General features: G+C 49.2%; 4 protein-coding genes and 1 long non-coding RNA gene across 9 annotated transcripts; 2 read left to right on the top strand and 3 right to left on the bottom strand.

The window, feature by feature from the left end:
- The first annotated feature begins 503 nt into the window (after positions 1-503).
- On the top strand, positions 504-7,845 carry LOC122380865. Of its 3 annotated transcripts, none has more exons than XM_043364393.1 (2): positions 504-725; positions 2,900-7,845. In XM_043364393.1, the coding sequence occupies exon 2, from the start codon at positions 2,912-2,914 to the stop codon at positions 4,082-4,084; it is 1,173 nt and encodes a 390-aa protein (XP_043220328.1). In that variant the 5' UTR covers positions 504-725; positions 2,900-2,911; the 3' UTR covers positions 4,085-7,845. The 3 variants fall into 3 exon arrangements, with proteins under 3 accessions (XP_043220328.1, XP_043220326.1, XP_043220327.1); XM_043364391.1 differs by having other exon boundaries at positions 2,269-7,845; XM_043364392.1 differs by having other exon boundaries at positions 504-5,464; positions 6,747-7,845.
- Positions 7,846-13,367: 5,522 nt separating this feature from the next.
- Positions 13,368-15,457, bottom strand: LOC122380838. The gene is made up of 2 exons (XM_043364336.1): positions 15,431-15,457; positions 13,368-15,329 (listed from the first exon to the last, which is right to left on the bottom strand). Exons 1-2 carry the CDS (start codon positions 15,455-15,457, stop codon positions 13,368-13,370), a joined length of 1,989 nt encoding a protein of 662 aa, XP_043220271.1.
- A 44,964-nt stretch (positions 15,458-60,421) lies between these two features.
- Positions 60,422-138,718, top strand: LOC122380859 (TAF5-like RNA polymerase II p300/CBP-associated factor-associated factor 65 kDa subunit 5L). Of its 2 annotated transcripts, none has more exons than XM_043364378.1 (12): positions 60,422-60,666; positions 68,377-68,587; positions 98,229-98,373; positions 99,496-99,644; positions 99,918-100,037; positions 102,505-102,624; positions 102,989-103,199; positions 103,482-103,903; positions 122,647-122,809; positions 123,456-123,624; positions 123,886-124,054; positions 137,976-138,718. In XM_043364378.1, exons 3-12 carry the CDS (start codon positions 98,293-98,295, stop codon positions 138,085-138,087), a joined length of 1,716 nt encoding a protein of 571 aa, XP_043220313.1. In that variant the 5' UTR covers positions 60,422-60,666; positions 68,377-68,587; positions 98,229-98,292; the 3' UTR covers positions 138,088-138,718. The 2 variants fall into 2 exon arrangements, with proteins under 2 accessions (XP_043220313.1, XP_043220314.1); XM_043364379.1 differs by having other exon boundaries at positions 60,422-60,916.
- LOC122380860 lies at positions 89,593-90,512 on the bottom strand. Its single transcript, XR_006256411.1, has 2 exons — positions 90,122-90,512; positions 89,593-89,874 (listed from the first exon to the last, which is right to left on the bottom strand). It is a non-coding gene; the product is annotated as an uncharacterized LOC122380860 (long non-coding RNA).
- On the bottom strand, positions 114,524-121,795 carry LOC122380858. Of its 2 annotated transcripts, XR_006256410.1 has the most exons (3): positions 121,498-121,795; positions 114,755-121,334; positions 114,524-114,591 (listed from the first exon to the last, which is right to left on the bottom strand). XR_006256410.1 is itself a non-coding variant. In XM_043364376.1 (2 exons), exon 2 carries the CDS (start codon positions 120,883-120,885, stop codon positions 115,195-115,197), a length of 5,691 nt encoding a protein of 1,896 aa, XP_043220311.1. In that variant the 5' UTR covers positions 120,886-121,334; positions 121,498-121,795; the 3' UTR covers positions 114,600-115,194. The 2 variants fall into 2 exon arrangements, 1 of the variants encoding a protein (XP_043220311.1); XM_043364376.1 differs by lacking the exon at positions 114,524-114,591 and having other exon boundaries at positions 114,600-121,334.
- Positions 138,719-144,179: the final 5,461 nt, after the last annotated feature.

The raw sequence follows: 144,179 nt of genomic DNA, 5'->3' as shown, positions 1-144,179 counted from the left end.
CACCACAGGCCTAGCAAGGACACCACAGGCCTAGCAAGGACACCACAGGCCTGTCAGGGGCACCACGGGCCTGTCAGGGCCCATAGGCACCTAAGTCATGTCAGGGCCCACCGTAGGCTTGTCAGGGGGCAGGGTAGGTAGGTACCACAGTCTTTCCAGGGGCACCAGCGGCTAAGCAGGGGCACCAGTCATCACATGACTAACCAAAAATAAAGAAAAAAAAACTGAAAATAGGGCACCACCAAAATCAAGTGGCCGAAATCCGTTGAGGTTTTAATTTTGGGCATAGGTAGGGGCACCACTTCGATTCATGACCCTCCCCTTGGAGTTTTCCCGAATCCGCCCTGGTACTAATACATCAAATTTAAGGGGGGGCACCTTGCTATTGGTGCCCCCCTTGCAGAATTCAAGGGGGGCACGGTGCCCCGGTGCCCCCCCCCCGTTCCGCCGCCTATGGTGTAACACAGTGACATCCTCTGATTGGTTGGTGGTCCCCAAAATGGTCTTTCAGGGGCCCTGGCACCTGGAAAGCATTTATCGGTCAGCCGTGCGGCAACGTAGTACAGTGCGATATATATTAACCGTACCGTAAAGTGAAATCTACCGTACCGGAGACAGGCGTAGTTGGCGCATGCGCCGTACGAGCGCATCGCCTAGCCGCCATTGTCGCTTCAGAGCTCAACCGCAGCGGACACGAGTGGTTTCTGCGAGTGATTTCTTCTGTCGTGAGTACACATTACGGGCGTTATGAGCCACGCTTGAGAGCACAAGCAGCTATAGCCCGGTGAATTCCCTGTGTTGGGTGCGTGTCCAGGCTGCGGCAGTAAATCACAGTATCAGTTACGCCTCGCCTGCCGTATTTTTCCGGATCGTGTCCGTCAATCGGCGGTTGCCGTTGCTTACAAGCGCTATGCTAGATGCTCTGCCCCTGCTCTATGTATGGTATATATTTTTGCCGGCACCGTTCCGGCCCCGTGTCTGTTCCGTGTGGCGTCCGGCCCCAACGTGCTCTATGGTGCTTGTTCTGGGCCGACCCCCATTTCCTGGCCAGATGGTTCCAACATGGCGCATCTTCCCTTCCCTTCCACGGCGGCGGGTATCATCGGTGGGACAGCCGCGGGGCGGCGTGGTTCCACGGGACGGGATTGGTCGGCTCGGGGGCTACGTCATCGCACTTCCCGCGCCGCTCGCGCCACCTATGATCCGGCCGCTTTCCATTGTCTTTCATAGGGTCGGGTAGCTTTCGTTCGCGCAGCGGAAAGGTCCCGCGCGCCGGCATATTAGTCTACGGTCCGGTGGTGTAGTGGTTAGCGTCGTCGCGTTCAGCGCGGGGATTTCGGGTTCGATTCCCGGTTGGACCTAAACTTTTATAGGGCTTGGTTTGAGCCTCGTTAATGGCAAAGTTTTTTCACAGATTCTCTATTGCCGCTTTGGCGCGTGTGGGCGGTTTTCGTCGTACTTTCAGCCTCCAATTCCCGTTATGTTCTCGGCGTGTATCATTGCCTGTTGGCCCGTTCTATGTTGTGGTCGAACCCCTGCAGTTTGCAGCCGTCTGTGATGACGCTGTTGCGCCGGTGCGCGGTCTGCCGGTGGGCTGCACTGGCAGCCGGGGTGTCCAGCCCGCAGGTTGGGATGCGCTGTCTGTCCTGGCTCCGGTCCACCGTCCGGCGCGGTGTTCGGAGTCCCTGCCAGGGGCACGTGCTGGCCTGTTGCCAGCTATGTTTCCATCGCCAGGTGGAACCCGTCGGGGTGTTGCATGAGACCCTACAGCGGAACACATGACCACCGCTCCCGCCGGTGTGACCTGTGGGTCACTTTCATTGGGATGATCCGTGAGCTTGACCCGGCTATTCGCCGTGTCGCTCCCCTGGTCCTGCTCGGTAGGCCCCGTGCACTACCAATGGGCCAGCGTTTGTTCCGTGATTTCCTGGCCCATACAAACGGGGTTAGCGCTATCCGTCCCGGCTCTGTTACTTCGTCTGGCGAGGTGTTCGGAGTCTCTGCCTGGGGCACGTCACGGCAGGTTCTGCTCCACGGGATTCGTTGCATGCATCGCCCTTAGCGCTCCCGGATTTCGCTCCCTTGACCCGGCTCGGCGCACCGACGGGCTCAGTTATTCCATTATGTCCCGGAAAGTAACGGGGATCGGCATATGTATGTTTTCGAATATATTTGTACTGGCCATGCTTCGCATGTCGCAACATTACGTGTTAACTACCCGAGCCGTGACAACGCTATGACTTGGCTGTCCTCGCCCTGTTGTTCCAGGTCATGCTAATAGTAGTCGGCGTCAGTTTCGCGTATTGGGCGGGCCGCCGAAGAGGGCTGCACGGGCGGGTCCGCACGGCGGGCTGGCGCGGGGCCCGTATTGCCGACGACGGGTTTCGGCAGTGGGCAATTGCGACCGTCCGGCAGCTCCGTCCCACGCAGGTCCTGCTGGTTGCTGGCGGCAACGACGTCGCCTCCAATCCGTTTAGCCCTCGCGTGCTCGTGCAGCTCTTTCGGGAGCTGGCGCTCGGGATCTTTGCCGCTGGCGCCCGTCAGTTACACCTGCTGCCGATTCCGCCGCGAGCAGTCTGCCGGCGTGGGCCGGTCTCGGTGGCGGCGTTTCGTCGTCGGCGGCGGCTGATGAACCTCCTCCTCCGGCGGCTATGCGGGAAACACCGCGAGGACTTCCCAGTGACCCTCTGCCCTTCCAACCAGCGATGGGCTTTGTGGGCGCCGATGGGGTCCACCCTTCCGGGGAGGGCTGGGCATGCCTCATCGATCTGATAAATGCGACCGCCGCCTCTACCCTCCTCATCTGAGGGCGCCCCACTGACTGGTGTGTTCGGCATAACACGTGTGCACTGTGATGTCAATACAGGACCGTCTAACCGTCGTGTGTTTCTCGTTTCATGACTACCGAGCCATGCCGAAGGCGCGCGCGCCGGTGCGCGGCCGCGCAGTGAGCCAGCCGGACGGCGCTGCGCGCGCCCGCCGCCAATCCACGCGGCGCCAGTCCGGCGCGTCAGTCCCCGCCGGGCCCCGGCGGCGAGCAGCCGCGCCGCCCCGCGGCAGACAGCCGTCGGAGCCAGCCGCTACGCAGCGGCCCGCTGTCGCCGGGCAGGCGGTCGTGCTCGACGCCGCTCAGTTGCGGGCCGTCGTCGCAGACGTCGTGCGGGACGCGCTGCTGACCGTCGGCCCGACCGCTGCCTGTGGCTCTACCGGGCTCGCGGGCTGCCGCGACGCCGCCGGACCCTCAGCACAGCAGGATACGCCGCCGACCACTACACGTTCGCCATCGCCGCCGCCGGCGCTGCCGCCGCCAATGGCACCGCCGCCGCCGCCTCTACCACCACCATCGGCGACACCTCCGACCGGCTCTCCGCCACATCTGCCAGGTACAAGCGCCGGGCTGGGGCTAGAGCTGTGTGAAGATACCTCGGCGGTGGCGCCGGCATTGCGGAGCAGGATCCAGGCGGACAAATTCGTCGATCTAGCTCTACTACTCGATTCCTATGACCGGTCCGCTACCGAGCGTCCACCCTCCTTCCAGCTGGTCGACGGCACCTTGCGCGCCGCTCCTCGCGTGACACGCCCAATTACCTCGTTCGGTGCGTGGAGCATCGCATTTACGCGGTTTGCCGGCATCTACGCCGAGGCGCACCCAGACGCGGCGGTGGGCCTTCTCGCTTACATGCGGCAGGTTGGCTCCCTGTCCGTGAGCGGTCTGGGCGTCGCATGGCGCGACTTTGATGAGACCTTTCGGCGGGCACGCGAATCAGACCCCGCTCGTCACCCTTGGGGTGCCACCGCCGCTACGTCCCCCTTATGGCTCATGGCCATAGCCAGGGGTGTTGGCGGCGTGGCCAGAGCCGCTCCGGTTCCGCAGCGACAAGCGGCCGCTGGATCTCGATTTCGGCCATGCTTCGCATACAATGGCCAACAGGGCTGCTCGGCCCGCGTCTGTCGGTTCACTCACGCCTGCCGTACATGCCGCGGCAGTCACCCGGCACATCAGTGTGCCACTCGACCTGCCCGGCCGGTGCACAGACGCGCCGGCCCCGGCAGCGCCGCCGCCGGTGCAGCTGGCTCCCGCTAAACCATCTTGTACATCTGCCGTCGCCTTTTCGCCGATGGTGCCGGCCGACACGCTCCACCAGCTTCTGTCCGGCTACAATGAAGAGTTGCGCCACTATCTAGTGTCGGGGTTTCGCTCTGGATTTTCCACTGGCTCTGCCATAACCGGGACAGGGGGGTCAACACACAACCTTCCTTCCTGTGATCTCGCACCTCAAATTATTGACGATTACGTATCTTCGGAGCTGAAGGCCGGCCGCCTCGCCGGTCCGTTTGCCGCTGACGGGCCCTCCCCGGTTAAGCGTATCTCACCCATCGGTCTGGTGCCAAAAAAGTCGCCGGGCTCCTTCCGCGTGATCCATCACCTATCTTTCCCGGCCGGTGAGTCTATCAATGACTACATACCACGCGAGTTCACGGCCGTGCAATACGGTTCCTTGGACGAGGCGGTGGAGTACATCTCCCATTTTGACCACGCATTTTTGGCTAAATCTGACATCGTGCAAGCCTTCCGCCTACTGCCCACGACCGAACGTGATTCTGCGCTACTCGGCTTCCGCTGGCGCGGGCTGATCTACGCCGACCGTGCGCTGCCCATGGGGTGTGCAAGCAGTGCTCAGATTTTTCAGACTTTCAGCGACGCGCTGGTATGGATAGCGCAGCGCCACTTCGGCGCCGGCCACATCGTCGCCGTGCTGGACGATTTTCTTTTTATCGGCGCGTCGAAGTCGGCATGTGCGTCGTCCCTGCGGGGCTTCACGGCCATGTGCCACCTCCTCAACGTCCCCCTCCATCCCGACAAGACGGTGCTGCCCTGCCAGCGGCTCACATTTTTAGGGGTGGAGCTGGACGTCGCAGAACGGGTTTTGCGCCTGCCCACCGATAAAGTGGAGCGAGCAAGGGATGCCGTGGCCGACCTCAGCCGGCGGCGGAAAGCACCCCTACGGCAAGTTCAGACCTGCATTGGGCTGTTGAACTTTGCGTGCCTCGCAGTGCCGCTCGGCCGGCCGTTCCTTCGTCGTCTCTCCGATCTCTGCGCCGGTGTCCGTCGGCCGCACCACCGCGTCTCCCTCACCAGGGCGTCGCGCCTCGACATGTCAGCCTGGCTTCTATTCCTGCAGCACTTCAACGGGCGTTCGCTGCTCGATGAGCGGCGCTGGACGCAGGCGGCCGCGGTGTGTCTGGAGACCGACGCCTCTGCCGGGGTGGGTCTCGGGGCCATCTGCGGCTCACGCTGGCTGCTCGGGACGTGGCCCGAATGGCTTCAAGGCGCCGATATCGGAGTGCTAGAGCTCGTCGCCGTCGTCGTTGCTATGCACGTGTGGGCATCAGACTTGACCCGCCGCTGCGTCATAGTCCGATCGGACAACAGCGGCGTCGTCGCGGCCATTAACTCGCAGTCATCGCGGTCCCCTGCCGCAATGCGCTGGCTCCGCCACCTCTTTCTCATCACCATGCGGTACAATATTCTAGTGCGTGCTAACCATGTCCCCGGTATTCGGAACGTCGCTCCTGACGCTCTCTCCCGGGGTCTCACGCAGGTGTTCCGGGAAGTGCGGCCGTCGGCCGACGCGGAGCCGACATCATGGGACTGGGCCGACTTCGCTATGCTGCAGACGTGACTGCACTGGAGGCAGCGGCCTTGGCACCGGCAACAGCGCGTGCTTACCGCGGGACGTGGGACCGCGTCCGCCATTTTATCGGCATCGGCCCGGCCATTCCCCTCTTCCCAATCGCCACTGCGACGGTGGTCGACTTCATCGGGGCCTGTTTCCGGGCTGGCAGTGGGGCCTCAGCATTAGCCAGCCATTGTTCGGCGATCGCTTACGGCCACCGCATCCGTGGCTTGGCTGATCCCACCGCCGATTTTCGGGTGCGCAAATTGCTCGCCGGGGCTCGGCGGTTGCGTCCATCACGAGACACGCGTACTGCCGTCACCCTCGACGAGCTCGGCCGCCTGTGCGCGGCGGTGAGCCGACTGCCGCTGCCCGCTGTCGACAGGGCCGCCTTTCGTGCCATATGCTCCCTGGCTTTTTTCGGCATGCTGCGGCCCGGAGAAGTCGTGTTGGGTGCCAACCCCGCCCACACCGTCCGTGTGCACCACGTAAGTGTGCACCGGGACGGCTTGTCGCTCACCATTCCCTCATCCAAAACGTCGCCGGTGCCGTTCACTACCGAGCTTGTGGCTCGCCCTGATCTGGCCTGTTGCCCTGTGCGTGCGGTGCAGGAATTTCTGAGCGTGCGCCCGGTCGGCCGCCACAGCGATTTCCTGTTCCTCTCGGGCAGCGGCCGTCCCATTACTACCCGACAGCTCACCCAAGTCGTGAGACAGGCGGGGCGCCTGGCGGGGCTAGATGTTCGGCGACTTGCCGGGCATTGCTTCCGCATAGGCGGCGCTTCATACGGCGCTCAGCTCGGCATGACCGAGTTGCAGCTCAAGGAGGCCGGCCGATGGGCGTCATCGGCCGTTCGGCGGTATCTGCGGCTCCCCGTCTCACTATCGCAGCTGGCCGCTCCCCCCGCTCGTCAGCATCCCCACTGAGGTCGTGCCAGTTCCGCTTCGCACAGACATTTCCGTCCTTCCGACACGGCGGCGTCCGGGACGGGCCCGGCCGCGGAGACGGGTATGTCAGCCGCACAAGCTCAGCCGCGCACAGCGTATCGCGCGAGCTGGCGTCACCCATCCAGTGCTCACCGCCGGGTCCCAGGGTTTTCGTGTGGCGGTTTATGGTTAGCCAAGCGCCGCGTTCCGTTTTTTGTTTTGTGTTTCGTTGTTGGCCTCGTCCCCCGACACGGCGGGTGGCTTGCGTCCCCCGGCCGCGGGTGGCGTAGTCGCCACATTTGCGTGCTTATGTTCTACTGCCGCTGGTTCCTGTGTTATGTTTATTCACATCGACCTGTTTCCTTGAGCGTCCTCCGACACGGCGGGTGGCCTCAGTCATCCGGCCGCGGAGGAACGACAAGGGGCGTGGTCGCGCAATAGTTGCGCGGTCGTCACTGTGTTCATATGTTATCCAAGAGTCGCGCGTTTGCCCGCGCTTCCCCGACACAGCGGGTGCGCTGAGTTCGCCACCCGGCTGCGGGGGGCGTGGTCGCGCCACATGCGTGATGTAAACCGCGTTCCCGACACGGCGGATAGTTCTTGTTCTCCGGCCGCGGGAGCGTGGTCGCACCGTATTCCGTGCCATTGTATCTCAGCATTTTCCTGCGTTGTCAATGTGTGTGGCGCCTTTTAATACACATCAAATCACACAATTCGCGCAGCATCATCAACATAAATAACGTCAAGTCTCCCGTACGTCTTCTCGCGGTTCGGTGGGGGTATGGGCGTGGTCACCTCACCAAAAAACCAGATGGACGTGAATACAGTCCCATTGTCACACTGCATCTGGTTTTGTTGCAAGCGCGAGCTCGACGGATAAATGGTCTTTCAGGGGCCCTGGCACCTGGAAAGCATTTATCGGTCAGCCGTGCGGCAACGTAGTACAGTGCGATATATATTAACCGTACCGTAAAGTGAAATCTACCGTACCGGAGACAGGCGTAGTTGGCGCATGCGCCGTACGAGCGCATCGCCTAGCCGCCATTGTCGCTTCAGAGCTCAACCGCAGCGGACACGAGTGGTTTCTCCCACCACCGGCCCCATGCGCCCTGCCGTTAATTAAGGTGTTAGGTATTGAGTGTTTATTATGCGTCGCCTACCGGATTGTATTCCTGTGTGCCATGTGGTCACCTCACCAAAAAACCAGATGGACGTGAATACAGTCCCATTGTCACACTGCATCTGGTTTTGTTGCAAGCGCGAGCTCGACGGATAAATAACATCAAAGCTGCAATTTTGACACCGTCGTGTTCGGCATGCTCACCCTCGTCGAATGATATGCTTTTTGAATGAGGTCAATTTAGGATATTGACTTCCGTCCAAGGTCAAGTCAGGTCATGACATGATGTCAAGTTACACGTTATTCAATTCGGCAGGTCTTTATGAGTCCATTCGTGTCTTTTCCGTCTAAGATCACTGTCAGCGCCAAAAAAAAAACTATATTCCCCCATTTGCTTATAATGGTCATAGCACCTGACCGACCTAACCTTAGGTGACCCTAAGGAGAAATGCGAAGCTAATAACTTTTGAGAATTAGGGAACTTGATAAGTTCCGTATGTTTCATCTACCTGTGATAGATCTTGCATTGATGGAGTTGCGACGTTACGACGTTTTTCTAGACCGTGCAGAGGTTCACTTATGACGTCACAGGTCAGTAACCTGACCTGACCTGAAAAAGAGTTTGGTGCCACATAATCCGGCTTGCACCAAAGGTCAGGTATGCCAAGTTACAACTCTTCATCACCAGCGCGCTCACCCCTACTTTGCTTTGCAGCCATAGTTTGCCGCGCATTAACGAGTAAAATTTTGGTCTGTCTGAGATTCGAACACAGGACCTTCCGATGTGTCAAAGGCATTGGACCATGTCCTAAAAATGGAAATAAAAATATTTTACTTATCATTTAACATACTTCATATGTGGATGCCCACACTACGAGACCTTGAAAACCGAGTGATGTCATTTTAACACGCAACCCCTATGGCTAGTAGGAAAAGTCACGCCCATGCTACCATATGACTTTGGAGGGGGCTGGGTCAAGACCTAGGGCTAGAACCTTAAAATAAGGTATCTTCGGCTTCCTCTTGTCACGGTCAACACGCCTATCTTTTCCGCGAAGCTCTAGATCCCTACTTTCCTCGTGTCGAAGCCCCAAGAAATAAAAGCATTGCCTCACTTTTCATGTCTCCCGGAATACCGCGCTGGCTCGCCTCTGAGCAGACGGAGCACGCGACGGAACGTTGTGCCCAGGGCAATAGAGTCTAGGCACTAAAGGTTGTGCCTCGCAGCCACCGTCTTTTCTTCCAGCGTGGTTTGAAGGAGCCGGATTTCAGGGCTGGTTTCTTGGCCGGAAAGGGGTCTGAAGGGATGAGGAGAATGCAACATATGTGGATTGCGGGGCAAATCAGTCAGGGATGGAATACTGCTTTCTGATGCAAATTATTTCCCAATCGACTGTTCAGATGGGAGAGAATATTTAGTGTGCTAGGAATATTGTTCGAAATAATGTTATGATTTATTTTCCTCTGACTCGTGTTGGGGATATTAGAGTTGCCTATCAGAAGTCGGTAGTCACGTATAACGGTTCAATTGTACTCAAACAGCCGTTTGTTAACTGGGGCATTCCACGATAGATCGTACCACTTTTTTCCAATTTGACACCCTCATCTCTCGGAATTTGACGAGAATTATCAGGGGCTCTTAATCCACCTGTAAGTTTCAGGCTTATCAGATAAATATTTTTTTTGAGTTATGGTGTATAACATTTTTTGGATCTCGCTTTGCGGCGATCAGTTTGGCGGGCTGTAACTCTAAGACGGATTATTCAAATGCCAAATGTTATTTAACATTGAACTTGCAATGAAACAGAGATAAATATGTATTTTTGAAATTTCCAAAAATACGCTATTTTTGATATATGACACATCGAGTTTTCTTTCATTTGTATTTTTTGGACTTCGGGACCATTTTTTTTTTTAATTTTTATTTCTTTGAAAAAATATTTGGCTCATTGTTAAGAAGTATGCAAAAAACTAGGAAGGTGTTCTGTCTATAAATGTAATTACTTATTTTACGTCACGATAACGGTTTCGAATAGTGATTTCGGGAGGGTAGCTTACAAATGGCGCGGTAAAGCTGCCTAGTGACATCACGGGCTACTGAAATTTCAATTGAAGTCTTGAGTCATCTGAAAAAAAAAAACGAAAAGAGGGTTCATCAAACCCTCTTTCCTATAAGCGCGAGAGTGAAAAAGGCTGTTTGGTTCTGACATTGTTTTGGATGCCAGTGACCATAGCTGTCCGAGATGAAAGTTACAGGACGTATACATGGTGTCCTCCAGAAGTCTCACAACTTGTATATCTGGGAATTTTTTAAGGTCACATGAGGTCAGGTCGGTCACGTGACGTCACTGTTATAAGTCAATGGTTTAATATAAAAACTGTTAATTTGGCGCCGGGAATGATCTAAAACTATCTCACGTACGGCTCTCCAGGAAAACAGTAGTTGGTTTTGCATATTCGGTTATATCTGGTCTTATATCAAGTGCAAATGCGTAGGTATGGGCCCAAATTATCCGTATGCACGTTTGCCACAAGGTTGTGAAATTGCATCGTTGTGTGCCATATACTTTCCGAGATATTAGACAAAAACCTCATTTTCTGCCGTTTGGGGCATTCTGACCGCAGTCTTCCTGGGATCGCTTATGATATCAGTGGAGCCATCTAGACGGGGGGACGCAGAAACACAGAAACATGAATGAATCGAGCGCGTAGTAATCAGCGAATGAACGAGAGACTCTGTAGAGGCTATCGGGGCGGCCGGCCATCCGGGCGGCCGGCGCGTCCTTGGACACTGGCTGACCCTTCGAGTCACGTGAGGTCAAAGGTCGCGGGTGTCGGCGCTGGGTTTTACGCTACACAACCGGGTGGAGAGGGGAGGACCATACTGGTCTGATTGACTCGTAACTTCGTTGGACCTTGTTTACCGCTACGCCGTGAATCCAAGTTATTGGACATTGTATGGGATGATTCTGGAATAGAGCGGGTGCGCCGACTTTGTATAATTGAATATTGATCAATATCATTCAGATTTCTGCATTTTGCTACAATGATTAAAATATCTCGTTTCAAACACATATGCATGCAACAAAATGATCCTGACTGGGGGATTTAAGGGGAAGTATTTGGGATAAATACCTGAAGCCCGAGATCGATTAAAGTGTCGTTTTTGTGTTGTTTTTTGTTGTTTTCGTTTTTGTGTTGTAGAATAAAACGAACCCAAAACAACTTAATTAGAAAAGTTCACTGGCGGATCCAGAAATGCATATATTCCCCCCCCCCGGAAGTTTCTAGAAGTTCCAAAAATCACCGGACTTCCAATCCTTAAGCACTGCTCTCCAGTTTAAAGCAAACTTTTCTTTAAAAAAGACTTATTAGTTTTCGTTTCATTCTCGAAAAACTGCAAATTTTCGTTCATTCCCGGCGCTGCGGGAGGGCATTAGCCCCAAAGCCCTCCTCCTAACTCTGTCAGTGGAAACGATTGCTCTAAACTCCAGAGCAATACGTAAGGAGTCCAATCTGATCAATTTTTCTCCTGATTTCGATTAACTGTTTGCCCCCGCAGCGTCCAAGACCGCCTTTCTGGATTCAGCGGTGCTGACCATGCCAGTTGCGGATGCAACCGGACGTTTTTCTTTTTTGGGGAGGCAATATTGCCGAAATGGCCCCTTTCTTTCATGCACCGACATAGGCGCAATGTTAATTAAAACTCGGGTTTTTTTTGGGGGGGGCAAACGGGCTTTGGGGAGAGGCCATGGTCCCTCCCCCCCCCCCATGGACCCTGGCTGTGTTTTCAGTTCAAATGTATTGAATATTGATTATTGCAGCTTTATGAATTGAACGCTTGAATTCGGCTTAAATGGACCCTCCCACCTTCTAAAAAGTTAATGAAATGGCATATAAGCGATGTCCCGTGGTTCAGAAAGATCAAAAATGAATACCTACCAAACTTCACCGAAAAATATTCACTGTTTTTCAGGATATTATACTTTTACTTTTGTTTACTTTTTGGGAACTCCACTGTCCCTACGACGTCATTTGGAAGCAATAATTTGACATCCTGAAAGTGTGGCAGATGTTGCGCGCAAAGCAGTTAATGCCACCACGTTTTAACGATGATTATGGTATAAGGTTTAAAAATTGCTAGATCTCCGCTGACGTCACAAATTCTAACAGGACATTCCAATGCATTAGCCCTTTAGAATCTGAAAACTGCAAGTTTGAAAATATATAACTCCGAATCAAAGCAAATCTCGATGTTGTGAGTACCGAAGCCGGTAAGTGCAGGCGCGGGACCCCAATTTGACTATCTCAACTCAAAACTTATATTGAGGTGGGCTGGTCACTTAAACCCTCGCCCAAATTGGTGTTTTGCCGGCCGCAAACGTAACGGGGAGAGGGGGGTCGTTGGACCCCCCCCCCCCTTGGCCCTTTGCCGTTCACCCCCTGATTGAGCTAGAGCTTCACGGGAAAAAAACGAGCGTATTGCCCGTGACGAGAGAAATCCGATCTTACTCAATTTTAAAGTAAATAGTTCACTTTTAACATGAGGTTTTGAACTGGAATAGCAGTTTCGTAGCTTGAGCTGAGGCTAGCACAAATCAGGAGCTTTTACGGCCCAACGATCACCCCAGACGAAGATTTTATATTTTACGTTCCGTAAAAAGTGCCTTGCAGAGGAATGCGTGCCTTGCTGAGGAATACAGCCACGTCATCATCAGCCAATCAGCTTGCTCCTTGCAGCCAATGCAGCATGCCTAGGTAGGCTTGAACAGGAACTACGCAATATGATTGGTCAACGCGTAATAAGGTTCCGCATCAAACATAATTTTATATAAAATATAGTTCTTCCTACACAAAAATATGAAAAATAATCCTTTTTATACAAAGGTCTTGTTTTATTTTCTGATCATTTCAGGCACAAAAAAAAACAGAAATCCATTGCAAAAGAACTAATTTGAGGAAAGTGAACTAACTATTCCCTTTAAGATCCTAGGTCATCAGTTGACATTGCAGGTCAGGCCAATGACCCAAAAGTCGGGAAAATCGGGACCTGTCAGAACTCAGAACTCTGTAGTGTGAGGCTGCCATGGGGTTTTCCGCGGTGCTGATCACGAATTTCATGTTAGTTTTGATAACAGAGGACGTTTTCATGCATTTAGGCCAGTCCTGGTCAGTTTAAGTCAGGTCACGTCAGGTCACCCTGGAGGGGTCATATATTCATAGGATTTATAGTAGGTGTAAACCAACACTGACCGCTTCATCACATGTTACGAAGGCACGAAGATCGAGGGTTGGGGTCCGTTTATAAGTGCGAGGGTAAGTTAAAACCATAGCAACATTGTTAAGTATATTGATGGTCACACATCAACACTGGACGGCGATAGCGACAAGCTGCACAGGTAGGTATGCGTAAATGCATGCCTGCAAGAACTTAGACAGAAAGACAAAAAAAAAACTCGTAAGACTCAGAATGACACATCTGTCAAGTGATCACAACTGTCCTGTGTAGTGTCCTGTCCCGCGTCGTTGATGCTGTGGCGCAGCGGAGGACACTGCGCAGAGTGGAGTCAGTAGCGGGTCCAGTTCCCGTCGTTAGCGACCACCTCTCTCTCTCTCTCTCTTCTGCGCGGTCGCGGGCCGCGCCTAAGGCGCGGCCGGCGGGGGCGGGTCGGTGGCGACCTGCACCCGCCCCACTCTCTTCAGGTAGCTGATGATATGTTGGGCCGGCCCCGAGAGCACTTCCGCCAGGGTCGGACAGTGCCCCCAGAAACCGGCCCTCGCCGCCACGTGTGCAGGGCACCCGGCCAGGAGGTGCTCCACGTCCTCCTCCTCCTCGCCGCAGGCTCGGCAGGTCGGGTCTTCGACCAGGCCGAGGCGATGAGCTGTGGCTCGCACCAGTGGGCAGTAGCCGGTGCGAAGCTGGGACAGGGTGGCCTGGCCCCACCTGTCCAGCTCATCGTGGCTCGGAGTAGGTTCTCGATGTGGGTGCCGCTGCGCCCTTGCGGAGGCCAGCTCCGATGTCCAGCGACGGATGGCTGTCCGCGCGCTGGAGAGGTCGATCGGGGCCTCCTCTTGAGCGCAGTCGGCGGCGGCTTGATTGGCGAGGCGGTCGGCTGCCTCGTTGCCGGCGAGGTCGGCGTGGCCCGGGACCCAGTGCAGGGTGATGTCCTTCCCTGCGGCTGTCAGCGCGTCTATTAGGCCCCAGACGCGCTGGCCGATGGCCGACTGTTGGTCATCCGGGCCGCGGCTAAGTAGCTGGAGCCCCGACCGGGAGTCTGTGCAGAGCAGCACTCTCTTGATGAGTGCTTTAGAGGGGGCCGGTAGCTCATGGAGACACGTCAGGGCCTCCGTCATTGCCACCAGCCCCGCCCTCATACTGCTGCACACTCGACCGGCCGGTGCCACGCACTCTATTGTGCGTCCCTCGCGGTGAAGCTCCAGGATCGCTCCACCGCCGCCTTGGATGGTGCCTTCCTTGGCGGATCCGTCCGACCAGATGGTACAGTCTGGATCGGGGACGAGGGCCAGCGCCGCTAACGCCGCCTCCTTTCTCCTTTCCGGCAGGTCTGTCCTCCTTGTGGGCTGCGGCAGGTCCAGCACGAAACGGACGGCGTCTCCACAGTGGTGCCAGGGTGGTGCGCCCTGGTTAAGTGCCAGGGGCTCCACTGGGAGGTCGCTCAAGCCCGCCCTGTCGCAGACCCACCTACCGACCCGACGGAAGCATGGCTTGAATGAGAGGGTCGCGTCTTCGTCTGCCGGTGGCGGCGGTGGCAGACCCGCCTCTTCGGCAGACGTCACCGCGCGCCTCCATGCCTCGTGGGCCCGGTAGCGGAGTCTCGGTGGTGGTGTCTTGTCCAGTAGGTTGCGAGCGGGGTCTCCCGGAGGTAGACGGACTATGCGCGCGTACTCGCCGGCTGCTAGCTCCTTGGCACGGAGTGATAGCGGAGGGAGGCCTGCCTCCGCCACCAGGGTCTCCTTATCCGTGAGCTTGATGCAGCCGGTAATCAGGCGCGCACATTTCCGTTGCTCTACCTCCAGGCGCTCGCGGACAGCCGGTGCCGCATGGGTGAAGTAGATGGCCGCCCCGTAGTCGAAGAGGGAGCGCACGTAGCTCTTGTAGGCGATGCAGAGTGTGCTACGGTGGCTTCCGTAGCTCCTTCCGGCGATCGCTGATAGACAAGCACGGCGCTTTGCCATCTTCTCTCTAAGGGCGGCGATGTGGGCGGCGAAGGTCAGCTGGCAGTCGAACTTCAGGCCGAGGAAGGTGGGCGTCTCCTCGTAGCCTAGCGGATGGTCGCAGAAGCTGAGCTGGGGCTTGACCTTGCCGCCGCACTCCTTGGGGTCCAGCGTGAAGGTGGTCATCACGCACTTGGATGGACTAGGTTGGACCTTCCAAGTCTTCACCCAGCGGCTGACCTCGTCCAGGGCCGGTTGGAGCCTGTCCGCACACTCCTGCAGAGAGCGGCCCGTCGCGAGAAGGGCCACATCATCCGCGAAGAGGGAGACCGTTGGGCTCGAGTCTCCGGCCCGGAGTTGGTCGTCGATGTCGTTGCAGTAGATGAGCCAGAGGAGAGGGGCGAGCACGCTGCCCTGCGGCAGGCCCTCCTGGAAGACCCGCCACCGGGAGGCTGACGTACCCCATCTCACTCTAGCGCGCCGGTCGCTGAGTAGGGCCCTGATCCAGCGTGTGGCGCAGCCCGGCACACCACCACCTCCTCCAGCCGCTCCACCATGGAGTCGGCGAGACGCCGACAGAGGGTCAGCGTCGGCGTGACGGCCTGCCACGCCGCCTGCACCTCCTCCCAGAGCTGCTCCTCGGTGAGGGCGACACCGTTCAGCCTAGGAGTGAGCTCATCGGTCATTATGCCCCACACATTTTCTGAAAGGAACGGGTCATGAAAGTTGATACATGTAGAATGTGGTTACCTGTAGCACAGGATTGCAGATATTTTACACGCATTTAGAGTCTCATGTATTCTATTGCATTATTGCGCAGACTTCTTCTGTTTAATCTCGCAATATAAAACTACACAAAACCGGTAGCGCACTAGAATCATGAACATAACAAAAGCCTTAACCTGTCGTCTACCCTTTAAATTCCGCAACCAATAAATAAAAGAAGGTCGCCAGCTACGAAACTGACAACGTACCTGAGATAAATCATCAACATAGCACTGTCAAACATTGATGGGGATATGTTCGAGGGTGCCTTTGTATTGATAAAACAATTGAAATCGGGACACTGTATATTTTCCGCATTTCGTTGCTGATTTTAACTTTTTCTTAAGGAGTCAGAGCAACAGCGTGCTTCTTACCGATGGGGTTCAGATCAGGCGATCGTGACGCCCAGCGGAGCACCTCCAGACGCGGCTGAGTTGCAATCCAGTCACGGACCAGTCGGGCGTCGGAGCGTTATCCTGTTGCAGGATGATGTGGTCCTTGCCGGGACGGAGCTCATCATAGCTTGGAAGGAAGTCGTTGGCGAGAGAGGGCCTTGTTGGCGAGCAGGCTGCGGTAAGTGGCAGCTGTGCCGCGACCGATGCGGTGAAGCGACCCCCTCGCCGTCGGTCCAGCCCGCCCCAGACGTGAACCGTGCATTAACCGCTCTGCTGTTGGGTGGCCACGTTCCTTGGCGCGAACCTCTCGCGCTGCCCTCGGCGCCTGTGAATTGTATCAAAACCTGCTTAATGCTTATCATACTGCCAAAAAAGGAAAACGACATGGTCCCTTCTTTATTCCAAATTTCGAGCATCCTTGTACCACAGAAACATTGGAGGTCTTCACCGTGCGTGTGGGTGTGAGTGTGTGGGGTTGTGGGGGTGTGTTTGAATGAGCGAGAGAGGGAGGGAGAGAGAGGAAGAGAGAGAGAATGTTGGATTCGTTTATTTAGGGAGTTTATCCCTCGCCCGTATTGGTGTTTTTCCAGCCGGGAACGTATGAAGGGGGGGGGGATCCGTTGGGCCCCCCTTGCCATTTCGCCCGATCGAGCTAGAGCTTCGCTGAAAAAACGAGCGTGTTACCCGTGACGGGAGGAAGTCGACGATACCCAATTTTGAGGTCCTTGGTCATTGGTTGACCTTCCAGGTCAGGTTAATGACCCAAAAGACGGGAAAATTGGGACCTGTTAGAACGTCGTAGTGCGGCTGCTATGGGTTTTTTCGAGGTGCTGATCACGAATATCATGTTAGTTTTGATCACAGATGATGCCTTAATGTATTTAGGCCAGGTCGGGTCATGTCAGGTCAGGTCAACCAGTAGGGGTCCTGCCGGGTATTCGTAGTAGGTGTCAACCGCCTCTAACAGCTTCGTAACATGTTACGAAGGCACCAAAACTACTTCGTAATTGTTCATATGGTTGCTAAATTCGAATTCAGCTCCAAAAACTGGCCTAACATGTAAAACTCGAAACAGTGAACCGAGGTCATCAAAGGTCAATGACCTGACCAAATTTTCAGGGTATGTGTTAAATTGATGAACTCGAAGGTAATGAAAGTTTTGTTGCGATCGGCCGCTTTTTACGCGAGTTATTCGCGAAAAACTGACGGGGGGGTCCGTTCACCCCCACCCCCTTTACGGGCGAGGGTTAAGACACTCTCAGACAATACTTGCGAATCTAGCTTAGTTGGGGGTTAGACGGGAACATTGTGTTCGCATAGGCATTTTCAATACTGGCAAGGGATAATGATAGCTATGTTGTTGTGCTTACCGATACACGATAAGTCGCCCATGGCGACTCGTGCAAAATGTCTTCTCGTCCGAGAAAATTTAGGAGTGCATGAATCACGATTCTATATGCTTGAGATAGTTTCAGACCATTCTTGGCGCCAAAATAGCAATCATATTTCCCCATTGACTTAAAAGGGTTTAACGTAGGTATAAGTTTCATGTACCTATGGATTTTTGAAGTTTTCATCTTGCTTCCACTCAATTCTGCGTAAGATGCCGGGTTCCGTGTCTACCTAGCTTGAACGTAACGGATGCAGCGGCCGCAAACGTAAATCGAGGTCCCGAATTCCCTATTCCCCAACACAGGCGGCGGCCGCTTCCTGGTCTGCGCAACACGGCGGCACCGTTGGACACCATCTGGTGGCCAATGCGCCCTCCACATTATAATAGAGTTCAGTGAACGAAAACCACCAGTCCGTCCGCGCCACGTTTCGCCGCGCGTGAAACTGCCGCGGCCGCTGCCCTCGCCTCTACGGGCCGGCGGAGCGTGGGCGGAGCCAGGTAGCTGACGTCATCCAAGTGTGCCGTCACACGCTTCAAAATATTTTGCGCGGTGCCCGAACACGACTCTAGTATTCTGTAGTCTGTACCGGCGGACGTCCTTGTTGCAGAGCTCGGCCGCCTCCAGACATCATCCCTGTTGGAAAAAATGCAGACTCGTAGATCTGAGCCGAGTGGATGAGGAGACAATGCAGCGTTGCCGGCATGCTGTATAGTGTATATGTTACAGGCAAAGTGAAAACTCGGGCATTTTGCAAAATGCCTAGGCAATTTGCAAAATGCCTGACCGGCTAGGCATTTTGCAAAATGCCCAGGCAATTTGCAAAATGCCTGACCGCCAGGCATTTTGCGAAATGCCTAGGCAGTTTGCAAACTGCCTGACCAACCAGGCATTTTGCAAACTGCCTAGGCAGTTTACAAAATGCCTGGCGGGTCAGGCATTTTGCAAAATGCCTGAGTTGTGATTGATTTATTTTACCGTTTTTGTTTACCACAGGCGTTGACCATGTCGCTCCCATGTGCTTGAGCCCCAAACACATTCAATATTTACGAATATACCCACGTCTTGCGCCACTTCTGTCGAGATGGAACCACTACTGAATGGTGTAGATTGAGCCAACGTCTCCCTATAATTTTCGTATACGGAGTTGTAGCCGTTCGTGTGTAGGAATACTGCGATGGGGCGCGGAGCATGGCACAGAGAAACATGGGCGCGGAAAAACGCGGCGACCGGTCGAATATTGACCCGACATTCTTCGCTTCCCGTGCTTATTTACATCACGGCAAGAGAGGGCCGCAGCGACACGGGGTTGCCAGCGATCGATAGAACAGAGACAAGCGTATCCAATAAACATTTTTGTTAATCACGTGTCACGTGGAAAGAAATAGTCTATATCTTGAGAAATCAGCCATTTTTGGTACATTTCAGGAAAAACAGCATTTAAAAAACAATGGCAATGCATTGGAATGAGATGAGATACAGTCCATAGACAACAAGAACATGTGGCTTTTCCGCTTTTCCAGAAAAGCAAGTTTTTGGTCATCCACGACCCACGTGCACACCTTTGTAATAAAAAGACGCTTAGGCCTTAGAAATTACAAGTTTTACATGCAACGGGCATGTTCATCTTTACACAGTCACAATGCATTAATAATGTAGACGTGTGGTTCGCCAACCAAGCTACCATACATCGAAAGAACATTCTTTTCTAATCAATATCCACACAAAGTATTTCCAGAGTCATCAAGGCTCTTAGAAACATAACCGTGTTTAACGCGTGTTTACCGATAAAACCGCGCCGGGCGCCCGGTAGCCGGCGCGGCGGCCGGGCCGCTCGCGCTGCCTGGGGCTCAGTGACCTTGAACTCAGCAGCGCTACCCGGAGAATGTCTCACTGTATGTCCTCCCACTTGGTGCGTATCGCTTGTAGTGCCCCTGTTGGCGGCACTTACAATGATGCTTACGCATCGTCGCTGGTGTGAGTTCGATGTCAGGCATTTTGCAAACTGCCTGAGAAAATAATTTCAGGCAGTTTGCAAAATGCCTGGTGGGCCAGGCAGTTTGCAAACTGCCTAGGCATTTTGCAAAATGCCTAGGCATTTTGCAAAATGCCTGGCCGATCAGGCATTTTGCAAATCGCCTGGGCATTTTGCAAAATGCCTAGCCAGTCAGGCATTTTGCAAATTGCCTAGGCATTTTGCAAAATGCCCGAGTTTTCACTTTGCCTGTAACATATATACATCATCATCATCGTCATCATCGATCAGTTTATTAATTACACATTAACTAGACGTGCATCTTAACTTGTCGCAGACAGACGCATAAGCCGATTCGCTTAAATTGGAGCGTCGTGTCTGAAATCAAACTAATCAAATAAAAATACACGAAGCAAAACATACCACAGGGCACAGTCTCAAGTACAGCTCGGCTGTCACGGTGCAGAAGGTAGTCAACTTCGCTGTGTTGACAGGGCAGGCGCAGCTGATGACCTGGAGGATAACTTTCAGTCGAGTGATGAGCTCCTTGTCGATCCCCGTGCACTCCCGAGTTTATCTCGGGCCTGGAATGCACGTCATGCTGTGTTGCTAACATTTCAGCTCCCAACACCGCCTGACCATGCCTCACTAACTCTCATGCCCAGTTCCCCTCGGAACCGTGCTTGCAGATTTTTTGCGTCTTTGACAGCCTCATGGTTGTCTGATCCGGAAGCGCTGCGGCGCTGCAGCAGAAGTCGGCAGGAGATGAACAGCAAGTCCACAATGACTCGAATCCAGCAGTGAAGCACGCTGATGCCGAGCTCAGTGTTGGCTGGGCGGCGCAGCATCTCCTCGAGCTGATTCATCTGCCACGGAGTGGCCCAAGATACATTTAAGGAGTGGCCGCCGTCTCTGTGAGCGCTGCCACCGCATTTCCATCCAGCACAGTCAGCTGTATCCGGTAACTGTAGCACAGGGTGTCTAAAGAATGTCTTCCATGCGCTTCTTTTTCCTTTCCTGAAGAAAAACGATGTCATGTCACCGCCAGTGAAGGCATGAAAGGCCAAGAGTCCCTTCAAGACGGTTGTCGGCAGAGACTCTACGACGTCATGAATGGGGATGTATTTCTGGTCTCTGTTGGATCCGGTTCGCATCCAAAGCTGTTTTGCCGGCAGTTTCTCGCGGTGGTACGTGAGCAGCACCAGGACGTCTGTGTCGCGAGAGTACACGATGACCGTTTGCTGTCGCATGTTCGCCACGTGTAACAGAAGTCTGGTATCAGCTTCTTCGTGTATTTTGAACGCCAAAGTCAACGAACTCAACGCAGTCGATCCGAAGATTCAGTTTACTGTGGGAACAGAAAAGGGAGGTTCCATTGCTTTCCTAAATACGGAAGCAGTCCGAAGCGATAGTCGTGCAAAATTCAAAGTATATCGTAAGCCTACAAACCGGGAAGATTATGTTCATTTCTTTTCCGGTCATAGTGATACAGTTAAAAGTGGGGTGGTCTTGGGCTTTTTCTCAAGGGCTTTTCGTATTTGTAGTGAGGAGTATCGCTGAAGAAATTGAGCACATTTTTCCAGTTTCATAAAGCTTAACCCTCGCACCGACGGGGGTCTGCGCCAACTTCGCACCGACGGGGGGGGCGGATGACCGCCCCCCCCCCCCCCCCTGAGATCTCGAGAACGAAGCAAGATAGCGACAAGCGGTAAACGGCATCGGATACGCACGGCCAAGATCTACAATTTTTACTAAGGTCATTTTCAGGTCAGGTCAAAGATGACGTCACAGGGGTCGAAAAAGTCAAAATGGCGGCGCTATATATGGAGAGTTTTTCTCGAATAACTTTCGAATTAGTCAAGATAGGAACAAAATAAGGGCATCATCGTGATCCTCTCGTCAATCTGCATCGAATGATATATATGTTGACCTCGAAAGGTCAAGGTCAAAGGTTGACCTCAGGTCACGTGACCTCGAGGTCATCATGTATACCATTCGATGCGTCTTGACGAGCTGAACACAATGAGACCATCCACGCGTCTGTATCTTGTTCCTGTACGGAGTTATTGGCCAAAAACCTTTGGTGACCTTTGATGACGTCACATGACCTCACAGCTGCCCAACAGCAAAGCAGACCTCAAGGTAGTGAAGGTTGATCGTATATGAAGTCATGTATGGTATATGGGGCCATTCCGACCGGTTTTAGTGGTAAAAACAGGGAGTTGATTTTCCCCCATTGACTTATAATGGGGAGGTCGCGAAATTGACCTGACCTTAGGTCACCGATATCAAAATTCCGAGATATAAAAATTGTAGCTACTAATGACCTAATAATATCCTGCGACTTTCAAAGGCCTCCGACATCTACTGTAGCTCTGGCACGGTGACAAAGTTGCAAAAAAGTGACTTGAGGTTGGGTCATTCAAAGTGACCTGGTGACCTGACCTTAAAAGGTAGGAAGTTCAAACTTGCACACCATGTGTAAAATTGATGAGGTTATAGTCATACCAAATTTCGCGGCGCTACGCGCCGCGGTTTTCCCGCTATTCGCGAAAAACCTCAGGGGGGGGCGGATATCCGCCCCCCCCGTCGGTGCGAGGGTTAAATGTCCCAAAGGCTATCTCATTCGTCTCCAGAAAAAAGCGTCGAACTTTCGAAACAGAGCAAAAGCTGAAGCGAAACGAAAGAACGACATAAGATATATTTCATTACCGAACTCAAAAGCAGCCGAAAACATCGCGAAAGAACTTGAAACGACAGGCGTCAAAGTCGCATTGACTTCTGGCAGAAAAATAGATCATGCAAAAGAAAATAAGTAAGAATGTAGGTCTTAGCGTTGTATATCAGGTACCCTATGGGCATTGTGAAAAGTCGTATATACCTAGGTAAAACAGGTAGAGGCATGGACATAAGATTATAGGAACATAGGAGAGATGTAAGAAACGACATGGAACACAGTGCATTCCTGTATGTTTGATGCAGTGTTGCAATGCAATCCAGCCATCCAAGAAACTTTGCGCGAGACGTTTTCTTTGATGGTTTTCTTGTATAGCTTGATTTCATCTGGAGCTTCTGCTTTAAAGGAAATTTGTAAGCTTTGCTGTATTGTTAAAGGGACTATCCCACCTTTAACATGGGGATTGAGTTGAGATAGCCAAGTTTGCGGCGAGGTTCAGAAACCACTATCTATCTAGGTTGCAACCGCCGCGGCCTCTTGGTGTTGAAGAAATTCGTTCCCTTCATTTGAAAATGGGCCTTGTACAAGGCCCTATCTTCAACATGGAGCGACCGTTAGTGTGACGTCACCTCGTTTAGTCATTCTGATTTAAATGGGTTTGTTCGTTGAAAAATCGCTTAAAACTTGGTCTGAACTTTGTTGTGGTGCCTACAGAGTAAAAAGAATCAGCTTTATGACAGTAATGTGGCCTGGGGAAGGAGGTAATTTTGGGCTGTGACGTCACATATTTGAAAGTTTGTGTTTGGAATATGGGAAGCCTAAGATGTTTAATGAAAAATAAATGCCAGAACCGTGTTCCTGGTCATCCAATCTATAAAGTCGGGCACAATTTAACTGGTTTTAACAACATTTTAGAAGGTGGGATAGTCCCTGTAAGTAATAAGAACTGCCTTATTTCACTTGAATAGCCGGTGGTAAAGTAACGTAAAACGAAAGATCTGGCTCATTGCCAGCTATTAGCTTCCCCTCCCCGGTATGCCTTAGTGCAACCGGGATGCAAAATTCAAAAAAAAAAATACCCAACGTGTACTTAATGTAACTGTATTTTATTTCTGCAAATTAAGGCCTTCTTAAGCTGATAAACGATATTATGAAAGTGTAAAGTCATTCTTGTAGTGCTCTTTGTATGTAAGGCATGTAGGTGATTGGTAAATTCCTTTTTAATGACCTCCTTACAAATTATTTATGTTTTTGATGTATTTAGCTTGATACAAATTTTCGGCCACGGGCCTTGATCACATATCAGTTTAAACACAGACACGAAAGACACACAGACACCAATGCAGTTACAGTTTTGCCAGTTTTTCAGTTTCTGTACAACTTCGCGTGATAAAAAAGCACAATATACCTACAGTTCTAAGGAATATGTTAGATGGGCCCAACAAAAACGATCATAGACAACCTAATAGGTCAAAAATTAACTTTAAATTCGTTTTCGTATTCGATTCATTCATCTACTTTTCGACGTTCACTCATGTACATGCACATAAAACCCGATAACTACATAATGTACCACGATGATACATTTCGATTCAGTTGCGGCTTTAGCTTTCGGATTTGTAGCGACTCACTTATCTTTCGGTGTGGATGGTCGCCGGTTTTTTGAATGATTTCCACCGTTAGAGGAATTTCACCCCTTTGAAGTTCTAATTCTCTGTGAGCCGATCTAAAGTGATCACCAATGGGTGTGTCTCGGGTCTTGTTCTTGGCGCTTACGACATGCTCATTAAAACGTAGCCTAATAGGCCGTTTTGTCTCGCCCACATATGTTACTTCTTCTCCACCTTTCTGGCAGACGCTACATGTGATTCTATACACTACACCTGCGGTTAGGCACTTCCCTTTCAATCCCGACTCACAAGTATTGCAAACTCGCGACCCTGCTGGGCACTTGGGATGGGAGAGGGCAGAACGTGTGAGGCGGCTTTTCAATGTGTTCTTGCTTTGCCAGGCTACTCGCAAGTTTAAATCAGTTTTTCTCACGATGGCATTGACTTTGGCACAGACGGTCTCGTCGATATATGGTAGTCAGGTACCCGTCTAGCTGCTGTACTTGCTGCTTTTTGTGGTGCCGGTGCTCTCCATTTGTCGTCGGATGTGTCTCTGCTCGGGTAGCCTCTCGTTGCAGCCTCCGCACCAACTGTTTTCTGTAGCCGTTTTCTTCGAATAGCTGCTGTATCTTCTGGCAGGAGCGGGCACGTGCCGCTGCATCTGACGACAGTCTGATGGCGCGTCGAAACTCGGCTCGTATCACTGCCTGCTTGGTCTTCATGGGATGTGATGATGTTTGATGGATGATGATCCCGGAGTGATTTGGCTTTATATATAGCTCTGTTTGGTACTTGGAATTTGAGTTCACAGTGATGAGAGTGTCCAGAAACGGTACGTTTCCAGACTTACTGCTATCTTCCAGAGTGAACTTGATTCTCGGGTGGATGGAGTTGAGGTACTCGAGGAACTTGTTCAGCTCGTCTCGTCCGTGAGTCCAGACTCCAATGGAGTCATCAATATACCTCGAGTAGAACTCTGGTTTCAGCACTGCATTGTCCAGTGCCCGCGTTTCGAATTTGTGCATGAATATGATGGCTACTGGGGGTGCCACCTTGTTGCCCATGGCGATGCCGACTCGCTGTCTGTAGAACTCGTTGTCGAATTCGAATACATTGTTTTCGAGGCAGTGGGTGAGAAGGCGGGTGACGTCATTTGGTTCTAGTCCACACAGGTCGATTTCGGCTCGGTGTTCGTCTATCCGAGCCGAAATCGACGTCTATCATATGCCGATATGATAGACGAACACCGAGCCGAAATCGACCTGTGTGGACTAGAACCAAATGACGTCACCCGCCTTCTCACCCACTGCCTCGAAAACAATGTATTCGAATTCGACAACGAGTTCTACAGACAGCGAGTCGGCATCGCCATGGGCAACAAGGTGGCACCCCCAGTAGCCATCATATTCATGCACAAATTCGAAACGCGGGCACTGGACAATGCAGTGCTGAAACCAGAGTTCTACTCGAGGTATATTGATGACTCCATTGGAGTCTGGACTCACGGACGAGACGAGCTGAACAAGTTCCTCGAGTACCTCAACTCCATCCACCCGAGAATCAAGTTCACTCTGGAAGATAGCAGTAAGTCTGGAAACGTACCGTTTCTGGACACTCTCATCACTGTGAACTCAAATTCCAAGTACCAAACAGAGCTATATATAAAGCCAAATCACTCCGGGATCATCATCCATCAAACATCATCACATCCCATGAAGACCAAGCAGGCAGTGATACGAGCCGAGTTTCGACGCGCCATCAGACTGTCGTCAGATGCAGCGGCACGTGCCCGCTCCTGCCAGAAGATACAGCAGCTATTCGAAGAAAACGGCTACAGAAAACAGTTGGTGCGGAGGCTGCAACGAGAGGCTACCCGAGCAGAGACACATCCGACGACAAATGGAGAGCACCGGCACCACAAAAAGCAGCAAGTACAGCAGCTAGACGGGTACCTGACTCTACCATATATCGACGAGACCGTCTGTGCCAAAGTCAATGCCATCGTGAGAAAAACTGATTTAAACTTGCGAGTAGCCTGGCAAAGCAAGAACACATTGAAAAGCCGCCTCACACGTTCTGCCCTCTCCCATCCCAAGTGCCCAGCAGGGTCGCGAGTTTGCAATACTTGTGAGTCGGGATTGAAAGGGAAGTGCCTAACCGCAGGTGTAGTGTATAGAATCACATGTAGCGTCTGCCAGAAAGGTGGAGAAGAAGTAACATATGTGGGCGAGACAAAACGGCCTATTAGGCTACGTTTTAATGAGCATGTCGTAAGCGCCAAGAACAAGACCCGAGACACACCCATTGGTGATCACTTTAGATCGGCTCACAGAGAATTAGAACTTCAAAGGGGTGAAATTCCTCTAACGGTGGAAATCATTCAAAAAACCGGCGACCATCCACACCGAAAGATAAGTGAGTCGCTACAAATCCGAAAGCTAAAGCCGCAACTGAATCGAAATGTATCATCGTGGTACATTATGTAGTTATCGGGTTTTATGTGCATGTACATGAGTGAACGTCGAAAAGTAGATGAATGAATCGAATACGAAAACGAATTTAAAGTTAATTTTTGACCTATTAGGTTGTCTATGATCGTTTTTGTTGGGCCCATCTAACATATTCCTTAGAACTGTAGGTATATTGTGCTTTTTTATCACGCGAAGTTGTACAGAAACTGAAAAACTGGCAAAACTGTAACTGCATTGGTGTCTGTGTGTCTTTCGTGTCTGTGTTTAAACTGATATGTGATCAAGGCCCGTGGCCGAAAATTTGTATCAAGCTAAATACATCAAAAACATAAATAATTTGTAAGGAGGTCATTAAAAAGGAATTTACCAAGTGTAAAGTCATATTTAAACCCAGGTATATTAATGATAATAAATCGTTTAGCGGACTGACTCTGGGTGTAAAGAAGCTATTTTTCCCTGTACTTCGACCTTTATTGACAGGTCGTCAAAGGGGCAATGCGATTCAAAAAACAAACAATAATCATGCTATACTGCCATTCACGAAATTCTCAAAATGATCGATGCTAAAACACGTGACACAACTTACAGACAGTTCGTACTCCAGTAGGTCTACTTTTTCAAAACACTATCCCATATAGGGCTAAGCGAGAACTTTCCGACACCCTGATTCAGTGATGGGTTGCATAATCGAATCTCGATGGCCTCCCTTACGACATGGCGGGACCATGTTGGCTCGACCGCCAGCGTGCTAGCCTGACCTGGGTCAAATGGTTGGCGACACTGGAGCCAGTGTTCAGCTAAAAGGGATGTGTCTGACCTCCCATGCTTTATGGCTGCTACGTGTTCTTTAACCCGCGAGTTGCTGGGGGGGGGGGGGGGGGGCGTTAAACGCCCCCACTTTTTCGCCGGGCCATAGCATAAAAATGGCGCGCCAAATTTTGGGTACCTGTAGGGAATTGATTGAAGTTTATTGTGACAAAGTTTCAAAAAAATCGGTCGGAAAATTTTTGAGATATCGAGGTTTTAGTGACGTCATGATTTCTGACTTTTCGACCAAAAACGGCATATGTTAAAAAAAACATATAAAATCACAGAATAGACATACAGACATGCCGTAAACGCCATTAGACTGCCAATACCATGATCAATCAAATGGCTATCTTCGATTATTGATTATCGTTCTGCATTTTCCAAAATATACTTCACTATATACTTCACTATATACTATACAATACTTCACGACCATGATACATGAATTTCTTAAATTGAACTTTTTGAGCCAAACACGTACACATATGATAAAATGAATGTCACCATCGTGTTCTACGCCCCAAATTACCTATAAAACATGTGTCACAGGCTGCGAATATCAGTTTTGATTTTCGGGGATATGTGCCTACCCGGTTGACCTGACCTTGACCCTGACCTATGCTTGACTGACCCCTATATGAAGCTGACACTCTTGTAGGCCTTATATGATGGATTGTGCACCGTTTTGACAGAGTTTATGGCGAGAGGCGCCCATTGCGAAGTCCTGAATCCATGCTACTGAAAGCCCGATTTCAGGTGTTTGACCTGACCTTGACCTGACCTGTGACCTCAAAATTCAACTTTAAAATACTCATCTGAAGCGTCTCGTCGCGCTCTTTCGTTTGCCGCCTCGTGCGTTTCGCTGCGCCTATTGGTTCTCGAGTTATCGGCTGGGGGCGTTTAACGCCCCCCCCCCCCCAGCAAACGGAGGGTGGCGAAATACCCCAGCAACTGCCGGGTTAAGTCGCATGCTTTTAGGACGCCCGGTCTCGCCAACATACGTGGCACCACAATCACAAGTAGTCTTGTAAATGACACCTTTTTGCAAATCCTTTGGTGGTACGTCCTTGGCTTTAACTAGTTTGTCCCTGAGTGTTGGCTTCGAGCTATATCCTAACCGAATCTGGTGGGGCGCTAAAATCCTAGCAATTCTTTCGCTGGTTCCTTTGACGTAGGGGATGCTAATGTACAGCCCTCTGCAAACTGCGTGGTAGGTATTCTTTTTTCGACAAAACCGAGAATAACGCTGATACTATGCTATAGGTCACTCGAAAATCGTAACAGCAAGACGCGCGAGGCTCCGCACCTTAGATTGGCATTACCATCGTATTCATTTTCCATCCAGTTTGGCAACAAAACCCAAAAGTTTATATTTGCCCCCAAAACAAACATTTGCATTTTGTTGCTACACAAGGCATATACTTTGTTTAGTGATAGACTCAATCGAAGGAGCGGAGCATGGCGCATCTACGTGCAATGAGTTCCGATCGACTGATAACATAGTCTTTGAGTTATTACCGGTTTTGTCGAAAAAAGAATACCTACCACGCAGTCTGCTGAGGGCTGTACGTAGTACGGGGTCGTTCGGTTGTCTGGTCGTCCGGTACGGCCGGATCTGTCCGGTCGGGTCGCCCACCGGTCGGTTGGACTCGGTTATCGCCATCGGTCAGCTCCTGTCTCTGCTGCTCCGTCGCAGCCCGCTGTTTGGGCTTCAGCGCTCGTCTCACGTAATGTCTCGGGTAGCCATTTTCCTCGAAAACTTTTTTCTAGAATGCCCCATTCCACGTCAAATCGAACAAAAATCGGCTGTTTTGCACCTTACCATCAGCGATTTCATTATAAATTTGTGAGCGAGTTCCTGTGTCGCCCCGGACATAACATTGATGTTTTTTGCACGTTCTGACCACAGGTCTTCTAAATATAGGGCATCAAATTTTTACAAAATGTTGCATCTTTATATTTTTGAACGACCATAACTTTGGTTGTACTTGATTGATTTGAATGAAATAAACCTTACTGTTTAGGTAATTTCTTAAGCATTTGTTTAGAATTGCATCGACTTAAATATATGACCTTGAAATTTGCTTAACTCTGTTCTTAAGCACAAAAATTGAAATAGCAAAAAACACGCCACCTTCGATTTGGCTCATTTTCATATATTTTATTGCCTACCATATTCTTAACAACCTGTGAAAAAATTAGAGTGGGCCATTCATAAGTTTTGAAGAAAATGGCACATATGCAAACGTATGTTAGCACGCGCAGTGGAGGGGGAAGAGTGAATTTCGCCCCACCCTTTTGTTTTTCGCCAATATCTCATAATATTGATGCGAAATTACTTATGGCTACCTGTCCAGAATTGAATTGCACATCTCATCGTGCAAGCAATAAGAAAATCGGTTCACAACTGTTCTAGTAATAGCGGTGTAAAGTGAACATCCTGTCGCCGCGGCGACTCGGCAGCCGGCGCCGACCGCTACGCGCCGCCTGAATTGTAGACTGTGCCGGGACGGAACGGAACGGTTCCGTCTTTACATTGCGCTCCTTACCGCTGATTACGTTCGATTCGCGTCAAATTTTGTGAGAAGACTAAGAAATGTACAGGCAATCTTATGGTGAAAGAATTCTGAAAATAGGTTGGTAAACAATTGAAATATGAACGTGTAAACACAAAATTGTGACTGCTGCGTTTCCCGCGTCGGCCGATCCCGCCTCAGCCGGCGACATGTTACTCTTAGGCCTTAGCAGGACTCTAACTGCCATATTTATTATCGGATTAACTAGAAATTCCCCATACATACTCAAAAATGTATGTTCTTTCGTATAGTGAAGATCAAAAGACGTGAAGATATCGTTGCGTGACAATGTTCTCGTTGAATTTATGTCATGATGCATTTCCACACGGCTCAAAATTCACCGCAAAATACCGTTTGCCTGAGACACTTTTACAATGGAACGTGAATGCTTGACTACGATGACTATGCATTTCCATTCTCGCAGAGTTTGGGATATCACTAATCAGCAATCATTCATTTCAGAAAGTGTACACAAGCAAGCATGTCTTGACTCTGTCTTTCAAGGTCACGCGCGGTGGCGTGATGTTGATGCATGAAAACGGCGTTTGCCGCGAAAGTTATGAATGGCCCACTCCAATTTTTTCACAGATGGTTAGGAACATTGTGACGGACATAATATGTAAAAATTACTTAAATCGAAGGTGGCGTGTTTTTTGCTATTTAAATTTTTGTTTTAATTGAAGGTCAAATGCATTTCAAGGTCACTTCAATTTAATTTTATAATTAAAAATCAAAGCCTTATCAATTGCCTACAAGACCCTGTTAATATCATTTTGATACCAGAAAAGGAACCAGAGTTATAAGCATTTAAAAAAATGATGTGTGGCATTTTTGGCTATATTCGATGACCTATGTCTCGGCGATACGTTATCAAATTTCGAAAATATTACACGTAACTCAGTTTTGAACCATGCCCAGTCTGCCTACAAATTTTCAGAAAAATCGAAGGGGATGACGGATTTCGGTGTTTGATTTGACGTGGAATGCCCCAGACGTGAAATTTCCTCCTTCCGAGCGCCCTCCTCGCTGCATACTGCTTCAGCACGTTTGGCTAGACATTTGATGACACCCGTTTTTAAGGAGTCTGCATGGTGAGAACTGAAGTGGATATATAAATTGGTTGCTGTAGGTTTTCTGTAAACCGTTGTTTTCAGCGCGTTTCCCGCTCTCGCCGCTTCTACGTCCAAAAAGGGAATTTTCCCATCTTCTTCGAACTCTCGTGTGAATTGTATGTCCGGGCATACGTTGTTCAGATGCCTATGGAACTCGTCTAACGCGTCCGTCCCATGTTGCCAGACCACAAAAGTGTCAATAAAGGTCGAAGTACAGGGAAAAATAGCTTCTTTACACCCAGAGTCAGTCCGCTAAACGATTTATTATCGATATTATGAAACATACAGGAAATAATATCTAGGACTCTACCGCGACGAATTATTTCTATCTTGAGTTTTCGAAGAATTTCATGCACTCGGCCAAGGCCTCGTGCATGAAATTCTTTGAAAACTCAAGATAGAAATAATTCGTTTTCGCGGTATCGTCCAAGAATGTATATTCGTGCTTCATGCTCACTCAACGAATCATTTACCGAATTGGGGAGGGGCGAGAGCGATAGCGAAGTGCAAAAGCAAGGGGAGTAGAAAGGCGACGGAAGCGGCATGCATTGCAACGAACGAAACAATCAAAACACGGGTTGGGTTTATAAAATGGGCAAAATCTGCGGCCGTGTATTTTACTCAGAATATAAAATAAATGTTAAATAGAAAACACTGTCACCATGAATTGTCTTATATATGTGTTCTCTCTTTCTTTTCAATTAACTGACAAGCAGTATTGGAGGTGTATTCGCATTTAGGCACATTCTCATAATATGTACACGTGATATATCAACAGGTATGGAACGCGTATATTCGGATGCAGTATGAGCAGAGCATGGGTCCCGAAAAAATCCTCCGAAACTAGAGAAATTCTCGGACACACACGACGGGAACCATATGAATGCGGGTGAGACTAAATGCTTACTTCGAAAGTTAAGCTGCGTTGCGGCATTGGCGGTTATGTGCGGCGTGTATGCCGCATGATTAGTAAGCGGCGACCACTAAGTTAAAAACTCAATAGCTTTGACCTGTTTTCAATGGATAACACCGCATACCAAAAATGTCCATCGCTCTCGTCATAGGATATTTAGATTTAAATAACTAACTTATCTACATCATCGTTTTGAACCAAATTAATACTTTCAGCTTGACCCTCGCCCGTATAGGTGTTTTTTTCCAGCCGCGAACGTATAAGGTATAACCCCTTGCCGTTTCGCTCCTGATCAAGCTAGAGCTTCGCGGAAAAAACGAGCGTGTTGCCCGTGACGAGAGGAAGCCGATGATACCCAATTTTAAGGTCCTAGGTCATCGGTTGACCTTCCAGGTCAGGTCAATGACCCAAAAGGCAGGAAAATTGGGACCTGTTAGAACGTTGGACGTGGTGAACGTGGGACCTGAAAAAGTTGCACCTCTATGTAATATGTGGGTTCGATATACTGTGTGACGTTCCAAGAACTATTTGGGAAAAGTTGCACCTCCGGAGAGACGGACGGACGGACGGAGAGACGGATGGACGGACGAAGAGACTGATGACGGACGGACGGAGAGAGTGACTGATGGACGGACGGATGGAGAAACGGACGGACGGATGGACGGACTGAGAGACGGAAGGGCGGACGGACTGACGGACGGACTGAGAGACGGAAGGGCGGGCGAACGGACGGAGAGACGGACAAAGAGATGGACAGACGGACGAGAGAGAGAGAGAGAGAGAGAGAGAGAGAGAGAGAGAGAGAGAGAGAGAGAGAGAGAGAGAGAGAGAGAGAGAGAGAGAGAGAGAGAGAGAGAGAGAGAGAGAGAAGGGTGGTGAGAGAAAGGAGGATCAGATGAAGGAAAAGACTTAGAGATATGGATATTACTTGTCAGAGACTCGGGGAGGACGGGAAGGAGACTGATACCTAAAGAGAGGAAAGATGATCGTGAGCGAGGGGTTTGGGAGATAGGTAAGGAGACAGGGGAAAATGAGATTTTATTGCTCCGGTCCCAATAACACTTCCCAAAATAAAATATAATTGGTCGTAATTATCGAATAAGAATCGGAAATTGTCAATTGAACGTCGGATTTGCTTACATCGATCCGCCATATACCCTGTTTGACATGTTTGCACCAAAGCCAACTTGCAGGCTATACATCGAGCCAGTGGTATATACTATACAATAAATACATCTCTCCCGGTGGTATACCTGCATAGAGCCGAGACCTCCGGCTGTATTTTCCCACGATCAGCCGGATTGCAAAGCCGTGTATTTTTCGTCCGTTGCAGGCGGCCGGCGCAATCTCCGTGAAAGAAGCGCTCCAGTAACAAAAGCACGAGCAGATCGCCTAAATGCCGGTGGCTGCGAGAATTTCTCTAGTTTCTGAAGAATTTTTCGGGACCCATGCTCTACTCATACTGCATCCGAATATACGCGTATGGAACTGTGCTTGCTAGCTTTGTTCTTGTGTGTTCGTATTGTTTTGTCGATATTCGGGTGTTGAAAAAGTCTATGACGTCCACCCATGTGCTGTGTTTTTATTTTACTCAATATATATATATATATATATATATATATATATATATATCTAATTGTCTATAAATCACTATTATTAGCAATGTGAATATAGGTACTCCATACACTGTTACTTCTGGGTATATGTTAATGCTTGACCTGTTTAACATCACCACCTTACATTTTCTGGTAACGGTGGGGCACGCGTCACCAACAGGTTTCTGTTGTAAACAACCAAGGCAATTAGGCAATTAGCGTCGGACGTGTTTTTGATCGTCCGGTTATATTTGCCCTTTTTCGCGTAACTGAGCAGTTTTGCGCATAAATAATGATTTGGAGGTGTTTGTAATTTACCGTAGCATACTTTGGTGATATTTTGAATGACTGAGTGAGTAAAGTAATTAAGATATAAGCTTGTAAAAATATAATATTTTCTGTAAAATCCATACAATTCGAGTAGACGAAGCTGAGGTGTTTGCTTGATTTTTCATTAATGATCGCGCGCTGAAAGTTTATCACTCCCTTCGCTCACTTGGCTTCAACGGAGATACACCGTAATTGGTGTAGGTATTTCTCCGGCATTATTTGATATTATATGTAACTTTTTATGCCTAAAAAGGAATGCTGCAAATGCTCCACTAGGCCATGCACTGGGTGCAGCTGTGTAAAGTATGGACGGCAATGCACCAGCTGCCGCTTTGGTGAGCGGTGTCCAAACAGAAAAGGAAGCAGCGGCACAGAACCGGATGACCTCGCCGACTTCATAGCTGACCTCAAGCGTCATGGCCGAGGCCGAGTGCTTCCTCACATACCAAAAAGTGCACGCATTGCTGTCGCCGACACGCTAGCACAGTGTATCACAACTGTAATAACTGATGGCTCACCTAGGGCTTGGAAGTCATTTCTCAGCTTCGCTTACGCAGTCATCAAAGCACCTAAGACGCGAAGAAACAAAGTACGCCACAAAACGCTTACAGCTGCAATTCGCGAGAACATCGCCAACTTCGCGAATGATGACCTCTTCGAGAAGGACGGCAGCCGTCCAGCAGCATCTCGCCGCAAAACGAGCGACACTAATGCTGATCTCTCCAGACACGTGTCGTCAAAGCTGGCTGACGGCGACGTGCGAGGAGCTCTGCGAATCATTACCTCAGACGACTCATTCGCGAGCCCTACCGTTGAAGTAATTGAAAGCATCGCCGACAAACATCCTGAACCGCCTCCTGATCTCCGCAATCTCGAGCCACCTGATGCCAGCACAGCCTCACTGGTTGCGACTGAAGCCGATGTCTTAAAGGCAATCAGCTCTTTCCCTCGAAGCTCGAGCGCTGGCCTGGACGGCATCCGACCAGCTCACCTGCAATGCCTTGTGGCTAAGCCCACCGCCGAAGCTGGAGCGCGACTTCTCACAGCGCTTACAGCTCTGACGAATCTCGCACTCAGCGGCCGGATCCCGGAATTCGCTCTGCGGGCCTTCTTTGGTGCCTCCTTGGTAGCGCTGCGGAAGAAAACGGGAGGCCTGCGGCCGATTGCCATCGGTAGCGTCTTCAGGCGAATTGCTGCTAAAGTGGCAGCCAACAGTGTGTCCAGACGCATCGGGACCGAGCTGAGACCCATCCAACTTGGGGTTGCAACGCGCAATGGGTGCGAAGCTGCTGTTCACGCTGTTCGAGCCTTTGTGAAGCACGCCGTAAGCTCAGCCCAGCCCACGGCCATCATCAAACTTGACGTCAGCAACGCCTTCAACTCCGTAAGGCGGGACACCATGCTCGAAACCGCCCGCGCCAGAGTACCTTCCATCTACCCGCTCATCTGGCAAGCATATGCAACTGCGTCACCGCTATACATCGGAGATTCGAAGGTCTGGTCCCGCACAGGAATCCAGCAAGGAGACCCTCTGAGCTCTCTTCTCTTCTCCGTGGCCATTGACGACATATTACAGGGTATCGACACTGACCTGAACGTATGGTACCTGGATGATGGCACAGTGGGAGGACCACTCGATCAGGTTACCAGCAACATTGGACGCATCAAGGAACAACTTGCCGATAAAGGACTGCAGGTCAATGGCAGTAAGTGCGAGCTGGTTCTGCTGGGAGCCGACAGAGAGGTTTGGCAGCCAGATGCGCTGCTCAGACTAACAGAGCTATTGCCTGACATCCGTCTGACGCGTCCCGAGGAACTACAGCTCCTTGGCGCACCAATCTGCGACGATCAAGTGAAGGCACAGCTCTTGACCGGGAAGCAGCTCGTCAACAAACTCGTGAGCCGAGTGCAGTGTCTCGAAGAAGCGCATCAAGCATTCTATCTCCTGAAAAATTATGTGTGCGCACCACGTCTCCTGTACCTTCTCCGCAGCGCTCCTGCATTTCGTAATGCAACAATCCTCTCAGAAATTGACGAGCTTGTTCGGCAAGGCATCACGGCCGTCACAAACGTGGCACTGCAAGGTGAATCATGGCGACAGGCTACTCTACCTGTGAGTCTGGGTGGACTTGGAATCCGGAGGGTCTCTGACTTAGCTCTTCCAGCATATATTGCATCGCTAAGATCCTCCGCTCCCCTGATCATGGACATCATCCCCAGCATGGCAGAGAGCATCGATCGGCTCGAGACATCGTTGAACCAACGGTGGAAAGTGGAGACTGGGCTCGAGCTCCCGGACGCCTCCGAACAGGGACGGCAGCGCGTTTGGGATCTAACCGCGGCAGCCGCTGAAGCTGCGAAGCTGCTCGAGGCTAGTCCCGATGACAGACACCGTGCCCGACTTCACGCAGCAGCGCAGCCGCACTCCGGTGCATGGCTGAACGCACTGCCTGTGCCCAGTCTCGGAACACTTCTCGACCATGAAACTCTCAGAGTAGCTGTTGCTCTTCGAGTCGGCGCTCCGGTATGTGCTCCTCACCGCTGCCGGTGCGGATCCACCGTCGACACCCTGGGGCTGCACTCGCTGTCTTGCCAACTGAGTGCCGGCCGTCTGCCGCGACACTCCGCGCTGAATGATGTCATAAAACGCGCCCTGCACAGCGCAGGCATGCCATCAGTGCTGGAACCAACAGGCCTTGATCGCGGCGACGGCCGGCGCCCGGATGGGATGACCACCTTCCCCTTCACCGAAGGCAAGTGCCTTATATGGGATAGCACCTGCGTCGATACATACGCCAGCTACATCATCGGTAAATCGGCGGTCCATGCAGGAGCTGCAGCAGAAGCCGCCGAAAGCCGGAAGAGGCGCCGCTATGGAGCGCTGGAAAGGCGTTTCAAGTTCCAGCCCATCGCCGTCGAAACGAGTGGCTCACTGGGACAGTCCACTGTCCAGTTCTTGAAGGACGTAGGTCGGCGAATAGCACGTGAAAGCGGCGACAGGAGGGCTACAGAGTACCTCTTTCAGCGAGTGTCGCTTGCCGTGCTCCGTGGTAACGCCACGTCAATCCTCATGGGAGCAGCCCACACAACTGGAAGGCTCCATATCAAAGCATACAAAATTTTATCATACAATCATCAAAAGATACAAAATCGTAACATACAACGCGCAAAACCTACAAAACAGGCCGGGTAGGGGACAGTCAAAACATACAAAAGCGCAGCATACAAAATCGTGTCATACAAAATCGCAAGGTACAAAATCGTTTCACACAAAAAGGCAGTGGAAAATTAATGGCATTAATCAAAGTACGCATCATACAAAACCATTTCATATAAATTTACATCATTTCGTCGCCCTTGAGATGCCAATTTTCAGTTGGATCAAAACCTACAATCTCAACTGCGCTTCAAGCGACATCTTTGTTAGAAGTTTGTGTAGTTACGAAATATTCCACTAGATGCCTCCTCTGTCAAAGCACAGCCAAGCTTTGCACGGCCAGCGTTTTTTGCTTGTTTATACAGTGAGCGCCGGTCTCGGAGCGACGGGGCGTCCCGGTGGCGCCGTCGTCCCCCTCCCTCAGACTGGGCAAGGTCTCCCCTCCCTCGGCAGACGGCGCGGCCCCAGAGGAAACGGCCAAGGCCGTGCCTGACTTACATCCCCGCTCTCTGCGGGCCGGAGAACGAAGTTGCGCTTGGTACATTGAGCAGCATTCTGCTCATTTTGACCATAGCTGCCGGAACATAATTCGTAAATTAAATTGAAAACTGCAAAAGAAATTTAACTGACTTAACCCTCGCCCGTATAGGGGGGGGGGGGGTCGAACGGACCCCCACCCCCATGGTTTTTCGCGAATAACTCGCGTAAAAAGCGGTTGATCGCGATGAATCAGTACTGTCGAGTCAATCAATTGTACACTTGCCCTTAAAAGTTCATGACCCTGTCCCAATTGAACCTTGACCTGTGGCCTATTTTTCGAGACCATGTTTGGCCGGAATCGCGATTCGGCGTATGTCGGCTCGTATTAGCCGCGCGTTTGCAGTATTTTTGCGGTTTCAAGCGTTCAAACATGTGATATGATGTTGGTCCCAGGCATTATGGTGGGTGTCAAGGTCACCTGTAGGTCAGGTCAGATCATTGACCTTTGATGACCTAGGTTCACTTCTTCAAGTTTTACATGTTTCTAGGCTACTTTTTGGAGCTGATTTCGAATTAAGCAACCATTTGAGCATTTACGAAGTTGTTTTGGTGTCTTCGTAACATGTTACGAAGCTGTCAGTAACGGCTGACACGTACTATGAATACCTGGCAGGACGTCTACTGATTGGCCTGACCTGACCTGACCTGGCCTAAATGCATTAAGACATCATCTGTGATCAAAACTAACACGATATTCGTGATCAGCACCCCGAAAAAAACCTCATGAACCTCACTTTACGATGTTCTAACAGGTCCCGATTTTCCAGACTTGTGGGTCATTGACCTGACCTGGAAAGTCAACCAATGACCTAGGACCTTAAATTTTTCTCGAAGCTCTAGCTCGATAAGGGGCCAAACGGCAAGGGGGGCGGTCCAACGGACCCGCCCGCCCCCCATACGTTCGAGGCTGGCAAAACACCAATACGGGCGAGGGTTAACCCGGCAGTTGCTGGAGTATTTCGCCACACACCACTTGCTGGGTGGGGGTGGGAGGGGGGTAAACTTTCCCAGCCCATAGCTTGAAAACCCATAGCCCATAGCCCATAGCTCGAGGCGCAGCGAAACGGGCGAGGCAGCAAACAAAATAACGCTACGAGAGGCTTCTGATGAGTACCTTCAAGTGGAGTTCCGAGGTCACAGGTCGGTTCAAGATTATTTTAAATACCTGAAATTAGGCTTTTAATAGCATGGACTTTAAACCTCGAACTGGGCGTCTCTCGTAGCAAACTATGTCTCCAACGGACCCCCCCCCCCCCCATATATGTATGTACGTTCGCGGCTGGCAAAACACCAGTACGGGCGAGGATTAAGGACTTATGTGTTTGTATGCTCTTTGAAACCCCTTCCGTGACCACGTTTTCAGCCGCTAGCATATAATTAGGGGGGGGGGGAATTGGATCCCCAATCGTTCAGTCCCTAACCGAACTATAGCTTTGCGAAAATATGAACGTCTTACCGTAACTAAAGGAAGCCGATGATACCCGATTTTAAGATCGCCGGTCATTGGTTTGCATTTCTATTCGGGTAAATGACTTAAAAGTCAGGGAAATCGTGGCCTATTTTAACTTTTTAAAATGAGGTTGTTAGTGAGTTTTTTTTTCGGGGTTCTGATTTCGAATTTCGTGCTAGTTTTGATCAAAGACGATGTATCCGTGCATTTTGGGTAGGTGGGGTCAGGTCAGCTCAACCATTAGGCGTCACCGCCGACATCCAAATGGGTGTTTACCGCCACCAACAGCTTAGTTACACATAAAGATATGATGTGGACTGTGGAGTTTGTTAATGCAATAAGTGAATGAGAGCTTCACTCCACAAGAAATCGTTCGGGTCGGAGCTTTCAAATTGTATTTACAAAACTTCGTCAGCGAGTCGTAATCGGGTTCAGGGGGTATCGGTCGCAAAATATGTAGCATAGACACTAAAACTATTTCTTACAATGCACAATGGGACCGGAGCGAGAATTAGCGCGACATCGGTACTTTTTCGTGTTTCGTGCCCGCTTTTCACATGAAAGGGATAATAGAATCATACAAATGGTAGTCGGTGTACTTTCGAAGCAATTCCTGATAAATTTAATTAAATAATCATTAGTCATTTAATTAATTAATTAATTAATTAATCAGTTGACCTGCGTTGACCTTGACTCGGTTCGGTCATGTGATAAGATGGCATCACCTGTCAGGTCAAGTCATGACGGAACCGGAAATTCCCATAAGCAAATAATGTAGCCACCAAAACCATGATGGGAATCTGATAGCCTGATGGACTATATAACAAATAAAGTGAGGGTCAGAAAAGTGTATCAGACACTCCGATAGCAGGTACGGATATTTCCGGACAAAACTTAAATATAGTTGGCACTTGGTTTAGTTTAGTTTAGTTTATTGAGAGCATCATCAACGGGCATAGGAGGCCCAATTACAGATTAAGTCGAAGGTTAACCCTCGCATGTGTGCGGCGTTTGCCAGCTTCTAATGTGTAGGGGGGGGGGGGGTCGGTTGGACCCCCCCCTTGCCGTTTGGCCCCTGATCGAGCTAGAGCTTCGTGGAAAAAACGAGCGTGTTGCCCGTGACGAGAGGAAGCCGATGATACCCAATTTTAAGGTCCTAGGTCATTGGTTGACCTTCCAGGTCAGGTCAATGACCCAAAGTCGGGAAAATCGGGACCTGTTAGAAAGTCGTAAAGTGTGGCTGCTAAGGGGTTTTTCGGGGTGCTGATCACGAATATCGTGTTAGTTTTGATCACAGATGATGTCTTGAAGCATTTAGACCAGGTCGGGTCAGGTCAGGTCAGGTCAACCAGTAGGCGTCGTGACGGGTTTTCGTAGTACGTGTCAACCGCCTCTGACAGCTTCGTAACATGTTACGAAGTCACCAAAACTACTTCGTAAATGTTCAAATGGTTGCTAAATTCGAATTCAGCTCCAAAAACTAGCCTAGAAACATGTAAAACTCGAAAAAGTGACCCGAGGTCACCCGAGGTCACCAAAGGTCAATGACCTGACCTGACCTTCAGGTGACCTTGACACACACGGGAGTAACATCAAATCACATGTTTGAACGTTTGAAACCACGAAAAGCTTGCAAACACGCGGCTAGTGCGAGCCGACATACGCGAAATCGCGATTCCGGCCAAACATGGTCTCGGAAAAGAGGTCACAGGTCAAAGGTCATTTGGGTCAGGGTCATGAAATTTTCAGGGTAGGTGTAAAATTGATCAATGCGAGGGTACTGAAAGTTTCGTCGCGATCGGCCGCTTTTTACGCGAGTTATTCGCGAAAAACCATGGGGGGGGTCCATCCGACCCCCCCTACACATGCGAGGGTTAAAAATACACTTACATATGCCGACACACAGATAAATACACTTATAAAAAAAAATCAAAACATAGCAGTACCTACTTACGAACATGGGCAACTACATGAGACTTGAAAGTCGCAGTGCTGCTCGTCCACACGTCTATCTCACGGTTGCAGTCCAAGAAGCCATTGCAGAGTTTTGGCATGCGACAGAACGGACTGTTCAGCACTGTGTTCACCCGTGCGTACGGTACATGGAAGAGAACCCTTTTTCGCAGGGGGCGATGCGGCACGGCCAGCGGGAAACACTCCAGCAGATACGATGAATCCACAGCATAACGGTGAACATTGCAGATGAACATAATATCATGCTGCTGACGCCGCACCTTGAGGGGTGACATGTGATGGTATTTGAGCAGGGCATCGTACTCGAAAGACACGCCCTGGACACCACACCTGCCAGATAACCATTAAAAACTTATGCTGTACGCGCTCTATTCGAGTCATGTGCACCTCTGCGGCTCCTCCCCATACCACACTAGCGTACTCAAGAATGGAGCGTATGTACATTGGCGCAGTAGGCAGCCAGCACAGCCTTGACATTGATACATCGTAGTGACTTGCCACCTTTGCCAGTTTGGAAGGACCTCATAAGTACGCCTAGCGCCCTATTCGCCTTACGAACAGCTGCATCCACAATTTCCACATGTTCACCGAACGTGAGCTTCTCATCCAACAGGACCCCTAGATCTCGCATCACGCTCACTCTCTCAAGCTGTTGGCCTCCCACGCTGTAAATACTGATTGTTGGGTTGCGCCGTAAAGTTGGGGTAAGTACTTAACATTTACTTGGGATCAGCGTGAGCTGCCAACGCACAGACCATCGGTTCAGGTCGTCAAGCTGCTGTTGCAAAAAAGCTGCGTCCGCGACGGTGTCTACCTTGCTATACAGCTTAACATCGTCAGCGAACATCACACAATCGGTTTGGACGCAGTCTGGTAGGCCATTGATGAAGCAGGCGAATAACAGCGGCGACAACAGGCCACCTTCCGGCGTGCCGGATGGTACCTGTGTCCACCGCGAACACTTCCCTTTCACCACAACGCGCTGTTCTCGGTTCAGACAGGTAAGATTTGCACCAAGAAAGAGCACTGCCACCCAGTTGATAGGAATTTTGAAGTTTATGCAGGAGTAGTTTATGATTGACACTTTGGAAGGCCGAACTGTAGCCTGTGTAGTGTGTAAATTACGTCTGTCTGAGACCCAGCTGCGATGTTGTTCCAGACAGCGTTTAACATCGTCAACAGATTCGATGCACACGAACGACCCGGCATGAATCCGTGTTGCCTATTGCCTATTGGAAGCCTTGTTCGACTCCTAGGAGGATCTGTCGATCTGTTACTCTCAGCTTCCGGCCGGCTCGTGGTAACCGCGCATGGCCAGCGCCGGCGACCTGAAGTAAAAACAAAAATGCCCCTCATTTTCGATGTAGGTAGCAGGCTGAAGCAGCTAAATTATACATTTTCTGAAAGGCAATTGATCGGTAAAGACCATATTGATAAAAGAAGAGCGCGACCTAGCGGGACGTTTTATATCGGCATTCTAGAATGTTTATAACAGTAAAATTAACTCACAATTTTTAAAAGCACCTACAAACTTAACATTTGAAGCGTATTTATATATTCCGTTATAAGTGTTTCTTTCCATCGTGAAGCCAATGGTCTAAACATTTATTGTTTCATGGTCTAAAGGTTAGACCCCGAAAATATTGATAAAGCCGTCTAATATACCTACATTTTTCTTACCTACATTAGCTGCTACTTTTCTCCGTTCGAAAACGGGTCTACGATGCTTGTCACAGAACTTTGTATTTGGGCTGATGTGGCGCGGACGCTATACACCATGGACGAAAAATATTTGCAGATTCGTGGTCCATGGAATTGGACATTTCTGAACTACGTGGAACAGTCTAACTCAGTTTGGGAAAGGGCGGCAAATCCACCAATGTCGCGCTAATTCCGGCCGCGGTCCCATCGTGCAATGGCCCGTCTTTTTCAAGTTCAACCCTCACTGTAAACATCCTGTTGAACACATTTACAATGTTTGCTAGGTTAACCACTCAAAAACTGGTTGGTTCACATATGATTTAACCCTCGCCCGTATTGGTGTTTTGCCAGCGTCTAACGTATCGTGCGTTGTTACTAACGTCACGATTTATATTTGACCTGAGGTCAAATCTAACAACAACACTCGGAAAGGCCTTTGAAAGAGCTGTTGAATGCGCTTTTCTGTGGCGCTGTAGCTCTATTGGTTCCCGAGTTATGCGTTGAGTGTTTGGGAAAATGTTGAAATAGGCAACATTTTACCTTTGATGACCTCTGGGCCCAATCTTACCAATGCCGTGGATGCAGATGCCGTGGATGCCTACCACGGCGGCTGATCCACGGCACTCCATTTACCCAATCTCACCAATGCCGTGCCACGGCATTTCTATGCACGGCATTTTGCCCACGGTACAATTCAGCGCCAGCAGAAAACACGCAACGTGATTGGTCAATTCTTGTCACCTTCGCTATCGGAAATTGTGCGTATTGCTTGTGAACAAGTATAGCTCTCTATTTGAAGTTTTGTCGGGCGTTTATTTGTTTTAGAGCCATACATATGTGTGAAGGATAAGTTATTTGTGGAAAACGTGATAGCAAACTATGAAAAACTAAAGCCTGCCCAAAGAATTCTCCTGAAAAGCGGATTACTGGCCTAGTAAACTTCCGCGAGGACATTCTCGCGCTGAGAAAATCGAGTGGATTAGATTTCAACTTCGTTTCGCTGCTCATCATTTCTACATATTTACTTGCTGTTAAGATATTGCAACAATTTTGAGATAAAATTATTGAAGTAACGACCTAGTGATAGCTCCTCTGTTGTTTCTAAGACATTGGAATAATGCAATTGAAATGCAGCTCGTAAAGTTTAAACTTTGGGTACATGCACCCGGCCAGCTCAAGCTATAGCCTTATTTGCTGCTTTTTACGAGCACGATAACAAAAGGAATTACTCAAAATATTGAAGAAACCCGTCTACATCTCAAAACCATAACATATCAAGAAAAAGGCATTCAGTTCAGAAGTCAGATTGAGACGCATGAAGACAGCATGCTCCGTAGCTGTCTGTGCCAGACAGAAAGTGGTAAAATATGCATTGTGAGTGCTGATACTTGTTTGGCAAGTTTACGGTATTTCATTGTTTTAAATATTTACTTAGATATCATGAAGGATGTTTGTGAGACGTCCGGACGAGGTGAACACTGAAACACCCATATTATAGCATATATAGATAGGTTTAGCATTGGTATGATTGGGCCTAGATGCTAAAATCGCCCCCACGATCTCGTATGTATTTGAAAAATAAGACCATATAATGAATAAACATGTTTATTTTAATGGATTTGAGTGTGATTTTATCCCTGGAAAATACATGTTTTTGAAATAATCACTATGCGTGTAATCGTCGCTCTAAGATGTCAAGGGCATTATATGAAGAATTCTTTACTTTAAAAAAATAATAGTGTCAAATATTGCATAGTAACATCCTCCCAGCGACCTGTCCCTTTCACAACACCCGCCATTCACGGCACTAAAAGGTGGCGTGAATGGAACGGCCACCGACAGCGCAAACAGCTGATTATTTGCGTTTGTTCTGCCGCTCTCGCGGCAGCTTGTGCCACTGCCCATGTTAAAGCACTGCCGAAATGCCGTGGATAAACATCGACCGCATGCCGTGAATGAGATGGCGTGGATAGCTATCCACGGCATTGGTAATATGCCGTTGCCGTGAATGGGCTCCATTCACGGCATTTTGCCTATTCACGGCATTGGTAAGATTGGGCCCAGGTGACGTGACCTTTGACCCAGGAGCCGAGTTAGACGGGGACGTGAAAACGCCTCCCCCCAGCACGACACGGAAAACTTAGGCCACCAGCACGGCGCGGGTTAAGTTCGACCCTCGATGTAAACAACACAGCACGATATTTGCTAGCTGAATTACTGAGAAAACTGGTTAGCGCACATTGTATTAAAGATATTTATATTTTCCAAATGTGTTTTAACCCGCGCCCCGCTGGGGGTCCTGCATTTCCACGCCTTGCTGGGGGGGGGGGGGTGTTTGAACACCCACTTCTAACTAGACTCCTGGGCCACGTAGCGATTCGCGGAAGGCGGCGTTCGAAAGAGCGCCAAAAATAATAACGAAATCACTTCGGTCACTTTTTTGGTTAGGCTAAAGGTCAGGTCACCAGTGGTCAAAGGCAAAGTTTCGCTGATTTTCAGGTCAAATGTCGACAGTTTCCAAGAAGCCAACGCATAACTCGGGAACCGATATAGCTACAGCGCCGCGGAAAAGCGACTTCGATACTCTCAGATTTGACCTAGCGCCAACGGTTTTGCCTGCAGGGGGCAAAAACTGCCAAAATAACCGATTTTTTTTGGGAAGTGTTTCTGCAAAAACTTTTGACTCAAGCCTTGCACGAGCTTACTTTTACCAACATGACCTGACCGGAAAGGGTCATGTTGCATATCAGTCGATCCGTATCGTCGAGCTGAACACATCCAAGGCGTTTTCATCGCTCTAGCATGCCTCTATCAAAAGGTATTCTCGAAAAAACTGTTAGATGCTATTCGTAACCTGAGATGACCTCAGGGGCATAAACAGGGGTCTCGGATACTATTTGCATGTTCAATGTGTCTTAGTTTCTTGTAATTCAGTGTTTGGGAGTGTTTATAATGGCTTTGGTCCAAAAGAGGCGCTTTTCAATTTTCTCCCATTGACTTATAATGGGGAGGTCGCAAAATTGACCTGACCTTTGGTCATCGATATCAAAACTCTGAGATATGCAGAGTTTATCTCAGTATAGTTTACAGCGCGGAGCGCCGCCGTTTTTGGCACACCTTATAATACATCAATTCTACACATGTTTTTAAAAAATTCAGACCAAGGTCATTTAAGGTCAGGTCACCAGGTCACTTGAAGTGACCTCACCTCATGCAAAGTTTCAATGTCCGCCATAGCTACACCAAGTGACCGATCGCTTCGAAAGTTTCAACGATTGCTAAGAGCAATAGTATGTACAAAATGTATTATAAGGTGTGCCAAAAACGGCGGCGCTCCGCGCTGCCGTTTTTGAGATATTTGTGAAAAAAACACAGGGGGGGGGGGGTGTTCAAACACCTCCCTCCCCAGCAGGGCGCGGGTTAAACACCGATGATGTACCGTTATGTTAAACGCCATGCGATTGACTAACCGGCGCCGGGCCGGTGCTCGGCGCCACCTGCACTGGGGGGGGGGGGTGTTTGAACACCCCCCCCCTTCTCACTCGGCTCCTGGGCCACGTAGCGACACGCCGTAGGCGGCGTTCGAAAGAGCGGCAGAAGTAATGAAGAAACTATATCGGCCACATTTTAGGTCAGCTCAAAGGTCAGGTCAACAGAGGTCACCAAAGGTAAAATTTCGCCACTTTCCAGGTCAAACTTCGATAATTTCGACAAACCAGCGCATAGATTAGGAACGGTTTAACGTGCAGGGGCCAAAAACTGCCAGAATAGGTAGATGGTTTTTGCGGGAACTGTTTTTTCTGCAATACCTTTTGACTCAAAACATGCACGAGCTTACTTTCAGCAGCATCGTGTTCCTCTCGTCAAGGCGACGCATCGAAAGAACTATAAGTTGACCTCAAAAGTTCAACTTGAAAAATTTACCCTAGGTCAAGGTCATGACCTCATGACAAGGTCATGACCTCAGGTCAATGTCATGACCTGACCAGAAAAGGTCATTCTGCATCAGTCGATCCGTATTGTCGAGCCAAACACATACATATAAGGTTTTTTCATCGCTCTAGCATGTCTCTGTTAACCCGCGCCCTGCTGGGGGTCCTGGATTTCCACGCCCTGCTGGGGGGGGGGGGGTGTTTGAACACCCCCCCTTCTAACTCGGCTCCTGGGCCACGTAGCGATACGCGGAAGGCGGCGTTCGAAAGAGCGCCAAAAATAATGACGAAATCACTTCGGTCAATTTTTTGGTCAGGTCAAAGGTCAGGTCACCAGAGGTCATTGAAGGCAAAATTTCGCCGATTTCCAGGTCGAATGTCGACAATTTCCAAGAAGCCAACGCATAACTCGGGAACCAATAGAGCTACAGCGCCGCGGAAAAGCGCATTCGATAGCCCTATTAACGCCCTTTCTGAGTAATGTTCTCAGATTTGACCTAACGTCAACGGTTTTGCCTGCAGGGGGCAAAAACTGCAAAAATAGCCGATTTTTTCGGAAACAGTTTTTCTGCAATAACTTTTGACCCAAGCCTTGTACGAGCTTACTTTTACCGGCATCGTGTTCCTCTCGTCAAGACGCATCGAATGAACTATAACTTGACCTTGAAAGGTCAACTTGAAAATTTGACCTCAGGTCAAGGTCATGACCTGACCGGAAAGGGTCATGTTGCATATCAGTCGATCCGTATCGTTGAGCTGAACACATCTAAGGCGTTTTCATCGCTCTAGCATGCCTCTATCAAAAGTTATTTGCGAAAAACTGTTAGATACCATTCGTGACCTAAGATGACCTCAGAGCATAAACAGGGGTCACGGACACCATTTTCATATACAGTGTGTCTAAACCACTTGTAATTCAGTGTTTGGGAGTGTTTATAATGTCTTTCGTCCAAAAGAGGCGCATTTCAATTTTCTCCCATTGACTTATAATGGGGAGGTCGCAAAATTGACCTGACCTTAGGTCATCGATATCAAAATTCTGAGATATACATTTTGTACATGCTATTGCCCTCAGCAATCGCTGAAAGTTTCAAAGCGATCGGTCACTCGGTGTAGCTATGACAGACATTGAAACTTTTTATGAGGTGAGGTCACTTCAAGTGACCTGGTGACCTGACCTTGAATGACCTTGGTCTGAAATTTTCACAACATGTGTAGAATTGATGTATGATAAGGTGTACCAAAAACGGCGGCGCTCCGCGCCGCCGTTTTTGAGATATTCGCGAAAAACCACAAGGGGGGGTGTTCAAACACCCCCCCCCCCCAGCAGGGCGCGGGTTAAAAGTTATTTGCGAAAAACTGTAGGATACCTTTCGTGACCTGAGATGACCTCAGGGACATAAAGATGGGTCACGGGTACCATTTTCCGGTTCAGTTTGTCATGTCTACTTGTAATTCGATGTTTGAAAGTGATTAGAATGACGTTCGGCCAAAAGAGGCGCCTTTCAATTTTCTCCCATTGACTTATAATGGAGAGGTCGCAAAATTGAACTGACCTTAGGTCACCGATATCGAAGTTCCGAGAGATACACTTTGTGTATCATTATTATAATTATTGTATACATTATGTGTATTGTGTATACTGTTGTTTTATCAGTTGCTCAAAGTTTCAAAGTGATCAGTCACTCGGTGTAGCTGTGACAGGCATTGAAACTTTTCATGTAGTAAGGTCACTTGACGTGATATGGTGACCTGACCTTGGATGACTTTGGTCTGAAGTTTTCACAGAAGGTGTAGAAAAGATGTATGATAAGATGTGCAAAACACGGCGGCACTCTGAGCCGCCGTTTTTTAGATATTCGCGAGAAACCGGAGGGGTTGTTTAAACAGTCCCCCCCGCAGTGCGTGGGTAGGGGTATGATCAAGGATGAAGGTGTTACATATCTATGCACGTTTGCCTCATTTACCTACATATGCACACCCACCAATATAATAGATTTCTCACGGTCTTGATGCCCGCTTCTCCTCGTCGCCTGCTCGGCACCGGTCCACGCGGCACCCGCAGCGTCGATAGTCGGCCGGTGCAGCGTTCAGAGGTATCGTGTTCCCGCCTGCTCGGAACCATTCCCCTCGGCACCCTCCGACCGCCCGCAGCGTCGATAGCCGGCCGGTGCAGCGTCCAGAGGTATCGTGTTTCTAAGGGACTTAGTGGCATTCCACTCTATTTCCTGGTGGCTTCCAAAAAAAACACTGCCACAGCACCATTACCCCATCTAGTGGCTGACTTGTTAAATATCAATTCACCCGGTGTCAACCAGAGGCATTTTGTACCTTCCGATTTTAGACGATGCGATTTTGTATGATACGATCATCTCGTTTTGTAGGTTGCAATTTTGTATGATACGCGTTTGTTTGATCTGCCATTGTACGTTCCAATTTTGTACGTTCTGATCATTGTTTGATTTGCCATTGTACGCTTTACCCATTGGACGGTAAACTTTTGTACGTTGGGATTTTGTACGCTGCGCTTTTGTACGTTTGGGCTGTCCCCTACCTGGCCTGTTTTGTAGGTTTTGCGCGTTGTATGTTGCGATTTTGTATGTTTTGAGGATTGTACGCTGCGCTTTTGTATGCTTTGATAGCCACCCCAACTGGAAGCATCATCGAGCCCAACGACAAGGACGACACCAACTGGCAAGCTGGGGGCAGTGAAAACTCGTGTGAATCGAGAAACAGGAACGACCACGAATGCTTACTCGATACGCATGACGACAAAGGCTCCGATATTGCTGTGAACGACCTCGCCACGATCCTAACAGATACCGAAACCCCTTCTCTGATGATAGAGACGGAGCAGCTTCCTAGGTCGACAGACCTTCTGAAAAAGTATCGCGAGCTCTATCAGGAAATGCGAGCACAGTTTATTGCCCAGGGCCTGGACCGTGACCCTATGTCTGACCCTGAACTAGCGAGATACCTGTCTCGTGGGGGCAAAGGGAGCAAATAGGGGAATGGAGATGGGAGCGTTTTTTTTTTTTTACTGCACTGTGTACAATGCGTGACCTGTCAAGTATGTGTTTGAATATATGGTATTTACGGCGTTAATAGAGGCAAACAACCAAGGTTGAGGCATTGTTTGGGCCCGAATGCATAAACCGTTTACGCGAGATTACCCACAATGCTCGGACACGTTGATGACGTCACTGGTGGTAGATCTATGCATATTATCGATGCAGGTTTTTTTATCGATATAAGAACTTTGTTTTTTTTTTATATTTTCTCGAGACGAATGTATGATGGGTAGGGTAAGCATAGGAAACTTTGTGATGACGTCACTGGTGAACTTAACCCGCGCCCCACTGGGGTCTGCGTATAACACGCCCTAACACGGGGGGGGGGGGCTATTCATAGCCCCCCTCCTAACTCCGAAACTACTGGGCCGATCGTCAAAATTCAAACGGCGTCTGCTAGCCCCGGAAAAAACTGTCGAGCGAAACCTAATTTCATTGACCTCGAGGTCACCGATGACGTCACAGGTCAGGTCAAAGTAAAAATTATTAGCATTTTGGCTTGTTCACGTTTTGGGCTCTGACCGCCGTCTTACAAGTCAGATCATGCTCATTTTTGGACCACACACTCGTGAACAGATGCTCTAGATACCCTGAGGGTACCAAACTTGTACTTCGATTTTCAGGTCAAGGTCAGGTCATCACAGGTCACGAAAATATTATATCATGCGTCGGTCACGTGACACATGTTTTATGGTCCATTTAGGTCGGAGATTTCGAATTTGATGTCGTCTGTGTCATTCGAGGTCATTTTGAGTCGAATTTAGCTTAGGTCAGGTCACTTTCAGGTCAAAAAAGGTCAAATTTTGAAGATGAATTTTTTCAACAAAAAATGTGTATTGGATGCAGTTTGAGCTCAGGAGCACGATGGTGCTATTTATATTGGAGTACGATGTCAAATACGTGCTGAAAAATTGATTTGAAAATTAAGAATTGTGAATTTTTTGCAATAATGCGTAAAACTTGGCCATTTTTGAAGATATTTAGCTTAAACTTGCTAGTTAGTCATAATAATGCGTTCTATCACATATATTCCGTTTTTATTTCGAAAAATCAAAAACTTTTTGAAAAAAGGTAAAAATATAAATTTTGGATTTTATTATATCAAATTTTCCAAATTTTCTAAATTTCGAAAATCCGAGATAGCAGTTTGATAGCTCAGTCTATTCTGAGTCCTCTCATGCAAAGAAATTGGATCTAGCTTAAAAACTGAGCTCTTGGGAGCGATTGCCGTGGTTCAATGTTTTGCGTCGAAATCGGCCGAACATGACGCCACTCTGACGTCATTTTCGGCCGACCTATAGTAGTTAAGAAGTTCAAATTTTGACACAAGGTGTCAAATTGATGCAGCCTAAGGTACTGAAAGTTTGGCGTCAATACGCCAAGCGGTTTGGAAGTTATTGCAGAAAAACGAGAGGTGGGCTATGAATAGCCCCCCCCCCCCCCCAGTGGGGCGCGGGTTAACGTTAGCCTCCGATGCTGCGATGAAGCTGGAGATGGAAGATGTGAATTGCCAGTGATCTTCGAATGTTGAACGTTCATTGTGACATGTATGACTAGATTAGTTTCTTTTTGTAACATTATCTTTTTGTATTATGGGAAGCTAGCACTGAAGATGATATATTCGCAACGCGTTTGCGAAGGCTTTCTATAATACAGTACCTTCATATTTAAAAAAAAGATCTTCGAATCATATACGATCTCATGAACTTCTAGTTGTTTCCCGGCGGTGATAATCGAACGGAATGCGATTCTAAGCGCAATTACGCGCAAGGTTCGTGCATTGTTTGGATACGAATACATGGGATTGTGCAAGAGGTGCGTGTGTTAGGCAAGGACACGCGCTGATGCCGTCACTGGCAACACGAATTTCTGCTTATTGCTCCAAACAAAATATATCGAAATAACGTTTGTAATAAATCAATGAAATACTTCAACTTGTAAGGCTTTTTTAACAAAATAATCAATTAAAAAAGATGTTTTGGTGTCAACACATTGAAGCAGTGGCCGCTCGTTTCTTAAAGGGACTGTCCCACCTTTGCATTAGTTCTGAGTTGAGATAGCCAAGTTGGCGGCCAGGTTCAGAAACCACTATATATCCTGGTCGCAATATCCTCAGTTTCGTGGTGTTAAAGAAATTCGTTCCCTTCATTTGAAAAGTGGGCCTTAGCTAAGGCCCTATCTCTTAAATATTAACGGCCATTTGGTGACGTGATTTGCATTTTGAACGCCTGTCACACATGTGAAGTTTCACTTGCTTTACGAATAAGCTAATCAGAGACACTAGTTATTGTATGAGCCGCGTCATATGTGAGAGCAAATACCTATATTTGCTGCCAAATTTCCCCCACATTGACATGAAGTAAATCCTTCATTACGTCACAGATCCAATCTAAATGACGTCACGCTAAAATATAAAAGTCGCAATATCTAAAAAAGTATACAATGAAAACGCGTAAAAACTTGCAGAATTCGTCACAATATCATGAGTAACATTTCCGAATCCTAAATGGTACTTTTTTGAAGGTGGGATAGTCCCTTTTACGTGGTTCGCCAGCATAGATCAGGCTGGCCGACCAAACTCCAAGATCTCCAAGCGGGCCGTGCTTTGGATTTTGTTTAATGGCAAAGGAAATCAGCCTCAAGAACACCATCAGACTGACGGCTGGTGCTCTCCCGATCGACAAGTCGGCCATCGTGGACTGGAGGAACTTCACTCGCGAGCTAATGGTTAACGCACTCCAGGAGGCACCACGGATGGGCGAGTGGGCGATAACGTCCAGATCGACGAGTCTCTGTTCCGCGGACGACGGAAGTATAACCGAGGACGGGTGCTGCAAGGAGACGGCATCCCAGGACGGAGGCCGCAAGACAACCACGGGCAGCGAGTGGAGGGCCCATGGGTCTTCGGCCTACTGCACGACGCCACAGGCGAGTTTCGGCTCTTCCACGTGGAGCAGCGGGACGCCGGCAGTCTCTCCTACCCATCATCGTCGCCAACGTGGAACCGGGGACGACGATCTGGTCGGACGAGTGGGCCGCGTATCGCCAGATCCCACTCTGCCGCGACCAGCCCCAGAACGGAGGAGGCCTAATGAGCTACGTGCACCAGTCAGTGAACCACTCAGTGGAATTCGTAGACCCAGCCACAGGAGCGAACACCCAGCGACTGGAGGGAGAGTGGGAGCGCTGCAAGCTCCAGCTCATGCCGCTCAACAAGGGGACCTCACGTGCCCTGCTGCCTGGCCACCCGGCGTCCTTCTGGTGGGCTTTGCTGAACGGGCAGGCAAAGTGTAGCGACCCCTTTCTGCGCCTGCTCGGTCTGATCCGTGCCAACTACCCTCAGGTGTAGCGCACAAGCCGTACTCGGCACGGACAGGCGCAACGAGTGCGGATACGGAGCAGTGTCTCGCTGTTTTCCCAGCCTGAGCACGGTGGATAACTTATCACAAGCGATCAGCCGGCAAAGTGTGTTAATTGTTTAAAGAGTCTTGCGTGATGCCTGAGACGTTTTGATAATAATATGAACGGATAGCGATCATCTAAGCCTGAGCGCAGTGGCTTCTTGCTTCTTGCAGTGAAGTGTTTCTTTGATAAATGTTTTGATTAACTAATATACCTATACGGTTGACGCAGACGCTGCGGAGTTTTATTTCTGAACATTGATGCAACATTGATGCAAATGAACTGTGTAGATGAACTGTGCGTACATGATTAGATTTTGTTACATACCTAATCGAAAGATCCTGTTAATGGCGCCCGCGGTCCGCATTTAATCCCTCGTCCTTCCTTTGATGCCACACGTCAGCAGTTAAACTTGCACCTCTAGCTGAGTCGGGCGAGTCCGACGTGGCAGCTGGCCGCGGTCACTTGACCGAGCGTGACCCTTGTGCGGGCCGAGTAGAGGGAGTTGTTTTGTGCCCAGTGTGCTGATGGGCCATAGGCGTAGGAACAGGGGGGCCAAGTGGGCAAGTGCCCACCCACTTTTCGAGGTGGGGGGGGGGGCAACCATGTGTTTTGGCCCACCCACTTTTTACTCGAGGCCCCTCTTCTCGATTTGAGAGGACGTCGTCACCTCCCAGAATAAACAAACTCGGTAAAAATAAGTTCCACGAATCCCCACGCACGGACTCCAAGGGGCAGTGATGGATCCAAGGAGGCCCTCTGTTCATACTTGTCAGTCGAAGCCCCTGAGACTGATGGCCTGAGAGGCCCTAGTGGATCTGAGGAGGCCCCAATATCCACACTGGTCTGGGGAGGCCCCTGACACTGGCGGTCTGGGAGGCCCCTCTATCCACACTAGTCAGAGGTCTGAGACTGGTGGTCTGGGAGACCCCTCCATCCACACTAGTCAGGATAAATTTAGGCCCCTGACACTGGCGGTCTAGCCGAGGCCCCCTACCCTCACTAGTCAGAGGAGGCCCTTCTATCTTCAATAGTTATAAGAGGCCCCTGAGACTGATGGTCTGCGAGGCCTATCCATCTACACAGTAGTCAGAGGAGGCCCCTGAGACTGATGACCTGAGAGGCCCTTATAATCACACCAGGCAGAAGAGGCCCATGATACTGATGGACTGAGAGGCCCTTCTATTTATACTGGCCACAGGAGACCCCCAAAACTTTCGGTCTGGGAGGTCCCTCAATCCGGCACCAGTCAGAAGAGTCCCCTGAGACTGATGGCCTGGGAAGCCCTTATATTCACACTAGGCAGAGGAGGCCGCTGAGACTGATGGTATGAGAGGCCCTCATATTCACACCAGTCAGAAGAGGCCCCCGAGGCTGATGGCTGTGAGGCCCTTCTGTTCATATAACTGGCCACTGGAGGCCCCTGAAACCGGTGGTCTGGGAGGGCCCTCTATCCACACTAGTCAGAAGAGGCCCCTGAGACCGATGGTCTGAGAGGCTCTTATATTCATACTGGCCACAAGAGGCCCCTGAGACTGATAGAGAGGTCCACTCCTAATGAATCTGAGGGGGCCCTCTATCCACATTTACACTTTTCTAGGGAGGCCCCCCGAGACTGATGGTCTGAGAGGCCCTTTTATTTATACTGTCCACAGGAGCCCCCTGAGATTAATGGTCTGAGAGGCTCTTCTATTTATACTAACCAGAGGAGGCCCCTAGGATTGATGGTCTAACAGGCCCTTCTATTTATACTAGCCAGAGGAGGCCCATGAGACTGATGGTCTGAGAGGCCCTTCTATTCAAACTAGGCAGATGAGGCCCCTGAGGCCTGAGAATGATAGTCCGAAGAGCCATGCGGCGGCAACTGGCCGTGGCCATATTTCGGCTCGGTAGGGCCCCACAGAGCTCATGAGAGCACCTCAAGGGCTCCTAAGTAGACACGCTTATCCCCACGTGCCACGCCGGCCTCTAACGGCTCCACCCGCCTGTGATGGCTCCACACCAGTGTTTATGAGCGCCACACAGCGGCGCCTTTGAGGGTCATACTAGTGTCTCTTAGGGCCCTATATCGGTGGCTCTGGGGGCCCCACACCGTCGCCTCTGTGGGCCACCACACCTGTGCATCTCAAGGCTCTATAGGTACATCCAAGGCCCTATATACCAGGTAGGGTCGTCCGGCGATTCTACCTGATCGTGACGTCAGCTCGTGACGTCATCTGGGGGCAAGTCCTTGAAGTCCCGTTTAAGTCCTATGCAAATGGGCGATTTTTGAAGCGCTGTAGAACAAACTCTGCTAAAGCTAGCACAAAACTAAGTGCATCATCGGAAAGCCGAGACATTTTTCTTCGAATTATCTAAGAAGCGTTTTTCACTAAACCCATTAAATTTTCCAAAAATGCGTAAAAAAAGCCCCCATGCCTCCGCAGCCTCCCTTCCGCCGGCCGCCACGCCGCCGCGGTAGTGTAGTGGTTAGGATGCTTGCGCCGTAATCCAAAGATCGTGCGTTCGAATCTAGGCGCGGGTCGTACTTAAATCGAAACTGCAAGCAGAATATGTATTTTTTTCTTGATAAATCACTTATACTACAGCTAACCGTTCATAAAACTATCGATAACAATAAATATAGAATACATTCTAATAAAACAAATTCAGATATGGCGGCCGTTGCGCCAGGCTCCGCCCCCGACTCCGCCCCTTCGTGTGACGTCATCTGTGCACTTCGACACACAGGGAGATAGGGGACGACATGGGCCTGGGTACATCTGAAGGACCCACACCGACACCTCTGAGGGCCCCAGACCAGTATCTCGGAGCTCGGAAGGCCCCACACCGGTGACTCTGAGGACTCACCGGCTCCTGAGAGCACCATGTTGATGTCTAACGGCTCCACAAGGCCACTGAAGGCACCACACAAGCTCCCACTGAGCTCTTATGTCCATGTACCGGCCTCTGAGGGATTTAACCCTCGCGGGCCCGGGGGGGGCGTTTTTCGCCCCCCCCCCCTGGCGAATATTTGCGATAACTCCCGAACGCTTAGGGATAGGAAGGCGAAACTTTCAGTACCTTTTCTCCCATCAATTTGACATCTTCTGAAGTAAAAAATTTGGACCTAGCCCCCTTGATGACGTCTGGTTCATTTTTCTAGACCCCTGCACGGCAAAAATCGGCGTCACAGACGCAAACTTCAAATAGCTGCTAAAAATAGAGTTTTAGAGATAATAACAAATTACGAGCACGGCTGTGTAGCGTTTGACCTAGAGAAACATAGAAAAATAGTTTTGATGACCTGAGGTCAGAGGTCAGGTCAACGACCCCGAAATGTGGTTTTAGTTTTTGCAAATAACTTCGACAAAAATGGTCCTAGAGCTACGGCAGTGGTACCATCGCATTCGCCTTGTCAAGCCGCGTCGAATGATATATATTTTGTTCGGAAAAGGTCAAGTTTCATGTTGACCTCATGTGACCTCGAATGACCTCTGGTTGACCTTGACACATGAAAGGTCGTTTATGATGGATTTGTACCCGCTGATCACGAATCTGGCATCTATTTTCCTCTAAGCCTTCATTTAGAGCTTCCGGATGGCAAAATTGTTTTATTTATTATTACTAACTTGAATCAGTGAAATAGCCTCTAGCAGGGATACTCTTCTGTGGCCTTGACCTTTGAGCAGCCTTGTATCGTAAGATGAACCACAAATAGGGAACTGATAAGCCTCAAAACATTTCAAAACATCTTGGAAGTTAGCACGCAAGATGTGCGAAAAAGTGCCAAGTTTGAGGTCAATTTTGAGCGTGATCTTGACCTTGACCTTTGATTTGGAACACATTTTTAGAATCCTCAGATTCTCTTCTTTTGTTTGACACCCAATTTTGCCGGTTTGATGCAGCCTGCCGTCCTCTAGAAGGCTTACTTTGAGATCACTACACATGTGCCGGTTTTGGCCTTTGACCTTGACCTCTGACCTTGAAAATTGACCTGAGGTCAAAAATTTTAGATGCATTAGAATCGTCTTGTAAGGACCTTTCGTTTGGTATCGCTTTTGTTTCCGTATCTCCCTTATTTACGGAGTTAGACAGGGGGACGAAAAACGCCCCCCCCCCGGGCTGCGGTGGTTGGGATTACCCCCCGGGCCCGGCCGGGTTAAGCCAGCGCATTCATAGCTCCACACCAGCAATTGTAAGGGCTTCACACTGAAGTATCTGAGGGTTCCACACCGGTGTCTCTAAGGGCCACATACCGGCATCTCTGAGGGCCCATACCGGCATCTCTGAGGGCCCCATACCGGCGTCTACGAGGGTCCACATCTGGCGGGCACCCATCAGCGACTGAAGGTCCCACACTGTCGACTCCGAGAGCCCCATCTGCGTCTGGGAGCACCATGCCGTCTGTAAGAACCACAGCGGCTCCTCCGTACGAAAGATGGGCGTCTCCATGCCAAAGGGGAGCGGTTCTGAGACAGAAGGGCACCTACGTGCAATAGAGGGGCGCCTATGAAGCCCATAGGGGCGCCTCAATGCGAAAGAGGGGCGCCTCTGAGGCCTACATATATGGGCGTCCACATGCAATAGAGGTCTGCAAATTGCAATTGATCAATGCCATGGGGGTGCATTCATAAGAAACAGGGGCGCCGGCATGGCAAAGAGAGGTGCCTTCAAGTGTCCATAAAAGAGAGACGCCTATGATAAGCGCACATTGTATGCGACAATGGGGCGACTGTGGGACATATAGGGATGTCTCTGATGACTATACATAGGGCGCTTATATGCCAAAGAGGGCGCCTATGAAGCTAATGGGGGAAACGAGGAAGACATTTGTGTAAGGGTTTTCAGGGGTCATGCGCCGTTTGCAGCAAATGCATTCTATAAAAAACGGAGGGGAAATAAGTTTTAAAAATGGTGCGACCGGAAATGACGTCAGAGTGACGTCATGTTCGGCCGATTTCGACGCAAAACATTGAACCACGGCAATCGCTCCCAAGAGCTCAGTTTTTAAGCTAGATCCAATTTCTTTGCATGAAAGGACTCAGAATTGACCGCGCTATCAAACTGCTATCTCGAATTTTCAAAATTTTGAAAATTTCGAAAATTTGATATAATAATATTCAAAATATGTATTTTTATATTTTTTTCAAAAAGTTTTTGACTTTTCGAAAAAAACGGAATATATGTGACAGAACGCTTGATTATGACTAACTCTAGCAAGTTTTAGCTAAATATCTTCAAAAATGGCCAAGTTATACGCATTATTGCAATAAATTCACAATTATTAATTTTTCAAATCAATTTTTCAGTACGTATTTGACATCGTACACCAATATAAATGGCACCATCGTGTTCTTGAGCTCAAACTGCATCCAATAGACACCTTTTTTGTTGAAAAATTTTAACTTCAAAATTTGACCTTTTTTGACCTGAAAGTGACCTGACCTAAGCTAAATTCGACTCAAAATGACCTCGAATGACACAGACGACATCAAATTCGAAATCTATGGCCTAAATGGACCATAAAACATGTGTCACGTGACCGACGCATGATAAAATATTTTCGTGACCTGTGATGACCTGACCTTGACCTGAAAATCAAAGTAAAAGCTTGGTACCCTCAGGGTATCTCGAGCATCTGTTTAAGAGTGTGTGTACCAAAAATGAGCCTGATCTGACTTGTAAGACGGCGGCCAGAGCCCAAAATGTGAACAAGCCAAAATGCTAATAATTTTTACTTTGACCTGACCTGTGACGTCATCGGTGACCTCGAGGTCAATGAAATTAGGTTTCGCTCGACAGTTTTTCCGGGGCTATCAGACGCCGTTTGAATTTTGACGATCGGCCCAGTAGTTTCGGAGTTAGGAGGGGGGCTATGAATAGCCCCCCCCCCCCAGTAGGGCGTGTTATACACAGACCCCAGTGGGGCGCGGGTTAAGAAAATGATCATCATCATGTGTGTCATGAGCGCTGACGGCCAACAAAAGTATGATATTTATATTCAGTACGTAGGGGTGTTGCCGCGTAACTTTCAGCCTAGTTGTCATGGTAACGCCTCAAAAATTGACCAACCTTTCTCTAGGACTTCTCGTTTCACTCTGGCTCGTCTCGAATCGAAGGTGGATTGCGCCACACCCTTGTCAGTTTATCGTGAAGCTATTATCGGTAAGAATGATGTAGTGCCACGAAATCTAAAACAAGTCGAAAATATCAAAGCAAAGTTAAGCAGGGCTAAGGTCGACTCGCAGTCAACCCTATAGAGCCTTCTATAGAGCCTTGAGTCAACCGTGCGATCGTCAGACCCTTATATGGAGCTAGTGCGACGATGTATAAAGGAGAATGGGAAGGATTTTCAGGGCTTGAAGTTTCTTCGCGAAGTACGGTTTACCGATAAACCATATGTTTTTCTTTATACAGATCAACAAAAGACTGATGTAGCTCGATTTTGCTGCGAGAAAGTGTTTCTCGGTCTTTAGTATCGACACGACATTTAATATGGGAGACTTTTATGTGACTCTTTCGACCTATGAAAATTTGAGTGTAGTTTCAAACACAACAAAAAAACCACCCTACTTTTCTTGGGCCTGTTATGCTGCATGTATCAAAGGACAGCGACTCGTATTTGGCATGTGCATGTGAAATTCGACAACTTCTAGGAAACACCAAGACTCTAACCGCCTTCGGCACAGATGATGACGACTGACGAGGCTCTTCATGGGGCATTTAGAGCTTGTTTTTGTAAAGCGGACCAATATCTGTGCAAAATTCACTTTAGAAGAAATATAGAAAAAAGGGTTGGTGAACTTGGCATGTCTCCTTCAGACCAAAGTATCATTTTAACAGACCTCTTCAACGCGAATGACGGTTTGCTTACGGTCGGCGACGAGGCATCATTTATAAAAGCACTCAACACCTGCATCGACAGATGGGCTGCTTTGATTGGGGAGAAGGGTGTGCGATTTGCACGTTGGTTCCAGAAGTATAAGATCCGAGGGGCTGTTTTGGGAATCCTGGGGAAAATTTTTCAACGAATCTAACCCCGCGTTCGATGTCTCCCGGACGGCGAAGATTCTACGCCGTCCGACCAATCACGTTCCATAACCGCAGCCGAGCCCCCACTGACCTTGGACGGGATTGGCCGGACGACGTAGAATCTTCGTCGTCCGAGAGACATCGAACGCGGGGTAACTGAAAGCATGAACCGTAGTTACCCCATTCGCCGCCAGGGGTGCAACCCGACCCGCGAGCTCGGTCGCGGCCGCGGGTCAGGGTCAGTCCGCGTTGGTGCTCCGCACGGGCCGCGACGCTCCGTTTGTGTGCGGGTCGCCGGTATCTCGAGGCGGCCTGTCTCCTCATGGAGGGCCAGCTCCAGGCCGAGTTGAGTGCTTTGGCGGAGAGATTTACCCAGTTGGAGGTGTCGGTGGCTTCGCTTAGCGAGCAGCTGAAGAGCGACAATCCCGGTCGTCGGGCCGTCGCAGAGCCAGCCGAAGACCTCGGCTTCCAGCCGCAGCCTGGCGGTGAGGCATTTGCAGCAGTCGGATCGTTTAGTGATCTGCAGGCCGAGTTCAGGGCCATTCGCGACAGCGTAGCGAAGGTCAAGCTACCGCCAGACCTGGTGGTGGGTGATTCCAGAGCTGGTGTGAGCAGGGGTGACTGGCTGAAATTTCAAGTGTGCGCGTTTTCAAGAAACCTTGCTAAAATTGTTATCTCAGTGCACCAGTTCAGAGCCAGTTCTCCAAGAGATAACTACGATAACGCTCGCCCAACTCAGGTTCCTGCAAGAGGAATACACCAATCTTCTAGTAGCGAACCAGTTCGACGACGGAACGACAAGACTGCTCCAGACGCTTCAGCAGAACCCGGCAGCGTTTACTCCTGGCGCTCTGGAGAATCTTCAGCGCGCAGTGACCATCGCGGGAGCACGTTAAAACCGCCAGGTCAGTGGCCCTGGCAGGTTTCGGGGCCGGGGATCGTTTTTCGCGTCTGCCGGACGGGGTTTCCGTCCAGACCTGCAGGGCCAGCGCACCGGCCCGGCTGGCTCCGGCGCCGGGCCGGCTGACTGGAGATATCGCCGCGGGCGGTACGGAGCAGCAGCAGGGCCGCGCGACCTCGTGCCCCGTGCGCAGCCGGATGACGTCACAGGGGCCTGCGCGGCGGACTAGCGCGCACGCCACGTCAGTGAGAGGGGTGAGTTGGACACTATGCCGTTGCATAGAGAGGCGTGGGCCCGTATAGGGGCTCCCGATAACGTTCTTGAGTGGGTCAATAATGGGGTGCCAGTGCCACTCGTAAGCGTGCCAGAGCGCCGCGTGTTTGAGAATCCTAGGTTCAGCGAACTAGAAAAACAGTTTCTGGACGCGGAACTTTTATCTTTGCAACAAAGAGGTGTGGTAGAAAAAGTTAATTCACACTTCACAGCCACATTGTGTTTCCCCTTTAAAGGTCATTCCCAAGAAAAATTCAAAGTTCCGTTTGATTTGTGATCTTCGCTATGTGAATGCTCACTGTGAAGTGCCGCGTTTTTCGTCGGAAGGTGCGACTGTTCTGCCAGAAGTGACAGTGATGCGAAATGGTGAACTTGCGGTCACTGTTGATTTGAAAGATGGTTTTTATCACTTCCCTGTGCATGCAGATTATCGTACGGACTACGGGGCATTCCACGTCAAATCAAACACCGAAATCCGTCATCCCCTTCGATTTTTCTGAAAATTTGTAGGCAGACTGGGCATGGTTCAAAACTGAGTTACGTATAATATTTTCGAAATTTGATAACGTATCGCCGAGATATAGGTCATCGAATATAGCCAAAAATGCCACACATCATTTTTTTAAATGCTTATAACTCTGGTTCCTTTTCTGGTATCAAAATGATATTAACAGGGTCTTGTAGGCAATTGATAAGGCTTTGATTTTTAATTATAAAATTAAATTGAAGTGACCTTGGAATGCATTTGACCTTGAATTAAGACAGAAAAATTTAAATAGCAAAAAACACGCCACCTTCGATTTGGGTAATTTTTACATATTATGTCCGTCACAATGTTCCTAACCATCTGTGAAAAAATTGGAGTGGGCCATTCATAACTTTCGCGGCAAACCGTTTTCATGCATCAACATCACGCAACCGCGCGTGACCTTGAAAGACAGAGTCAAGACATGCTTGCTTGTGTACACTTTCTGAAATGAATGATTGCTGATTAGTGATATCCCAAACTCTGCGAGAATGGAAATGCATAGTCATCGTAGTCAAGCATTCACGTTCCATTGTAAAAGTGTCTCAGGCAAACGGTATTTTGCGGTGAATTTTGAGCCGTGTGGAAATGCATCATGAAATAAGTTCAACGAAAACATTATCACGCAACGATATCTTCACGTCTTTTGATCTTCACTATACGAAAGAACATACATTTTTGAGTATGTATGGGGAATTTCTAGTTAATCCGATAATAAATATGGCAGTTAGAGTCCTGTTAAAGGGACCCTCCCACCTTAACATTAGTTTTGAGTTGAGATAGCCAAATTGGTGGCCATGGCCTGAAAATACCGGTTTGGGCATTCACAACATCGAAAAATGCCCTAATTCGGAGATGGAATTTCAAACTTGCAGTTTTCGGATTCTAAGGGGCTAATGCATTGGTATGCCCCCTTAGAATTTGTGACGTCAGCGGAGATCTAACGATTTTTAAATCTTTTACTAAAACGTTTGGCAGCACGCGGTGGTATATGCTGCTTTGCGCGCAACAAATGCCGCACTTTCAAATAAAGTCGCTAGGAACAGCGGAGATCCCAAAAAGTAAACAAAAGTAAAAGTCTAATATCTTGAAAACCGGTGAATATTTTTCGATGAAATTTGGTAGATATTCATTTTTGCTCTTTCTGAACCGAGCGACATCACTTTCATGCCAATTCATTAACTTTTTTGAAGGTGGGAGGGTCCCTTTAAGAATAGCATGTCGCCGGCTGAGGCGGGATCGGCCGACGCGGGAAACGCAGCAATCACAATTTTGTGTTTATACGTTCATATTTCAATTGTTTACCAACCTATTTTCAGAATTCTTTCACCATAAGATTGCATCCGTTCCGTCCCGGCACAGTCTACAATTCAGGCGGCGCGTAGCGGTCGGCGCCGGGTGCCGAGTCGCCGCGTCGCCGCGGCGACAGGATGTTCACTTTACACCGCTATTACTAGAACAGTTGTGAACCGATTTTCTTATTGCTTGCACGATGAGATGTGCAATTCAATTCTGGACAGGTAGCCATAAGTAATTTTGCATCAATATTATGATATATTGGCGAAAAACAGGAGGGGTGGGGCGAAATTCACTCTTCCCCCTCCACTGCGCGTGCTAACATACGTTTGCATATGTGCCATTTTCTTCAAAACTTATGAATGGCCCACTCTAATTTTTTCCCAGGTTGTTAAGGATATGGTAGGCAATAAAATATATGAAAATGAGCCAAATCGAAGGTGGTGTGTTTTTTGCTATTTCAATTTTTGTACTTAAGAACAGAGTTAAGCAAATTTCAAGGTCATATATTAAAGTCGATGCAATTCTAAACAAATGCTTAAGAAATTACCTAAACAGTAAGGTTTATTTCATTCAAATCAAACAAGTACAACCAAAGTTATGGTCGTTCAAAAATATAAAGATGCAACATTTTGTAAAAATTTGATGCCCTATATTTAGAAGACCTGTGGTTAGAATGTGCAAAAAACATCAATGTAATGTCCGGGGCGACACAGGAACTCGCTCACAAATTTATAATGAAATCGCTGATGGTAAGGTGCAAAACAGCCGATTTTTGTTCGATTTGACGTGGAATGCCCCGTACGTTTTTGGGGTTCCAGCAGGGCCTCGGCTAAGGAATTTTGACTGGTGGGCCACTTGGGCAGCGACATGGACTGACCTTCGTAGCCATAGCCCCCCCCCCCCCAATTTTCGATTTCTCCCCAGATTTCGGCCACTTTATTCTGCAAAAAAAAGAACGTCAGGATGGCATTAAAAAATGTAAAAAACGGGCCTCGACCCCTCCCCCGACTCTTCAGAGAGAGGAGAGAGTAGAGAGTAGGGACCCACAACCCTCTCAGTGGTGATACTCCGGCGGTGCACATAAAATCGCACAAGTCAGTTGGGGAAACTACGAGGCGAATGTCAAAAAATGGATTGGTCAATAAATGGACTTTTGATGACCATATATGGGCATAAATGCAGCCCCCGCTACTAAGGGTGAAAAACGGTATAACAAGCCGGTACTTGCGGTATCGCGTCCACTAATTGGAGAGAAAAGGCTTCCATTTTTCACCAGGAATTAGTTTGATTTGATTAAATTCGGCGAATTGACTCGAAAATGGCGATAGGAAAACGGCTTTTCTGCAGGTTCTGGGTGTCACAATCAGCTGGCCAATTCAATAAATGGATTGGTTTATGAAAGAAAATTGTTAAAAGATTTAATTTAATTACAATAAACAAAAATATTTAATTCTAAAATAATAACTTAAGTACAATTAGAAAAACCATAAACAAAATAATAAAAATAATGACATTTTTAAACCACGGTACAGCTTACATTTTTTGGCGCGACTGTTTCAATCCGCCATATTTGCCAATCACGGTTTGACCTTGCGTTGTAACTCTGCGATTTAGAGCCGCCAGGTAATTATGCACCGGGTGAGTGTAGGCCTTGTGTGGTTAAAAAACATTCTTATGCCTTATTTTTTCATTTGAATGCTAAAATTCATTGAAAAGATGAAGTTGTCTGATTTTATGACCATATATGGTCATCGCCCCGCCCACTCCAGCCGCTGATTGGCTAATCCAATTTTTGTTTGGCTCCTCGTAGTTTCCCCAACTGAAGTATGCACAAAATATTGACGCCGATAAAACTTTGGACGATAACTTACGGCCGGTCGGATGTTAAAAATCAGCGAGCACTGAGTGGATCGCTCGCCGACTAGTCGGAGATTCGGAAGCGGTGACGGGATCGGGCGTTGTCGGGTGGATCGGGAGGAATTGTGAACAGCACAAGTGCAACTTTAGTGAAGTGGGTTGTAGCAGGAACCCCAAAAGGGGGTTGTAGCAGCAGCCCCAACATCTCTGAAAATGATCATTAAGCATATTGGTGTCGCGTGGAAAAGAATTGACTCAAAAGCCCAAGCGCACTGTGCAGCCCTAATATTTTCTAAAAAAAACTAAGTTATGTACGCTTTTGGTGAACAGTGTCCCAAAATTCAGATTTCTCTTTGGTGTCTGAGTGGAAAATTCTAGCCACCCAAAATGTGAGTGGAAAATTATCCATTCTTATTCTTGAGTGTCATCTTCAGCCCAAATGAGAAATTTTTGGAACGCTGACTGTGAACGGTTCGAAATTCGTCCGACTGGTCAGATGTGTGACTGCAAGCATCATACCGGTCGTGAAGACGCATAATATCGCTTGCAGACTTCAATCTGCTGGAAGTCGCCGACACTTCCTCTAGTTTGACTCTGGCTTATATCGTGTATATCGACTAGCCGTCTGAGATCGCTCGCAGGCTTATACCCGACCGTCTGAACTGGTCTGTTCTTTATTCGTAGTTTTTCTTGTAACTGACTGGTCTGCGGCAGATGCTTATGTGACTGCAACCACTCGATCGATCGGAAAGCTTGCAAGAACTTTCGCAGACCTCGATCGGCTGGAAGCCGCCGACACTATCAGTAATTGACAGAGGGGGCATTCCACGATAGATCGTACCACTTTTTTCCAATTTGACACCCTCATCTCTCGGAATTTGACGAGAATTGGTCTCAGGGGTAATCAGGGGCTCTGAATCCACCTGTAACAATTTCAGGCTTATCAGATAAGTATTTGTTGAGTTATGGTGTATAACATTTTTTGGATCTTGCTTTGCAGCGCTAAGTTTGGCGGGCTGTAACTCTAAGACGGATTATTCAAATGCCAAATGTTATATTACATTGAACTTGCAATGAAACAGAGATTAATGTGTATTTTTGAAATTTTGAAAAATACGCTATTTTTGATATATGACATATCGAGTTTTCTTTCATTTGTATTTTTGGACTTTGGGACCAAATTTTTTTGAATTTTTATTTCTTTAAAAAGATATGTGGCTCATGGTTAAGAAGTATGCCAAAAATTAGGAAGGTGTTCTTTCTATAAATGTATTTATTTTACGTCACGATAACGGTTTCGAATAGTGATTTCGGGAGGGAGCTTATAAATGGCGTGGTAAAGCTGCCTAGTGACATCACGGGTTACTGAAATTTCAATTTAAGTCTGAGTCATCCGAAAAAAAGTGAAAAGAGGGTTTATCCAACCCTCTTTCCTATAAGCGCGAGGGTGAAAAAGACTGTTTGGTTCTGACTTAGATTTGGACGCCAATGACCATAGCTGTCCGAGATGAAAGTTACAGGACGCATACATGATGTCCTCCAGAGGTCTCACAACTTGTATATCTGGGAATTTTTCAAGGTTACATGAGGTCAGGTCGGTCACGTGACACCACTGTTATAAATCAATGGGAAAATATAAAAACTGTTATTTTGGCGCCGAGAATGATCTAAAACTATCCCACGTACATGGTATCGTGATTTCATGCACTCCTTGCAAAGTCCAATGCTTTACTTTTGCATTGTTAACCTTGCGTGGCGTCATTTATGACGTCACTAGGGTCGTACGAGTTTTTCGTCAATAACTCCCGATCAAATGGAGCTAGAGAGTCGGGAAAGCCACCAATGGACTCGGGAAGACCTTCCGAATCGAATGGTATGCCATATGATACCCTTTGCCCAGCTTCGTGACCTGAGGGGCTCTGACCTGACCTTAACCCGAGGTCAACTACTTAAGTTGATCTCACACTAGCAAAAAGTATACCATTCGATGCACCTGAGCTAGGCGAACACAATGATGCCAAAGTCGCGGCTCTGCGGCCATTTTTTGCGAAGTTATTTACTAAAAACCGAACCCGTAACTTCAGTCACGTGACCTGACCTCAGACGCTACCGGTTGACCTGAGACCTTAAAATCGGGTACCAATCGCTGCGACTTGTAACGGCACACACGCTCGTTTTTTCCGCGAGGCTCTAGCTCTATTAGAAGCGAAACGGCGTGCTGGGGTCGTATCAACCCTTCCGAAACCCATTTTGTTTGCGGGAAAATGAGGAACTTTTAGAAAGAACACCTTTCTAAATTTTTGCATGTCGATTTGCAATGACATGAAGTTTATTTTGAAAAAATAAAAATGTGAAAAATTTTGGTCCCAAAAGTCATTAAAGGCAAATGAAAAAAGATTAGGGTTTTTGCTCAATAATGAAATTTTTTCTTTGGAATTTTTAAATAGTAATATTAATTTTTGATTCATCGCAAGCTTAGTGTTGTTTACTTTTTGTTGGTTGCTTAACCCGTTCTTGAGTTATAGGCCATCAAACTCACCGTTACATACCGAAGTTAAAAAAAATGTAATGCAATATAACTCAAAAAGTTTTGATCTGAGAAGTCTGATATTTTGCCAGGCGTCTTTGGGGCCTATGATTACCCCTGGGACCGATTTTCATTAAAATCTGAGAGATGAGGGTGACGGGCCTGGTACGATCTATCGTGGAATGCCCCAGAGGCAGACGTCTTTCACGATTATTGCATAAAATTTAAAGCTTCGGTCACACTTCACCGGATTGGACCAACGGACGAGAAACGGACGAGAACTGTCAGCGTCCGGTGATGTCCGTTTGTTTCCGTTGGACGTCCGTTTGTCATCCGTTAATATCCGTTCCATATCCGGTGGTGTCCGGTTGAGCACACCGGACACCACTGGACATGGAAGTACTGTGACGTCACATGGAAATCGAAGTAAAAATCATACAGCAAAGACGTAGGTGGTGGATAAAGTTGTGGGTACTATAGTCCTCCCAAGAGGATATTGCAAACAATAGGTTGAAGTTTTTCACAAGAATATGTTTCACCGATGGGTACTTAACAGCCTGAAAATGTACGATAAGATCTGCTATTTCAATTTGAAAAGTGAAAAATGTGAAAACTTCGATTTTTCGGAAAATAACTGGTGGGCCAAATCTTTGAGGCTGGTGGGCCATTTCGGGTCACTGGTGGGCCATTTGGCCCACCAGTTAACATGTTAGCCGAGGCCCTGGGTTCCAGTACGGTGGCAGTTGGTTTGTATGGTGTGTACTTCCGTTCGGTATGGTCGCTAGCCCATATTATTTTCATAAATGTATTCGAGCTGTGGTGGAGTATACCTGAGAGGAAGAAAAAATTTGTCTGTGATGGCTTATGTCGATGACTTTTTGTTGACGTCTACCCAAAGTGCAATGTCGCATGACCTCAGAGTTTTCTTAGACACGTTGGAAATGCTTGGTTTGTGTGTAAATCGGCAGAAATCATGTCTGGATCCTTCAGAGACGGTGTCTTATTTGGGTTTTGATATAGGTACATTGTGCTCATCAGAACGACCCCCCGCTCATAACCGTCCCGAAAAGCAAGGTTTCAAAACTCAAACAGGATATTTCGAGAGTCTTGAAACGCCCCACCGTGTCCGCACGTCTCCTGGCACGAATAGCAGGACGCTGTATTAGCATGATGGCTGCTGTTTTCCCAGCAAAGTTAAAACTACGAAATGTTTACTGCATGCTCAATTCTAGGCACACGTGGAACGAAGCCATGTTTTGGTCGGCCGAGGCGAGAGAGGATCTGACGTGGTGGATCCAGTCGTTGGACGGGTGGAACGGCCGGCTGCTGGTGCCGCCGGCTACATGCGACTTTCAGCTCTGCACGGACGCATCAGGAACAGGCTGGGGTGCGACCCTTTCCGCGCCTGTCGGCCAAACCGCCTCAGGCTTCTGGGGGTCAGAGGTGAGCGCCGAAACGTCCAATTTTCGAGAGTTGTTAGCGGTTTATCTAGCGCTGTTATCTTTTAAGAACTTGCTCTATGGCAAAACTGTCGAAATTTTGTCAGATAATATCACGGTGGTCGCCTTAACCCGCGCCCCACTGGGGTCTGCGTATAACACGCCCTACTGGGGGGGGGGGCTATTCATAGCCCCCCTCCTAACTCCGAAACTACTGGACCGATCGTCAAAATTCAAACGGCGTCTGATAGCCCCGGAAAAACTGTCGAACGAAACCTAATTTCATTGACCTTGAGGTCACCGATGACGTCACAGGTCAGGTCAAAGTAAAAATTATTAGCATTTTGCTTGTTCGCGTTTTGGGCTCTGGCCGCCGTCTTACAAGTCAGATCAGGCTCATTTTTGGTTCACACACTCGTGAACAGATGCTCTAGATACTCTGAGGGTACCAAAATTGTACTTTGATTTTCAGGTCGTCAGGTCATCACAGGTCACGAAAATATTATATCATGCGTCGGTCACGTGACACATTTTTTATGGTCCATTTAGGCCTAAGATTTCGAATTTGATGTCTTCTGTGTCATTCGAGGTCATTTTGAGTCGAATTTAGCTTAGGTCAGGTCACTTTCAGGTCAAAAAAGGTCAAATTTTGAAGTTATAATTTTTCAACAGAAAAGGTGGCTATTGAATGCAGTTTGAGCTCAGGAACACGATGGTGCTATTTATATTGGCGTACGATGTCAAATACGTGCTGAAAAATTGATTTGAAAAATTAATGATTGTGAATTTTTTGCAATAATGCGTATAACTTGGCCATTTTTGAAGATATTTAGCTTAAACTTGCTAGAGTTAGTCGTAATAACGCGTTCTATCACATGTATTCCGGTTTTGTCGAAAAGTCGAAAACTTTTTGAAAAAATGTAAAGATGTAAATTTTGAATCTTATTATATAAAATTTTCGAAATTTTCAAAATTTCGAAAATCCGAGATAGCAGTTGGATAGCGCAGTCTATTCTGAGTCCTTTCATGCAAAGAAATTGGATCTAGCTTAAAAACTGAGCCCTTGGGAGCGATTGCCGTGGTTCAATGTTTTGCGTCGAAATCGGCCGAACATGACGTCACTCGGACGTCATTTTCGGCCGACCTATGGTAGCTACGAAGTTCAAATTTTGACACAAGGTGTCAAATTGATGCAGCCGAAGGTACTGAAAGTTTGGCGTCAATACGTCAAGCGGTTTGGAAGTTTTTGCAGAAAAACGGGAGGGGGGGCTATAAATAGCCCCCCCCCCCCGTGGGGCGCGGGTTAATCAACAGGCTGGGGGAATCTCAGCCCCGACTCGACGCGATCGCCCAGAATATTTGGGCCTTTGCTTTTAAGCATCAGATTATGCTTGTCGCTCATCACATCGCGGGATATCTAAACGTACATCCAGATGATCTTTCCCGTATTCCACTACGCCATGAATGGACCTTGCACCTGTCTGTATTCCGGCAGTTGGAGCGTATGCTCGGTGCACACACGATCGACCGGTTCGCAGCCCTGGCCACAGCCCTGCTGCCGGTCTACAACAGCCGGTTCCGGGATCCGTGCACGTCCAGATTAGACGCACTGGGCCAGTCCGATTGGAACCAGCACAACTTCGTCAAACCGCCGTTTCGTCTGATTCCGCGGGTGCTGGATGTGGTGGAGGCGCAGCAGGCGGTGGCCACCCTGATTGCGCCACTGTGGCCGGGAGCGCCCTGGATGGGGCGGCTGCGGCGGCTCAGCGTTTGTCCGCCGCACAGTGGGGCCGTTGACCAGTTTAGGGCGAATTTATTCGTAGCGTTGTTAATATTTCTCAATATGTTTTTCAAATGGTTTAAATGGGTATATTTAGGCATTTTGGGTCATCCCTGATGCTTTCGATATATTCGATAATCGAAAAAGCATAAACACACGATACATATGTATTGCATCACATGTTACATACATACACTTTGAACACTCTCACGACACGTCGCGCTGGTTCGACTCTGCCAGTCACTGCTGTCACTGCTGAACAGTCACTGCTGCTGTGGCAGTCGTCGCTGTCGACACCACTGCTGTCGGTGCCGTCGTCACGACGTAGCTGATTCTCTCTCTCTCTCTCTCTCTCTCTCTCTCTCTCTCTCTCTCTCTCTCTCTCTCTCTCTCTCTCTCTCTCTCTCTCTCTCTCTCTCTCTCCTCCCCCTCCCCCTCCCCCTCCCCCTCCCCCTCCCCCTCCCCCGGCGCTGTAGACCCAGGCTGCTGAGCAGCAGGTCGCTCGCCACGAGCAGGTAGCCCAGGAGATCCGACATCGTGTGGATCCTCGAATCCTTGCGGGTGTGTCGAAGGCGGTACTGGCGGACCCGCTTGTGGGTAGCCTCTGCTGCTTCCTCAGACATCATACCGATCGGGAGGTGGCAAGACTCCACCACGGCCGCGGAGTGGCTCAGCAGCTTGTGCAGCGTGGAGGACATGTACCTCTCCACGTACAGCTCAGCCGTGCGGCGGCAGTACGCGGAGAGAGCGTCGATGTCGGATGTCCAGTCGGTGCAGACAGCTGACAGCCTGCAGCACCGTGCCGACCCGGTCGATCAGCTCCTGGTCGACGCCGGTGCAGGCCGCGAACTCGGCCGGCGAGCGGAAGGCGCGGCGGGCGGTGTTGCCGTCGTTGGAGTTGCCGCTGCCTCCTGCCCGCGGCTCGTCCACACGCAGCCCCATCCTGGTCCTGAAGGCCTCCTGCACCTCAGCCGGGTGTACGGAAAGCAGCAGTACGGGGCAGGAATGATCAGGTACCAATAATCGAAATCATCGTGGCCAAAGAGGACTTATTTCATACTCTCGAAATAGGTTACGATACATTTGCCACCCAATGACTAGCTGACACACATCCTGACCCATAATAGCAGGCTCGATGATTGGCTGCTGTAGACAGTGACATCACTCAATGGGCGGGACTAAAAACCAAACGTCATTCCGGATCCTGTCGGGTCACGCACCGTCCGCCCCCAGGTCAGGTCACGGCGCGCGGCTGGGTCATGACCGAGCGGCGTGCCGTCGGTCATGTTTAAACTCGAGCTACCGGTGAGGCGAGCAAGTTCGAGCAGGAAAAAAAGGTCGGGCCAAGTAAAAAAAATGCTGGCAAATTGCAATCATGCTAGATCTGACGTGGCGGCAAACGGCGGTAGTTGTTGAAATCTTCGGTTTTCATGAAACATCGTTATGAAAACGCTATGCATGTATTGGTTTGATTCTATCAGTCGTAACGTGCAGACGATAGGTCAGCCAGTATTGCAAGTTATTCTATCGTTTTTTAGAGACATTGGGAAGAACAATGGTGTATGATTTATATCAATTCAATATGTATTACACTATGTAAACTTGCGTTACAAAAGTCGCGTTCTCGCCCGCAAATCGGCAGGATATGAGAAAGCCAACAATTTGTCCACTTTGAGTAGTCAAATCACCCCCTAAAAGTTGCCATATGTGCAAAATTCAGGTGGTTTCATAAAATTCAGGCAATTTCCTATACATTCAGCCATATTTCAAGCAGATTTTCGAAAGTCACTTTCTTGATTAAATTCGCCCTAAACTGGCCCGCGGCCCGTCCGTGGCCGGTTCAGCTGCCTCCAGTGACGCAGAGCTGTCTGCCTCTGCTGCCACACCAGCAGATCGAGCCGCACCGCAACAGGCGGTAGACTCTGTGCGCCTGGCGGATCTCTGGAGAGCCCGGCTAGAGGCGTCTGGATCAGGCCCATGTCGTCCCCTATCTCCGCGTGTGTCCACTAACACGAATGACGTCACGCATGTGGGCGGAGCTATGTTCGGAGCCTAACGCACGCGGCAGTCCAAGCCGCCATATTTGAATTTATATTTTGATAGAATCTTGCCGATATTTTGGGTGAAGTCAATTTATATGGATAGCTTGGTGACAGTTTAGCTATACGAATAATAATTTATTATGGATGTGCGTATATTCAGCTTGGAATTGCAATTTAAGTTCCGCACCGCATAGATTCGAACTCGGGACCTTTGGAATACTGCGCGGGCACGCTAACCACTACACTACCGCGACCGCGCGGCGGCCGGCGGCAGGGAGGCTGCGGAGACATGGGGGACATTTTACGCTTTTGTGAAAAAAGCAAAAGATGTAGCGAAAAACACGTAATAGATAACTTGCAGAAAATTGTCTGCTCTTTCAGATAAGATACTTAGGTTTGATATCTTGTGCAGACTTCATTCTACAGTGCTTCGAAAATCGCTCATTTACATGGGGATTGAACGGGGCTTCGAGACTTGACTCCAAATGACGTCACGAGCTGACGTCACGAAAAGGTAGATTCGCCGGACGACCCTACCTGGTATATATTAGGTCGTTCAATAAGTAACGAACAATCGGTCATAACTTCTTTATTTCTTTATTCAACACTTTCAAACTTTCACAGATTATAGATCAGACATTTCTGAATGCAGCCTATGCCTCAAACCAGCCGCCGCCCGCCTGTACACACTTCTCCCAGCGTTCCGGCCAACGCCGGAATTCCGCCCGGAAAAACGCGTTTTCCGTCTTTTTCACCCAGTTCATGACAGCGCACATGACTTCAGCGTCGGTCTCGAAGTGTTCACCATGGAGGCCATCCTTTAGGGGACCAAAGAGGTGAAAACTGAAGGAGCCAGGTCCGGACTGTAGGGCGGCTGGGGCATGATATTCAGCCCTGTCACGCGATCTCCTCGCGCGTGGCGTGAGACAAGTGCGGTCGGGCGTTGTCATGGTGTATGGTGATGTTGTTGACATCCGAGCCGCGCCTCTTCTTCAGGATTGCTTTTCTCAGTCTCCTGCAGGACTGTGATGTAGCGGCCCGCTGTCCATAGTCCGCCCAGGTTCAAGAAAGCCCACCAGGATGACACCATGACAACGCTCGTCCGCACATGTCTCACGCCACACGCGAGGAGATCGCGAGACAGGGCTGAATATCATTCCCCAGCCGCCCTTCAGTCCGAACCTGGCTCCTTCAGATTTTCACCTCTGGTCCCCTGAAGGATGGCCTCCGTGGTGAACACTTCGAGACCGACGCTGAAGTCATGTGCGCTGTCATGAACTGGGTGAAAAAGACGGAAAACGCGTTTTTCCGGGCGGAATTCCGGCGTTGGCCGGAACGCTGGGAGAAGTGTGTGCAGGCGGGCGGCGGCTGGTTTGAGGCAAAGGCTACATTCAGAAACATTTGATCGATAATCTGTGAAAGTTTGAAAGTGTTAAATAAAGAAATAAAGAAGTTATGACCGATTGTTCGTTACTTATTGAACGACCTAATAGCAAGATACCTATAAGAAACAGGTAGGTCGGGTGTTTTGAGTAAAGCCCTGGCGACGTCACTGACATTTCTTGTATGGAGAATTTCGCCTATAAGGAAAATATTCTACAAACGAAACTTTGTATTTTATAAGCAAAAAATACAGTCTTTCAATTTCATCATGAAACTTATTATAATTTAATTACAAAACTTGAAATCACTCAAAGGATTTCAAGTTTTGTAATTAAATTATAATAAGTTTCATGATGAAATTGAAAGACTGTATTTTTTGCTTATAAAATACAAAGTTTCGTTTGTAGAATATTTTCCTTATAGGCGAAATTCTCCATACAAGAAATGTCAGTGACGTCGCCAGGGCTTTACTCAAAACACCCGACCTACCTGTTTCTTATAGGTATCTTGCTATTAGGTCGTTCAATAAGTAACGAACAATCGGTCATAACTTCTTTATTTCTTTAGGTAAAAAGGCCGTACATGAGCTGTGCAATGGTGGCACCACATGAAGAAGTGAAAAGCATCACAACAATTAAAAACACAGTGCATTTCAAAAGAGCTCCGAACATATCTACGTGGGGATCACATCCTGTTCATTAGATCTATGAGTACAGGCACAGTGGACTTTTTATACCGCTCAGTTTTGGCCCGCGGTACGACAAACTTTCGCTGCCGGCGCAGAGGGCGCCTCACATTTGCCAGCTGCTCGCCCGGGTACAGTGGGTGGGCGGGGTTGGCGAGGATGTCGGCCGCCAGCTTGCAGAGGACAGCATCGCGACGCTCGCTCAGAGTCTCGAGGTTGAGGAGCTGGCAGGCAGAGGCGTAGTCGGTGTAGTTTTCGTATCCTATCATGATTTTGCAAGCTCTTTTCTGAACTTGCTCGATTGCTTGTGCTTGTTGCTGTGTCAGTCCCGTGTGCCACAGTTGAGAGCAGTATTCCAGACATGGACGAATGAAGCTGATGTAGACGGCGCGGATATCGCTCAGATCTGCATGGAACTGACGGAGGACTGTGAGCATGAACAGCCTGCGAGAGGCGTTTTTTGTGATATGATTTGTATTTGCCGTCCACTTTAAGTCAGAAGTAATATGGACTCCGAGAAGTTTCATGGTAGAGACGACAGGTACTGGCTCGTTGTTAATGATTACTGCGCCGTCCATATCCGTGTTGTGAGAGAAGTTGCAGATGAGTATATGACACTTTTTTCCGTTGATCTTCATGAGATTGTTCTCTGACCATGTTTCCAGAGTGGATGCGGCCGTCTGGGCTTTCTGAAGGACAATGTTTGCATCTCTTGCAGGAGACAGGATGCCGATACTGAGGTCGTCCACATACTTCCATCGATGATCTTCGGTAACTGCGCAGTCATTTATATGAGCCAAAAATGCAATCGGGGCGATTTTTGTTCTGGACCTCATCCTGACCGATCTGGGTGACTATTATCACGAGCCTGTGATGCTGTCGCCCCTCGGGCGCTCCAAGCACGTCATCGTGCACGCTCGACCGCGCACCATCCAGCCGACACCGAGGGAACGAACGACCGTGCGAATGCTGCCGGACTCGGGAGTTAGAGCATTCGGCAGGTGGATCACAGCACATGACTGGACCCCCGTATATGAGGCGTCTTCCCCCGATGAACAGGTGGCGGTGCTGCAGTCAACGCTCTCCACTGCTCTAGACCGGTTTCTGCCTACCAAGACATTGCCAGTGCGACATCGAGGGAAGCCTCACATCACCGCCACCGTCCGACACGCCATTGCCCAGAAGCACAGAGTTTTCCGACTCGAGGGCATGTCCGACCGGTGGCGACATCTACGAAATAAGGCCACTCATCTGTGCCGCAAAGCCAAGGCGGAATTCTACGACAGGAAAATACGAGGAATGAGGACAGCAAAGCCGGCTACTTGGTACCGTCAAATCAAGAGTCTGACCGGCCGAGTAAAGAACGAACAGCTAAACTTCGCTGAGTATGAGACTGGTGGGGCGCTGGCGGAAGCGGTCAACCAGCACTTCGCATCTATCTCATCCCAGCTGCCGGCACTCAACCTGGAGGAATTCCCTGCCTACCTACCGGCGGACGCACCCCCACCGGTCATCCGACGAGCTGACGTCCAGAGGGAACTGAGCAGCATCCGCTCCAACATCTCCACCACACCGAATGAGCTACCAGCACGGCTGGTCAAGGAGTTTGCCTTCGAATTATCGCAGCCACTCACTCACATCTTCAACTCCTCGCTATCCTCCGGAAAATTTCCGTCTGCTTCCGTTTGTCCCTTGGGGCGTTCCACACGTGGTAGTGAGCTCTGATGAGACAGGATTCGAGCCACCAAGTCGAACGACCTGTTTCCGCTCGTTGAGGAAGCTGGCTACTGTAGGCACGATGGAGGGACGAACTTGCTGGTCCAGTAGTTTCCTGAGCACGACATCATGGCTAACCAGGTCGAAGGCCTTGGAAAAATCGATCGCCAGGATGGCCGCAGCGTTTGAAGAGCTGTCTGTGTTCTTAGCCAGGAAGTCATATAGCGAGATCAGGTAATGTACTGTAGAGTAGCCTGGCCTGTTTCCGAACTGGTGTGGGTCAAGTGATGGGGTAATGTCAGCCATGATCCAGGTTGTCAAAAATCCTTCAAAGATTTTGGAGAAGAGCGGGGTGAGTGAAATGGGTCTAAGATCGTTGAAAGAGGTTGGAGGGTTGGCCTTGGGAATGGGGGTGATGAAGGATAGCTTCCAAGCAGACGGAAATTTTCCGGAGGATAGCGAGGAGTTGAAGATGTGAGTGAGTGGCTGCGATAATTCGAAGGCAAACTCCTTGACCAGCCGTGCTGGTAGCTCATTCGGTGTGGTGGAGATGTTGGAGCGGATGCTGCTCAGTTCCCTCTGGACGTCAGCTCGTCGGATGACCGGTGGGGGTGCGTCCGCCGGTAGGTAGGCAGGGAATTCCTCCAGGTTGAGTGCCGGCAGCTGGGATGAGATAGATGCGAAGTGCTGGTTGACCGCTTCCGCCAGCGCCCCACCAGTCTCATACTCAGCGAAGTTTAGCTGTTCGTTCTTTACTCGGCCGGTCAGACTCTTGATTTGACGGTACCAAGTAGCCGGCTTTGCTGTCCTCATTCCTCGTATTTTCCTGTCGTAGAATTCCGCCTTGGCTTTGCGGCACAGATGAGTGGCCTTATTTCGTAGATGTCGCCACCGGTCGGACATGCCCTCGAGTCGGAAAACTCTGTGCTTCTGGGCAATGGCGTGTCGGACGGTGGCGGTGATGTGAGGCTTCCCTCGATGTCGCACTGGCAATGTCTTGGTAGGCAGAAACCGGTCTAGAGCAGTGGAGAGCGTTGACTGCAGCACCGCCACCTGTTCATCGGGGGAAGGCGCCTCATATACGGGGGTCCAGTCATGTGCTGTGATCCACCTGCCGAATGCTCTAACTCCCGAGTCCGGCAGCATTCGCACGGTCGTTCGTTCCCTCGGTGTCGGCTGGATGGTGCGCGGTCGAGCGTGCACGATGACGTGCTTGGAGCGCCCGAGGGGCGACAGCATCACAGGCTCGTGATAATAGTCACCCAGATCGGTCAGGATGAGGTCCAGAACAAAAATCGCCCCGATTGCATTTTTGGCTCATATAAATGACTGCGCAGTTACCGAAGATCATCGATGGAAGTATGTGGACGACCTCAGTATCGGCATCCTGTCTCCTGCAAGAGATGCAAACATTGTCCTTCAGAAAGCCCAGACGGCCGCATCCACTCTGGAAACATGGTCAGAGAACAATCTCATGAAGATCAACGGAAAAAAGTGTCATATACTCATCTGCAACTTCTCTCACAACACGGATATGGACGGCGCAGTAATCATTAACAACGAGCCAGTACCTGTCGTCTCTACCATGAAACTTCTCGGAGTCCATATTACTTCTGACTTAAAGTGGACGGCAAATACAAATCATATCACAAAAAACGCCTCTCGCAGGCTGTTCATGCTCACAGTCCTCCGTCAGTTCCATGCAGATCTGAGCGATATCCGCGCCGTCTACATCAGCTTCATTCGTCCATGTCTGGAATACTGCTCTCAACTGTGGCACACGGGACTGACACAGCAACAAGCACAAGCAATCGAGCAAGTTCAGAAAAGAGCTTGCAAAATCATGATAGGATACGAAAACTACACCGACTACGCCTCTGCCTGCCAGCTCCTCAACCTCGAGACTCTGAGCGAGCGTCGCGATGCTGTCCTCTGCAAGCTGGCGGCCGACATCCTCGCCAACCCCGCCCACCCACTGTACCCGGGCGAGCAGCTGGCAAATGTGAGGCGCCCTCTGCGCCGGCAGCGAAAGTTTGTCGTACCGCGGGCCAAAACTGAGCGGTATAAAAAGTCCACTGTGCCTGTACTCATAGATCTAATGAACAGGATGTGATCCCCACGTAGATATGTTCGGAGCTCTTTTGAAATGCACTGTGTTTTTAATTGTTGTGATGCTTTTCACTTCTTCATGTGGTGCCACCATTGCACAGCTCATGTACGGCCTTTTTACCAGTCGCTGACTGTCACGTGGTGAAATAAACCTTTATGTATGTATGTATGTATGTCCTTCACGAACGCCCAGCGTGGCTATTCAGCGACTGGTCGGGAACTCGCGGCGCTCCGATGGGGCGTGAAAACTTTTCATTCGTTCCTGGCTGGGGTTCATTTCATCGCGTACACCGACCATCAGGCCCTCGTTCACCTGCACTCACTGCGGTTGATTAACCACCGGGTCGCGAGGACCGTGGAAGAGCTGGCGGCCTATGACATGGAGATCCGACACGTCCCCGGCCGCCTGAACGCTGCCGCTGACATGCTGTCCCGCGTGGGAGCCCCAGACGGCGCGCCACCTGCGCCCGAGACTCCCGCCGACACGGGTCTCCCTCCCGGTCTCATCCTCTCGCATCGGCCGGAGGGGGGAGGGGACAGCCTGGTAGAGTGCCTCTGCGAGTGGATGAGCACCAACGCGCTTCAGCCAGCTGTCAACCGCGAGCTCCGTGCGAAGCTGATCGACGAGGCTCTTCGCTCACCAGGAAGATACGGACTGAAACTCGACCGGTCTGTGCGCCAGGCCTTGCGTTTGATGCGCCTGCCCGGACAGCCGCTGGCTGTGGAGCTGCTTGCGGTTTTCGCCTGCCTGTTCGACGTGAGAGTTCTGGTGCACTTCGGACCTGATCATCCCATGACCTTCTGCAGTGCGCGCCACTCGAAACGGGGCAACATTCACCTGCACTGTCTGGCGGGCATCCACTTTAACCTCCTCGCTGAGACCGGCGCGCTAGATGAGCAGAATCCCGTTCTCTCAGCGTACATCGTGAACGAGGAGCGAGCTCGTGACGGCTCGGATCAGGGACTGTCTCGGCGACACAGTGCGGAAGCCCAAGGGAAGAATCTGCAGAGCGAGGCAGAGGAGACAAGGGGTCCTGCATGTGGCCATCTGTTCAGTTCGCGCTGCTCGGCAGCAGCGATATGCAATGGACAGGCGGCCTGCGCGCTGCTGGATAGCGGCGCGGCCGTCAGCTTGTGCAGTGCTGACTCGCTGGGGCGCCTCGGCTTCAGAGATTCCGACGTTCGACGGAGCAATGTTGCGCTGCAGGGACTCGCTGGATTGACGTTCGGAACTGAGTACGTTGAAGCTGAAGTCGCACTTTCGCCTGAGATGAAGACAGTTCGCGTGCCGTTGGTGATCGAACGAAGCATAGAGATCTTATATACATAGAGATGACACGCCTATGTTAAAGCACTGGATTTCGTGGCGATTCAGTGGGTCTTTTTAAGCAAGGTTTTCTGGGGTGCCATGGCCCGTGACTTGCATTTTGTAAGGATTCGGTCAAGGAGATTGTGTTCACACCCGCTTATTTTTAAGTGCAGCTTTTCTTTTTTTGTCTAGCTGTGACGCTTTCGAGCGTTATTATTGAAATAAAATTAGGCATGTTTTAACCTTATGCTCGTATCAGGTACTACATGTATCATTAACCCTCGCCGGCCGACGGGGGGGGGGCGGGTGCCGCCCCCCCATAGGGGTTTTCACGATAGCTCCGAACACGCCGGCGATAGAGAGCTGAAACTTGGCATACCTGACCTTTAATCCAAGCCGCATCTTCTGACACCAACCGCATTTTCAGGTCAGGTCAGGTCACTGACCTGTGACGTCATATGTGAACCTCTGCACAGTCCTCAGATGTCGCAACTTCGCAACGCCGTCAGTGCCAGAGGAACTTTCACAGGGAGATGAAACTTACAGGATGTAGTATCATCCAGAGGTCTCACAACTTGTACATATATCTCGGATTTTCCCTAAAAATCACATGAGGTCAGGTCGGCCACGTTGACGTGACCTCACCATTAGGTATAAGTCAATGGGGAAAAATGAAAACTGCTATGTTAGCGCCGAGAACTATCTCAAACTGTCTCCAGCACATGGAATCGTGATTTCTTTCACGCCTTGCAAGGTCCGATGCTTCACTTTTGCATTGTTGACATTGCGTGGCGTCATTTATGGTCACTTGGGTCATTGATTAAAGAAAGCGCGGTTTTGAGGCTCATGAGTCAAGTCATGAGTCAAGCGCCAAACTTGACCAAATCTCAAGGAACCTACCCTGAAAATTCCATGAACCTGACCCAAATGACCTTAGACCTGTAACCTTTTTTGGGGGGACCATGTCAGGGGGGCCATAAAACATGCATCGCACAACCCTAGTAAATAGTAAAGTTGATTCATGTGCTGACCCTTGGTGACCTGACCTGTGACCTGACATGGTATTATCAGTGACCTCTAATAGCAACATATATGCTAGGCAACGTACGACCTATTTTTAACGTACGCGAAACATTTTATCTTTGACCTGACCTGTGACGTCATCGGTGACCCCGAGGTCAATGAAATTGGAGTTCCATCGACAAATTTGACAGGGCTATCGAACATCGTTTGAATGTTACGGATCCGTCCAGTAGTTTCGGAGATACGGGAGGGGGGCAAAAAAATGCCCCCACCCCCACCGCGCGGAAGGTGGCCGGGAGGTCCACCGCCTGCCGGGTTGATGAGAGCCTGAATGAGAGAGAATGTTTTTAGGCGAGCTTTTAAGAAATTCAATAAAAACACAAAATGAAATCATGCTACAAATTTCATTGCTTACCTCAGGAATGAAATCAGCCAGGAAAGAACAGCAATATTTTTAACCATTAAAACGCCTTTTGGGGCGACCAACGGAGCGAGCGAGAGGGTGGGCCTTGGACAAGCGAAATTGCAAGGGACACCTCCAACTAACTTGTGCACTGCACCCTACTAACCGGTCCCTAGCGATGTGCCAAATTTGAGCGCAATCGGCCTAGCCGTTCTCGAGATCTGGAAGCGGCACCCTGCGCGTGCGCACGTGCAAAATGGGTCACAACTGACTTTTGCACGGCACCCTACTAACTGGTCCCTAACCATGTACCAAATTTCAGCACAATCGGTTCAGCCGTTCTCGAGATCTGGAATCGACCCTTGCACGTGCGCACGTGCAGCAGCACCCCAACTGTGGCACATGGATATGCATTGCCTAGTGGGTGTCTACCTACATACCAAGTTTCAGCGCAATCGGCCAAGTAGTTACCAAGATATTGCAACAATTACAAAACTGACACCTCTTCGTTTTGCACGTGGCACGTGCATAAGCGGTCACCCACATGCATCGAGAATGGTCCAATACTTGGTAGAAGGAATGAAGCTACCCTACAAAAATTATCGCATGTAAATCGGTCAAGTGGTTGTTGAGATATAAGCCTCGCAAAAGCGTAACCACGGCCGGCCGGCCGCTTATACTCAGAAATTTCCGTTAATCTACGAAAGACTACGCTCGCTTCGCTCGCTCCGTAATGATTTCTTTAGACTAACAATGCCTCAGCCATATTGGCACGCTATTGGCTGAAAATAAGTTGCTTAAAAAGACCCACTGAATCCCCACGATTTTAAGAGCATGTCATCTCTATGTATATAAGATCTCTATGGAACGAAGCAGCTCGTTCGGTCACTGCCTGCTGCTGGGTGTGAACTTCCTGCACGAAGCTGGCGCAATCATCGACGTGGAACGGCGAGAGGTGACCTGTGGGAATCGCGTGAGTCCCCTGTTGGAGCAGCAGCATGTGCCAGATGGTGACGCCTTGGTCGGACTGACTCAGGTGCAACGCGTGCCAGAACTCCCAGCTGTACGCGAACACCAGCAGCACAACCGGGCGATCCGCTCTCTCGCTCATCATGTGCGGCGGAAGACAAGCAGGGCAATGCTGCCACGATCTCTTCGTCACTTCCGCAAGCACTGGGATCGAGTTGCCATGGTCGAAGGACTGGTGGTGTATCAGTTCGATGAGCACAGACACGTGCCGGTGGTGTCCCGAGACTGGCTTGTGGAACTGGTTGGGACCATGCACGAAGAGTCGGCTCACGCCGGTCGCGACAAGCTAATCGACATGGTGACCCAGCAGGTATTCTGTCCCGGAGCGGCCAACATCGTGGCGGACGTGGTTGGCGCATGCAAGAAATGCCAGCTCTTCAAGCCGTCTTCCCACGTGAAGACTCCTCCGACCATACGGATCACCGCCAACGCACCGTTCGAACTGATCGAGGCAGACTTGGTGATGCTTCCCCGCAGCGGACGCGGCCACATCGGGTGTCTTGTGGTGGTCGACCATGCCTCTAAGTTTGGTATCGCGGTGCCGATTCGGTCCAAGTCGTCGCCAGCGGTTGCCACGGCATTCGAACAGCGGGTGCTGCCGGCACTCCTTCGTCCAGCGGCCCGTTGTCTGACGGATAACGGCGGAGAGTTCTGCGGGGCCGAGTTCGAGGCCGTGCTGGAGCGATGGGGCATCGTCCACGTTCTGTCCACGCCACTGCGCGCACAAGGTCACGGCGCGGTGGAACGCTTGAACCGTACGCTTGGTCAGTCCCTGCGAATGTTGGACGGTGCACCTGGCGACTGGGACCTACGCCTTCCCCGAGCCGTGTCAGCGTACAACTCGACCTTGCACTCCGAACTGGGCGTGTCGCCAGCTCAGTACCTACTGGGGCGCGCGCACGAGATCAGCGATGTTCCGCGAGTCCCGTTGACGACACAGCGTACATGGAGTCCGGGGCATCCGAGCTTCGCGCCTTTCCGTGTTGGCGAACAGGTCAAGAAGGCGATCGAACGCCCTGGCAACCTGCTGGCCAGCAAGCTCGGACCTCGCTACGCTGGCCCGCTGACAGTGACGCGAGTGAACGACAACGGCGTGACCTACGAGGTCAGCGACCAGAGAGGGCACTCACAGCGAGCCCACCACGCGCAGCTGAGACCATGGAAGAACCCGCCAGCGTACATCCAACGAGCATCTCCGCGCGTACGTCGGCTCTTTCACTGGACGAACGACGAACCGGAGCCACCAGACGAGGCAGAACGGACCGCCTCCGTCAACCTTCACGTGCCGTGTGGCCTGGTACCGCAGTCGACACAGCCCGGGATAACGAGACATGAAGTGACGACGCAGGCGGCGATGCCAAGTGATACAGTTGAATACGAAACGACAGCGCCGTGTGAAGTGTCACCACCTCGACCCTGCCTGCGGTCCCCACGACAGGGTAGCGAACAGGAGACCCAGGGAACGCCACGGCCACGCGCTGAAGGATCTTCGCCGCGGCAGGTACGATTCCAGCTGCCAGCCTCCACCGAGCCTTCCGACGATGGTCTGCGCAGATCTTCGCGGACTCGACGGCCGCCGCAGTGGCTAAGTGACTACGAAATGTGAGGCGTATTCAGGGACTCGTCTGTGCGTGTAGTGTTCACTGTACATACCGTATGTGTTTTGATGCTTCGTTGTATGTGTTGAGAGGCGGCGTTGGCTGGCGGGGGGAGATGTAACAGAGTAAACGTGTTTGGTTCTTTTGTAATTTGAAAGTTGTCCCTTTGTATATGCTGCTATGCTGCTCTTATCGCTAGGTATGTCTAGGGGATTGTGTCCTTCACTATATTACTCTATGTGTTGTCTAGGGGTATTACTGATGAAAACAAGATCGATATATGTGTGTGTGTTTCCTTTTCTTCCAACGCCGTCCATTCCACCAGCACACAGACATGAACAAAAAGCAGATATATTGAAATGCGCCGAAAGATGAGACTGAAGCCAAGTAAATAAAGAAACGATCAAACAAGGCTGAAAATCAGTCCTGCAGGAGTTGCTGAGGCACTCGGGCAGGCCGATGTAAAGAACCGAAAGAAGTCCGAAAATCAGTCCCGCACGAGCTGCTTTCGCACTCGAGCAGCAGGCTGATATTGAAGCCGGAAATGCCGAAAGAACAGTCTGCAGCTGCCAAGTCGTGCCAATGGCCTTTCTCGTCAGCTCCACGACAGCAGGCAGGCTGAAACATAAGTTATCCAAATAAGACCGGACACTTGTGGACGGTCATCGAAAAAGGGCCGAAAGGGAAAACCAAATGACAAGCCGAAAACGATAAAACATAATCGTACAACCTCATACCGAGTGGTTGACCAAGTCCCTGTCAGACGGACTTTCTGAAAGAGGAAGGTCAGCTACCTTCGTCCCCATAGTGCAGCGCAGCTCCCCGAGAGCTGGCTGGGGCAGACCGCCCGTTCTCTTATACTTACGTGTGCATGTCGAGTGTAGTGTTGGAGAGTGGATGTTGTTGAGTGTGGTGTGGACTGTGTGAGTGTGTCGCTGCTGCGTCTGGCGCCCGTTTTATACCTCTCCGACAGTCGTTTGCCCTTGGTGTGTCGTCAACCCATTATCTGATCCCACGTTCAGTTTTTCACGATCTACCTTCCCTGTCTACCACTACATGCTTAACCCTCGCCGAGTGTTTTTGCTGTGGGCGAACGGTGGAGGTCAGCGAGATAGGAACCGAGCGAGCCGCCGCCGGTTGGTCGGCCTTGGCCTCCGGGCCGACTGACGGGGCGCGTCCCGTCGCTGGAAATAATGAGTGTCGCCGATGCCGCTCAGAGCAGACGGAAACGATATTTCTCACATCCCTCCCATTTTTATGGCGAACGAAGAACTGTAACCTTAGGGGGTGAACGGGTATACGTACGTAATAATAGACTTACAGTCTGACGGTCAAACCGAGTTTGACTTGTAGACAATGGCAAATGCGGCGTCTTAAACTGTTTTAACTGTTTTGTGCCTTTCGACAAATATGACAATAGTGCAAAATACATAATCACTTAATAGCTTGATAGATAAGATCACACGACTTTAGCTTCAGCTTTAGCATTGCACCATGGTAGTGCTGCTGGATACAAAATCTTGGAAAAAGGCAATCACTGCACCTTTACATTTATATTATTCTGGGAACCACATCTCCTTGCTACTGACCTGTGGACTGTTTCTGGGATGGGAATTTCGTGGTTTACCGGAAACGATTTACAAAGGAGCATGTCGTCAGTCGTGCAATGTAAAGGGTACGCTTGTTAACGATTCCCAATACGGGCTTCGACTTTAAAAACTCACGAGTGATAACGTGATGGGTCCATCCGTCTGCTTTATGGCCGCCACACCTGGAGGAGATAAGTTACAACCGACGGGCGAGTGATCGTTTGCCTCCGTTAGAACAGAAGGATGCGTTTCCGACTTCTGGCAGCACTCAGCATCGAGATGTTGGTCCTAAGGGCTCGGGTGAGGTGTTGAGGCTGAAGTCAATCTGACATGCCGAGAGAATGGTGGTGCTTGTAGACCTTTTGGTATCTCCGATACCTGTGTAGGACGCACTCTGCTGCTGGCTCCAATGACCTGAGGACATTGGGAGGGACCAGACGATGCAAGCATCGCAGCACACGAGCAGTTTGTCCTATTGTCTATCTATGCCGGTTCTATGCCCGCACATCTTTTGGTCTGCACAGATCCATGTCGCTGGATCTAGTTTCAAGGCAATGCACCAGATTGTTGCTTCACCACAACTTATACCTCGAGCACCAACTGACCCTTATCACGGCCTTCATGCATACGCTGAAGCAGATTGTAGCAAACTCGTCTGCTTGACTTTAACAAGTGAGCACATGCCCGTTGGCTTTGATCTTTTGATCTCAAGGGTTGTTCTTACTTTTGTTCGTGACCCGACATCATCGTCGCTGGTCTCTCACGAGACGGTGGCGCTCCATGCAGGGTTGGATAAATCCATCAGGACCTCCACTCGGCAGCGCGGTGTCTGTTGCAGACAATACAACGAAAGTCAACCACAGTAACTGGTACACCTTCCATTCAATATGACGTTGACTCTTCGTTCAGCTTTGGGATTGCCAAATGATTCACATGAGTGCTGAACGAGTTCACATAGGATTGCAGGTTCTAACTGCATAGGCTTTCGGGTTCATATTTAAATCGTTCCACAGGAAAAAGTGTGGTCAGTTTGCACAGTTGATGCTACTCCAGAATCTTGCTATAAAAACATTAACCTAAGTGTTACTCGAAAGTCGAGACAACGAAATCAAGCAAATATTTCGTTAATGTTGCATTGTCCCTTACCGTTGCGGTTCTGCTCGGTTTAGCTTTACCGGCCAGACCTTCCCTCGGGACGTCTCGTGCCTCGTACCTGCGCTGAAATCGAAACCTTTCGGCTTCAGTCAGCTCACATGGTAACTGCTGACGGCCGAATTACTATTTTTCTTTGCCTTGTTATCTCAACTGCAAGACCCACACAGTAATTCACGATGAAGCAGGACATGAAGCATTTATGTCTTTCTTCCTACTCTGGAGATGAGCCACGGGATGGACTCTTGAAGAGTTTTGCACTTGCTATGACTTGCAAAGTGCAGCTAAGCAAGGATTCGAGTCGTACTACCTCCTGCCATGGAATGGAGATAAAACGAGACGAAAACCACCGTCTTAAACACTATCTTTCCCTCTGCAGTCACCTGAAGTCTACTCACATTTCAATTTTCAACTGTTTGTCGGGTTTGCTGTTTTTGCAACATCTGTGCAACGAAGCACAGCAAACAAGTCACCATTCTTATCGACGCTGCGGTCATCTTCTGAAACAAGTTAACGTCGATCGGTTTCGCTGCTTCTGCAACACCTGTGCAAACGAAGCAAAGCAACCGAGTCATCTTCCTAAGACACCTGTCTTATCGACACTGTGGTCAATTATCCGACACTGGTCAATTCCTGAAGTACAATTCTTAAAGTAATTATGGTGTTGGTCGGGTTTGCTGCTTCTGCAACACCTGTGCAATGAAACAAGCAACCAATTAATCATCTAACCATCTAACCTTGAATGTGAATCACACCTTTCCGATCGACTGCTGCGACTACCTTCCAAAGTCATTAAGCTGTAAGTCGGGTTGCTGCTCCAGCAACTCCTGAGCAGTGCCAAACAAGTCAACCGAGTCATCCTATCTCAGATATAAACAACCCACCTTCCTTATCGATGCTGCGGTCACCTCCTGAAGCAAGTAAATTGTTGGTCGGGTCCGCTGCTGGCCTCATCTCTCCTGTAGTCGCCGGAGTGTTCGACTCTTTATACTCCGGTAGCAGTGTATTTGCGGTGGGGTTTGCCGCCTTACACGCTCAAATGGTTCCGTTTTTCACATGCCAGGAACACCTCCTCAGCATGGATTGTCGCTTGTGCCAGTGACCTGCTGCTCCCGTCACTGCTCGCCCAGCCCTTATGCCTAGAGCGTAAGCTGACCGAGAATTCCACCCATACCCGGCCGGTGTATGTTCGGTGGGCATGAACCCCCAGAGGACCACCCTCTGCCATGCTACTCACTCTGGTAGATAGGTGGGGCAGGCCCTATCACCAGTTCTCCTCAGCTCCTACGCGTCCGGGCCGCGACTGCCGTCCTGCTCCCCGCGAGCAGACGGTCTTGTGACGCCCTCCTCCGAGAGACGTCAGTAGGCTGCCCGTCCTACCTAGCACTCGCCCTTCTCTCAGGGACGTAGGTAGACGGCACGACCTACTCAATTAACGGAAAATCACACTTCTGGCCCAGCATATCATCACCCGCCAAATACCTCGCTTTTATCATTCAGTCAAACTTATTTGAGCCAAAGTGAAGTTAAAATATTGCCATCCAGTGTTGACCGGAAACGTCTAAAACGATATCTCATTTTTACTGCAGGACAAAATATCTAGCATTGAGAGAACTACCTGACCTGAAATCGGCTTACCGGAAACCTGTAACATGCTCTGAAAGATGGAAATTCCTGTGTCAAGAAAATGTCAACGAACAAATTGGCCGTACTCTCAAATTTAAATGACATCTCCAGTTATCAAATACTGAGTCAATCTTGTACGATAAACTTTGTCAACAGCGCAACTTAGCAATAAAACTCTATCAGCGACCAACCAGTAGAACGATTGAAATCCCACATGAATATCTAAACATGTCAGCGAGGCGTCCATCCACTCAGTCCCATTGACACATTGAACTGTGTCAGGGCCATGTCAGGTTATATCAACGGATCTCTGAACTACGGAAACCTTGATCATGGGACATTTTCTGTAAGAGGAATGGTTGTAACCCCCGGCTGTTCCCTCTTGAAAACTCGGAATGGAATCGTATATCTGGGTGGTCGATCAGGAGGTTGATCTCCCATAGTTCCTCTGTGGATGGATATTTGCACCCGAACAACGTTGGCTGACCATCCGTGCTGCCGTGCACTGGTCATTGACATCCAACGGCAACAAGACCAGAGTTCAATGACACCAAGTCGGTGTCATCAGAACGTCCAATGACAACGAAGTCAGAGTTAGCTACCTAATGCCAAGTCAGTAACGTCTGAGCGTAAAAATTCATGAAAAAATAAGAACACAAAGCCGATGTTATCAGATCAAACAGATGGACCAGCTCAATAACACCAAGTCGGCATTATATGAGCGCCTTATACGGGCAACTTCTTAATAAAGTTCATTGATACCAAGTCGGTATCATCCGAACACAAAACTCAAGTCTAAGAACCGAATGAATGTAGTCATTGAGCATATCTGGACATTCCTATACAACTCCTATCCAGTTAAATAGTCACTTCTATCTTGCCAACGATGCGAACGAATTAATTTACGATGCATACGACCGAATAACTCGAAAGGACAAGTATCAGCAGAAGGTAAAGTAAGTAGACCCGCAGAAGTAGGACTAACCTGAATCGAATAAACTTCCAGAGATGCAGCGACCTCGACGACGCATCCAATGGAGACTGCCAATGCCGCATGCAGACCAAGAATTGGGCCTGACGAACGTGGAACCTAGTAGAGCCTGGAGCTTGAACCATTCCTGGTCACATCAGATATCAATGCAGCTGAAAATACACAGATATTGGCCCGTCAATTCATATTTCACAAACGAAATATAGAAAGCTTACGGACTACAAGAAGTACCAAGTCAGTCATCAACGAAGATCAACGAATCAGCCTGAAACAACAAAGAACATGAAAACTTCACAAACGAGAACATGCAGTGAATCAGAAGCATATATAATCAGGGTCCTGTTCGAGCAGAACAGAGTTTGAGATCCCGGACGAGCCCCCAATGTAATTTGAAAGTTGTCCCTTTGTATATGCTGCTATGCTGCTCTTATCGCTAGGTATGTCTAGGGGATTGTGTCCTTCACTATATTATTCTATGTGTTGTCTAGGGGTATTACTGATGAAAACAAGATCGATATATGTGTGTGTGTTTCCTTTTTTTCCAACGCCGTCCATTCCACCAGCACACAGACATGAACAAAAAGCAGATATATTGAAATGCGCCGAAAGATGAGACTGAAGCCAAGTAAATAAAGAAACGATCAAACAAGGCTGAAAATCAGTCCTGCAGGAGTTGCTGAGGCACTCGGGCAGGCCGATGTAAAGAACCGAAAGAAGTCCGAAAATCAGTCCCGCACGAGCTGCTTTCGCACTCGAGCAGCAGGCTGATATTGAAGCCGGAAATGCCGAAAGAACAGTCTGCAGCTGCCAAGTCGTGCCAATGGCCTTTCTCGTCAGCTCCACGACAGCAGGCAGGCTGAAACATAAGTTATCCAAATAAGACCGGACACTTGTGGACGGTCATCGAAAAAGGGCCGAAAGGGAAAACCAAATGACAAGCCGAAAACGATAAAACATAATCGTACAACCTCATACCGAGTGGTTGACCAAGTCCCTGTCAGACGGACTTTCTGAAAGAGGAAGGTCAGCTACCTTCGTCCCCATAGTGCAGCGCAGCTCCCCGAGAGCTGGCTGGGGCAGACCGCCCGTTCTCTTATACTTACGTGTGCATGTCGAGTGTAGTGTTGGAGAGTGGATGTTGTTGAGTGTGGTGTGGACTGTGTGAGTGTGTCGCTGCTGCGTCTGGCGCCCGTTTTATACCTCTCCGACAGTCGTTTGCCCTTGGTGTGTCGTCAACCCATTATCTGATCCCACGTTCAGTTTTTCACGATCTACCTTCCCTGTCTACCACTACATGCTTAACCCTCGCCGAGTGTTTTTGCTGTGGGCGAACGGTGGAGGTCAGCGAGATAGGAACCGAGCGAGCCGCCGCCGGTTGGTCGGCCTTGGCCTCCGGGCCGACTGACGGGGCGCGTCCCGTCGCTGGAAATAATGAGTGTCGCCGATGCCGCTCAGAGCAGACGGAAACGATATTTCTCACACTTTGTCGCCAAGCCGCCCTGCGCCGCACGCCCATAGATATCTTGTGTCGGAGTTTGCATCTCCACTGTCCGTTGCCATGGCGACGCCGCGCGACGCGGCGCGGCGAGAGACGCGGCGGGAAGGCAGTCGAGCTTGGGAACCCGCGGGGGGATGTTGTCGCCGTGTGATTGGCAATACCAGGGGCGGTTCTCCCATATAGGCAAGGTAGGCAGTGCCTACGTCATTTGTCGTCTCCCCTGTGTCTACACCCTCACTAGACTGTGGCTTTTGATTGTTTGATTGCTTTTGTTAAAGATCTTTTTCTTTTCGTTTTTCAAAATGGGTTGAAACGAAAGAGAATTGCCTAAACTTTTCAAAAAATGTCAAACAAAGATCGTGTTATAACAACAACTTGACAAAAACCTTTGCCTAATTGTGCCTACCTCGTCCTACTAGATTATCAACTATTGCCATGTTGAGGCTATTGAGCCTTTTGGTAGAAAAAGTTTAGATGGTCGGCACATCGACTAGGTGCTACCTTCTAACTTTCAAACTTAACTTTTTATTAAGTTCATTTATCATAAAATAAAACACATTTAACGTGATCAATTTTTATCATTAGTTTAGGGTACCTAGCGTTGTTATGTCTGTTGTGTTATTCTATTGTTTGTTAACCCGCGCCCTGCTGGGGGTCCTGGATTTCCACGCCCTGCTGGGGGGGGGGGGGTGTTTGAACACCCCCCCTTGTAACTCGGCTTCTGGGCCACGTAGCGATACGCGGAAGGCGGCGTTCGAAAGAGCGTAAAAAATAATGACGAAATCACTTCGGTCAATTTTTTGGTCAGGTCAAAGGTCAGGTCACCAGAGGTCATTGAAGGCAAAATTTCGCCGATTTCCAGGTCGAATGTCGAAAATTTCCAAGAAGCCAACGCATAACTCGGGAACCAATAGAGCTACAGCGCCGCGGAAAAGCGCATTCGATAGCCCTATTAACGCCCTTTCTGAGTAATTTTCTCAGATTTGACCTAACGTCAACGGTTTTGCCTGCAGGGGGCAAAAACTGCAAAAATAGCCGATTTTTTCGAAAACAGTTTTTCTGCAATAACTTTTGACCCAAGCCTTGCACGAGCTTACTTTTACCGGCATCGTGTTCCTCTCGTCAAGACGCATCGAACGAACTATAACTTGACCTTGAAAGGTCAACTTGAAAATTTGACCTCAGGTCAAGGTCATGACCTGACCGGAAAGGGTCATGTTGCATATCAGTCGATCCGTATCGTCGAGCTGAACACATCTAAGGCGTTTTCATCGCTCTAGCATGCCTCTATCAAAAGTTATTTGCGAAAAACTGATAGATACCATTCGTGACCTAAGATGACCTCAGGGCATAAACAAGGGTCACGGACATCATTTTCAAGTTCAGTGTGTCTAAACCACTTGTAATTCGGTGTTTGGGAGTGTTTATAATGTCTTTCATCCAAAAGAGGCGCATTTCAATTTTCTCCCATTGACTTATAATGGGGAGGTCGCAAAATTGACCTGACCTTAGGTCATCGATATCAAAATTCTGAGATATACATTTTGTACATGCTATTGCTCTTAGCAATCGCTGAAAGTTTCAAAGCGATCGGTCACTCGGTGTAGCTATGACAGACATTGAAAGTTTTTATGAGGTGAGGTCACTTCAAGTGACCTGGTGACCTGACCTTGAATGACCTTGGTCTGAAATTTTCACAACATGTGTAGAATTGATGTGTGATAAGGTATACCAAAAACGGCGGCGCTCCGCGCCGCCGTTTTTGAGATATTCGCGAAAAACCACAAGGGGGGGGGGTGTTCAAACACCCCCCCCCCCAGCAGGGCGCGGGTTAAAAATTATATTGGACGAACTAGACTCCTACTGGGAGACTAGCTTGCCTCTGGCGGCAGACGTGTAAGCTCTAGTTAAGTTAATGGTTTTTGTAGATGACGCTGCTGTCGCTGCTTGACGCATCCCGACTGAGCAATAACGCTGTCTTTTCCCCCCTAGTTTACCTATTCCGTATTCAGCTTTTCTGCCTTACCTACCAAGTGCCTACCTACTTTCAATAGGTCAGCGCCGCCCCTGGGCAATACAGTTTTTTGCCGTTAATCGAGACTCTCGAGCTGGAAACCGGAAAGAACACGCGACCGGTAACAATCTGACTAACACTGCACTGGCAGCTGACAGGTATGGTTTATCCATCCGTCCTGTAGCGCCCGTCATCAACGGTTTTCAGATGGATATCGGTCGCGAAGTGATATATAATAACCAAGATTGACCATTGAAGATTAATGTCAGCGACGTTGATACCTACATTGACATCTGTTATATATTGAATGGCAAAGACGCATCTTTTCTGTGTAACCGTATTAACCGTTGTCTAAATAGAGGATACTGCCTCGTTTACATTGCTTACATCCGTATTGACAGCGTCTGTCGCCGCTAACAGGCGAAGACGCGCGCGGCTGGTGTTAGTGTCATCAAACGCATTACGCCAAACATGGAGACTGCAACGCCGGGCACCACGATAAGTCCGGAGTGCTGTTCACGGGCACCTGCGGTAGCTGCGGTAGCTGCGGCTCGGCGGTCAGCCGGGTAATGACGTCACAGAAAGTGGGGATGGGGCGGGTGGTGTGACGTCATACGGCTGCGGCCTGCTGCGGTCGCCTGCGTCTCCTGCGGTCGAAACGATCCGACCGCAGCGGCCGCAGGAACCATTTGTCATGCAAAGTGGCGCGGCAGTTGCGCATTCGTGTAACTTGGGCGGAAAATTGACACGGCCGCCTCAGACGAACGCGTGATGACGTACAGTATATCTAAAAAGTATGTCCCCTGGTTTGGCTCTCCCACAGGAGGCGAATCGGTAACTTGGCTGAATCCCAGTTGCGGCACCCGGCCGCCAGGGTCGCTGCCGCGCGAGCGGCCTTGACCGCTCGCATGTCATTGGCAGTTCGGTCCCTCCCCATCTATACCGAGGTGGGGAGGGGAGAAGAGGGGAAGAGAGGGGAGGGAACGGCATCCGCTCGGCACTTGGCGATACCTGGCTGACCCCGCGCTCCCTCGCTGACCTTTGTCCTGCCCTCAGGCGAAGCCCGACTTCCTGGCCTGTAGCGGCCCAGCGGAAAACCGAGCTCGCGGGGCGCGACTTCATTGGCCCAATCTTATAAATGGAAAGCTGTCGTATTCACGGCATTAGATAATATTAATAGTGATACCAGCAGTGGATGTGGTAAAATACAGTCCAAAATAAACGAAAGCACTCGATTCGTGCATAATGCGCCCTCCCATTCAAATAAGCCCGCCCACTTCGATAGATGGTGTAGTTTCTTAGGGCGTAAAAGATGCAAAACACTACCGATTTTTTTTTTAGCTCGGCCACTGGGACCGACAATATACAATTGACTGAAATGCATGAAAACCATTTTGCATTTAGGTAGGTAATGGCCGTTTTCTGCACCCAAACTTTAGCCAGTGACGCCCTGTCCATTCTAAAGCGTTTATAAGATTGTTCCCAGCACCCGATTTTATATGAGGAAGTCGTTTAAAAAGCATCTTATTTCTAACGAATTTATTATTATGGCCACTTTTACAGGACGTCTATAGAGCTTTGACTTTTACATTTCTTCCTCGTTCAGGAGAAACGTTTTAACCCTCACCGGACCTTCAGGTTTTCTGAATACCGAGGGGACGTTGGGGGTTGGAAGTGAGGAAACACTTCCAACCCCCCTTCGCCGATTCGCCCCTAATTGAGCTAGAGCCTCACGAAAGAGACGATCGTGTGCGTCGTTACGAAATGCAGCGATTGGTCTCCGATTTAAGGACCAGGGTCAGCCGATGACTTCGGAGGTCAGGTCAAGTGGCCCAAGGCACAGGTTCGGTTTTTGGTAAATAACTTCGCTAAAAATGATCGCAGATCCGCGATTTTAGCAGCATCGTGTTTGTCTAGCTCAGGCGTATCGAATGGTATACTTTTTCTTCGGGTGAGATCAACTTAACCCTCGCCCGTATAGAGGGGGGGGTCGAACGGACCCCCCTCCCTCGGTTTTTCGCGAATAACTCGCGTAAAAAGCGGCCGATCGCGACGAAACTTTCGTTACCCTCGCGTTAATCAATTTTACACCCACCCTAAAATTGTCATGACCCTGACCTTAATGACCTTTGACCTGCGACCTACTTTTCGAGACCATGTTTGGCCGGAATCGCGATTCGGCGTATGTCGGCTCGCATTAGCGGCGCGTTTGCAGTCTTTTCGTGGTTTTAAGCGTTCAAACATGGGATATGATGTTGCTTCCATGCATTAGGGTGGGTGTCAAGGTCACCGGAAAGTCAGGTCAGGTCATTGACCTTTGATGACCTCGGTTCACTTTTTCGAGTTTTACATGTTTCTAGGCCAGTTTTAGGAGCTGAATTCGAATTTAGCAGCCATATGAACATTTACGAAGTAGTTTTGGTGCCCTCGTAACATGTTGCGAAGCTGTCAGAGGCGGTTGCCACCTACTTCGAATACCCTTACTGGTTGACCTGACCTGACCTGACCCGACCTGGCCTAAATGCATGAAGACATCATCTGTGATCAAAACTAACATGATATTCGTGATCAGCACCCCGAAAACCCCATAGCAGCCACGCTTTACGACTTTCTAACAGGCCCGATTTTCCCGACTTTTGGGTCATTGACCTGACCTGGAAAGTCAACCGATGACCTAGGACCTTAAAATTGGGTATCATCGACTTCCTCTCGTCACGGCCAACACGCTCGTTTTTTCCGCGAAGCTCTAGCTCGATCAGGGGCGAAACGGCAAGGGAGGGTCCAACGGACCCCCCCCCCTTCCTTATACGTTTGCGGCTGGAAAAACACCAATACGGGCGAGAGTTAAGGTGTTAACCTCGGGTCAAGGTCAGGTCACAGCCCGTCAGGTCACGAAGCTGGTCAAAGGAGGTCATATTGCATATCAATCGATTCGGCAGGTCTTTTCATGTCCATTAGTGGCTTTATCGACTCGGTAGCTTTAGTTGATCGGGAATTATTGACGAAAAACTGATACCCTTGGTTACGTGATAAATGACGTCACGCAAGATCAACAAAGCAACATTAAAGCATCAGACCTTGCAAGGAGCGCATGAAATCACGATTCTGTGTGCTTGAGAATTTGAGATAGTTGTATATCATTTCCGGACCAAACTAGCAATTTCCATATTCCCCTGACTTTTAATGGTGAGACACTGACCTGATCTCAGGCGACCCTTCAGAAAATCCGAGATATACATGTATACAAGCTGTGAGACTCTCGATCATACTATAAGATCCTGTAAGTTTCATCTCCCTATGAAAGGTCTGCACTGAGGGTGTTGCGAAGTTGGAACATTTTAGGAGTGTGCACACAGTCCTAAAATGTTGAGGACAGTTTAGGACAGTTTCACATAGTTCATTTTAGGACTGCTCATTTATGACGTCATAGATCAGTGACCTGACTTGACTTAAAATGCGGTTGGCGTAAAAAAATCCGACTTATCAAATCCCGACTAAAAAATCGACTTATAATCCGGTTAATCAAATCCCGACCATGTTTTTACCTGGCCATTAATGTTCTAGCCTTACAGGTGATTGTTTGAACGCGGAAGATGCTGAATCTTGGTTAACCCCATACTCATCGTATGATAAAGAACGTCGGTGTTAGAAAGTTGATTAACAATTTTATTTAGGATAGTTTAATTCAAGTGGGTATAATCCGACTTGACAATTTACTAGGAGGGTTTTGCAGCGCTATTAGTTCGGCATTTAATTATAAATCATTGCTAATTTCGATCCGGATATCGTTATTCAATGCTGGCCTTTGCGTCCTCAGAAAGTTGTTTATAGTCATGAAGGCTTGCATTGACCCATACTTTCCATTTTTCAGCACTATTATTCGCCGTAGTTGACCAGGTGTTTTCTTCAGCTCTCCCCTGAATCCTTTGGCTTAGACCTGGCGTATCACCCGTGCATCGCAAGACGCACCTACCACACACAAGTTCATGATCCCCACGAACCCACATCAGCGTCCGTTCGCTTGGTGTGTGACCCCTTGACCTTTGGCCGCGACAACTGCCAGCTTGCTGGAGCACCCCTCCCTACACGCGCTGCCCCGCCCGCTCCCCTCCCTCCCCCCCCCCCCCGGGGTCGTGTCACGAAGGTTCGGGCTTACGCTACTACCGGCCGCCACGCAGCTGTCACCTAGCGCCTGGGAATGTGTGGTCTGGTGCGGATTCAGCCAACTACCGGCTCGCGACACCAGCGCCACGTAGTGGCGACGGTACATTCTTTTTAGACACACTGTACGCACAAGTGGGCGGGACTTACAGCCTGCGATCTACCGCAGCTACCGCAGTTACCGCAGGTGTCCATGAACAGCACTCCGATCAGCGGAAGCGCCTGATCTGTTTCTAGTGACACACCCTACTGTATACCGATTTTCAGCCAAATCGAAAGACCCCGAAATATGCTGCTGTGAGGCTGATATTCGTTGCTGCTGAATTGATAGACGTGTATTAGTGGTCCGAGTGGACAATTGTGACGCTGTTGATACAAATATGTAACAGCAAAAAATTTAGGTTTTGGCAAGGGTTTTGGCATGGATATCTCTAATCCATGGTTTTGGTCTATAGATGGCCTTGGTTTTGGTTTAGGTTGTAGGTTTGTAGGTTTGTAGGTTTTAGGCTTTAGGTTGTAGGTTTGTAGGTTAGGTTAGGTTAGGTTGTAGGTTGGTAGATTGTAGGTAAATAGGTAAGGTTAGGTCAGGTTTGATTATGTTTTTTCTTTGATTTCCAAGACATATAAGTACCTATCATTTTTGGATTCAGGATGTCAAATAATGTAAGAATATGAAAAGTTTATCTTTTAACAGTCACTCGGGTCTCGGACTCAATGTATACTTTTACCCATCACAGTTCACACCCATGCACATGAGTTATTCCACAAATCTTAGCAGTTTGACATCAGCGAATTCAGACCTGCATGGGACGGGCTTGTACCACTCTTTCTAGATGGGCACTGAACATATTGCCAACATCCTTTCGACTTGTCATTTATATTTAGTTCCAGCAACTCATAGTCCGTTCAGATTTTCCTATGGTTGCGTGCAATCAGCCCTTTCTCACCTATGGCCCTATTCAGATCATTTATTATGCTATTTTGACTAGGGCGGTGTTTCACAGGACGCTGCTACCACGCTGCTATCAAATTGCGCGAGCTGACGTCACACTTGTAGTGTTGGAGCAATGGGCCTGTTGATATTTCCATGGAAACCCAATTTGACGTGTAAAAGCAGCGTGCTGCTATCACCGGTGAAACAGGGCCTTGATGTAACTCTCTTCCAGCAAAGCATTGAGCATTGAGCACAACTATTCTGGTGTTGTGTTTTATTTGTGCCACCCTTGTACCTTGTGCCCTTGTGCCGTCAAAGGACGCAAAATGGCCTGTGCTGGCGAGGGTTGAGGTGGGCGACTTGCCCCATGTTATCCTACATTTAAGAGTGATCCACATTTAAAATTAGTTAATGCTCATAACTATCTGTATGGATTCTCAGCAGTAGTAACATGTACAGGCAAGAAGCTCCCAAGTTTCTGTTTATTTGTTCTGGATCTTGCTGTCTGACACACTGCTGCTGGCAAACTGATTGATGTTTCTATTTTCGTCTGTTCTGAATGCCCATCAAACTTCATAAATTATACTTATGGATTTTTTACAGGATGAACTTGGAATATCTTAAATGTCGAAGAATGCTACCAACCTCATCTGCTGGCCTGTAGATCATGTCAGCAAAGCAGAATGGAGATCTTCATGAATCTGTGAATGAAGTTATTCATTCTTACTTGAAGAGAAGAAACTTATGTGTGAGTATGACATCACATGTGTGCTTCCAAGAGTTTTTCATCATAATCATTGTTTTTATGTGCCTAGTGCCTACATGTTGCTCCAAAGAGTGTCTCGATTTAGCAGTGCATATTGCTCTACATACCTACTGTCTTATTTTAGAAACTTCCGTTGTCAGAATTCAAGCTGGTTAGATTAAATATACCCGCATGACTGGACTTGGCCTGTCACACTTGGAATGGGTTTCTTCCCATCAACAGCAATATTATCAAACAAAAGTCATCATGCACCGAACTGTGGAATCAAGCACGAAACTTTTTTACCTTTTATAATCGGTTCTGTTTCGGCCCGGCGATACAAAACGGGTAAAATACTGGTTAGGTATCTTATTGTAGACAGAATATTGGGAGTTCGTTCCTCCTTTTCCATGCAGGTTCATAAGATGTCGGCGAATGATATCACGGCGAATTAACACGCAGCGAAACTAATATTCGACATGTAGGTATCTCGTTCACAAGCTTTAGGATTAGAAAGAACGCCCGCGAGTTTTTACATGCAGAAATGTGCGGGTCATGGCACAATAGCTTGCGGGTCACGGCACGCACCGCCTCGTCGGTGGGCCCCGCGGGCCCTGCCGGGCCTGTTGTGGCCCGCTAGCCGCGCTAGCGGCTAGTACGGTTTAATGAGCCGGGGATTTTACTGTGAAATGGTTACGGTTGGTGGTAGCAGCCGAAGCCAGTTAAGGTCCGGCTATTTGAGCAAGCTAAACATCGGCTACTAAATTCTCGTGACAACCTGAACTTTCTCTGCTTGGACAGAGGCGAGATCCTTTACCTGACAGTCCTTTGCTGATATAATTGTCACCTCAGCCTAGGAACCATTTACCAAATCGCAATTATTGTGCTATCGTCCTGTACGTTCTACAACTCCTGAAATCACACTTGCTATGCTCAGAACCTTTATTCATCCTACCAGCTTCCTCCTTTTGCTTGTTTCCCCTCGAGGTGCCAGCTTCACGGCTGATTCGGTGAGGCATTCCGTTCCTCCGCAGTGATTCGTTAGTCGTTGCCCCGGCGATGGTTTCCCCGTCCGTTCCTCCGCTGTGACACGCTGCGCCGATGACGGTGTCTCCCGCCTGACAGGCCGAGTCTAAGGAGGGAGAGCAGGGCACCCAGCCGCTCGGCGAGCTGGCCGCCGACTCTGTGGCCGATGCGGCCGCCAGCGCGGCTAACGTCATGCTGAACAGCGCCGCGCAGATGGAGCCTACAGCCGCCGATACACAGTTTGCAAGGTAACCGCTCAGATGGAGCCTACAGCCGCCGATACACAGTTTGCAAGGTAACCGCTCAGATGGAGCCTGCAGCCGCCGATACACAGTTTGCAAGGTAACCCACGCCTGTTCACACAGCCATACTAACGCTGATCGATGAGTTCGATCAATAACAGATTTCCCATGTTGTACGAGTAACTAGAACGGTGCACGCGGTCTCAGACTGTCAGCCAGTCGGGACCCCTGACGCGCTGACTCGTCCGCAGTTGACGGTGCTCGGATTTTCCGGCGCAGGTTCCGTGAGTGGGTGCAGGAGTCGCCGGCGCCGTACCAGGCGGCGCTGCAGCCGCTGCTCGCACCCGTGTTTGTCGGCCTGCACATCGAGCTGGTGCTCGGCGGACACAGTCCTGCCAGGTACGATTCACTCTGCCGAGGGCAGTGCTGTCAGGTACTGCTCACCAAGAGCTCGGCGGACTAGTCCTATCGGGTACCAGGGGCGGATCCAGCCGATCCGTTTGGGGAGGGCAAAAGTTTAGCCGACCATCGGCGACTCCGACCCACCACCGCGCCAGTGACCAAGTGACCTTACAACGCCAGTAGGGTAGCCCGGGACAAGTCGCCCACCTCAATAGAAAATGCATATCTCATACGTTTTCCTTGTTACAAACGAGTTTGTGATGCTATTTTATCAATTGGTTATTTATCTTGATTCTTGAATGTATGCAAGAGCTCAGTGTTCCTGATGAAGAGAAGTTGTTCATTTTTGCGATTTACAAATAGAGTTACAAAAGGTCATGTTACCCATATACGGGGTAAGATGGTGTAAAATGTCCTATGTTAACCCGTGCGCAGCCGCGCTGGGGCTTCTGGATTTTCACGACCCTGGGGGATGTTTGAACACCCATCTACCTTCTAACTCGGCTCCTGGGCCACGTAGCAAAACGCGGTAGGTGGCGTTTGAAAGATCGTCAAACATAATGACCAAATAACCCCAGTCACTTTAAAGGTCAGGTGAGAGGTCAGGTCACCAGAGGTCATCAAAGGCCAAATTTGACAATATTTAGGTCCAGTTTCGACAACTTTTGAAAAACCTGGCGCATAACTCGGAAACGAATAGAGCTAGAGCACCCCAGAAAAACTGATTTGAGGCCTGTTATTGCTCTTTCTGGATAATTCCCTCAGATTGGACCTCAGATGAATGGCTTAGCCTCTAGGGGAACTGCCAAAATAGACGATTTTTACGGGAACGGATTTTCTGCGATAACTTTTGACTCAAACTTTGTAAGATTTTACTTTTACCGACATCGTGCTCCTCTCGTCAAGACGCGTCGAATGAGTTATAATTTGATCTTAAAGAATGAACTTAATCCTTTGACAATTGGTCAAGGTCGTGACCTGACCGGAAAAGGTCGTGTTGCATATCAGTCGATCCGTATTGTCAAGCTGAACACATCTAATGTGTTTCTATTGCTCTAGATTGCCTCTATCAAAAGTTATCTGTTGCAAACTGTTGCACATCTTTCGTGACCTGAGATGACCTCAGGGACATAAGAAGGGGTCACGGGTGCCATTTTCCGGTTCACTGTGTCCTGTATAGGTTGTAACTCGGTATTGTTAAGAATGACGTTTTTTATAAATTTAGCACGAATGTTTGAAAGGACGGATTGACGTAGCCGTAGCCCACGCTAAGCAGAGCTTGTTGCGTAGAGCCCACCCCGTACCGTCCGATCGCGTAATTCCGGGTGACGGGAGAATTTAGATGCCAAAGTTTAACGTGCCCTTCAAAGCCAGACACGGCCTGTACCACTCAACTGACTTCAACTGGCTGCGGCTGCTCCCACCAACCGGAGACCATCCCCGTCACGAATCTCAAATATCGAGCGCCGGAGCGTGTCTCGAACCCGGGCTCTCACTACCGGGACTCCATTGCTGCTTTACCAAATACCAACTGAGCTAACGGACAGTTGCCCAAAACAGGCGCCTTTCAATTTTCTCTTGACTTTTAGTGGAGAGGTCGCAAAATTGACCTTGCCTTAGGTCATCGATATAAAAAATCATGTGATTAACATTTTATACATAGGTAGGTACTGTTGCCCTTATAAACTGCTGAAAGTTTCAAAGCAATCCGTCACTCGGTTTAGCTATGGCAAGCATTGGAACTGTTTTTAGGTTATCTCACTTGACGTGACTTAGTGACTTCGTGACCTTGAGAGACCTTGGTCTGAAAATTTTCAGAACACATGAAAAAAAAATGTAGAAAACGGCGGCTCGGAACGCCGCCGTTTTTTTTTACGCGGAACGATCCACAGCGCTGAGGCTCCCAACAAACGACAAAACTGTGGATTGCTTAGGTAGTTTCGAAAAGGTGGTGGGCGTCTTACCCGACTGGGCATCTTGCCCCGTGTTACCCCACACCATGGCCACACTGCATAATGCATATGCATGCATTCAGTTCAGGGAGTTCCATCTACATATGTATATTATCAGCATACCGACCAAAAATATCAGCAGCCAGTGGTTAGCTCCTTCCTTCGGAATGGCCGTCAAGGAAAGAAGCCCTGGTTTTCGTCCATATTGGCATCGACGCCGTATTAGATTTTCTCATCGCTGCATGCTTTGGGAGGGGCAAAAAGATAGTCTTGCCCACACGATTTGGCTTTGGGGAGGGCAAATGCCCATTTTGCCCTCCCCTGGATCCGCCACTGTCGGGTACAGATATCCGCCCGTCTTCGCCGCCAGTCCGAACACCGTCCGTGGATAGGCCGCTGCCGCCGGGTCGGTGCTGTGGGCTGGACTGCTACACCGCCTACACTCGTGTATCAGCTGCGCTGCGTTGGTGTGTCTGCCTCTGTCGCTGACCGCGCCGGCGGCGTGTTGGCAGGTTCTACGCGCGCCACCACGGCGCGCTGCTGGGCGACCCGGGACACCAGTCGCTGCTGCCGGAGCTGGCCGCAGTCAGCACCGCCGACCACCTCGAGAGGCCGCCGCTCAAACACTTCCGGTCAGTGGCCGCGCTCGGCGCAGAGGTGGGAGTGCTCGAATAGCTGCGGGGGCCGGCGGAGAGGTGTACCTGCATCTGTGGCCGGCGGGGAGGGATACCTTTACATCTTGGGGCCAATCGGTTCAAACTATTTGCGACAAGAAGAAATAATAAGTAGTCAGACACGAAATCCTACTGATTGGTAAAAGAATAGAGTAATTTCACTTGGTGACGATGTCAATACGAACTATTAGTATTTAGTTTTGTTGATAACTGAATCTGACAGATATTTTGCCTTGCGGCGGACCCTCTCCTGCTGTTCAGTGCCGTTCGCCCCCAGTTCCAGTGCTGCAGGTGCTGAGTGTGCTGTGCGTCCCCGTTTCAGCCGCAACCCGCCGGATGTGTCGCTCTCGCCGGAGTGCTCCGAGTACCTGCGGCGCTCGCTGCGCAGCAGTCAGCTGACGCTGGTCCTGCAGACGCTCAGCCAGCACGTGCGGCTGAGCGGCTGCGCGGGCCGGCCGGCGCCGGAGGCCGAGCCGGACCGCCGCGGCCGGCGCCGCTACCTGACCGGCTCCGGACCGCCCGGCGGTCTGCAGGTGCGTCACCGCCGGCGACCGGCGGCTGTCGACACCGCCCTGGCGCGGCCGCAGGTCCATCCGCCCAAACTGCAACGACCGTACTGTGTTTTGACTCATTACGTGCCAGCGAAGGCTTACGTAGAATAGCAGATTTTTGGGGGGCGCTTTCGCCAGGCTGATGTCTCCGCAAACACTGGACTGATTCCCTTATGTTTTTTTTTTTTTATAGGGTAGCATTATTCCTTCTACCAAACATTGTCTGGTGTGTCGGCTGACGGTGGTCGGGTGTGTGGCCGGCAGCGACTGACAGCGGCCGCCGAGGACTGTGACCTGGCGCGCGCCGGCCGCCGGCTGCGTGCCGAGCCGCCGCCGCCGCCCACCGTGTGCGCCTACCGCGTGCACCGGCCGCTGACGTGCGCGGTGGCGGCGCCGCGGCTGGACGCCCTGGTGACGGCCGGTGACGGCGGCGCCTCGGTCTGGGCGCTGACCGCCGACGGCCTGCCGGGCCGGCCGAACGCGGCGGCGCGGCTGCCGCTGGCCGGTGACGACGGCGCGCCACCGGCCGCGGCCGCCGGCGCACCCAGCCGACACCTGCGCGCCCACGCCGGGCCCGTGTTCGACATGGTGTTCGAGCCGACCGGCGGCCTGCTGCTGACGGCGGGCGAGGACACGACCGTGCGCGCCTGGGACCCCAGCAGCTGGAGCAACGTCGCCATTTACAGGTGATCCGTCCCGGGCGAGAGGCTCTCCATGCTGTGTGGGAACGCGGGGCGGATGTATACGTTAACTTGTGATGCTGATTTTGTGCCAACGCGAAGGGGTTATCCGCAAAATCCGTAGGTACTTGGCTCGGGCCACACAGACCGTTTTTCGGCCTCGGTCTGTGTGGGACCATCGGCCTCTGGACGCCGTCCGACGCTCGGCCGGGACCCGTTTCATTCCTCGGTGCAGTTCTGGAGTTCTGGCGCCCAACGCTCCCTCGCTTAGTACTGCCCCAGCGTCCCGCGCTCTCTCCCTCAGTCTGCTGTAGGTGCCCTCGGACCGCTAAATAATACTAGTTGCGAATTGTATTTCCTAAGCATTGTATAAGTACCTATTCAAGGATTCATATGTCCTGGCGTGCAATCGACGACACCGAGAGTGTGAAGTGCGACACCGAGCTATGCTCTCTACATAAAGGGTATGCCAGAAGTATGCCGAAATTACGGGAATGCATGTTAAGCTACATCTTTTAACGCATCGTAAGTAATGTGTATATAAACTAGGTAATCGTAATGTGTATATGTTGCAGGCACTTTAGAAAATCAGTCATTTTGTAAAATGCCTAGGCATTTTGCAAAATGCCTGATTTTCCAGGCTTTTTGAAAAAAGCCTAGGCATTTTACAAAATGACTGACTCTCCAGTCATTTTGCAAAATGCCTAGGCATTTTACAAAATACCTAGCCATTTTACAAAATGACTGAGCAGTGTGTTGTAGATACGAGTACCTAATTATATACGTTTTGGTAACGTGTAGGTGGACCAGTGTCAGAAAAGTGGTTTGGGGATCTAAGTTCGCAGACTAAAATTTTGAAAAGGTCGCAGAACAAAGTTGGAACTTAGCTATGGTTCCAAATTTTTAATGAAGCTACTGCATTATATCAGTTTCTTTTTAGCATAATGGGCAGAGATAGTTGAAATGCAGCACATATCAAAGTGAAACACCTGCACATGACCAACATGCAATGGTAATCATTAAGCAGGCACCTCACGAGATGCCAGATCTGTCTACGATAGCAATGTAGGTTGTAGGTTGTAGGTGTTAGGCTTGTAGGTTGTAGGCTTGTAGGTAAGGTTAGGTCAGGTTCGATTATGTTTCAGATCTGGCATCTCGTGAGACGCCTGCTTAATGAATCCCCATGGCCCATGCAATCTCGTATCTACTTAATAGCCAATAGGCAGGTAGCCTACATTGCCATTGCTCAAGTATAATGATGCATACCTATATAAATATTAATATTCACATTTGCCTAATTTTAACAAGGGAAATCCAAGAACATATCATAACTAATTGCAAGAAAACAATCTGAACCCACCAGAAGGCTACTAATGTGAAAGCAGCTACCCTTGGATATCACTTTCTTAGCCTAGGTAGAAGTGAAGGTATAATCAAGAAGGGGAGAAGTTAAGACAAACTGAAACACATGGTTTATGTTAAGTATTACCATTACCTGAGCTTGTTACAAAAATAGACATGAACAATCCCACCTCAGATTCCTTGAACGAAGATGGTCGAAGTCGAATGAGTCTCAGTATCTCAGCCTTTAAACAAAAATCATATTGTTGAGTATGAAAAAACGAGAAAAAATGCACATAACCATTTAACTATTAAATTACCCCACGAAATTATACTTCTTTACAATAACTCACGCAAATTGCGAGACTAACCCGGCGCAGTCGCGTAAAAGCGCGCGATACGCGCCAGACAGCGCTGCCTAGTCTGAGAATGTATTTATTTTTTTAAAAAGTATTTGTTGCTAGTTAAGTTCATTGCCGAATGACAAAAACGATTTTGATGTTCAATTTATTTTAATACAAAATTTAATGAATAATATGCAGCACAAAATAATGCCTTCGGTCGATTTATTACAAGTTAATTGATATCTTACTGCCATGAGTTCGAGAAAAAAAAGTCATTTTTTTGTGTAATTCAGATGGGAAAAGGGCATCAAAAAGACAATAACTGTTTATTTTGTTCATTTTAATATCATTCACAAAAATTTTGCCATAAATTCGTCCAAGTTCTCTTATGCCGGCACCAAAAAGGTGATACCTCAAAAGACGCTGTCACTTATTATCCCCATACGCATTTTTTTGCTCATTTTTACGAAACACAAACTATTCTATAACTTTTTCCAATCAATTTCCATTCTAGCCATACCTTGTTTTGCAATGAATGATGTCTAGGTGTCTTAACCCGCGCCCCACTGGGGGGGGGGCTATTTATAGCCCCCCCTCCCGTTTTTCTGCAATAACTTCCAAACCGCTTGACTTATCGACGCCAAACTTTCAGTACCTTCGGCTGCATCAATTTGACACCTTGTGTCAAAATTTGAACTTCGTACCTACCATAGGTCGGCCGGAAATGACGTCAGAGTGACGTCATGTTCGGCCGATTTCGACGCAAAACATTGAACCATGGCAATCGCTCCCAAGAGCTCAGTTTTTAAGCTAGATCCAATTTCTTTGCATGAGAGGACTCAGAATAGACTGCGCTATCAAACTGCTATCTCGGATTTTCGAAATTTTGAAAATTTCGATAATTTTATATAATAAAATTCAAAATTTATATTTTTACATTTTTTTCAAACACTTTTTGACTTTTCGAAAAAACCGGAATATATGTGATAGAACGCATTATTATGACTAACTCTAGCAAGTTTTAGCTAAATATCTTCAAAAATGGCTAAGTTATACGCATTATTGCAAAAAAATTAACAATTATTAATTTTTCAAATCAATTTTTTCAGCACGAATTTGACATCGTACGCCAATATAAATAGCACCATCGTGTTCCTGAGCTCAAACTGCATCCAATAGACACCTTTTTTATTGAAAAATTTTTACTTCAAAATTTGACCTTTTTTGACCTGAAAGTGACCTGACCTGAGCTAAATTTGACTCAAAATGACCTCGAATGACACAGACGACATCAAATTCGAAATGTTTGGCCTAAATGGACCATAAAACATGTGTCACGTGACCGACGGATGATATAATATTTTCGTGACCTGTGATGACCTGACCTTGACCTGAAAATCAAAGTACAGGTTTGGTACCCTCAGAGTATCTAGAGCATCTGTTCACGAGTGTGTGAACCAAAAATGAGCCTGATCTGACTTGTAAGACGGCGGCCAGAGCCCAAAACGTGAAGAAGCCAAAATGCTAATAATTTTTACTTTGACCTGACCTGTGACGTCATCGGTGACCTCGAGGTCAATGAAATTAGGTTTCGCTCGACAGTTTTTCCGGGGCTATCAGACGCCGTTTGAATTTTGACGATCGGCCCAGTAGTTTCGGAGTTAGGAGGGGGGGCTATGAATAGCCCCCCCCCCCCCAGTAGGGCGTGTTATACGCAGACCCCAGTGGGGCGCGGGTTAAACGATCCAAGTGAAGCTGACCTTAGCAGGCACGGAACGACCCCGCAGACTATCGTAAAATATGGGCATCACACGTTATAAAATTGCTAAATTTTGACATTTTTGAAAAGAAAAATCTTTTTTACATCTACTGATATCATTTTTTCTTACTTTACTGCAATTGGGAACTTTTACCAGGGGATAGTCTGCCACCACGGAAACACCAAATATGTTCTGCGAGAACTCAGAAAAAGTTTGCGCCCGGTTGCGTTATGAAGGGAGCCGGGCGGGGAGCGAGCTTGTTGGTGCGGCGATGGCAGTGTTTTAGACGTCAAAAGGCCAAGGCTTATGACTCGTCTCCCATGACTCGCGTGTTATTTTTGTGATTTGTTTGGTACCTTCGTTTGATTTGTGTGAGAATGTGATTTTAAAGGTAGGATAGGTTGTGCTGATATATGTATTATGGGTAATATGCTTATCCAGTACCCATAATTTTCTGATAGCATTTAGGTACTACTCACTAGCTTGGTATATGTGTCATTTCTCAGAACAGTGTACATGTAAATTAATCAAGCTGAGCTTTTCAGGTTTATCTCACCTGACTACGTTATTAACTTGAACTGCTGTTGCCTGTCAGTTATTTTTTTTAAAACATTCACTACTTTGTAGGCACTGCATGCTAATATGGATATGAAATCGAGCTTTTCAGGTTTATCTCACCTGATTACGTTAAGTTTGCATATCCATTGGGGCATTGCCCATTTCCAGCTCCTGCATGCTGTGTAGTCCTTCATTCATATCATACGTGTTGAACCAGATGTTAAAAGAGTGACAAAATTTTCAACATTTGTATTATAAAATACAGGATTAATTGTTAATGCACACACTGTGTGATCACAATTCACAGATCACCTGTTCATAACACATCACAGTTGATGGGCTTCAGGCTGCCGATCAAATACCAGTTATATCTATCAATCTAATACCAGTGAAAGTTTTGCCAACAGCTGTCAGCTGGTGAACCAAGAGTAGCAGGCGGTGCTGGTTCTTGGGAGTAGGTCAGTAGTTTGTACTGCATTCTATACAGGAGTCCAGGTCTTCATTCAGTAGCCATGGAGACTGGAGAGATGACTTAATCTGCTGAAGAAGAAAAATCAGTCAAAATGGGTAGGCAGTTGGGTTTTTATTAAGTGACCCATTGTGAAATGCTCCATCAAGCCTGATAATGCTGACATAGATGGGTAGAGGTACTTTGTTGCACAGAAATCATCTGTTTAGGGAACGTTTGCTCACAGAACAAAAATTGTTTTTCTTTAGTCAAGACTTTTCGCAGAACAAATCTTCCGAGTTCAAGAAAACTTAGAAACGGGCCACTTTTCTGACACTGAGGTGGACCGAGGAGTCCAGCATTATGACCAGAGGAGTCCAGCAGTGGGAAGTCCATACCTACCTCTATTTTGAGAAGTGCAGGCCCACGACATTTCCAACCCCCACGTCAGCGACGCTGCTGGATTTAAAATGATCGATCTGGAGCGTCAAGAAACGACTGGCCCTATGCCGGCCTGTATCTGTAAAACTATTAGAGGTCGCGAGGATTCGATCCCACACACTTAGGCGTTAGTGTCTTCTGAAACCAACGCTCTCGTCCTACGCCAAGCGACCTGATGATTCTCCCGATGTGGAGCTTGATATTTTTAACTGGGACCATGCAAGTAGGTACTCAAAGCTGTTGCCACAGAGCAAAATTAATCGTGTTTTGTTAATTATTGCTTTAATATTCATTGTGATCAGAGAGCTTTTTTATTCCAAAGAAAAGTTAGGAAGAAAACCTAAAGAAAACCTTGCGGCGCGAGTTATTGGCGAAAAACAGGAGGGGTGGGCGGAATCCGCCCCCCCTTCCACTGCGCGTGTTAACCCTCGCCGGACCTATTGGTTTTCTACATACGCGCCGGCCGAGGGGGGGGGGGGCGGGTACGACCCCCCCCTCGCCGTTTCGCCCCTGGTGGAGCTAGCGCGTCGCGGAAAAAACGAGCGTGTGCGCCGTTACGAGACGCAGAGATTGGTACCCGATTTTAAGGTCCTAGGTCAACCGGTGACCTCTGAGGTCAGGTCAAGTGCCCCAGGGTACGGTTCAGTTTTTGGTGAATAACTTCGCAAAAAACGGCCGCAGAGCCGCGATTTTGGCAGCATCGTGTTCGCCTCGCTCAGGCGCGTCGAATGATATACTTTTTGTCCGGGTCAGGTCAACTTGGGGTGTTGACCTCAGGTCAAGGTCAGGTCAGCACCCCCAGGTCACGAAGTTGGTCGAAAGAGGTCATGTCGCATATCATTCGATTCGGCAGGTCTTCCTGAGTCCATTGGTGGCTTTCTCGACTCGCTAGCTCAATTTGATCAAGAGTTATTGACGAAAAACTAATATGACCTTGATGACGTCATAAATGACGTCACGCAAGGTCAACATTGCAAAAGTGACGCATCTAACCTTGCAAGGAGTGCATCAAATCACGATTCTGTGTGCTTGAGATAGTTGGAGATCGTTCCCGGCGCCAGAATAGCAGTTTGAATTTTTCCCCATTGACTTATAATGGTGAGGTCACGAAAATGACCTGACCTTATATGACCTTTAGGAAAAATCCGAGATATACAAGTTGTGAGACTCATAATGGATACTAGATCCTGCAAGTTTCATTTCCCTGTGACATCTCCTCTGGCAGTGAGGGCGTTGCGAAGTTGCGACATCTGAAGACCGTGCAGAGGTTCACTTATGACGTCATAGGTCAGTGACCTGACCTGACCCAAAAATGCGGTTGGTGTCAAAAGATGCGGCTTGGATCAAAGGTCAGGTATGCCAAGTTTCAGCTCTCTATCGCCAGCGTGTTCGGAGCTATCGCGAAAAAACCCTATGGGGGGGGGCGGCACCCGCCCCCCCCCCCCCCTCGGCCGGCGAGGGTTAAAATGTGAGGATGAGAGAGAAGGAGTGGGAAATTATAATTAAATTCGAACGTGTTTTTAATGTCCAAATACATAATGCAGTTTCGTCCGTAATGGCACAATAAAACAAAGACTACACTCATTCGTTTACATGTAATTGTACATCAACCGGGCCTGCCTATTGACTAGGGCCGGTCTCCGGCTGGTTTTGTTAGGTCTAGTTTCAGGCAGAACATGAACGGCGTTGATGTACTTGGGAGTTTTTACAGCGTTAACTAAACAATGCTTTATGCTACAGCCGAGTCTGCAACTCAACCTGGTCGTTACTCAGCATTGTCGTTATCACAGAGCTTCAAATCGATCAGCTACAGGCTGAACACGTACAGGTCACCGCTAAAGTAATGTGGGGTTCTACTGTGATCGAACAAAACATAGCGCCATTCCTTGACGGTAAGATATATCGTCAAAAGCGAGGATCGCACAGCTTCGTATTTCAGATTGACAACTTTCTCTAATGTGTCACCATTCTACCTGCCACAGCATGCTCGTTATCATCGAAAAACTGAAATATCGAGCCCCTTGGAGCACCCCGGAGTCATGTTTCTGTGACCGCCACTGAACACAGAGTTGTAAACCTACGCGCGTGCGTACTACGCAATAGTAAGGAGTCATTGCTGGACCCTCCAGTAGAGAGTAACCCTGCCATTGATGATCCGGACACCAGCATCGGCCGATAGGAGCTGCTCTCTGACAGGCGAGAAGCGGGAGGGTCTGAGGTGGGGAGGGGTTGACCGCGGGGCTACCGGCCGGTGCAGTGGGAGGGGTGGGTGGAGGTAGGGTGACAGGGACACCAGCCTCAGGGCAACAGTGAGCTTTGACCCGAGGCGTGCGAGAGCGATGCCCGATGCCATTTTGTGAAGCAGCCAGCGTGTCACGGATTCACGTGGGAGCTTTTACTGAAATAACTATCAAGGCTACAGTTTTGAAGATAGAAAAAACAGCATTTGAGAGAAGATGTTCGTAATGAGCAGTTGTAACTTACTACAATAACAGATTTACCATTTATTTTATTTAAATATTTGAATGAATTGATGTTTTGCATAACAATAGCCGATCAGAATACGTTAAATTTTAACCACCTGTATAGTCTAATTCTGTAAAATATTTGTGCATTGGCTTCGGTTGTCCGCCGAACTTTTTTGTTCATTGAGGGCCTTATCGACATGACCTGTATTACAAGATTTACGCTGTAGCAAAATCCTACGCTAGCTGTATGAGTAGAAATGCTGTATGACAAAGGCACGGGCGCCCGACAACTGGGTCGAGGCAGGTGAAGGCCGGCCAGAGGTCATGCTCGTATCAATCACCCTTGACCCCGTCCACCGCCCCCCGCGGATACGCAACAGTGCGCTCATTGGCTCATTGGTTTTTCTCAGTGAGCCCCAATCACAGTCAGTTCAGTGTGCGTGCTGCGTGTGAGATGAGAGATCACAGCGAAGCACGATACCGCCATAACCCTATACTTGGAAGAGACCTTCTGGACGGCGTTGCCAGTTAATGGGGTGGGGGAGAAATTCGACATACAAATAAGTTTCTAAAATAAAATGGTCAGTGGATGAATAGCATAACATTTCTTTCAACGTTCACTCGTTTTCATAAAAAAGACGAAGAGAAGAAATAACGTTGAAGCATATGACTATTAAGCGAGCCAATACTTTTTTAAATTTATATTTATGGAAGGGCGCAATGTATAAATGCAGTCACACTTGTATTTTTTTAGCGATTGCAATTTGAATTGCTGATCATTCCGTACACGGTCTGAAGCTATCGGGATAAATAATTGAAATGCCTGGGTGAATTGCGCCACCCATGTGCCGATGAGTTTGAATTTTTCCGCTTTGCGATAAAAAAAAAAAAAACAACTGTTTTGCATGTAGGACGGCTTCCGTTGACCAAACGTTTATTGTCATCTCAAAGGGCGGCGACCACCTCCCCGTCCCTCCTCGACCCCTCCCCTTTATTTACACGACGGAGTCCCGTCCCTCACCGCCGACTGGTCACGTGATTGGCCTCGCCCGAGGCCCAGCCGACTGACCCGGAGCGCGGTAGGCGTCATGCCATGCTGCTTTAATCACTCACCACATCGCGGCTACTGTTCAGAGAGCCGTGACACCAGAAACGTCGTGGCGGAGCGGTTAAGCGTTAGGCTATGGATCGCGGGTTCGGTCCGCGCCGGGGTTGTCCGTTTTCCACAGACTGGTTCTGGCCGGCTCAGGCGAGATGGTATATCTTTTGAGGTTATGACCTCACGAGCACTATGAATACAATCGACATTCGTTGACTCTTGTTCGGTCATAAGATATTAGCTGATTATATGTTTGTGTATGGAAATATGTTTTCTAATTCGCAAAAAGTAGCCGACTCACTTTATCATCATATAACTCACTTGACGTCATTGCACTGGCAAGTGAGTTGCTAGAAATGTGACCTCGTCAGAACCATTTTGCAGGTTTTTGAAAGGACAGACAAGTCCATTGGCTGCGGTGACTATGCAGCCCAAGCCTGCCCTGATCATGTAAACGGCATTGTGACTAGTTCAGCCACGAACACATTCCGCATTTTCCTAGAAAGAACTATCGGCACGCTCGGTGCCACAGAGGGTATGCCAACCTAACAGACCCGCGCTGCCCAGCGCTCCGCTAGCCCGGAGGCGGTTGGCGAGGCTGACCCCACTGACCTCGCTCCGCGACCAGACTCTCGGTCACTCACGCCACAACCGAGAGGCGCCAGCCTCGACGCAGGGGCATCTGGCGCCATTCATGCTGCCTCCGAACACGATGATTGGTTTGCTGCTGAGTCACGTGGTTGGGGCATCAGTGGCGTAATCAGGAATTTAGTTACCAATCTCACCAACAGATGGCTCTGACCGACGATTTTTAAATACGGAGTGATCTAAAGGTAGGTGACATAATACGACCTTACAGCTGCAATGATGATGGCACATGTAGGCTACATTCCAAGTTTCATGATAATCTGACAAATGGTTCCCAAGATACAGATGCAAACTCTAACCACTACGGATACCCTACATTACTTCAGCGGTGACCTGTACCTATAGGGTAAGGTGCCTAATTAGCGACCCCCTTAATTTGAACCGCCATTGCTCACGCTCTGTGGGTGCCACTGTATTACTGGCTTGATTTTCGGAGAGATCGTTCATTTTACTATTAAAATATAGTCATTTTCTGCCCCAATATTCACTAACTTATTTGTAGTGAGCATTTTGGCAACCCATTGCAATTTGCAAAAAACGCTAATAGGGAACTCTTCCCGATTAGCGACCGGGGAGGGTCGCTAATAAGTCTATGGGTTTCCCCATATTAAAAATGGCAAAAAATGCGACGCCTGGAAAGATGAAATATAATCTCAAAAAGGTAACCTATACGCAAAGCACTCAATCACTCGAACAGGGACGTTTATCCAACACATTTACGTAAGTAAAAACTAATCACGTGATGCACCGAAGGCGAAAAGAAGGCGGAAACCCAAATTTTGCGTGCTATCTCGTATGATATTCGAGGTCCGTGCTGAATTCGGCACCTCTGCAGTCGGTGATGACATTTGGCATCCCCTGCCACACACTGCAAGCTTCAGCAACACCTCATTTTCATTTCTCTCTTTTCCCCTTTCTTTCCCTTCTTGAGCTATTTGCGACCATGTCAGGCGCAAATAGGAAATATGAGTTGCGACTCATTTTTAGCCGCCATGCTGTGCACAGTTGAGCGATTCACTATGGGAAAACGGCAATCAATTGAAAAAGGAATGTCGATTCAGAATAAAAAAGGAGCATCATCCTAATGTGCATCGCTTTTCATCTGAGAGGGCCCAAACACACACGTTTTGGATAAGAAACTCGTCATTTTTATTTTAACTCACCTGAAACGTCCCACCAGAAACATCGACGACCGGAAAATAATTTAATTTGATAACCAAAGTATGGCTGACCCTTTGACGATGTTTTTACCCCGTTTTCTCCTGCCAGTTTTTCTGTAGGGAGGTAGGTCGCAAATCGGAAAGGGTCGCTAATTAGGCACCTTACCCTAGGGTATAGGAAGACGTCCAAATATTGTGAAACTTGGTAGGTAGGTAGGTAGGTAGGTACCACATAACTTGAAATTACTTGACGTAATGACATGATGAGGAAAGTGAAAATGATACCTAGGTATTGATGGAAATTTATGGACTTAGGTACGCTACAAGAAGATTGAATTGGTCAACCAATTCAAATTCAATCTACTTGTAGCGGCCCCACGTCCTCTTGACTAACGCGATGAACGTACTACATGTATTTCAACGGTTTCTGTCGGACAAACAAAATCATGACAATACAAAAGACGACAAACAAATAAAACTTAAATTCAGACGCAATTTCGAGCAAACACAAGCTTACACATACACATAAGCCATCAGGTCACCTAATGTAACAGAAATAACAACATAAAATAACGCAAACAACTACTCACCAAGAATATCATACAGACGCGGGTCGCTTTGTCTCAAATCGCTTCTTCGTATCGTTTTCGTTGTTCGTTTCGGTCACAGGTGTTTGTTTTGACGTCGTAGCACGTTTTACAGAGACAAATAACGTAAATAAACTTAACCAAGCATTTACGTAGCATACAATTTTCCAAATAAATAACTTAAGTCCTTACCGATCCATTCTAAGGGTCTACAAATTTAATCCACCACAAACCAAATAAAATTAGTGAAGAGCAAAATCGCGAGCTCGGCAGCATGTGCCGGTTATCGACAAAGATCCTCGCCGATAACACCCTCCCCTTTGTATCGTCGCAGCGATACAACATGCCCATGTGTACAACCGTATATCTAAATTGTCAATCCGCATCTGACAATTTCTGACAATGTAACTAGACATCATGGGCAATGTGTCTGCGGATCAGTCCTACGATGTTTCGTCTTCTGATAGTAGTTTCACCAACTTTTGGATAGGTCTCGTCAACTGTGTCCCGCGACAGAGAATCGTAACCGATCTTACCAGACCGTCTAGACTCGTTTTTACCGTCTGCACTCTTCCTATGGGCCACTGCCCTCTTGGTACTGCTGTGTCAACTAGGAGTACAACGTCTCCCTCTTTCAGATTCCCTCTACTTCGAGTCCATGCTCTCGGACGGCTCTGCAACAGTGGCAGGTATTCGGTTCGCCACCTCTTCCAGAAAAGTTCTGTCATATATCTGGCCTGTTTCCATCTTCTTATGCTGATATTATCAGTTTCTTGCCAAATTCCAGCTTGCAGATCTCCCCCTGGTGCAAGCAACAGTAAATGGTTGGGAGTGAGCGGTTCAGCATCCGTGGGGTCCATCGTTAAAGGAGTCAATGGACGGCTGTTGATAATACTTTCCGCTTCGCATAAGAAAGTTCTTAGCGTCTCGTCCGTAAGCAACTGCGATGAGAGCAAGGATTCGAGGACTCTTCTCGTGGACCTTATCATTCTCTCCCACACCCCTCCGTGATGTGAGGCACCTGGAGTGTTGAAAATCCACTCGATTCCTCGTTTTGCTAGTGTGTTATAGATTGCGTCTGAAGAGTGCAGTTTTCTCCATTCCCTTTTCAATTCGTTATTTGTTCCGACAAAATTTGTGCCGTTGTCGGACCGAATCACCTGCACATTGCCTCTACGGGAAATGAATCTTTTTAAGGCACAAATAAATGAATCTGTCGAGAGATTGTCAGCCATCTCAAGATGGACGGCGCGAATTGCTAAACAAGTAAAAATGATGCCATATCTTTTTTCTTGTCCTCTTCCACGTTTGACGAAGAATGGTCCAAAACAATCGACACCAGTACTTGTAAATGGAGGTTGCAACGCCTGAACCCTATCGATAGGCAAATCGGCCATTTTCTGATTCTCTGGCTGACTAAATCTTCTTCGACAGTGAAGACAGTTACTCAAAACCTTTCTCACAGCTTTATTTCCATGTATAATCCAAAACTTTTGTCTCACTGTGGTAAGAACGTGGGACAGTCCTTGATGCCCCAATTGCTCATGTACATCCTGAATGACCATGGTGGCATATCGAGAACTTGCGGGGAGGATGATAGGATGTTTCGCCGTTTCTGGTAGCAAGGCACGTTCGAGTCGCCCACCAACCACGACGAAGCCATCTTGTAATATTGGATTAAGTTTCTGCAAGGAACTAGATAGTTGAACAGGTCTGCCAGCTGCCAAATGTTTCCTTTCCGATGCATAGCTTGCCATTTGTTCATGAATCACTATCTCTCGCTCCCCAGCTTCCATCTCCTCGATGCTCAAATTTCTTCTCGTAGCTCTAGGCGCTTCCTTACATAATAGTCTGTGACGAACTCTCAATAGCCAAGCTATTGCTCTAACCACTTTCCATCTGCTGCTGTAATAACTAAGAAGTGTTTCTACGGGATGTACGTCCAGCACGGTAATGACGTTTGTGCAGTTCGCTCTCAGATCAGTATTCGGAAGCTGTTCCTTTTTGCGCTCTCTTTTCACTTCAATGTCTTCTGTTATGTCCCCCAAATTATTGGGCGTCAAAGGCCATTCGTGGCTTTCTTTCCACAGAAATTCGGGGCCGGAGAACCACTCCTGGTTCTTACTGATGTCTTTCCCACTTGCTCCACGTGAAGCAATGTCTGCAGGATTCAGGGAACTTTGAACATACTTCCACTGGTTCGGCGAAGAGCCTTCCCTTATGACTGCTAGTCGGTTTGCAACAAACGTGTGAAAACGTGTCTTCTCGTTTCGAATATAACGCAAAACTGTGGTACTATCGGTCCAAAACCATGACTCAATTTTGGTTTGGAACGCGCTTTGAATCATAGCGTTCACTTTCACAGCCAAAGTTGCTGCGGCTAGCTCTATCCTTGGGATAGTCGTCCCTTTCAACGGTGCCAATCGTGACCGCCCGAATACAAAACCACAGTGAATATCACCTGCTTCGTTGACAACTCTGAAATAAGAGACAGTTCCGTAGGCGCGTTCACTACCGTCAGAAAAATGATGGAGCTGGCAAAATGCGTTCCTGAAAGACCGTGGCCTCAGACACCTAGGAACGGAAATGTTGTTCAAGACCAGAAGATCGTTTAGCCATTGTTCCCACTGCTTCTGATATGGCTTTGGAATGCATTCATCCCAGCCGACTTTGATTCTGCACAGGTCTCGCAATAGATGTCTTGCGATTAAAACGTAAGGGGAAATCAAACCAAACGGATCATACACTGAGCCTACGATTGCGAGAATACCGCGTTTGGACATGGGCCTTTCTTTTATGGCCGCCGAAAAACTAAAACTGTCAGTGTCTAGAGACCATTTTACTCCAAGAGCCTTCCGTGCAAGACCCCTTTCCTGATCAAATTCAATGCAACAATTGCTCTTGTCATTGTCCAAATGAGGAGAGAGCGCGCTGCAATTACTGACAAACTTTGTTAAGTTGAAGCCTCCTCGTGAGCATAATTCTATCAGCTCTTGACCGATCCTGATTCCATCGTCACCTGTTTCAACCGACTTAAGGCAGTCGTCAACGTAAAAGTTGTATAGAATGGTCTCCACAGTATCTGCGCTGAAGTGTGATCCGTGGTCAGTGGCGGCCCTTCGCAAGGCGTAATTGGCGCACGCCGGTGATGATGTGGCTCCGAAAGGATGTACAGTAAATCTGTATTCAGCTGGCTGATCAGTCAAGTCGCCACCAGTCCACCAGAGAAACCGTAAAAAGTCTCTGTCGCGATCGGGTACTCGTACTTGATGGAACATGGCTTCTATGTCCGCCGTAAAGCATACAGGAGCCCATCGAAACCGTAATAGTACGTCGATAAGGGAATTGGTTAAGTCGGGTCCCTGTAGCAATGCGTCGTTCAAGGACGTGCCTTTGTAGCTAGCTGCCGCGTCGAAAACGATACGAACTTTATGTGGTTTTTGCGGATGATACACCCCATGGTGTGGGAGATACCATTTCTTCCCACCTTTAGTCATTGAATCGAGCTCGGGTGCCCTTTCTATGTAACCCTTGGAGAGCATATCTGTCATAGTCGCCGTGTAGTGCTCTCTTAATCGGTTATCTTTCATAAGTTTCCTTTTGAGTCCCTCAAGTCTTCTTATTGCCAACTCCAGATTATTTGGGAGCTCGGGATTCGCCTGGCAGAATGGCAAGGCTATCTCGTAATGACCATCAGCACTCACTCTACAACTTTCTTGAACCATTGCCATCCATCTTCGATCTTCATGTGACATCCCCTTTGCGACGGAAAAATTTTTCTCTGGAAATTCTTGTTCATACATATTTTGTAAGGTCTCATCGAGCCCGTGATGGAACGCCGCGGCGCGTGTTCCATTCGCGTGTATTACGTTCGCTCTGAGGTCTCTGACAGGTCCGTTGATGACCCACCCCAGCTTGGTTCGTATGGCGTAAGGACCGTTCATTTGACTATGACGCACCTCCCACGGTTCCATAGCCTGCGGGACGTTGTTCCCAATCATTAACTCTATTCCAGCATTGATGCGGGGCATATCAATATCACTGAGGTACGGAAACTTACTGATGTCATGATATGTTGGAATATCGTCCTCCGATACAGGTATGTAACTAAGGGTGAAGATTGACGGAAGTGGAATATGCTCGTTCTCATCCAGGTCACTTAACATAAGTCCGTCGATCCTCTTGCTCAGCAATGTTTTCTTATGTGAATGAACAGTTGTGAGCTTCAATGTGATGGGCTTTGTGTCGGAAACGTGTAGTCTTTTGCAGAGTGATTCAGTACAGAATGAAGCCGAGCTGCCATTGTCTAGGAATGCATAAGTTTCCACACAGTGTCCAGTCCTGGTCCTTACTTTAACCGGTACAATCGCCATTCCACACGATGCTAAAGACGCCTCATTGTTAATATCAACTCTAGCGTTTTTTATGGCTTCATACGTCGTCGTTCTTCGTGTGCTCTGTACCTCGCCTGGGGGCGAATGTAAGGCGGTAGCATGCTTCCCTTTACATTCGCGACATACACTACGATTTGTACAGCTTTTTGCTACGTGACCTTGGACCAGGCATCCGAAGCAAAGCGAATTGTTTCGGATAAACTCCCTTTTCACCTCCATTGGATTTTGGACGAAATGGGCGCATTCATCGAGAGGATGCATCGCTTTACACCACAGGCAAGGCACTGGCTGACCGCCGTGGTTAGCTGGACCAATATGAGCAGCAAGGCTGTAACGGTTCGCTGGTCCACTTCTTTGCCCTTCCGGCTTGCCTCTGGTGGCGGGGAACAGGTGGCGACCGAACAAAGGGTTTGTCGCAATCCTGGCTTCTCTTTCCACAAAATCTACTAAATCTTTAAAGGTGACTATTCTGTTCTTGTGTTCACGAACATCTTCAGCAAGCCGACGCCAACGGTCCTGAATGGTCGGCGGAAATTTTTCCAAAATTTTACGTATTGTTTTAGGGTGATCCAATTCCGAGGTTTCTGTAACCATGCCCGCCATGGAATTGTAGCAGGTGCGAAGAGCGATAGAAAAGTCATCCATGGCGTCTATTTCGTCCACCTTGATTGCTGGCCAGTTCAAGATTCTATCGACTGATCGTGCTGCAATTTTATACTGATTTCCATATCTTGCCTCGAGCAAACGTCTGGCTTCTTTGTATCCCTTGTCTTCAGGCATATGGAGACAGCCTCTAACAACCTCTCGAGGCTGGCCTGTTGTATATTGCTCCAAATAGTATAGTTTCTCGTCATCGCTTTGAACTTTATTGCAGATGAGGTGCTCGAAAGCGCGTATAAAAGATCGATAATATGCCACTTCCCCATCAAACTTTTCTATTTCCACTCGCGGAATGGTGCTTCTTTCAGTTAATCCCAACATTTGCGTGAATAGGTCAGGGGGTACAGTGGTTAGGTCATATGCCTGGGCTGTTGCTTCACTGCAAAAACTTGTCTGCTTGTGTGCTGGTGATTCAGTTTTAGTAGCAGTCAGACAATACCTGCCCTCAACATCAGTGTTCTGCCCCCTCGAGACCATGCCCTCGACACCTACACAATCTTCACTCATACTAGCTGCCGTAGCTTTATTCTCTCTGAAAAGTGTAGGACGAATTTCCCTTTGCGCCTCCTGCTTAGTAATTGATGGATTGACAGCTGTACTATTTTCGAGGTGAACCTGGAATTTTTCAAATTCTTTCTCTCGCGCTGCAGAATCCAATATTTGCATCTGCAGGTCGAGTTTCTCTTGTTGTAATTCTAGTTCGAGCTCCCGCTGTCTAGCTAACCTTGTTTCCTCTGTTAATCTCTGCTTCTCAGCAAGAAGCATCATTCTGGCTTCTAAACCCGCTCTTTTCGCAGCCTCGTTGGCTTGCTTGATAAACAGTGATTCCGATATGCAAGAGCCAGATTGCGCAGAGTGAACAGAGCTAGATAAAGATTCGGTAGATCGGTCCGCTTTTCTTATAGAGTTCGTGGAATACTGTAGTGAATTTGTCGATCTCGGCTTAGTGGAATCGTCGTCGGTGTCTGCCTCGGCCATAGCTGTCCGTAACCGGTGCAGAAGCGTCTTTTTGGTACCCCTTTGACTCAAACCTCTCTGACGCAACTGCTCACGCAATTCCGAAACTCTCAAATTGTCCATGATGCTTAGTCACAGTTCAGTTACACGAGACAGAGTGGGGTCGCTCCGTGGTGAACGCACCAAGCTTCACCTGCTAAATTTACCTGAATATATAAGCTCAAAACAGACGTTTCGCGATGAAAAACATTAGAACATAGATGTCTTGCTTTGCTCACTTAATCCAAGTACAAGTAACAACATAGCACGGGCATAATCACGTTTACTGCTAGTCTCTCAGACGATCTTAGTTCATGTGTCCGGATTTTCTGAGGTCACAATGTCGAAGTTTGAACTGCAGCTGCAGCAGCTCGTCACTTACTGTGGGTAGACGTCTGTCCAAACCGGCCGCGTGACGGTAGAGAGGATTTATCCTGATATGCTGCAGTCGGGGACAGATATTCTTGAAACTGTAGCGGCCCCACGTCCTCTTGACTAACGCGATGAACGTACTACATGTATTTCAACGGTTTCTGTCGGACAAACAAAATCATGACAATACAAAAGACGACAAACAAATAAAACTTAAATTCAGACGCAATTTCGAGCAAACACAAGCTTACACATACACATAAGCCATCAGGTCACCTAATGTAACAGAAATAACAACATAAAATAACGCAAACAACTACTCACCAAGAATATCATACAGACGCGGGTCGCTTTGTCTCAAATCGCTTCTTCGTATCGTTTTCGTTGTTCGTTTCGGTCACAGGTGTTTGTTTTGACGTCGTAGCACGTTTTACAGAGACAAATAACGTAAATAAACTTAACCAAAACGTAGCATACAATTTTCCAAATAAATAACTTAAGTCCTTACCGATCCATTCTAAGGGTCTACAAATTTAATCCACCACAAACCAAATAAAATTAGTGAAGAGCAAAATCGCGAGCTCGGCAGCATGTGCCGGTTATCGACAAAGATCCTCGCCGATAACACTACTTGTGGAGTAAGTCTATAGATTTTCATCAATAGTTACCACTTACCATTGAAGTTACTTGCTATCATGTTGATTTTATACATAAGAACCTCATTCATTTTATTTGTATGACATGTTTGAATGCAATTTTCTCAATAAGTGAAGAAAAATGTTGGTAGTGCTCAACAACACATTGGTAGTGCTCAGCGGAACATTGGTAGTGCTCGGGCACTCCCAGGCCTATACAAAACGACGCCCCTGGCCATAGTATCTGTAGTGGGATCTACGTTCCATGCTGGTCAGGCATTTGCCATTTTGTAAAATGGCTAGCCATTTTGAAAAAAGCCTGGTTGCGTTCAGTCATTTTTCAAACAGCCACAAAATGACTGATTTTCTAAAGTGCCTGCAACATATACACATTATTGGTGTCCAAGAACTGTTAAACAAATAATGTCCCAGTAAAATAATTATGTATTTAAAACGCATCGTATTCGTAAGCTTTGAAAGTATGCGCTTTTGCTTAATTATGTTATTCGACGTCATTTCAACAATTATTATCAGAAAAATAATGTTAGTGTGCAGTGTGCACCCAAATAGTGAATAAATGTGTTTACTTTGCCGAAAACTGTACATAGATCTCTCACACTGAACACGGATTAAGTATGTATCGGTGTGGGTAAGTTTTCGGCCTCATTTGACCGTGTTGTTGGTGAACGGCTGACTCTTGTTCCGTGCTCCGGAAGGGGCCCCAGCCCCAGTGTCTGATCAGGCTTACAGCTGACTGATGTCCCGTCCGCTCTGCCGGAGGGGTCACAGCTCACTGTTGTTCAGGGGTCGCAGCTGACTCGTCCCGTTGGCTCGGCAGGGGCCACAGTTACCCGGTGTGGAGCGTGGCCTGCCAGCCGCGCTCCTCGGTCGCCTGCAGCCACTACTTTGTCACCGGCTCCATGGACCGGACGGCGCGCCTCTGGAGCTACGACCGCACCCACCAGCTGCGCATCTTCGCCGGACACTCGCAGGACGTGGACGTAAGTCGCCTCCAGGACGTGGACGTAAGTCAGTCTCTGAACGTGGACGTAACTCAGACCGGGACGTGGACGTACCTCGGACTGCACCCCCATACTCTTGACAGTATATCATGGCATTGCGTAATATTATGACACAGTGTGAAAATATCGAATTTACCTGTTTACACCATATCAGCGATGAACGAAGGTCATGGAACAGTTGACTCCCACTGTATGAGATCAGTTTTACTGATATAGACAAATGTCGACATATCGACATATCGCTCCTTCTGTCTAGTGTTTTGCATATCGCAGCTCTACTGGTTCTAACCTGGTCTACTGGGATGTTCCGTTATTCAGGCAAGGCAATTAGTTTTTGTCTATAGGCTGAACACCAACGTACTTAAGAAATCCAGAGAATGGCTAGAAGCTGGTGTCCCGGTACAAACTAAAATAAAGCTTCGACGAAAGGACCGCGTTTGGTAACACGTATGACGAGTTTTCAACCGTCTCAGTGGAGTGATGTGTATTTTTATGTTTAAAGCGTTCTGCTAAACCCTTTTCACAATTAACTGACGACGGTAAACATGGTGTTGGACGTGCGTGTGCTCTGTTGCCGTATTAGTTTGCCGTTGGGCGCGCACTGACTGACTGCCGTCGCCGCCAGTGCGTGGCGATGCACCCGAACGGCAACTACGTGTGCTCGGCGTCTGCGGACGGCACGGTGCGTCTCTGGTCGCTGACGGACGCCGCCCAGGTGCGCGTGCTCTCCGGACACCGCGGCATCATCCACAGCATGCACTTCTCGCCGGACGGAAAACGGCTGGCCGCGGCCGGTACGTGCCACGTCATCCCACGGTCTCATACGTTACATGCTTAGAAATTGTTATATGGCGGTGAAAGAAGAAAGGATAAATACTGGAATGTAATATGTTTATTCTTGTGTATACTGTATGTTTATTTGGATATGTATAGCTGTATATGAATTCAGACACAGTCCCGGGCGGCGGTATGAGTCCCCGGGCCGCCGCGGCTCACTGCCGCTCCGGTGCACCGAGTGCCGTGTCAGCGCCGACTGAGCTGTATCGTACCGCCAGGCGAGGACCAGCAGGTGCGGGTGTACGACCTGGCGTGCGGCGCCATGCTGAGCGAGCACTCCGGCCACCTGGCGCCCGTCAGCCGCCTGCTCTGGACGGCCGACGGGCGCACACTCGTCTCCGCCGACCAGGACGGCGTCATCAACGTCTGGAATCTCGCCCACAACAGGTGAGGCACTGCAGGGGGGGGGGGGGGGACGGGCGCCCACAGACTCGTCCTCAGTTCACAGAGAGAGCACTGCGGCAGCTCCGCGCGCTGCTGCTGCCACAATCAACCAGTTTTAAGCACTTCTGGACTCCTGGTTTGTATGTAGTGACTTGCATGCTATGGCCATCATTTGTGTGTGTGTATTTTTTTTTTTATGCGACCTGGCTAGACCGTGTACAGGGTGTCTCAAAAGTTCGTTGACAGGTACCAGCCTTGCTTTTTTGTCAATAATTCTGAATCAACAAGAAATTAACAGTTGAAATTTTGCATGGGCATTCACAACATTGGTAACAACCTTCCTCAAGCAGTTTCATTGTTTTCAAGCGCATTCGACCCTTCATGAGCTCACAAAAAGGGTTCACCTTTAACCATGGATCAGGCATGAAAATGGAGGTCGCAAAATCGGGTCGGCTGAGAAACTCTCTGCTTCAGGAGTAATGGGAATGGTTAGGTCGGAAATGACACATGGCAAAGTGTCGGCGAGGATGAGTACAACATGATGATCATCTAACAAAAACGGTGGCTAAAGTTTTTGAAGGACAAAACCATGCGAGACTATCAGCATTTTGAACGACCCTTGTACGGCAGCAGACTCGTGCTTCTTCTTCTTCTTCTGCATCCCGCCGCCAGCCCGCTCAGGGGGGCGGCGGCGCAGGCGGGTCGAGCGGCGGCTCGGTCCGCCCGACACCCTCGATGAAGTCGACGACCCTCGCCGCCGGGCCGCCGAGGACGTCGACCAGGCGAGGGTCGACACCCCAGCGGCGGCGGCGGGCCGCCTCATAGGCCGGACAATCGGTCAGCAGGTGCGTCACGCTGTCGGGCTCCCCGCACGCGGGGCATTCGTCGTTGGCTGCCAGGCCAATCTTGAATAGCGTGTCGCGGGTCAGTGGTGATGTGCCGGTCCTCAGCTGGGACAGCGTCACCGACCCCCAGCGCGCCAGGGAGTCGTGGCCAGGCGTGGGGTCCGGGTGCGGGTGGGCAGCGGTTGTCCTCCGTCGCGACAGCTCCCGGACATGGCGCGTGACGGCGGCCCGCGCACTCGACAGGTCAATCGGTGCGCTGTCTTGGTCGCCCGCCGTGGCCTCGCCAGCCAGGCGGTCGGCGGTCTCGTTGCCGTCCAGCCCGGCATGGCCTGGCACCTACTGGAGCACCGTCTCGGTGCCGTTCTCGGCGAGGGTGTTCAGCAGCCTCCAGACCTCGGCGGCCAGAGCCATGGTCTGGCTAGCTGGGCCGCGGCCGAGTAGTTGTAGCCCAGACCTTGAGTCGGTGAGGAGGCGGACCGACTTGATCGATGCCAGCTCCCCGTCCTCCAGGCCGGCCACAGCCGCGAGCGCCTCGCGCATGGCGGTCAGCTCTGCTCTCAAGCTGGAGCAGACCGCCCCTGCAGGAGCGCGCACGGTTTCTTCTTTGTTGAGGTGATGAAACTGGATCAGCGCGCCTGCGCCGCCCTGTTCCATCCCGCCGCGAGCCGAGCCGTCCGACCAGATAGTAACATCCGGTTGTGGGAGCTCTGCAATGGCTCGCAGGGCAGCTTCTCTGCGGACTGCAGGCGGGTCCGACCGGCGGGTGGCCACGGGCAGGTCTACCCTGAAGGTGGTGCCGCCGCGGTGGCCCAGCCATGGCGGGTCGCAGCTGTAGAACGCCATGGGTTCCACCGGGAGCTCCTCGATTCCTGCCTCCTCGGCGAGCCACTTGCCGACCCTCCTGAGGCACGGTCGGTGAGGGAGTGCTGCAGTCTCGTCTGGTGGCTTGGGCGGCGGTCTTCCCGCGGCAGTGGCGTCGTTGCGTGTTCTTTGCCATGCCTTGTAGGCTCGGTGTTGGAGGCGCGGCTGTACCTCCTTTCGGAAGAGGGACCTGCCCGGGTCGTTCGGGGGCAGACGGATTACACGCTGGTACTCCGTGCCTGCCAGCTGTAGGGCCCGAAGCGAGAGTGTCGGGAGGCCAGCCTCGGCCAGGAGGGCGTCCTTCCGGGTCGCACGTAGGCAGCCGGTGATGACGCGGGCGCACTTGTTTTGCTCGGCTTCGAGGCGTCCTCTTACCGACGGGGCGGCGTATGTCCCGAAGACGGCGGCGCCGTAGTCGAATAGGGCCCGGATATAGCCGATGTAGGCCGCTCTGATGGTTCGGCGGTGACTTCCCCAGGTCTTTCCGGCCAGTGCCTGTAGGCATCGCCTCCGTCGGGACATCTTAGCTTTCAGGTCGTCGATGTGGTCCGCGAAGGTGAGTTGGGGGTCATACTTGATGCCCAGGAAGGTCGGGTTGCGGGAGTAGGGCAGCTCCTCTCCGCGCAGCGTCAGGTACGGCTTGACCTTCCCTCCGCTCTCTCTTGGGTCGAGAGTGAACAGGGTGGCGGTGCACTTCGTCACGCTGGGCGTGACTTTCCAGCGTCGCAGCCACGTGTCCACCGCGTCCAGGCAGGGCTGGAGGAGGGCGTCGCACTCTCTGGCAGTGGGGGCGCATGCCAGCAGTGCCACGTCGTCCGCGAACAGAGACCGCGAGACGTGCTCCGGCATTGCTGCGTCGATGTCATTAACGTAGATCAGCCATAGGAGCGGCGCCAGCACGCTGCCCTGGGGGAGGCCCTCCTGGAAGACCCTGAGGTCTGAGCGGGCAGCGCCCCAGCGGACGCGGGCGCGCCTGTCCGACAGGAAGGCCCTCAGCCACTTGATGAAACAGCCGGGGACTCCCAGCCGGGCCATCTTGCAGAGCAGGGCGGCCCTCCAGACTCGGTCGTAGGCTCTCGCGAAGTCAAGCAGGACCATGACCGCCCGGTGGGGTTTCTTCTCCTCGAACGCGTCGAATATCTGTTGGGATATTCGGCCGAGCTGGTCCATGGTGGAGCGACCTCTGCGGAAACCGGCTTGGTTGGGGTTGAGCTTCCCTCTCGTCTCGAGCCAGTGCTGCAGCCGGGCCTGGATCATCCGCTCTGCGAGCTTGCTTGTGGTGGAGAGCAGGCTGATCGGGCGATAACTGGACAGCTCTGACGGCGGCTTGCCTTTCTTGGGGATGGCTACGATTTCTGCTGTTCTCCAACTGGCCGGGACGTCCGCTGCTGTCCAGGACTTGTTGATCAGAGCCAGGAGGAGAGTCTTGCCTATTGGGCTTATCTGCTTCAGCAGCTCGTTGGGTACGCCGTCCGGTCCCGGGCTCTTCCCGTTCTGGAGCTTGTCCAGGGCTGCGTCGAGTTCGGCGGGTGAGAATGGCGCGCACGGTCCACTGCGTTGGGCGTCGCATGCGCAGGCACTCACTGCAGCGCGCGCCTCCAGCTTGATGTCGCGATCCTCTTGTTTGTTGTGTGGGATCCGGGATACTGCCGCATATGCCTGGCATAGGGCGTTGGCCTTCTCCCTATCTGTTACTGCTGGTCGGGCTGGGCGGCCAGGTGGGCCAGCGCGGTTGAGGGGCTCTGCTGGTTTCGCCGGTGGTTTGCGTCCGTCCAGGGTGCGGATGAGGCTCCAGAGGTCGGTGTTGGGCCCCAGTTCCGCGATGCGCTTGCGCAGGAAGCTTGTCTTTTCCTCGCGCAGGACCGTGTCCGCGTTCTTCCTTGCTTGTTGGTAGTCCCGGACGTCTTCGGCGGTATGGTTTGGCGCGGCCACCTTGGCGCGAGCTTCATTCCTGATCGCGATTGCTTCGTCGCACGCCTCGCTCCAGAACGGCTCCCTGGTCCTTCCGCCGTTTCCGTATGGGATGGTGCGGCGTGCGGCGCGGGTGATGGCTGCGGTGAGTCGTTTGTCGAGTTCGCTCGCCGTCAGGTCTCCGTGGTCGTCCCAGCGGCCTATGATGCCGTCGAAGGTCCTGCGGTACTCCTGCCAGTCTGCCTTCCTCAGGGACAGGCGGCCTCTTCCTCGGCGCTGCGGCTTCGGTGGAGCTACAGGGATGCTCGTCGTGATCGGGAGGTGGTCCGATCCCATCGTCTCGCCGATCTCCCAGGTTGTTCCTCTCGCCACGGCAGCGGTCGCCAGGGTAACATCCGGCGTCGACAGGCCGCCCGTGGCTGGGTTGATGCGCGTGGCCGAGCCGTCGTTCAGGATGGTCAGTGAGGCGTCGATCGACCAGTCCTCGACTTCGTGGCCCATCGCGTCCTCTGGTTGGTGTGGGTCCCATACGTGGGCGTGAGCGTTGAGGTCTCCTGCGATGACGCATCTCGGAGGGAGGGAGAGGCGGGCAGGCTGGAACGGTTGGGCTTGGGTGCCTTGTCCTGCCACCCACCTTGCTGGAGGTGAGTACAGGTTGAACACGGTTATAGACGGTGTTCCCTGCGGGTGGAGCTCTGTGGCCGTGATGTAGGTTTCTTCGTCTGGTTCAGTTGGCGCATACCGAGGCGTGGTCCGCGAGTACGGTAGTTGGTCCCGCACTAGGGTCATGACTCCTCCCTTACCCTTCACGCCGCGGGTCCCGTCGCTGCCGGTCGGGGGCTGGGGCTGGGTGGCCGCCTGCCCGGTCCCGCTCGCTGGTGGGGCGCGTGCCGTACACTTCTTACGGCTCTTGCAGCCCGCGCACCAGGAGTTACGGTCCGACGGGCCGCGGCGCTTGCAGGTCCAGCTCGGTCCAGGCGGTGCTCCCTGCCCACTGTCGGCGGAGCGGGCTGCTCCGGTGATTGTCGGGCTCGGGTTTGCCTGGTATGGCCTGTCTTGCCTCGCTGCTATGTTGTAGCCTGGGAAGCGTGGGTTTTCATCGCTTTCCAGGAGTCTGGTTTCTTGGAGTAGGATGACGTCGGGTTTCTCGTCTTCAATTCTCTTGTCCAGTTCGGTTTTCCTGGCCTTCAGACTGTTGCAGTTGAACTGCAGGATCTTGAGGAGGCCGCTGATGGCTGTGGGTCCTGTCCGTTTTGGGTTCCGCCCGGTGCGCGGGGTTCCCGGCGCCGGTCTCACAGCCCGCGGGGGAGCGGGCGGCGGCGGCACCGCGACAGGCGCAGGCGGGGCCGGCGGCGCTGACGGCGGCGTCCGAGGCGGCGGCGGCGGCGGCGGCGCGATGCAGCTCGGGCACCACCAGAGGTCGCGTGTGCGCGCGAGTCGGGAAATGTCCGTTGGCCTCAGTCCGGCGCATCGACCATGGTGCCAGAGGGCGCACCCGCCGCAGCGCACCGATGAGCCGCCGACTCCCCGGCCGCATACTCCGCACGGGTAGCGCGGAGGGGGTCCTGGATTCGACTCCACGTCCCCGGCCCGCATCAGTAGCAGGGCGAGGTGGGCCAGCCCTCGTCCCGCCGCCAAAAACCCGCCCGCGCCGGCCCGGCGAGGCAGGCGGTGGTCGTCGTCTTCCTCGAGGGTGTGGATGTGTGTCGGCGAACTTGGCTCCCGAGGGAGACGCCACCCCCACGTGAAGGGGTCGCCGATGGTGGCAGAGTGCTCCGGAAAGACTCGTGCTCCGGAAAGCAGCTGAAAATGCAGTCCTAACTATTGAAAACTGACTAGAAGAGCTCACAGACAGAGGTTACCCAGTTTCAAAAATTGCAGGTCATCATAAAACAAAGACAAAGTATCATTTTAAATTGTTTATAATATCTATAACGCTAAATTTTGGGGGAAAATAACACGAAAATCGTCAATGCCGAGGAGAAGTGACCCTCCAAAAGTGTCAATTAATGTAAAGTTTTATCTAACGAAGTTTCAAGAGGCAGATCTGGAGCAAATAGCTCTCTTTTACACACAAAATCCGGACAAAAACCGCACGATGGGCAGGTTTTGGCCGTTTACAAAGCAGAACCTCTCCTGAGGAAAACACTCCGCGACCCAGCGAAGGTCTTGGCATGGGGACAAGACCTTGGGGACTTGGCACGAGCGTTTGGGGTTTGCAAAATTTGCAAAATATGTCTATGAAACAGATGGCCGACACATTCTGCAACGATATGCTGCGAAAAATTTGCCCCTGGCACTTCCCATTTGTTCAGGAATGGGTTTGTTTTGAAAAGGAGGTCGGCGCCAGTCATTCATGAAGGAGTTAGCGCCAGAGAAGACCTACAAAATACTCACGGATGGTATCGATGCAAGCTGTCGGCTTTCAGGGAGAAGCGGATGTTGCCGGGGAGCTCGTCAAACCTAAATCCGACGCAGAAACTGCAGGAGATTCTCCTACAAGAGCTTGAAAGCTGGTTACCTTTTATCAGCCTCCGGCAGCTGACGGAGCGACGAAAATCGGTATTGGCAAATATTTTTGGAGATACAGCAAAGGGTTTGGTTTCCAACCTTCCGAATCAGTTGTCAAAGCATGCATATTTGTATAGTGTCACACAGACACCGAAACCTTAGATTTTTGGCCGGTTCTTATATGCTTTATTGGCATGGGAAATGTGTCAACGAACTTTTGAGACACCCTGTACTTCTATGTGCTTGTATGTGCGCTTGGCTTCTGAAAACGAGTGACGAAGCATCGCGGTTGATTGGCAAATGAAATTATGTCCAGTGAATGCTATCCCTGTCGGGAGAGCAAAAGCAAAGAATAGCGCCTTTAGCAGCATGCATTTCGAGCTCTTTTCATATAATATTTCGCTATATGAGGAGAAACTCAAGGCGTCACAGGCAAAAACAGCTGTAAGAATTGTCGATACCGTGACTCATTTGAAGAGCATTAATTAGGTGGGCATAATTAGGTGAGTGGCTCCCTACTTACTTGAACATTGATCAATGAACTACTTCAACATTGTGTACAGTAGTCCAGCAGTGGTTGCGTTAAACGGCGCACGCGCTGACTACATTTATGGTGGAGACACATCATTTTCTTTCCGTATTCAAAAGTACTATAGTTCGATTTTTTCAATAGGACTCTGGCTCCAAGTATTTTCAGTATCAGAATTTTCAGAATTTCAGAATCACAGTGATTTGGACCACCCGTAACGACCAAGGTGTCGTTTTTGCTGATAACCTCTAGAAAGGTCATCAGAGGTCATTTGAGGCTACAAACAGATTTTTGTTTATTTGTTTATTTGTTTATTTCACAACATCGCCAACAGGCAGTACCCATTGAGAGGCGAAGTCAAAAACATACGAATACATCGAAAGAAAGAATAGATAAGAGTCTACTAGCTTTGCATGCTACATGCCTAAACAATAGAAGCATATAGTAAAAATAAATATGGTGAAAATATACCTGCTATAAAAATATACCTAATATAAATATGACTAATCAATAAAAGTATACACTAAGAACAAGACGCACTGTGATAAAAGTATACAGCATGAAGTATGATGGATAAAACACTATCTCAATGGCATCGCTCTCACATACTTCCTGACATGACCTTTGAACATACAAAGGCTCATGTCAAAAACATCGGCTTTAGGAACATCGCGCAGGAAACTGTTCATCATCTCAGGAAGCCGGTTAAAAATTCCCGTCTTCACAGCGTTCACACGGGCATACGGAGTCTCAAAGAGCGAAAGTCGGCGTGTGGTGCGTCCGGGTACATGAAGTGAAAAACAGCTGAGGAGGCATGGCGTATCCACCTGACTGCGACAAACATTTCGTAAAAACATGATATCGTATTGCATGCGCCTGGCTTTCAAAGTGGGCATCTCAAAGACCTGCAGCAGGTGCTCATAGGACAGCGAGCCAAACACAATGTTGTTTGATTTCGACGCCATCCACATAAGAAATTTGTGCTGTACTCGCTCCAGCCTCTCCACATGTGACTTTGCCGCGCCGCCCCAAATGACGCACCCGTACTCCAAGATGGACCGAATGTTCGCAAAGTACGTAGCCTGCAAGGTTTTCATGCAGAATTTTTTATTCGGGAGGCCAGTCTGAAAAGACCTAATCAAAACGCCGAGAGCTCTGTTTGCTTTTGAAACTATGTGGTTGATGTGGGCCGAGAATGTTAATTTTGAATCCAGCATTACGCCTAAATCACGTACTTCGGAAACGCGCTGCAAAACCGATCCATCAATAACGTACGAGTGCATCACGGGTGACGACCTCAAGCTCAGTGTGAAAGCGAAGCACTTTGACGGGTTGAGGTGCAGCTTCCAGTCTGCCGACCATCTGCTGAGATTATCAAGGTCAGACTGGAGCTGCTCACAATCAGACATTGACCTAACCCGGTGATACAACTTAACGTCGTCCGCAAACATGATGCAATGAGATGAGTTCACAGCCATGGGCAAATCGTTGATAAAAAGCGCGAATAAAAGAGGTGCCAAAAGAGCCCCCTCTGGGACGCCTGACGTCACGTTCCGCCACTCGGACACCCGTTCCGAGTGGCGGAGTGACGTTCCGCCATTTTTGCCAATTACTCTCGATTGGAAAGAGATAGAACGCTGGGGATGGCTTCAGTGTGTTTGTCTTGTCGAGACGCATCGAATCGTATGCAACATGACCTATTTGAATCACCACGTGACTTTGACCTGAGGTCAAAGTTTGACCTTGACCTTTCAAGATAAAAAATCGAAACGACTGAAGAGAGAGAGAAACAGCTAGTAGCATTGCCAATTCTTCATCTTTGCTGGTTCAAAAGTTATTCGTGAAAACAAGTTTTATCCAAGGCTCAACCGTTGACGTAAGGTCAATTTTGATAATGATCTTATCAAAAGAAGAGTTCAAAAGCTATCGATTGCTTTTCCATGCGTTTTTCTAGCTATCATAGTTCCTGAGATAACGGCATGTTTTCTGAAAAACATAATGACATTTGGCAAATTTTGACCTTTGATGACCTCTGTTCACTGTTGACCCCAATATTGCTTTAAGATGAAAAATGAATGAAACAATTTAAAACGTACGCATTGAGAGCTATCGACTGCTTTTTACTGCGTCTTTCTAGCCCTCTTAGTTTTTGAGTTATAGGTGGGTGGTAACATATACCCCCCCCCCCCCCCCCACTATGGCGAAGTTGGCTGAGACCGCCACTGGGGCGCGGATGTAATTTCTTCCCGATAATTTCCATACGTGCGCTTTTGAACCAGATATTAAGAACAGTGGTGACGTCATGCTGTCGAACTTGTATTGCAATGTAACGTATAGCTATCATGGACGGAAACGCTTACTCGATTATAACCTCGGCAACAGTGAAAAACGAAGCTTCCCCAAATTCGTCGACACTTTGTCCCATTGAACGGACATTGGGTGCCTGCTGCCACCAGTGACGTCATCGTGATATGTTTTATTTTTTTAGACACAATTTCCGGGTATTTACCGTGCATAATTCGAAATCGAATATTTTTCGGTAAGAAATTATTGGCCAGACGCTGAAGCTGCCAAAACTCACGTCACACGCAGGGTTGCCAGATCCAGAATGGTCCTTATCGCCAAATTCGCCCCTCGAATTTCGCCAAAATTCGCCAAATAGGATGCGCTGTATAACCATACGTAGCAGCGCAAGTTGGCGTTCGTGTAACCTATCTCGTTTCTCATATTCATCTACATAACAGCGTACCTTAACCAGCGCCAAATAAAATAGCAAAGGCAGAGGTGGGGATCTCGGGGGGGGGGGGGGGGGTCAGGACCCCCCCTGAAAACGAATTACTGCTATGTAAGTCAATGGTACTGCATCCAGCCCGCCTCCATCTGCCCGGCATGGACCCCCCCCCTGACATTTTGACAGATCTCCACCCCTGAGCAAAGGTCGTGCGAGATGTGGTTCAGAAGATATTTTCATCAGGAAGATTTTATATTTTAGTGCCTAATATGAAACGTCGGAAGTTTAAATTAATCAGATTACGAAATATTTCGTAACGATGTTTTTCGCTTTGTTTTGTTTATTTTTTTAAATAATATTCGGTGATTTGGAGGCGAACTCGGAAATTCGCCAATATTTGACGTTTTATCGCCTATCGCCAAACGCCGTGCTTCTATCGCCAATGACTTTCAAAATTCGCCAAATTGGCGACATATCGCCAAGTCTGGCAACCCTGGTCACACGTGAGAAATTCGATAATGAACTTGAAGCCAGAGTCCGTTTGAAAAAAAAAAACGAACATTGGCCCAATCTTACCAAATGCCGTGAATGCGCATTCACGGCATTTGGTAACATTCGTAACTTTTCCACATTCACTTATTCATTCGTTCTGATGACATTCATAATCATTCACGCTATCAAAATCTTTGGACAAGATTAGCTGGAGCCTGGAGATAAGTAAAAAGGACATCTTTGATATCAGTGCCGTAAACTCCGGCCAGTGCTGCCAAATCCTATTTACGGCATTGGTAAGATTGGGCCATAGAGCTATATTCAATTATTTGAGTTACACTTAAAACACAAGAGACTGAGGGCTTCTTTCAAGACAATAAAATTATCAGCTCTCATTTCCAATGTCGCATTAGGTTTTTGGTTTTCAGGATTTGTTTTAGTTTTACTCTTTTATGTGAAATTATTGGTATACATTGGGAAGGGCATACCACGGTAATACAGTTATCACTAATCTATGATAAGATATTGAAAGATGCATACACTGGCAGCGCACATCCAGCTCTCTTATTTAACCCATTAGAGCCGAAAACTTTTTTTGTCGACTTTCACTGCGATTTTAACATATTTTTGTCAGGCACCCTTTAGGGGAATACATGTGCATTTTTAGCCAGATCACGAAACCGGAAGTGTACGTTTCCGGTCTGGCAGCTTTTGCTGCCAAGCGTATCTTACATAGTCACAAATGGAGTGGTTTGTCATATTTCAAAGCACAAACATATCAAAACCGCGAGGAAATGATCTTTCGATACCAACAACCTTTGCCACAGAGTGTCTCCTGTTGGTGCATGTACAGTATTCACGAACTATTTTATTTACGTACCAGATATGATCTTGAATATGTGCAATTGTTCGGATTTCCATTCGACCGTAGCCTGCAAATAACGACCGTAGCCAATAATTCTCAAGAATAATGAACTCAAAATCCAGACCTCAGCTAACAGTTCAGCTCGTTCTGAGAGATCATGTTCTTTCTCTCATTATTTCAGCTCACACGCGCTTTCCCTCCCCACAATATCTTATATAGGATGCGACGAAGGTTTTGATGACTTCCGTCGACCGTTTATTTAAAGCAACTTGGCGTGTTTCCAATGTGCTCCTAAATATCGCGTTCCTTTCAACGAATTGTGTCCCTGAGTCTTTCTCTGAAGCGGAGATTATCTGAAAAGCTGACCTTTACCAATGGGGTTCACTGGCATGGGTAATTGTTTAACCATTGAACGGCGCATTTACTGAACGCCTAAGCATGAAGGTTTAGCTTTACAGTTGAGAGGTTCGTAGTTGCGCTGTTGGCATGCTCCAAGCTGGCAAGTGGCAACACATGGAAGGACGCTGCCTCACACTTCTAAGCCCCCGTTTTCACCAACAAGCGCTGGTGGAAGAAGTTTAGGGACAAGTAGCGTCACGCATAAGCCCCAATCAGCATGGTCCTCCTGCGTCTCAACCGTCGCCAAGATCGCCATGAAGAAAGCACCTGGGAAGTCTGACCATTCTGCGGAGAATCTGAAGTCTTATTCATAATGATCACTCGGATAATGTTGTCCATTGATAAGGGAGGAACGCCCTTTGACTGAAGGCGCTTGACTATTGGTGCGGCCAAAATAACGAAAATCAGCAAGCCCAGAGCCCTCAGATTTGTACGAAACGGAGAATCTGGCCGGTAGAAGAGTGGAAACGGAGTAGGTATGTAGAAGCGGGTCTAGTTCGGCGACGAGTCTCCGTTTCAATGGTTTCACCACACGGACCCCCAAAACGAGCATGGGCTGAAAACGCGGCCCAAGTTCCGACAGACTTCTGCGAAAAATTCTCGCCGCAATGGTATGTCGAACGATCACGATGTCCTAGCAGGGCCTGAGCTGAACCAGCTGGACGTGATCTAGCAAAAGACGAAGTCGATCCCGACTACTACCTAGAAAACATACTGAAAAAGCGTGCATTGGCATTAAAAGACCACTACCCCGTGCTCCAACGGCGCCTGGTGTCCCGCAGGTCGGACAGCATTTTCATGCTGGACGGTAATCCATCTCATCGATCTTCCGGAACTAGGCGGTGTCAGGACCATCTGTCCGATATCTGGGGGAAGGACACTTGGCTAGGGAACAGTCCTGGCCTAAATCCAATCGAATTATATTGAAGGATAGTGCAGCAGGAGCTGGACATATACGAACTTTCCGGCGACCTCGGACAGCTCGGAAGGGCGCTCAAGTCCCAGGCGCCCCTTTTTCACATGGAGGACGTCCCTTTAAGCTTTATAGGCACCCGTCTTTCCCGTGTAAGCGCCCATTTGGTCATCAAAGGTGCCCCTATAGGTCTCAGAGGCGCCCCTCTTTCTTGTGCAATGCGCCTCTTTTTCATATGCAATGCGCCCCTTTTTCGCATAAAGGTGCCCTATGGACATTACATGCACCCCTATAGACCTTACAGGTGTCCCTCTTTCTCGTAGAGGCGCCCCATTGGGCTTCATAGGCGCCCCTCTTCGGCATGCAGGCGCCCCTCTTTCGTGCAGATGCGCCATTATGGCCAGGACCTTCGTAGGCGCCCCTCTTTTGCATGGGGGGCGGGACCGGGGCGGGGGGCGGGGGCGACCCCATAGTTAGGCCTCAAAGGCGCCCCAACAGGCCTAGGAGGCGCCCCTCTTCCCGTTCATCTATAGAGCCACGGCACCACCTTCCCTTAGGCGACGGCGCGCCCTTTGAGGGATGGCGCCTCTGATGACAGTTTGTCCGCACCACTCCGTTCAACGTCCCTGCTTCAGCAATGGCGGAATACATTACACGCCTGGTAGTGTGTCGGTATGCAATGCTCTGCAGACAAGAATAAATAGCAGAAACCCCGGTAATGACCATTTTTGGAAAGGCAAAGAACTGGGGCATTACACTATGAGCCATAAAGCCAGACATTGTTGCTCACTTACGAATGGCATAGCAAAAAGAACGTAACTGCTCCATTTTTGACTACGTAAGATACGGTTGGCAGCTTTTGCTGCCACTTAAATATAACGCACGATTGGCGGTACTTAGAGAAATTTATGTCGCACCTAAGCTCTTCCCATTGATAATCACACATTTCTTTACAATAATCAATAATAAAAAGGTAACATTTATTCACACCACCTTCGCAACTGACTTCTTTGGTGTCCGCCGCACGGCCGCCATCGCGCGCCCCTTGCACCCCCGCGATAAATTGTTTATTTCTCAGCTCATTCGCTTTCTCGATCAATAATTCGGAGCGCACATGTCGTGCATTGTTTTGGTCTTCCGTTCGGGTGAGAACTTTGAAAGTTCACCGCAACGTTTAGGAATGCGGCGCTATTTTGTCCTGTGGCAGCAAAAGCTGCCAAGCGTATCTAATGGGTTAATATCAGGCACCATGAAGGAAACTCCATTCGGTTCTGCTCTCAGCACTCAAGTAGGCGCGACTCACCTCATGCCCAGCGACTCTCTTCACATGAGTCGCGTTTCCGGTAATGCTGATTTATTTTCCCTGTGATGCTTTGTGAGTTTCTGCTCATGTAGCAAAATGATGGCACGGAATGTTAATTTGAATAGAAATTTTGTCGGCAAAAATATCGGAAATTGATGCACATGTAGTACACTGTAAAAGAATAATTATGAATGGGGTTAGGGCCTAGGGGTATACATTTTCAGGAAAATGTACATCATTTTCCACTTCCTCAGTTCCTCATTTTTGTCTTATGGAAACCATTTTGTTTTGTTTTTGTTTTGTTTTGTTTTGTTTTGTTTTGTTTTGTTTTGTTTTGTTTTTTGCTCAGAAAGTGATGAGTATGTCTTTACTTTGTAATAGAACATTACGAATAAATTCAGCTCACCCTGTTAGTCCCGCTTTATCAGAATGGGTCGAGGGCTCAATTAGTGCAGAACGGCTGTGCTGTAGCGGGCTCGTCTGTCCGTTTTGAGGACGACTCGCGACTGCTCCACATTGCGACCCGGTACAGTATTGAACACAGTGCCGTGTGGTGTGTTTCAGCGACGCCGACGCGTCACCGGCGTTCAGTTTCGTGTGTGCCGGCTCGGCGACCGTGGGTCTGCAGCAGGCGCCGCACAACTACCTAGTGGCCGTGTACGGCGACCCCTGCTGACGCCGGCCCCGGCCCGCCGCTGCCTCTTGGCTCCGGCGCTCCGGCGCTTCTCTGTCGATCGTCTGTGGAGATGCTTCACAAATGCTGGTGGTATCATGTGTGTCATATCATTGGAGTTCACATATGCATTTGAGCATGGAGCAGCTTCCCAGTGTAAGCTACGTATAGGATTATTTGTACTTAAGTTATAGTGTTTCAACATAGTCTCATGATGTTCATAGGCTCAAAATGCATCGATAAGACTGTCATCATGTGTTCTTAAACTGTATGTCGATAACGCGCGCAATGCGCACAGTAGCGGCGGAACACCTTCAGTTAAGGGGGGGGGGGGCACTGCCGACTTTTGGTCCCATTCTTTCCATGCAACTCCCATAGGGCTAATGTTAATGTCAAAATCAAAGGAGGGCACGGTGCCCCGGTGCCCTCCCCGTTCCGCCGCCTATGAATGCGCATACACATTTGCATCCTACGCACACTCACGGGCCTGGGCATTCGCCAATTGTTTCAAGCATGGGCACTAGGGTACACTAGGCGACTATAATTATAGCCGAATATGGCCGGATTATAGCCGACTATAATTATAGCCGAATAGTTGTGGTAATGGCTCGAAATAAACACAGGCAAAATGTTACAACCACTGGTACAGTAAATTTTTAGGGAGGGGGAGGGGTTAAACGCTCCCAGCCGATAACAAGAGAACGAATAGCCGCAGCGAGACTGGCGGGGCGGAAAATGAAAGCTAGCGATTAGACGATTCTGATTAGTACTTTAAAATTGAATATTAAGATCACCGTTCGGATCTGGGTCAGGTCAAACACCCGAAATTGAGCTGTTGCTAGTAACACGTGCGGGGCACCGCTGAAATAATGTGCGGCACTTCTGTTATCGAACAAAGCCTAGCTGCTAGCGCTCTTTAGTGACGGTGAGATGCATCGTCAAAGGCGAGGATCGCACAGCTACGTGTTTCAGTTACAACTTTCTCTTATGTGTCACAATTCTACCCACCACAGCATACTCCCTAGCATTGAAAGACTGAAACATCCATCCACCTCGGTCCTTTGAGCACCCTGGAGTCCAATCTCTGTGACTGCCACTGAACAGAGTTGTGAAGTGTGAACTAGTGATGTCAATTACGGAAAATCGGAATACCGATACCAAACCAAATACCAACCAAAACCGTGGAGAAATACCGAAACCAAACCAACTTGGGAACATGAGGAAAATACCAACTTTTTACCGATTTCTTAGCCTCTCAAACATTAGCGAGAGTTCATGATACCAACAAAATACCAAACACATTAGGATTGAAATACCAAATACCGAGTTGGTATCGGTTTGGTATCGGTATACCAAAAAGTTGGTATCCGATTGACATCTCTAGTGTGAACCTACGTAGTGAGCTGCTAGCTCCGTCCTCTTAGCCCGCGACCGCCGCCGCCGCGCTGGTCGACAAACGGACCGGCTCCCGTTATTTTATAATAAATCCGCCGTCGCTGTTAACACGCGCACCGACGGGGGGGGGCGGATATCCGCCCCCCCCCCTGAGGTTTTTCGCTTATAGCGGGAAAACCGCGCGCGAGCGCCGCGAAATTTGGTACGACTATTCTCTCATCAATTTTACACATGGTGTGCAAGTTTGAACATGGTTTGAACTTCCTAACTTTTAACCCTCGCCGGCACAGGGGGGGGGGGGTTGCTAAGGTTTTTCGCGAATAACTCGCGTAAAAAGCGGCCGATCGCGACGAAACTTTCAGTACCCTCGCATTGATCAATTTTACACCTACCCTGAAAATTTCATGACCCTGACCCCAATGACCTTTGACCTGTGACTCTTTTCTGTGACCATGTTTGGCCGAAATCGCGGTTCGGCGCATGTCGGCTCGCATTAGCCGCGCGTTTGCAAGCTTTTCGTGGTTTCAAACGTTCAAACATGTGATTTGATGTTGCTCCCATGCATTAGGGTGGGTGTCAAGGTCATCTGAAGGTCAGGTCAGGTCATTGACCTTTGGTGACCTCGGGATACCTCGGTTCACTTTTTCGAGTTTTACATGTTTCTAGGCTAGTTTTTTGAGCTGAATTCGAATTTAGCAACCATTTGAACATTTACGAAGTAGTTTTGGTGCCTTCGTAACACGTTACGAAGCTGTCCGAGGCCTTTGACACGTATTACGAATACCCGTCACAACCCCTACCGGTTGACCTGACCTGACCTGACCCGACCTGGTCTAAATGCTTAAAGACATCATCTCTGATCAAAACTAACACGATATTCGTGATCAGCACCCCGGAAAACCATATAGCAGCCCCACTTTACGACTTTCTAACAGGTCCCGATTTTCCCGGTTTTCGGGTCATTGACCTGACCTGGAAGGTCACCCGATGACCTAGGACCTTAAAATTGGGTATCATCGGCTTCCTCTCGTGACGGGCAACACGCTCGTTTTTTCCGCGAAGCTCTAGCTCGATCAGGGGCCAAACGCGAGGGGGGGTCGTACCCCCCCCCCCCCATTGTGCCGTCGAAGGACTCAAAATGGCCTGTGCCGGCGAGGGTTAAGGTCAGGTCACCAGGTCACTTTGAATGACCCAACCTCAAGTCACTTTTTTGCAACTTTGTCACCGTGCCAGAGCTACAGTAGATGTCGGAGGAGGCCTTTGAAAGTCGCAGGATGTTATTAGGTCATTAGTAGCTACAATTTGTATATCTCGGAATTTTGATGTCGGTGACCTAAGGTCAGGTCAATTTCGCGACCTCCCCATTATAAGTCGATGGGGGAAAAATCAACTCCCTGTTTTTACCACTAAAACGGGTCGGAATGGCCCCATATACCATACATGACTTCATATACGATCAACCTTCACTACCTTGAGGTCTGTTTTGCTGTTGGGCAGCTGTAAGGTCATGTGACGTCATCAAAGGTCACCAGCGGTTTTTTTGCCAATAACTCCGTACAGGAACAAGATACAGCCGCGCGGATGGTCTCATTGTGTTCAGCTCGTCAAGACGCATCGAATGATATACATGATGACTTCGAGGTCACGTGACCTGAGGTCAACCTTTGACCTTGACCTTTCGAGGTCAACATATATATCATTCGATGCGGATTGACGAGAGGATCATGATGATGCCCTTAGTTTGTTCCTATCTTGACTAATTCGAAAGTTATTCGAGAAAAACTCGCCATGTCTACATAGCGCCGCCATTTTGACTTTTTCGACCCCTGTGACGTCATCTTTGACCTGACCTGAAAATGACCTAAGTAAAAATTGTAGACCTTGTCCGTGCGTATCCGATGCCGTTTACCGCTTGTCGCTATCTTGCTTCGTTCTCGAGATCTCAGGGGGGGGGGGGCGGTCATCCGCTCCCCGCCCCCCCCCCGTCGGTACGAAGTTGGCGCAGACCCCCGTCGGTGCGTGTGTTAAGTAAACCTATAAAATAAGGCCGCGGTCGAAATACTATGCGTAGTAATAAAATACCGCGGTCGCGTACTATCATTACTACGCAATAAAGCGTTATCCCTCTGCACAGGGGCGGTGATGTGCATGATCCAAACAACTACCGAAGTATTTCAATACTGTCTGTGATGTCAAAGCTCTGTGAACGCGTTGTGTGCTCTGCTCTCAGTTCGTGGACTATCTCATCAGCCATTGTATGCTGTGCCCCGAACAGTACGATTTCCGTCCTGGTCTCTCCTTCACTCAATATACCCTGGGTCTCTCCACCGAGGCGGCCCTGCTCGATACTGTCACATACGTCTCCAATAGAGGTGGCAAAAGATGAAAATTTTGGGAACCATACTCGAACCAGACCCGACTGGACATTACTGGAACCAGTTGGACCCGGTCTAAGTTGGAATCGGAACCATTTGGACCCGTTCCCCAAAAGTCAATTAATACAAATTAACGATTAAAAACGATTAAATACAAATTACTTGTAGGTATCATTAGTTGCATCATGTAAAACAGCCTTTTGCCCACTGGGAATACTCATAAGCTACTGTGTGTAAAGAAACATTCACTTTATTCACTTCATATTTTGCAATAATGTGTAGTGTGCAAGATGTATAGTTTATGGTAGGACCCAGTTCTGCCGTGCAAAGGCAAAGTCACGTATGTCATTTTAGGGCCAAAAATGTTTTTTTATATCAATGAAACCGCCTCCGCAAGCCGCATCTGATGCTGCTGGTTACGGAGCGAGCGAAGCGAGCGTAGTCTTTCCTTAGATTAACGGAAATTTCTGAGTATGAGCGGCCGGCCGGCCGGCCGGCCGGCCGTGGTCACGCTTTTGCGAGGCTTATATCTCAGCAACCACTTGACCGATTTACACGCGGTAATTTTTGTAGGGTAGCTTCATTCCTTCTACCAAGTATTGGACTATTGCCGATGCATGTGGGTGACCCCTTATGCACGTGCCACGTGCAAAACGAAGAGGTGTCACTTTTGTAATTGTTGCAATATCTCGGTAACTACTTGGCCGATTGCGCTGAAAGTTGGCATGTAGGTAGGCACCCACTAGGCACTGCATATACATGTGCCAGAGTTGGGGTGCTGCTGCACGTGCGCACGTGCAGGGGTCGTTTCCAGATCTCGGGAACGGCTGGACCGATTGCGCTCAAATTTGGTACACGGTTAGGGACCGGTTAGTAGGGTGCCGTGCACAAGTCAGTTGGGACCCATTTTGCACGTGCGCACGTGCAGGGTGCCGCTTCCAGATCTCGAGAACGGCTGGGCCGATTGTGCCCAAATTTGGCACATCGCTAGAGACCGGTTAGTAGGATGCCATGCACAAGTCAGTTGGAGGTACCCCCTCGCAATTTCGCACGTGCAAGGCCCACCCTCTCGCTCGCTCCGTTAGTCGCCCCAAAAGGCGTTATACTGGTATTATTTTCATAATCCTGAAAATAAAGAAAATAGTAATATTTTTTCATATCACAAAAAACGTATGTTATAAAAAGTATCGCGTCGGTAAAGCCAAAACAACGTATGTCTCAAATCGCGCGGAATATCCACGTATGTTGCAGTATACGTGTTTCTGCCAGACGCACGAAACACGTATGTTCCTATGTCTTGGCTAAACCACGTATGTTATAACATAGGTACGTGGTTTTGCCGCTCGGACTTCTCCACTGTATGATTGACATACGTGTTTTTTCCAGGGCATTGCCCCACTTTCTGTACATCGTGCAGGGGCGTCGCCAGGTTCTAGTTTTTGGGAGGAAATATATAACATGCATATTGCATAGGCAGTAGGCACCCATGTAATAGGTATCAAAATTTGACGTCATCAAGAATTATAAAATACTGAATCTATAGTGTCTAGATTCATCCCACCCCACGACATGTGTGTCTGGCGCCGCCATTGCTACTCGCGCCAATTGTTCATTTCATGGGCGGCGGCGGGTTCGAAGGCGTTTCGGAGCAGTGATTGTTATTTTCATCTTAAGCGAAAACTTGTTATTTTCATCTTAAGCGAAAACTTGCTACAGTTGCCTATGTGTAACTTTATTTGAAATGGACGAAAAAAAAACGTAAAAATAAAAGAGTAGTCCGCATTAATTGGGATGAGTCCCTCGGCAAATGGCATTACGTTGCAATCGGCGACCTCAAGGTACAGTCGTGTACAGGTTGATGGTTCCCTACTCTTTATCCACCGGGTTCCTATGGCTCAGCATTGGCAGCAGCCGCCTGGTACCGGTAGGCTGTGCCGCATGACCCGAGAGTGAAGCGGCACAGCCTACCCGTGCACTGTATGACACCGGCTCGGGTCGCCTGGAAGAGCGATTTGACCGGACGCTGCGTTACACCGGCTGGGGGGAGGGGGGGTAAGGGTCAGGTCTGTCTATTTGGCTCGGCTCGGTGGATGAGGCGGGCTGGAGTGTGGTGTGGGGCGGGGGTGATGTGAGGAGGGAGTGAGCGGACCTGGGGCTGGGTGTGTGTGGTCGCTTGTCGCATAGAACCGATCGTAATCCACCCTCCAAAAATTCGCTTTAGAGATATTCACAACCCAGGGGGGTTCAAACACCCATCTTACAAATGGGGTGCGGAAGGACAGGTAAGGGTCCATACGGTCTCCTCATGAATTGCAGCAGAAAGAA

This window comes from Amphibalanus amphitrite, unplaced genomic scaffold, assembly GCF_019059575.1.
Source record: "Amphibalanus amphitrite isolate SeventyFive unplaced genomic scaffold, NRLGWU_Aamphi_draft 000108F_arrow, whole genome shotgun sequence".
NCBI classification, from domain to species: domain Eukaryota; kingdom Metazoa; phylum Arthropoda; class Thecostraca; order Balanomorpha; family Balanidae; genus Amphibalanus; species Amphibalanus amphitrite.
The sequence above is the reverse complement of the archived record's forward strand: the minus strand, read 5'-3'. Positions and strand labels throughout refer to the sequence as shown.

Excerpts from the sequence above, each read along its gene's own strand:
- LOC122380865 (XM_043364391.1), top strand. The coding sequence starts at position 3,921 with ATGGCCAACAGGGCTGCTCGGCCCGCGTCTGTCGGTTCACTCACGCCT.
- LOC122380838 (XM_043364336.1), bottom strand. The coding sequence starts at position 15,457 with ATGGTGGAGCGGCTGGAGGAGGTGGTG. Across the intron at positions 15,330-15,430 it reads AGCGGCTGGAGGAGGTGGTG|GAGGGCCTGCCGCAGGGCAG; the intron begins GTGTGCCGGGCT and ends CGGGTCTTCCAG.
- LOC122380859 (XM_043364378.1), top strand. The coding sequence starts at position 98,293 with ATGTCAGCAAAGCAGAATGGAGATCTTCATGAATCTGTGAATGAAGTT. Across the intron at positions 102,625-102,988 it reads CCGCCGCTCAAACACTTCCG|CCGCAACCCGCCGGATGTGT; the intron begins GTCAGTGGCCGC and ends TCCCCGTTTCAG. Across the intron at positions 103,200-103,481 it reads GACCGCCCGGCGGTCTGCAG|CGACTGACAGCGGCCGCCGA; the intron begins GTGCGTCACCGC and ends TGTGGCCGGCAG.
- LOC122380858 (XM_043364376.1), bottom strand. The coding sequence starts at position 120,885 with ATGGACAATTTGAGAGTTTCGGAATTGCGTGAGCAGTTGCGTCAGAGA.